The following is a 144,179-nucleotide window of genomic DNA, read 5'->3' as shown; positions in this document are numbered from 1 at the left end:
CGCAAGCAAAAGGCAACCAGTGAAGAACAAACACTTTTGTTAATACCATTGTAAATACAATCCATTTTTATTTTCCCTTTTGAAATTTAACTTTTTGCACATCGTTACAACACTGTATATAGACATAATATGATATTTGAAATGTCTTTATTCTTTTGGAACTTCTGTGAGTGTAATGTTTACTGTTAATTTTTATTGTTTATTTCACTTTTGTTTATTATCTACTTCACTTGCTTTGGCAGTGTTAACAAATGTTTCCCATGCCAAAAAAAGCCGTTAAATAAAATTGAATTGAACTAGACACTTCTAGAGAAACAGAAAGGTAAGCAAGAGACAAATAAAGGACAAAGAGATGGGGGAGGAGGCAGAGAGCGGGAAAGAGAAATGAGAGGGAAGCAAAAAAATATATATATATTTGATGTGTTCGTATGTGTACGTGTTTGTGTTCAAACCATGCACCATACTACCCACAGGAGTCAAAGCAGAGCCACATGCTGCTAACAACAGGACAGACCAACACCCCTGTTTCCCCTCCATCTCACATAATCTCCTTAAACAAATGCAACAGATATGACTCACAGAAGATATATAGTATGTACACAGAACAAAAATATAAAACGCAACATGCAACAATTTCATAGATTATACTGAGTTACAGTTCATATAAGGAAATCAGTCGATTGGGAATACTGATATGCATCTGTTGGCCATAGATACCTTTCAAAAAAAAGGTATGGGTGTGGATCAGAAAACCAGTCAGTATCTGGTGTGACAATCATTTGCCTCACACATCTCCTTTGCATAGAGTTGATCAGGTTGTTGACTGTGGTCTGTGGAGTGTTGACGAATCCAGTACATCCCAAAAATGCTCAATAGGTGACATACCTTGGAAGAACTGGGACATTTGCAGCTTCCAGGAATTGATGTACAGAGGTAATGGGGGCCGAAGAATGGCACGACAATGGGCCTCAGGATCTCATCACTGTTCCTCTGTGCATTCAAATTGCCACCGATAAAATGCATTGTGTTTGTTGTCCGTAGCTTATGCCTGCCCATACCATAACCCCACCGCCACCATGGGGCACTCTGTTCACAACGCCGACACCAGCAAATCGCTCGCCCACACAACGCCATACACACTGTCTGTCATCTGCCCAGTACAGTTGAAACCGGGATTCATCAATGAAGAGCACACTTCTCCAGCGTGCCAGTGGCCATCAAAGGTGAGCATTTGCCCACTGAAGTCGGATACAATGCCAAACTGCAGTCAGGTCAAGACCCTCTCGTTAAAACTTGAGACATCTGTGGCATTGAGTGGTATGACAAATCTTCACATTTAGTGTGGCCTTTTATTGTCCCAACACAAGGTGCACCTGTGTAATGATCATGCTGTTTAAACAGCTTCTTGACATGCCACAGTGACTCGGTCAATAAGAAAGTGGTCAGATGAAGCAGATGCTAAGCTAAAGGACTTTTTTGCTAGCACAGACTGGAATATGTTCCGGGGATTCTTCCGATGGCATTGATGAGTCACTGGCTTCATCAATAAGTCCATCAATTACGTCATCCCCACAGTGACCGTACGTACCCCAACCAGAAGCCATGGATTACAGGCAACATCCACACTGAGCTAATGGCTAGAGCTGCCGCTTCCAAGGAGCGGGACTCTAACCCGGAAGCTTATAAGAAAGGGCTATGCCCTTTGACGAACCATCAAACAGACAAAGCTTCAATACAGGACTATGATTGAAACGTACTACACCGGTTCTGACGCTCGTTGGACGTGGCAGGGCTTGCAAACTATTACAGACTACAAAGGGAAGCATACCTTGGAAGAACTGGGACGTTTTGCTGCCCAGTAACAGCTAAATTACTTATATGCTGGCTTCGAGGCAAGTAACACTGAAACATGCATGAGAGCATCAGCTGTTCCGGACAACTGTGTGATCACGCTCTCCGTAGCCGATGAGAGTAAGACCTTTAAACAGGGCCAGACGGATATCCAGGACGTGAACTCCGAGCATGTGCTGACCAAATGGCAAGTGTCTTCACTGAAATTTTAAACCTGAGTCTAATAGCAACATGTTTCAAGCAGACCACCATAGTCCCTGTACCCAAGAACACTAAGGTAACCTGCCTAAATGACTACTGACCCGTAGCACTCACGTCTGTAGCCATGAAGTGCTTTGAAAGGTTGGTCATGGCTCACATCAACAACATTATCCCAGAAACCCTAGACCCACTCCAATTTGCACACCGCCCCAACAGATACACAAATGATGCAATCTCTTTAACTCAACACTGCCCTTTCCCACCTGGACAAAAGCAACACCTATGTGAGAATGCTATTCATTGACTACAGTTCAGCGTTCAACACCATAGTGCCCTCAAAGCTAATCACTAAGCTAAGGACCCTGGGACTAAACACCTCCCTCTGCAACTGGATCCTGGACTTCCTGGCGGGCCGTACCCAGGTGGTAAGAGTAGGCAACAACACATCCGCCACACTGCTCCTCAACACGAGGGTCCCTCAGGGGTGTGTGCTCAGTCCCCTACTGTACACCCTGTTCACTCATGACTGCATGTCAAGGCATGACTCCAATACCATCATCAAGTATGCCGATGACAAAACAGTCGAAGGCCTGATCACCATCAACGATGAGACAGCTTATAGGGAGGAGGTCAAAGACCTGGCCGTGTAGTGCCAGGACAACAAACTCTCCCTCAACATGATCAAGACAACGGAGACTATTGTGGAATACATGAAAAGGAGGACTGAGAAAACCCCCAATCTCATCGACAGGGATATAGTTGAGCAGGTTGAGAGCTTCAAGTTCCTTGGTGTCCACATCACCAACAAACTAGAATGGTCTAAACACACTAAGACAGTTGTGAAGAGGGCACGACAAATCATATTACCCCTCAGGATACTGAAAAGATTTGGCATGGGTCTTCAGATCCTAAAAAGGTTCTACAGCTGCACCATCGAGAGCATCCTGGCGGGTTGCATCACTGCCTGGTATGGCAACTGCTCGGCCTCCGACCGCAAGGCACTACAGAGGGTAGTGCATACGGCCCACTATATCACTGGGGCCAAGCTTCCTGCCATCCAGGACCTCTATTCCAGGCGGTGTCGGAGGAAACCACCCTAGTCATAGACTGTTCTCTCTGCTACCGCACGGCAAGCTGTACCGGAGCGCCATGTATAGGTCCAAAGGCTTCTTAACAGCTTCTACCCCTTAGCCATGAGACAGCTAATCAAAGGTCTACCCAGACTATTTGCATTATCCCTCCCCCCTTTTACACTGCTGCTACTACTGTCTGTTTATTAACTATGCATAGACACTTTAATAACTCTACCTACATGTACATATTACCTCGACTAACCAGTGCCCCCACACATTGACTCTGTACCGGCACCCCCTGTATATAATTATTTGTTAGTTTTATTAATTTTTTAATTACTTAACACTTTCTTAAAACTTCTTAAAGCATTGTTGGTTAAGGGCTGGTAAGCAAGCATTTCACTGTAATGTCTACACCTGTGGTATTTGGCGCATGTGACAAATCCTATTTGATTTGATCTACCCCTCTTAGACTTGCTTTCGATGAGAATACAATATCTATAACTCAACTTTCGATGTGAATTTGATTGGGTCGCCCAAGAAGTTACATATTGTGGCTTTAATGGTTTCACAAGAATAACTTGATAACTTAGAGTTCTAAGGTTCTATCTGAAACAATATTGAATGGTGTCAGCTATTTTATTATTTTTTTAACTTGATATCATTTTGTTATGTTTGATGACTTCATTATTTAATTCCAAGTAATCATCTCATCGTTTTAGAGCTGCTGCCTATGCTGTCTGACAAATTCACAATTTCAGTAGTTCTTCAAAGTAAATAAGGTATACTTTTTTGACTGCTGAATGCCAACAGTCAATCAATTAGATCATGGATTTTCAGGTAGAGATGGACTATATATACACAAAAGTATGTGGACACCCCTTCAAATTAGTGGATTCGGCTATTTCAGCCAAACCCGTTGCTGACAGGTGTATAAAACCAAGCCCACAGCCATGCAATCTCCATAGTCAAACATTGGCAGTAGAATGGCCCGTATCGTAGAGCTCTGTGACTTTCAACGTGGCACCGTCATAGGATGCCACCATTCCTACTAGTCAGTTTTTTAAATTTCTGCCCTGCTAAAGCTGCCGGGGTCATCTAAGTGCTGTTATTGTAAAGTGGAAACATGTAGGAGCAACAACGGATCAGCCGCCAAATGGTAGGCCACACAAGCTCACAAAATGGGACCGCCGAGTGCTGAAGCACGTAATGGCTGGAGTAGTGTAAAGCTCGCCACCATTGGACTCTGGAGTAGTGGAATCGTGTTCTCTGGAATGATGAATCCCGCTTCACCATCTGGCAGAATCGAAGTTTGACGGATGCCAGGAGAACGCTACCTTCCCCAATGCATAGTGCTAACTGTTAAGTTTGGTGGTGGAGGAATAATGGCCTGGGGCTGTTTTTCATGGTTTAGGCTAGGCCCCTTAGTTCCAGTGAAGGGAAATCTTAATGCTACTTACAATGCCATTCTAGTAGATTCTATGCTTCCCAATTGAGATAGTTTGGGTGAGTTGGACCGCAGAGTGAAGGAAAAGCAGCCAACAAGTGCTCAGCATATGTGGGAACTCCTTCAAGACTGTTGGAAAATCATTCCTCATGAAGCTGGTTGAGAGAATGCCAAGAGTGTGCAAAGCTGTCATCAAGGCAAACGGTGGCTATTTTGAAGAATCTCAAATTTAAAATATGTTTTGATTTGTGTAACACTTTTTTGGTTACTACATGATTCCATATGTGTTACTTCATAGTATCGATGTCTTCACTATTATTCTACAATGTAGAAAATAATACAAAATTAAGAAAAACCCTTGAATGAGTAGGTGTTCAAAGTGGTACTGTAAAAACAACTGATATTTCGGATAATCGCTCAGCACTAATACACACACAGCTGTTTGCGGATGCACATACCGTGACATCTCTGTTGACATGCTTTCACTGGAATATGCAAATGACAACAGCATGTGGTTTGAAAAACTGCTCCAGAGCACTCAGGACCTCGGACTGGGGCAAAGGTTCACCTTCCAACAGGACAATGACACTAAGCACACAGCCAAGACAAAGCAGTGGCTTTGGGACAAGTCTCTGAATGTGGCCAAGCCAGAGCCCAGACTTGAACCCGATCAAACATCTTTGGAGAGAACTAAAGAAAGTTATACAGCGACGCTCCCCACCCAACCTGACAGAGCTTGAGAGGATCTACAGAGAAGAAAGGGAGAAACTCTCAAATACATGTGTGCCCAGCTTATAGCGTCATACCCAAGAAGACTCGAGGCTGTAATCGCTGCCAAAGGTGCTTCAACAAAGTACTGACTAAATGGTCTAATCTGAATACTTACGAAAATGTCATATTTCAGTTTTTCATTTCTAAAAACCTGTTTTTGTCATTATGGGGTATTGTGTGTAGATTGATGAGGGAAAGAAAAACATTTAATACATTTTAGAATAACATAATGTGTAAAAAGTCAAGGGGTCTGAATACTTTCTGAATGCACTGTATCTCAACAGATGTAATTGTAGCTTTGCTACCTAATGTTTACCTTCCCCTAAAACTATAAATTGTTGAGTCGTCAAGTCTATCTTCATTTCATAGCATTTATTAGAACATTTTAAAGACCATCATTAACCAAAACAAATGCTGACCACTTGTGTAACAATGTTTTCCTTAATATTATTCTTAATAGCTTCCATGCTGTTATTACCTGGTATTATTAAAGTTGACAGTCTAATGACAAAATGGCAAAATGAAGACAGCCTTTTAACTTTTAACAGCCTCAGTCAGTAACAGCATGACACAGCAGTATGTTATGATTTGCATCGATTGCTCAAAACATACTTTCTCTGGCACTTACAGGGCCTGATTATAGCCAGCCTGCATTGGTCTAATCTTGACTACAACCTATAGGCCTGCCTTACCACAACACAATGAAGTAACCAGCTTCCCCATAAGCACACACGTGCACAAACACACACACACACACACACAACACAGCACAGCTAAACGGGCACACCAGAGCAATAAAAAACAACTATAAAATACACAGGCATCAGAATATGGTAAAAACAACAGGTTTGATATGGTTTCCATTGAGTTTGGCATTTCTAGTTCTGTATAATAGGAGGATGGTGGTGAGAATAAGTCAGTATTCCAGTTACAGTCTGATCCAATCTTTGCTTGTGAAAACCACTGGGTACAGAAGAAAACAAATACTAATGAATAGGAAACACTACTACAGTATATTTGTTTCACTCCAATTCACCACACATTGTCAAGATGCAAGTAATGATCATGGTTTAAGATGGGGCGGAGACATGGGTTGAGTTCGATTTCCCATACTAGCATACTAATTTCAAAAACAGTCCTCCGTATGCATCACCTAATGCGCGATTGCATTGACTCCCGTCACTCGTTCGTTTTGGTACAGCGCGTCAATTTATCTGATTTTCAGCTGTTGCCGTGCACGTGTGTCAGGAAAGATGAGTGAATTCTACTAGATCAAACGCCGAAATGAGTATGCAGTTTAAGTATGTAGTACGCTAGTATGGGTCTTTTGGACGCAACCATGGTGAAATATAATTGGATGGGACCAAATACGGTAGTTAGGTTTAGGAATCAGTTGCATGTGATCTGATTACAAACAAACTGTTATCAGTTACTTTTCAAGCAAAACATACTGCAATCAGATTACAGATACTTTTGAAAAACTATATGATTACTTCTTGGATTACTTTTAAAATCAGAAAGGATGTTAACGATAAAAATATATTATGACACCACTCTATTTTGAAAATTCCCGAGTGGCGCAGTGGTTTTAGGCAATGCATCGCAGCGCTAGCTGTGCCACTAGAGATCCTGGTTCGAGTCCAGGCTCTGTCGCCAGCCGCGACAGGGAGACCCATGGGTCGGCGCACAATTGGTCCAGCGTTGTCCGGGTTAGGGGAGGGTTTGGACGGCAGGGATGTCCTTGTCCCATCGCGCTCTAGTGATTCCTGTGGCGGGCCGGGCGAATGCACGCTGACACGGTCGTCAGGTGTACAGTGTTTCCTCCAACATATTGGTGTGGCTGGCCTCCGGGTTAAGCGGGCATTGTGTCAAGAAGCAGTGCGGCTTGGTTGGAGGATGCACGGTTCTCGACCTTCTCATCTCCCGAGTCCGTATGGGAGTTGCAGCGACGAGACAAGACTCTAACTACCAATTGGATACCATGAAATTGGGGATTTGTTTCACCTGAGCGAGTCTGACCACAAGTCAGCGACCATTATGTTGACACACCAAATGTGTTTGATGGATCCTTTTGGTCTATTTCTAATGCCTCTTAAGAGGAAAGTAATCTAAAAGTAATTTAATGTAACCAGAGTACGTTACTGAGTTTGGGTAATCTAAAAGTTACATTACTGATGACAATTTTGGACAGGTAACTAGTAACTGTAACGGAATACATTTTGAAAGTAACCTACCCCACCTGAGCTCAATAAATAACAGCGGAATTGGCAGAAAGATGATTTTGCAAAGCCAACAGTTCAACCATCTATAAAGGCTGAATGAATTTATGGTTTCATAACTATATGACATAACCGGCCTCTATATGAGATAAAAGGGGAATTTCCATATCTGTATATTAGGCTGGCCCTCTGGCTACAGGAAGATTGAGTTTAAGTTTAAGTGGCGGTTTGTAGATCCTGAGGCGACCGGGGGAAGCATGCCCGAGATGCCAGAGATGGAAAACTAGACACTAAAAGTTCAACAGTGTGGATTGATGATACCATTTCTAAAGAGAATAGGGGACACCAATGAAAAACACTGGAGGAATTCATGACTAACTTATATTCTCTGCCTGCTGCTGACCAATGTCATATCACATCTAGGATATGGAGAACTACCGTGTATCCACTCTTCCTCATTCTACTATAACACAGTTGAAGTAGGAAGTTTACATACACTCACATTCACAGTTTCGATGTCTTCACTATTATTATACAATGTAGAAAATAGTTTTATTTTTATTTTTTTAAAGCATTGAATGAGTAGGTCTGTCCAAACTTTTGACTGGTACTGTATATACAGTTGATGTCGGAAGTTTACATACACTTAGGTTGGAGTCATTAAAACTCGTTTTTTCAACAACTCCACAAACTTCTTGTTAACAAACTATAGCTTTTTTTTAGATTGGAGTCATTAATTAATACTCGTTTTTCAACCACTCCACAAATGTAATGTTAACAAACTATAGTTTTGGCAATTCAGTTAGGACATCTACTTTATTGACACAAGTCATTTTTCCAACAATTGTTTACAGACAGATTATTTCACTTATAATTCACTGAATCACACGTTTGGGATGGTGTTCTTAGGCTTGCAAGACTCACCCTTTTTCTTCCAAACATAACGATGGTCATTATGGCCAAACAGTTATAATTTTGTTTCATCAGACCAGAGGACATTTCTCCAAAAAGTATGATCTTTGTCCCCATGTGCAGTTGCAAACCGTAGTCTGGCTTTTTATGGCGGTTTTGGAGAAATTACGTCTTCCTTGCCGAACGGCCTTTCAGGTTATGTCGATATAGGACTCGTTTTACTGTGGATATTGATACTTTTGTACCCGTTTCCTCCAGCATCTTCACAAGGTCCTTTGCTGTTGTTCTGGGATTGATTTGCACTTTTCACACCAAATATGTTCATCTCTAGGAGACAGAACACGTCTCCTCCTGAGTGGTATGATGGCTGCATGGTCCCATGGTGTTTATACTTGCATACTATTGTTTGTACAGATGAACGTGATACCGTCAGGCGTTTGGAAATTGCTCCCAAGGATGAACCAGACACGTGGAGGTCTACATTATTTTTCTGAGGTCTTGGCTGATTTCTTTTGATTTTCCCATGATGTCAAGCAAAGAGGCACAGAGTTTGAAGGTAGGCCTTGAAATAAATCCACAGGTACACCTCCAATTGACTCAAATGATATCAGTTAGCCTATCAGAAGCTTCTAAAGCATTGACATTATTTTCTGGAATTTTCCAAGCTGTTTAAAGGCACAGTCAACTTAGTGCATGTAAACTTCTGACCCACTGGAATTGTGATACAATGAATTACAAGTGAAATAATCTGTCTGTAAACAATTGTTGGAAAAATGACTTGTGTCATGAACAAAGTAGATGTCCTAACTGACTTGCCAAAACTATAGTTTGTTAACATTAAATTTGTGGAGTGGTTGAAAAACGAGTTTTAATGACTCCAACCTAAGTGTATGTAAACTTCCGACTTTAGCTGTAGCTTGCAATTTGGGTTGCTCATTTTGGGGAATATTCAGGAGGTGGAAACTTTCCGTGGGCAATTAACGGGAATATATGCAAATTAATATTAATATGTTTTTTTGCATTGGATATATTTACCACATTATATGGAGACAAAAACATTATCATTATTACCTTATCATAAGTAGACATAAATGCAAATTATTAAGTCCTTCCAATAGAAATTTAAAAAACAATTTACAAGGACCAGTTGCGCTCTGAGGCGGCTGATGTTGGTGGGATTTGGAGAGAGATGGAGGCAACAGGGTAAAGAGCCTCAGATCCACAAAGTCCCTTCCACCAGGTGGCTGATGAGATATATTGGCACGACTTCCATATTGCATCTCCATCCCAAAGCCCTTGTTTGGAAGTGTACTTCGCCAGACTGCCAAGAACCTTAACCTCATCCAGGCCAAGGTGGCGAGAAATGGTAGGGATGACCCATAGGCCTTGTTGATCTCTGCACCAGACAGGATGCTCTTGCCAGCATACTTGGGGTCCAACATGTACGCTGCGGCGTGTATGGGCTTCAGGCAAAAGTCTTCACGCTTTTTGATGCATTTCAGAACCGCAATTTCCTCTGCTTGGAGCAACAGTGAAGTGGGAAGGGCTGTACGGATTTCTTCTCTTACATCTGAAAACAGAGTCTGAACATCAGACAGGATGGCATTGTCTCCCTCAGTCCGTGAAATTGCTACTGCTATAAGTTTCAGGCTGCTTACCACTGTCTCCCAAAATACATCAACCAGGCGGATCCTCTTGATGGGGCTGTCCATATCGGCAGACTGTGATATGGCCATTTCTTGGAGAGACTCCTTCCCCTCCAGGAGACTTTCAAACATGATGACAACACCACCCCATTGGGTGTTGCTGGGCAGCTTCAATGTGGTGCTCTTATTCTTCTCACTTTGCTTGGTGTGGTAGATGGCTGCTATAACTTGATGACCCTTCACATACCTAATCATTTCCTTGGCTCTCTTGTAGAGTGTATACATTTTTTTCAGTGCCATGATGTCCTTGAGGAGCAGGTTAAATGCATGAGCAGCACAGCCAATGGGTGTGATGTGAGGGTAGGACTCGTCCACTTTAGACCAAGCAGCAGTCATGTTCGCAGCATTGTCTGTCACCAGTGCAAATACCTTCTGTGGTCCTAGGTCATTGATGACTGCCTTCAGCTCATCTGCAATGTAGAGACCGGTGTGTCCGTTGTCCCTTGTATCTGTGCTCTTGTAGAATACTGGCTGAGGGGTGGAGATGATGTAGTTAATTATTCTTTGCCCACGAACATTCGACCACCCATCAGAGATGATTGCAATACAGTCTGCTTTCTCTATGATTTGCTTGACCTTCATTTGAACTCTGTTGAACTCTGCATCCAGCAAATGAGTAGATAAAGCATGTCTGGTTGGAGGGGTGTATACACAGCTCGAGCAAGACATTCATCAGCATTTCTCTGACTACGTTCCTGCATTGAGTAAAAATAAACTTCTGATTCCAGGACCATGAGCTGTTGCTATCGATAAGGTGTCTGATTCATCATTTTCACCTCAAATAGAAGTAGAGGGACTTTTGTCAGAGGTTACTTTCTGTGAGCGCTGAGTGAACTTTTATGCATTTGGCCAGATGATTCTGCATCTTTGTTGCATTCTTCACATATGATTTGGCACAGTATTCGCAAATGTACACAGCTTTTACTTCTACATTAGCTGCAGTGAAATGTCTCCACACATCAGATAGTGCCCATGGCATTTTCCTGCAAAGTTTATAAAAAAATAAGTAAAAATAAAAACAAATGATATTCCATGTACAGATAAATATTTAAGCAGTTAGATTAAAACAACTCCTTTGTAAGATAAATGTTTTAAAATTAAACATGTATGGAAACAGGTGAATTAACACTCCTCAGTTAGCAGGCTCAAGCAAGCTAAAACCCACATGGTACCAAAAACTAACTAGCAGAAATTGTTAACAAGTTAGAAATGACTTAAACAAACTTTGCTGTAGGCTACTATTTACTAGTTATCAAAAAATCATGTCATAGAATATATTCACCCCCACCCCCCGGTATTGTAATCAAAACGTACCAGTAAGCATGTGGTCCTTGGATCAGACTGTGTAGTAGTGTGGGCTCAATAGCATCTCATTAGTGTGCAAGATCTTGAGAATCGGCTGTACATGTGATGGAAGAGTGCACTGCACATGTGATGGAAGAATGCACTGTGCATGCAGAGGGTTGTAATTCCATTGAATTGGGGATAGTTTAAACAAAATATGTCACAAGACCTAGAATTGCCTTATGTGTATCCCACAACAAAGGTCACTGTTATAAGTTAACTTTTATGATGAATTTAAGCAAAATTCCCAGGCTTAACCTCCCATGGAAAATTTCTGGAAAAATTTCTGAAATTTACCGGAAGGTTTCTGACCCTTTGCAACCCTACTTGCAATAATAGTGTTTAACATGACTTTAGAATGACTACTGTCGTGGAAAATTGCAAGATTATGTTATAAAGATTATGTTACAATGCTTGTATTATATTATAATAGTTGCTACAATCGACAGAATAGAGTGTTGTGTGTGTGTTCCAATGAGGATGGGCCTCTATGAGATAGCATTGACAGAGGAGATTTACGATGTCTTTGGGTAATAAAGCCAAAAGAGCATTCCAGATAACATGAGGTAATGTTATCGTGCTCTACCGTAGCAGGATGAGACGGGTTCCAGTTTGGAGTAGGAGGGCCAGACACTGGTCTTTACAATGAGAACTGTTAACACAGCAGTAACTGTCTGGTATGTTTTATAGCTATCTTTCATACAAATCTGAACCTTTGTGAACTGTTCCTAAGATCCTGTTATTCGTCATGTAAGTTGAGAGGGGTGTATCTTTGTACTTTTCTGTTGGTACTTTTCAATGGTTCATTAGAGATAGCGCATAATTGAAAGTCAAAAAGGCTATTGCAAAGCTATTATTAAAAAATGTGGTTTAAGTGTAACTCTGACTGGTGTGTGAAGTTTGTAACTCTCTCCTCATTTGGTAAAGCAGAAAAATGCCACCACACTACCTCATCTCTGTACCGCACACATACAATTATCTGTAAGGTCCCTCAGTCAAGCAGTGAATTTCAAACACAGATTCAACCACTGAATTTCAAACACAGATTCAACCACAAAGACAGACCTGGTAGGTTTTCCACTACCTCGCAAAGAAGTGCACATACTGGTAAACGGGTTAAAAAAAGACCCCTTTTAGTATGGTGAAGTTGTTAATTACACTTTGGATGGGGTATAAGTACACCCAGACACTTTCGGCGAGGAAGGAAATTGCTCAGGGATTTCACCATGAGGCCAATGGTGGGTTTAATGGCTGTGTTAGGACAGTAGTTACTCCACATTACTAACCTAAATGACAGAGTGAAAAGAAGGAAGCCTGTACAGAATAAAAAATTGTCCAAAACATGTATCCTGTTTGCAATATGCCACTAAAGTAAAACTGTCCTGAATACAAAGCATTATGGGGCTGCATCATGTTATGGTATGCTTGTCATCGACAAGGACTAAGGAGTTTTTTAGGATAAAAGGAAACGGAATAGAGATAAGCACAGGCTAAATCCTAAATAGAGGAAAAGCTATTTCAGTCTGCTTTCCAACAGACACTAGGAGACATATTCACCTTTCAGCAGGACAACAACACAAGGCCAAATATACATTGTAGTTGCTGACCAAGACGACATTGAATGTCCCTGAGTGGCATAGTTACAGTTTTGACTTACATCGGATTGAAAATCTATGGCAAGAGTTGAGAATCGCTGTCTAGCAAAAAATTTGCAAAACACGTTTTCACTTTGTCATTATGGGGTATTGTGTGAAGAGAGAGAAAAAATATATATAACACAACAAAATGTGGAATCTGTAACACAACTAAATGTGGAATCTGTAACACAACAAAATGTGGAACAAGTCAAGGGATATGAATATTTTCTGAAGACACTGTAGATAAACAGGAAGAGAAGTAATGGGTGTCTGATCAAAGATCTGTAAAGGGAGATCACCTGCTTACTTTGTCCAGACCCCTTGGAGTTCTTCACATTTTATTGTGTTACAAAGTGAGATTAACATGGTTTTCATTGTCTTTTTGTCAATAATATTTATGTCAATAATATACTCAAAGTGGAAGATTAATAAAACATTTCATAACTAAAATATATTTATTGTATAAGTATTCAGGTCCTATGTTTAGGCAAGCCTAAATTAGTTCAGGAGTAAAAATTTGGCTTAACGAATCACATGAACTCAGTCTGTTGACATGATATTTAAATGACTAACCCTTCCTCTGTCCCAGATACATACAACATCTGTAAGATCCCTTAGTCAAGTATTGACTTTCAAGCACAGATTCAACTACAAAGAGCAGGGAGCTTTTCAAAAGCCTCCTAAATAAGGGCAGTGATGGGTAACAATCACAAATCAAGACTAGTGTGTACGCTGAGAGTCGGGAAGCAAGTTCAGGGAGTGTATTTAACAAATAAATGTACATATAACAAAACAAGAAACATGGGTAGCGTACAGACATGAAGCTGGAACAGAAACAATAACGCCTGGGGGAAGAACCAAAGGGAGTGTCATATGTAGGGAAGGTAATCAGGCAGGCGATAGAGTCCAGGTGAGTCTGATCAGGCGCTGGTGCGCGTAACGATGATGACAGGTGTGCGTAATAATGAGCAGCCTGGTGACCTCGAGCGCCGGAGAGTTAGTATACCTGACACAGACATTGAATATCTCTTTAATCATGGTCTAGTTAATAATTATGCTGTGTATTATGTATTAAACCACCCAGACACCTCAAAGATACAGTCGTCCTTCTGAACTGAGCTGCAGGAGAGGAATGAAACTGCTCAGGAACGTTACCACGAGGCCAATGGTGATTTTAACCAGCTACGGAGTTCAATGGCTGTGATGGGAGAGAACTTAGGATGGCTCAACAACATTGTGACTTCACAATAACGACTTAAATGACAGAGTGAAAACACAAAATATTCCAAAACATGCAACAAGGCAATAAAGCAATACTGCAAAAAAACAGGGCAAAGGGATACACAGGCAAAAACCTACAGTCTGCTTTACACCAGACACTGAGAGGAATTCACCTTTCAGTAGGACAATAACTTACAGCACAAGGCCAAATCTACACTGGAGTTGCTCACCAAGAAGATATTGAATGTTCCTAAGGTGCCAAGTTACAGTTTTTACTTAAATCTGCTTGAAATAGACTTGAGACTTGAGAATGGCTGTCTAGCCATGATCAACAACCAACTTGACAGAGCTTGAAGAATTTTGAGAAGAATAATAGGCAAATATTGCACAATCAAGGTGTGTAATGCTCTTAGAGACTTACCCAGAAACACTCAGAGCTGGAATGCATGCCAAAATGTGTTTATGTATGGACTCAGGGAGCTGAATACTTAAGCAACAACTATATTTTAGTTATTAGTACATTTTTATTCATCTTATAAAAAGAAAAACGTATATTTTTTGGTCCGCCTTGACGTTAGAGTATTTTGTGTAGATTGTTGACAAAAACTGACAATTCAATCCATTTAAATCCCACCTTGTAACAATAAATTGTGACAAAATCCAAGGGGTCTGAATACTTTTGCAAGGCACTGTATATATAATTAGATAAAGACGAAGATGATGAAATAACAGGGTGTCTGAACAGTGATCTGCTTACCTTCCCCAGTAGGACCACCATCTTGTGTCTCCAGCGTCCTTTGTTGAGTGAAGCAACTCGGATCCATAGGTTGAGCTGAGAGTTGTACATCCACACGTCTCTGCCGTTGATACGGCCCCCTGGAAAACACACACAACACCGTTAGCCTTGACACTGAGTGACTTAGGATGATGTTAGCCCACTAAACTCAAGCCTAGGCATTAACTCTGAGAGCTAGCCAGAGTGTTAGGCAAAGTTACTCAACACGTGAGTGTAGTTTACCGAACCGTCTCTGCTACACCAGTGTTTTTTAGCTAACTTGTCATCGTCTTTGGTTGTTTTCACTAATCTCAAATGTAATTGTATTGACACACAGCAATAGCCCAAAAAAACAAGCCTGTATCTACCCCAAAATAAGCCCTTGGTTCCGATTCAAACCAATTTCATCTAATAAAGACATTTCTTCATAAATAGAATAAGTTGATCTTGAGCAACATCCAAATTGTGAATGGGTTATGTATTTGGGTTGAAATGTCAAGGCCACATTTAGTAAGGCACAGCTGACACTAAGTACGGTTACATGCACACAATAAACCCGATTATTGTGGATAGTCAGATTAATATAATAATTTGATTTAAACGTTTACATGCTCTGCAAGAATGATTTCCCTAATAATGATGTTTACATGAACACAAGCTACCTGACGGCACTCTGATAAATGCAGGGAAAAAATTGCAAATCAATATGTATGTTCGACCACAGTGAGCATGTTATTTTTGGGAAGCGCATTTGATTCCGACATATAAAGTTTGTATATGAAAACGACTTCTAAGATGCAAACATTCAGGAGGCTCACTCAGCTGGTGCTAACACGTGCAGATCAAAAATACTGCCATTTAAGGTGTTAACATGTCCTAAGAATTAAAAAGATTGCTCAGAAACCAGGTGTTTTGTGAATCATCTGCCTACTGCCAGTTTAATATAAAAAGTATTACTGTGCTATGTGTGCATGTACACATACTCACTGACTTATCTGAGCGAAAGGTTTGAGCTAGGCTTTATGGGCAATCCTGCTGATCAAAGTGTACTTCGACACGGAGCAAACAACACACACGTATGTCACGAACACACAAGCACCATGGCTCTTTACAGGTGCTTACAAACACAACATGCATGACACAACCACGCGCAACCAGACCTTTTACAGGACCTTCAAACATAGCACATACGTATAGCACATGCATACCCCTGCCTAGCACAAGACTTTAAATGAGAAACAGGATGTCTTCATTTTCTATAAAGCAGCAGTCGGATTACTTCCCCTACTGCCGGTCTCTACCCACTCCCGGTTTAAGAATGTATTCTTTTATATTCTCTTCAGTGAGAAGGAACAACAACAGTGTAGCTATTAAGGCAACCAGGTTACAGACATCTCTCTCTCTCTCTCCCTCCCTCCCTCCCTCCCTCCCCCTCTCCCTCCCTCCCTCCCTCCCTCCCTCCCTCTCTCCCCCTCCCTCTCTCCCCCTCCCTCTCTCCCCCTCTCTCTCTCTCTCTCAGCCTGAGTCAATCAAAAGGCCCCACTGATCCTTGCGAAAAACCAAGACACGGCACTGAACAAACACTACTTTTTTGCGAACACAAGAGAGAAACCAAGACACGGCACTGAACAAACACTACTTTTTTGCGAACACAAGAGAGAAGCCAAGACACGGCACTGAACAAACACTACTTAGAGAAACAAAGATACGGCACTGAACAAACACTACTTTTTTGCTAACACAAGAGAGAAACAAAGGGCTATAGAATAAAGCCGTAAAAACACCAGGAAAAGTTATATATTTTAAGGAAGAGAGGTGCAAACTTTAACTTAGAAGCAGTAAAGTACTGTACATTAGTTCCCTCTGGAGTAATATGAAGATGTTGGGAGATTGACATGAATGCTGAGTGTCCAAGAAAGAAACCCTCTTCAGAATCATCCTTCTAAACAAATAGATGGTTCAGTGTTTGGGAGGCTATGTTGAGAGAGATGAACAACAATAAGCAAGTAAACCAGGCGATAAGTCATATTGTGACATAAAAACATATCCAATAGCATAATCATGTGTCTTAATTACAATATATGATACATAAAATATAATTGCTAAGCTTTAAAAGATCAGAAGTCCCATCTACATTTCCCCCCTCCAGTTCTAAACTGAGATGCCCCAACTGACAGGAGGAGCAGCTGATTTAATAAAAGGACTTAACATAGTATAATAGTTGGGCTTATCGTCTAACAACGAAATTAAATGATTTCTCAATCCGTCACAGTCTGTTGGGCTTAGAATGGGTGTTTAACCATAATTAAGAAAGGGTGGCTGTGTACGCCAGTAAACAGCAACATACAGTGCCTTGCGAAAGTATTCGGCCCCCTTGAACTTTGCGACCTTTTGCCACATTTCAGGTTTCAAACATAAAGATATAAAACTGTATTTTTTTGTGAAGAATCAACAACAAGTGGGACACAATCATGAAGTGGAACGACATTTATTGGATATTTCAAACTTTTTTAACAAATCAAAAACTGAAAAATTGGGCGTGCAAAATTATTCAGCCCCTTTACTTTCAGTGCAGCAAACTCTCTCCAGAAGTTCAGTGAGGATCTCTGAATGATCCAATGTTGACCTAAATGACTAATGATGAAGTGAAGATGAATGATAAATACAATCCACCTGTGTGTAATCTGTTGGTATCTTTTGGGACTCGCCAAGACAGTTAACTAGTTATGTTCATATGTCCGTTGAGATAAATCCCTCCTATATGTGAAATTATGTCTGAAACATAATAATACGTGGCTGCCACCTGCCACCTATTTTAGGTGAAGATTAGGGAAAGGACACAAGAAGTCATGTTATCAGTAATAGTACACAGCCATTGTTACTTTTTAGGGGTATGGGACTATTGTATAACCCTCTAATAGTTGTGTCTGTCTGTCATTCAGAACACAAGGTATTGATGACTACCCTATAGGCCCCTATCGGTCTCCAAAAAACAAACAAAGCATATGACACGAACCAGTTTTCTAGACAAAAAAAGCCTCAAATACTTCATGACATTGAACTCATAAGCCTTTCAAACCAGGTCTGTTCTCACAGGAAGCAAGTGTTGGTCACATACTCCTAATCATGAGATCGTAGAGAGGAACAAACTTGCACGCTAAAAATACCCCTTAGGAAATGTCAAGGAGAGGGGCATCAAGAAAAGAATGGCACTGGAGTGAATAGCAACCGTTTTACGGGCTCATGACAAATTGCGCTATTTTGTCATTTTTGCGCTGATCTGAACTTTTTTTGTACATAATGTTTCCTCCATTTCCTATGATTGAAAACAGCTTCTGGCATTAATACAGGACAAAGATCAAATCCCACAACACCGGCTCTGATGCTCATCGGATGTGTCAGTGGTTACAGACTATCACGGATTACAAAGGGGAACCCAGCCGCGAGCTTCCCTGTGACGCGAGCCTACCAGATGAGCTAAATGCCTTCAGGTAACCAATACTGAACCATGCATGAGAGCACCAGATGTTCCGGACAACTGTGTAATCCTGCTCTCCGTAGCCGAAGTTAACATTCACAAGGCCGCAGGGCCAGGTGAATTACCAGGACGCGTACTCAGCGCATGCGCGGACCAGCCTGACATTTTAAACCTCTCCCTGACCCAGTCTGTAATACCTACATGTTTCAAGCGGACCACCATAGCCCCTGTGCCCAACATCGCCAAGGTAACCTGTCTTAATCAAATGGCTACCCAGACTATTTGCATTGACTGCCCTTTTTTTTGCACTGGCTCTATACATACTCACTGGACTCTACCCACAAACTCACACATACTACACTGACACACACACACTACTCTGTTCATTATCTATCCTGATTGCCTAGTCACTTTTACCCCTACCTACATGTATATACACTATATGTACAAAACTATATGTACACCCCTTCCAATTTGTGGATTTGGCTATTTCAGCAACACCCATTACTGACAGGTATATACAATTGAGCACACAGCCATGCAATCTCCATAGGAAATCATTGGCAGTAGAATGGCCTTACTGAAGAGCTCAGTAACTTTCAACGTGGCACCGTCATAGGATGCCACCTTTCCAACAAGTCAGTTTGTCAAGTTTCTGCCCTGCTAGAACTGCCCGTGTCAACTATAAGTGCTGTTATTGTGAAGTGGAAACGTCTAGGAGCAACAACGGCTCAGCCGTGAAGTGGTAGGCCAAACAAGCTCACAGAACAGGACTGCCGAGTGCTGAAGCACGTAGCGTGTAAAAATTGTCTGTCCTAGGGTGCAACATTCACTAACAAATTCCAAACTGCCTCAGGAATTAACGTAACAATAACTGTTTGTCGGGAGCTTCATCAAATACGTCAAATAGGGGAGAGGTGTTGTGCCATGAGGTGTTGCTCTTACATTTAAGGTTTTTACGGGTTTTTTAAAGCCAGGTTTGATGTTCACTTGAGCAATCCGAGATGAAAGGTAGTTCCATGCAATCAGTCTCTCCTTTACTTTTAGCCAAGAGAGACCGGCATGCATACAGTGAAGAACACATTTTTCTAGGTCCTTCTTTGCAGCACCTGAGCATATGACTGGGCAGTAATCAAGATAAGATCAAACTTGGCACTGCAGGACTTGTTTTGTGGAGTGGGGTGCCAAAAAAGCACAGCATCTCTTTATCACGGACAGACCTCTCCCCATCTTTTTAACCATTTAATCAATGTGTTTTTACCATGAAAGTTTTTGTATCCAACGTAACACCAAGTAATTTAGTCTCCTCAACATGCTCAACAGCCACATTATTCACATTATCAGATTTAGTGGAGGTTTAGAAATGAGGGAAAACTTGTACCAAATACAATGCTTTTAGTTTTAGAGATGTTCAGGATTAGTTTATTACTGACCATCCATTCTAAAACAGATGTAAACTTTTTGTTTAGGGTTGCAGTGATTTCACTAGACGTGGTTGCTTACGTGTATAATGTTGAATCATTAGCATACATAGACACACAGGCTTCTGTGATATGGCAGAGTTTGAAAGCCAATAACTAGTTATGGTCAATAACATCAAAAGCAGCACTAAAAATCTATCAATACAGCTCCCACAATCTTGTTGTAATTCATTTCTTTCAACCATTCATCAATCATTTGTGTCAGTCCCGTCATTTGTGTTGTTATCAAGCATGCTAAAAGTCAATCAAATGTATTTATAAAGCCCTTCTTACATCAGCTGTCACAAAGTGCTGTACAGAAACCCAGTGTCGTGTCTTTGGCTATGCCGGATTAAGTGATACGACATGCTATTCTATAAAATCCTTTCTCCGTAATTAATATTACCTGATTTAGCTAATCATGAAAATATAATTAACTAGAGGCACCACAAAATAATATTTATAGAGCTGTTATCTTCCGAATAAACTCTTAAAGACCTAGTAATATTTTACATAAATAGCAGTCAATATTAATCGTCACCTTAATTCAGTCTCATCTGAAAGTTGTAAATTCTTGTAAATCTTCACGAACCCTGGCTAACAAGTTGAATCAGCAATACAAAATTGGGTTAAATATTTATTTACTAAATACTTAACTAATCACACAGAATTACATAAACACAGAATGAATTATACCTTGATGACAAATTAAGTCATAAAGGAAATTGTCCCTAGCGGGCGGAACAGATATGACAGTTGGTTACACAAAAGAAAAGGGGCTGGGATTGAGTGAAAGAGCGGGAAGACTGAGGAACAAAGGGCGAAGCTGTGCTATCGTAAATACAGTATCTTATGCATTCTAAATTACCGCCCATTTGGAAAAGGAAAATGCAATAAATATTTACTCTGAGCTGCACTTGGGTAGATTGGTGGTAGATGGAAGGCCGTGTTGCCCAACCGAGACCTTTGAAGAATGTCTCTGGTGGTAAATGTAATACGTTGTAGTAACGTCGTTGTGTGATAGGACGGGATACTCTGTCTGTTCTTTCCTAGCCTTCGTTTGCAGCTGCTGTTGCTAACTCAACGGCTAGGAGGTATCACTTCTGTAGTAAATAAGAGTTCAAAGTTCATACCATTCGCAACCAAAGCTCACGCTGAGGTTGGCTTCGTTCTGTAGTTATTATCTTAACCATTCTGACATCGGATCGTTGTCCTCACATCCTCGGAACAGGAGGTTACATTTTCGTCAAGGCTTTATATAGTGGAGCGAGAAGGGTGTGTTTGAAAAGTTGTATAACCCATGTCTCTTCACAGGGGCGGGCCACTGACTGAGCAGAGCCCAAATCTCTCATTTGGAAGCTAAAATTACATTTAATCTCTTCACCAATCATTTTATATTCAAACATTTAAATTGAACAACAATTCCATGTGAATCCGATAACTCTGATGTGTAGACTTTCCACTGTAGAGTTTATGTCATCCTATCATTGATGACATCCTATCATTGTCTCAGATGACAACCGAACTGACATAATTTTCAGTAAGTACCACCGCATATGTTCAATTGGTTAGATTACCAGAATATAGTTCATTTCCCCCCACCTTCTGATGTTCCCAGATTCTCTATGTTAACCAAGGGGTTTTCAAATGTCACATCAGTAGGGTAGAGAGAGGAAAAAGGGGGGAAGAGGTATTTATGACTGTCATAAATTTACCCCAGGCCAACGTCATGACACCAGCCTAAAATCCCAAACAGCAAGCAATGCAGGTAAAGTATGTTATTAATTTGTTTACAGATAAATAGCAATTAATTTGTTTTTTTCCCCAAAGTTGTCTAAGAATCGGCAACAAGCCTATTGGTCGGCTGTTAGAACCAGTAAAGGGTGCTTTACCATTCTTGGGTCGTGGCATGACTTTGTCTTCCCTCCAGATCTGAGGACAAAAACATTCATCCATATCCAGATGAAAGATATGACAAATAGGAGTGGGAATATAGTCTGCTACCATCCTCAGTAGCTTTCCATCTAAGTTGTCAATACCAGGTGGTTTCTCATTATTGATGGACAACAATAATTTGTCCACCTTACCCACACTAACTTTACAAAACTCTAAATGACAAGCAAAAATGTTCCCATTCCCGTCTCTTCTGTAGATGTTATATCCTTGTATTGCTACTGCTGTATCATCAAAGGAATTATCTAAGTGGGTCTCAGAGAGGGCTTATACAGTTAAAGTCGGAAGTTTACATACACTAAGGTTGGAGTCATTAAAACTCATTTTTCAACCACTTTACACATTTCTTGTTAACAAACTATAGTTTTGGCAAGTTGGTTAGGACATCTACTTTGTGCATGACACAAGTCATTTTTCCAACAATTGTTTACAGACAGATTATTTCACTGTATCATAATTCCAGTGGGTCAGAGGTTTACATACAATAAGTTGACTATGCCTTCAAACAGCTTGGAAGATTCCAGAAAAATAATGTCATGGCTTTAGAAGCTTCTGATAGGCTAATTGACCATTTGAGTCAATTGGAGGTGTACCTGTGGATGTATTTCAAGGCCTACCTTCAAACTAAGTGCCCCAATGCTTGACATCATGGGAAAATCAAAATAAATCAGCCAAGACCTGAGAAAAAAAATTGGTTCAAGTCTGGTTCATCCTTGGGATCAATTTCCAAAAGCCTGAAGGTACCATGTTCATCTGTACAAACAATAGTACGCAAGTATAAACACCTTGGGACCAGGCAGCCATCATACCGACTCAGGAAGAGATACGTTCTGTCTCCTAGAGATGAACGTACTTTGGTGTGAAAATTGCAAATCAATCCCAATTACACCACCTCTGTAAGGAGGAATGGGCCATACTTCACCCAACGTATTGTGGGAAGCTTGTGGAAGGCTACCCAAAACATTTGACCCAAGTTAAACAATTTAAAGGCAATCCTACCAAATACTAATTGAGTTTATATCAAACTACTGACCCACTGGGAATGTGATGAAAGAAATACAAGCTGAAAGAAATAATTCTCTCTACTATTATTCTGACATTTCACATTTTTAAATAAAGTGGTGATCCTAACTGACCTAAGACAGGGATTTTTTACTAGGATTAAATGTTAGTAATTGTGAAAAACTGAGTTTTATGAATGTTATCTGTTGTTAGGAAGTTATTGATTTCATTAACCTTATTTCTAAGGCTACATACAGTATACTAATATGGGCTATTTTTAGCCCTTTCCTGGGTAACTTATCAGAGATAGACATAATATAAGAATAAATAAAAAAGCATGAAAATAACTTTGTTCGGCCAATAAAGTCAGTCAATCAGGCACTTGTGAGTGTCAGTTGGTGCAGTGTGTGTGTGTGTGTGTGTGTGTGTGTGTGTGTGTGTGTGTGTGTGATGTAGCCCTCTCACTTCTCCCAGATTTTTGGGAGGGAGGGTTGACAATTACCCTGCTGTAGCAAATCCCCACCGTCTCTGGCCGTTATTTTTTGCCTCTGGCACACAGTTTACGAGTAGTCCTTGTTGAGGAAGATGTTGGTTCCTCTCAAGTTCTTGGCTCTCTTCAGAGCAGCCATCTTATCCTTGAACCTTAGGAACTTGACCACTATTGGCCTCGGTCTGTCACCTGGGCTGGTTACAGGTTTTCCAGTCCCGTGGGCCGGTTACAGGTTTTCCAGTCCCGTGGGCCGGTTACAGGTTTTCCAGTCCCGTGGGCGTGCTCCACCTCAATTATCCTATGATCCATCTGCAGCTTTTTTGTGATAATATTTCTCAATTTCACCTCAGACTCTGTCCAGTTCACATGTAGAGACTCTGGTATGCCATCCACAACAATATTATTCCATCTGGACTGTCCCTCTAGAATAGATAATCTGTTTTCCCAGTCATTGTTAATAATGATTAACAGACTTTGCTGATGTCATCTCTCACAGACTTACAGTTTGTTGTCATCTTGCTACAACCCTTATTCAGGACACCCACCTCTTCCTGGTAGAACTACAAACTGTTGTTAAGGTCCTGGACATCTCGGGTCAGATCGTCCATTCTTTTGTTAGTTGAATGGACAATTATTTGGATAAAGCTCTTGAAGCTATTTTCCTGTTGCTGTGACAACTGCTTTTAGACATATTTTTGTTGATTTAAAAGATCACGCACCTGTGATAGAGAAACACTGTCCTCTCCATTAGCTTTTGACAGCATGGTAGCAACGTTGGCTACTACTGGTACTCCTTGCAGCTCAAGCCAGGACAGGTCGCAGGGCAGATGGACAACAGCAGTGATTTAAACAGCCACAAGCCCAGAACAATCCGCAGTCCCAGCCACAAGGGTTAACCATATCGCGGGCTGTGTTCAAACTGTCAAGGAAGCCTAGCCAGCTTGATAGCAGCTATGCTAGCAGACCAAGCAGCTTCAGATAAACGTGGCTAACTGTCGACTTTTCATACAGTATACATTCATATTATCAGGGAGAATACAGCCAAATTCAGCTAAGAAATGTTATATTCCTATCATACAAAACATGGTTGGTTTGGTTAACGTGGTCAAATGGCCACCCAAATGTCCCACTGACACCAGCTCAAGTATGGATTCCCACAATGGTGAGTGGAGAGGTGAACCGTTTGGTCATATTGATCATTGATAGTGAGTGTTGTGAGCTCAAGTATGCAGTCACTGTGGGAAAGACAGTCATGGCCAGGGTCATGTTTAGGGTTGATGCTGTGTGTGATGCTGATTCTGAGCCACATTCCCCTGTTCTTCCACACATGTCATTGCTAACGTCGCTAACTGTCGACAGTTGATACTGCATACATCTTCCTATCATACAAAACATGTCACTCAGGAGTCCAATAAAATTAACCGTTGATATTGATCATGTGGCATGACAATCACATAAAAGTTCACCTCAGGATTCCCTTAGAGGAGAGTTGACAGGCAAACTATTGGTCAGATATTGTGGTCATTGACAGTGAGTGTTGTGAGCTGAATTATGCGGTCAGTGTGGGAAAGACAGTCACGTCCAGGGTTAAGGTCGCAGTCAGTGACAGTAACGGTCCAGACAGACTGTAGGGTTCCATGCTCGTCTCATTCTGATCCTATTTCAGACGGGGCTTTAATGCAGCTGTACTGCTGCAGTGACACCCTCCAGAGAATGTGAGAGAGCCAGAGAGGGAAGGAGAGAGGGGGACAGAGGGAGAGAGAGAAACAGAAAGAGAGAGAGAGAGATTGATAGCTCACACGTGAGGACTTGGCACAAGTAGAGTACAAGACAAAAAAAATGTACTCTTTCCCTCTTGGGCAGACCGTGAACCTCTCTCTCTCTTTTTTCATTCTTTGTCTCTTTTCTCCCTGTACTTTGGCAGATTTGTACTTTTAGCATGTTTGTTATCTGAGGCTAATTCATTGCTTTTGAGGAAAAACAATCCCAATTAGCACCAATGCTATGATGTAAACCCCACAATGTACATTAAACCCAATACAACCTTTGTCAAAGTTGGATAGATTTCTATGTTTCTGTGATGATGGTTCTTTATTAGCCTATAGTTTCAGATCAGTTTGCAGCCAACTCCTCTAATGTGTTAGCTGTCATGACAAAATATATGTTTAAATGTTTGTTTACAGCTAATTCGAGCGAAAGCCTGGGGTATGGTATTTCAATAGAACCCATGCTGTTTTCATTAGGGAGTGTAGATGACGTTATTATACCGCTGCCCTGTTCAATTTGGGTCCAGTGAGGCTTTAAAAAGGGTATTTTGTGCCAAACTTGGCAGCACACTTCTCCCAGCATTAATCAGCCCGGTCAAAAGGCTATAAACACTCTGGGTAGAAGTTGCCCACTGACACAGATCTAGGATCAGCTAACCTTCCCTAAACACTAACCTCAACCATTAGAGGAAACATTTTAATATGACCATAGATCAAACTGTAGAAGCAACTTTATCCTTGAAAGCTATAAAGAGCAAAGAGCCATGTGACCCTGGCTCTTGGCCAATGGGAAGAGATGCGTGAGCTGGCCAATAAGGGCCTCCCTGGGCACCACGCCTGCAGAGTGTGTCCAGATGTTGCTCTTACATTTTCCTCTTTTTCAAACGGGCTGGGGTATAACAAATACGTGGCAAACGGCCATCACATTACTCCCTTTCCTTTACTCCACAGTGAGGGACCACATAGCTGAGGTACTCTTAAGGCTGCATATTAATAGGCTTTAATAGAGTTCTTCCCTTAATAGAGCTACAGTCTCCTTTCCTCCAATAGTGTTAAGTGGTTCCTTTCCTCGTCTTGTTTATTTTCAAGACAACTGATTAAGTGACAGCTATATGGTACAGACTTAACCAGTCTTTCTAGTTAAACAATGAAAGAGGGTTAATACTAATTTACCAATTGGAATTGGTGACTCCCATGAGTACTTCCTGATCTCTGTCATGACATAACCTATTCATTTTTTAAATAATCAATATGACATTCTTCCATGACTAATCCGTGTTGATCTCTCCTTAGGGTGGCAAGCAAAGGATGAGGAGCTCACCTGAGACCAGGATGTCGTTGCGGAGGGCACAGACGGCGTACTCTGACTTGGTGAACTCTGGGAGCTTGGCCAGGGACTTCCACTCTCCTGTCACAGGGTCGTAACATTCTGTGTAAGGCAAGTTGAACCCCCCCACCCTCTCACAGCCCCCCACCACCACGATCACCTCTGAGAAGCCTGTCGACCTGCAGAGAGGGAGAGAGAGAGAGAGAGAGAGAGAGAGAGAGAGAGAGAACAAGAATAGGAGAGGGGAAGAAAAGGTCACAATACAGGTGAGGTGGGGCAGTAATAAAACAACAGCACAGTGACAAGACACAACAAAATAACAAATAAACAAAACACTAGTTGCTGTGGAAAAATAAGTTAACACAGAAACACTACACAGAGCAACAATACACAACACAGCACCACTCCAGATGAACATACAGGTAATTAGAGATCGACCGATCAATCGGAATGGCCGATTAATTGGGGCCGATTTCAAGTTTTCATAACAATCGGAAATTGGTATTTTTTGGGGCGCCGATTTGCCGATTAAAATTCTAATTTTTTTTTAAACATTTATTTTTTATTTTTATACCTTTATTTAACTAGGCAAGTCAGTTAAGAACGCATTCTTATTTTCAATGACGGCGTAGGAACGGTGGGTTAACTGCCTCGTTCAGGGGCAGAACGACAGATTTTCACCTTGTCAGCTTGGGGGATCCAATCTTGCAACCTTACAGTTAAACTAGTCCAACGCAATATGACCTGCCTCTCTCTCGTTGCACTCCACAAGGAGACTGCCTGTTACGCGAATGCAGTAAGCCAAGGTAAGTTGCTAGCTAGCATTAAACATATCTTGTAAAAAACTATCAATCATAATCACTAGTTAACTACACATGGTTGATGATATTACTAGATATTATCTAGTGTGTCCTGCGTTGCATATCATTTGACTGAGCATACAAGCATACAAGTATCTAATTATCTGACTGAGCGGTGGTAGGCAGAAGCAGGCGCGTAAACATTAATTCAAACAGCACTTTAGTGCGTTTTGCCAGCAGCTCTTCGTTGTGCGTCAAGCATTGCGCTGTTTATAACTTCAAGCCTATAAACTCCCGAGATGAGGCTGGTGTAACCGAAGTGAAATGGCTAGCTAGTTAGCGCGCTAATAGCGTTTCAAACGTCACTCGCTCTGAGCCTTCCAGTAGTTGTTCCCCTTGCTCTGCATGGGTAACGTTGCTTCGATGGTGGCTGTTGTCGTTGTGTTGCTGGTTCGAGCCCAGGGAGGAGCGAGGAGAGGGACGGAAGCTATACTGTTACACTGGCAATACGAAAGTGCCTATAAGAACATCCAATAGTCAAAGGTTAATGAAATACAAAAGGTATAGAGGGAAATAGTCCAATAATAACTACAACCTAAAACTTCTTACCTGGGAATATTGAAGACTCATGTTAAAAGGAACCACCAGCTTTCATATGTTCTCAGGTTCTGAGCAAGGAACTGAAACGTTAGCTTTCTTACATAGCACATATTGCACTTTTACTTTCTTCTCCAACACTTTGTTTTTGCATTATTTAAACCCAATTGAACATGTTTCATTATTTACTTGAGGCTAAATTGATTTTATTGATGTATTATATTAAGTTAAAATAAGAGTTCATTCAGTATTGTTGTAATTGGCATTATTACAAATAAATAAATAAAAATCGGCCGAATAATCGGTATCGGCTTTCTTGGTCCGCCAATAATCGGGTATCGGCGTTGAAAAATCATAATCGGTCGACCTCTACAGGTAATAGTGGAAAAATGAGACAGCAACAAGACACAACCCAGCAACACCACAATACAGGCGAGTCAGTTTTGATTCATGACTAAAGTGAAAGAGAGAAGGCAGTATGCTGCACAGCTTTAGATTGGTAATTCACAACGTGTAATGTGTAATACTTTCCATGATTGTATTTGTCTGCCTGGCAAAATGCACAGTCTTCTTAAGAACAGAATTGACCTACTAAAGGCTCTACTCCACTGAATATCAATGACCTCAATAATACATCCAAATGCTTCCCAATTGGGCCTGTTTGGAAAGTGTATGCCAGGGCTATAGCATGATCCCCTTCAACTCCACGGTACTGTCAAAGAAACATTCATCTTTATAATTAAACTTCAAAACATCCCCACCTGGATGAAATGCTAAGCTAACTTGAAATCAAACTCAATGACATGCTAGTTAACAACGTGTTTTGTGCACTTTTGCCTATATTAGCCTATATTGTCCTAAATTCCCCACCTGTCTGGTAAAGATTAGCTCAGGTCAGACACATGTATGTGAGAGATCAATAGAGGGCAGTCAGACCCCCAGACTTTCCCCATGGGGACCATTTTGGGGTTTGGAGGGTGGAGAATGGAGATGGCATGCATCTGTTGGCAGGAGCTGAAACTCGTGACCCCCGAGGCTACACACACAGACAAAGACAAACATACAGGAGGCTCTATGTCTGGTCTGTTGTGATCTGCCTGGATACTGACACGGTACGCCTGAGAGAGACACGTCACCTCCCGGCTATCTAACTGACACCCAGAGTCAAATAATACTTAACAACTCCATAGACAAGAGAACAGCACTGTTTAAACCAGTGGCGTCTAAACAGCAGATCCTGTATGTATCTAGGTTGCTTTTTAAGAGCAATGGGAAATGATATGGATGAACTCAGAGGCACACACACTCACATGAACCACAGTATATTGTACACAAACAAACAACATTCAAATAAAGAGGACTGTATGTGACACACTGCTTCACTTCTGCTATTAAAACAAGATCCAACGCACATGTGGTTCAGGCTACGAATGCTTGCAACCTACCTATTCTGTCAGCAAACCGGAATGTGTATGGCTTTCCACCTCATGACACATTTCCATTTCAAAATGGGACTACAGAACAAACTAAACGAGTCTCTGTCTGCACAATAACACACAAGCAAAGGGTTATGAGTTCATGAACAAACCGTCTAGTGTGGAGGAGAAAACAGTGAACAGCGGGCACTGACATTCTACCTCAACTTTCTCTCGGTCTCATCTCTCTCCCTCACAGAAGAAAAGGTGGGTGGTTATTTGACCGAACTAAGAGTAAAGCTAAGATAAACGGCAGGTGTTTTCGTTTGCAAACAGACATTTCTAATACTTTGGGATCCGAGTTAATCTCCGTAAAATGAGTGTCAGATAAGTGACAAGCCAAGAGGAAATAGAAATGACCCATAATCTGCTTTCCAGCTCTCTGGCGAGGAAGAAGATAGATCTGGAACTGTACCGTACACAGTCACAACACTTCCTGTTTCAGCATATATGCCAAATAACAAATAAACTAAACACTAGACGCTGTGGAGAAATACAACAACAACACAGAAACACTACACAGAGCAACAACAATGTCACTTTACCCCGACCTACATGTACATATGACATCCATTACCTCAACTACCTTGTATCCCTGCACAGTGACTTGGTGCCGGTATTCCTTGTATATAGCCTCGTTATTGTTATTTTATTGTGATACTATTTCCTTTTCTTTGGTGGTAGTTTCTAACTCTGCATTGTTGGGAAAGGGCTTGTAAGTAAACATTTCAGAGTAATGTTGTATTCAGCCCCTGTCACAAATTAAATGTGACTTGATTTGAATGCACAACACAGCACCAGTCCAGAGAAACATACACAATACAGATAACTAGCCCTACTTAGATGTATCAGAACATTCGGTCCCAAAAGATGTTCCATATTCATTTATCCTTGAGGGAAAATAAAGTTGTATTGAATTGAATAGAAGAGAGTGACTAAGTTGGATCCCTCTGAACTACACCTCCCAGCATCCCCTGCACTATACCTGCGTGGGCGGGTTCTGGGTGACATCATCTCGTTGCCCAGTACGTGGTACCGTCGGGCCTCGTGGAGGAGCTGGTAGCACTCTGGAGCGGTCTGGATGATCTGATCTCCTTCCACTGTCTGGACAAAGTAGTTGGGGTGCAGCAGGGGCAGGCGGACATGGTGCAACAGTTCTTTAAGCACGGGCCTCCGGGGCTCAACACTGTGGTACACCCAGCGCATCACCGCCTCAAACACCACCTCCTCCTTCCCGATGGCCAGTTCGTCACTGCAGATGTACTCCTCCAGCTCGTCCCTCCTCAGGTCCAGGAACTCCTCGTGTTGGGCCACATCAGGGAAGCTGGCCAGGGCGTACGAGCGGCAGCGGCTGGCTAGCTGTTTCAGAGAGTGGGCATCTGCGAAGCGCTGGATGCCCAAGCAGTTGCAAGGGTCTAGTTGGTCTTCTAGGAACTTGGCGCAGGCTTCACGCAGCGTGGAGATCTGGAAAAGGCTGGAGGTCTCGAATAGGAACTGCACGTTGTCGGTGGTGATCTTGGCGCGGCCCGTGTAGACGTAGCTGAGGAAGGAGTCCATGGCCTCGGCCAGAATGCCATTGATCTCCACCAGCATCTCGCGTGACTCACGGTGGTCGTTGCAGAACATAGCGCGGAAGTAGGAGGAGCAGGCAGAGAGCACAGCGCGGTGGCAGGGGAACTCGCGGCCCTGCACGCTGATGACCACGTCGGTGAAGAGGCGGCTGTCGCGGAACTCATTGAACACCTGCAAAATGGCCTCTGAGTGGGAGGAGCCGGAGGAGAAGTCCAGCACTTCATTACCGGTCAGCGTCTTGGAGTCCACCTCGAACACCTTGGGGAGGGAGAAAAATTGTGATGATGAGTTTGATTTTATGGTCCAAAGTGGTGTTCCTGCATTGACTAGTAAACTAAGGGGGTGGGGAAGGGGGAATGTAACTGTGTGTTTATGTTTTATTGTTTTTATTATGTTTTACTATGTTTTAATTATGTTTTACTATGTTTTATAATGTTTACTATGTTTTTATTATATTTTAATATGTTTTTATTATGTTTTACTATGTTATTATTATGTTTTATTGTTTTTATTATGTTTTACTATGTTTTAATTATGTTTTACTTACTATGTTTTTATTATGTTTTATTGTTTTTATTATGTTTTATTATGTTTTTATTTGCCACTGGGGAATGATTGCTTCACATTGCACTTCTAATTGCTTTTCAAGACAAGATAAACACACTGGATTTACTATGTTTTATGTTTTACTATGTTTTTATTGTTTTATTGTTTTTATTTTGTTTTACAATGTTTTTATTATGTTTTATTGTTTTTATTATGTTTTATTATGTTTTTATTATGTTTTATTGTTTTTATTTTGTTTTTATTATGTTTTATTGTTTTACTATGTTTTTATGATGTTTTATTATGTTTTTATTATGTTTTATTGTTTTTATTTTGTTTTTATTATGTTTTATTGTTTTATTATGTTTTTATTATGTTTTATTGTTTTTATTATGTTTTTATTATGTTTTATTATGTTTTATTGTTTTTATTATGTTTTTATTATGTTTTATTATGTTTTTATTATGTTTTATTGTTTTATTGTTTTTATTATGTTTTATTGTTTTTATTATGTTTTATTGTGTTTTTATTATGTTTTATTGTTTTATTGTTTTAATTATGTTTTATTGTTTTTATTTGCCACTGGGGAATGATTGCTTCACATTGCACTTCTAATTGCTTTTCAAGACAAGATAAACACACTGGATTTAAAATCAACACAAATGCAACGCAGTATAATTTCAGTATAATGTTTCAATTTTTGGACAAAATAAACAGCTAAGATGAACTCTGAATTCTGATGAAATTAGTGGGTTTGGTGTGCACCTTTCGTTTGACAGCGGGGGAGTCCCGGGTCCCAGAGTCCTCCCTGTTCAGCCGTCTGCCCAGGATCAACACCATGGCTGCTGCTCTGTAGAACTACCGGATACCTGGAAGAAAGACAGAAAATCATTTATAAATTGGTAAATGAATGTGTGGATCAAGCTACTATTTACAGGTTTTACAGGCCTGTATGTTTAAATCAGATTATACCCGATACATTATAGAGAGAGAGAGAATGTTGTAAGCCTATATAAGTGTAAATCAGCTTATATGTTTTGCGTTAAACCCTATAGAACTGTAGATCTGATTATACATGTGTTATAGATGTGTTTTAAGCCTGTGTAACTCGAGATCAAATCGTACAATATATAAGTATAAATCAAGTTATACAAGCTACATGAACTTAAGCTTATCTTGAACCATTGTTGCTGTGATGAATTGGAGAAAAGAAGTACACAACAGAGGCAGTAGATATAAAGAAGTCATAAGGGAAACAACCTACTTTGCGCTTCAGTGAGAAGAGAACGAGTTGAACAAACAATTCCAAAGCCTTCAGGGTAGAGATGTAAGGTATCTTGCATCCCAATAGAGCAGTGGTTCTCAAACTTTTTATAGTTCCGAACCCCTACAAACATTCAACCTCCAGCTGCGCACCCCCTCCAGCACCAGGGTCAGCGCACTCTCAAATGTTGTTTTTTGCCATCATTGTAAGCCTGCCCCACACACACTATACAATAAATGTATTAAACATAAGAACGAGTGTGAGTTTTTGTCACAACCCGGCTCATAAGAAGTGACCAGGGCACAAATAATAATATAATAATAATCAATAATTTTGCTCTTTATTTAACCATCTTACATATAAAACCGTATTTGTTCATCGAAAATGGTGAATAACTCACCACAGGTTAATGAGAAGGGTGTTCTTGAAAGGATGCACATAACTCTGCATTGCTGGGTTGTATTGGAGAGGGTCTCAGTCTTAAATCATTTTCCACACACAGTCTGTGCCTGTATTTAGTTGTCATGCTAGTGAGGGCCGAGGATCCACTCTCACATAGGCACATGGTTGCAAAGGGCATCAGTGTCTTAACAGCACGATTTGCCAAAGCAGGACACTCTGAGCGCAGCCCAATCCAGAAATCTGGTGGTGGCTTCTGATTAAATTACATTTTCATAGAAGCGCTTGTTGCAATTTCGATGAGGCTCTCTTGTTCAGATATCGGTAAGTGGACTGGAGGCAGGGCATGGAAGGGATAATGGACCAAGTTGTTTGTGTCATCCGGGATTGCACACCCAACTCACTCAGGTGCTTCGCTATATCACATTTGACATTGTCCGTAAGCTTGAGTTCATTTGCACACACAAAAATCATACAATGATGGAAAGACCTGTGTGTTGTCCTTATTAATGCAGACAGAGAAGAACTCCAACTTCTTAATCATAGCCTCAATTTTGTCCCGCCCACATTGAATATAGTTGCGGAGAGTCCCTGTAATCCTAGATTCAGATCATTCAGGCGAGAAAAACATCACCCAGATAGACCAGTTGTGTGAGAAACTAGTCATCATGCAAGCAGTCAGACAAGTGAAAATTATGGTCAGTAAAGAAAACTTTAAGCTCGTCTCTCTATTAAAAAAAAAGTGTCAATACTTTGCCCCTTGATAACCAGCGCATTTCTGTATGTTGTAAAAGCTTTACATGGTCGCAGCCCATATCAGTGCATAGTGCAGAAAATACACGAGAGTTTAGGAACCTTGCTTTAACAAAGTCAACCATTACTAAGGTAGTGTCCAAAACATCTTTCAAGCTGTCAGGCATTCACTTGACAGCGAGAGCCTCTCGTGGATGCTGCAGTGTACCCAAGAGCCTCTAGGTGGATGCTGCAGTGTACCCAAGAGCCTCTAGGTGGATGCTGCAGTGTACCCAAGTGGCGTAGGGAGCAACTGCTTGCACGTGTGTTACCACTCCACTGTGTCTCCCTGTCATGGCTATTGCGCCATCAGTACAGATACCAACATGAGCAGCAGCTACGTTTGGCTACATACGGACCATTAGTGGAATTCCCGCGAGAGAGTAATGGTTAATGTGATCGGATGTTCATTATTTGACTAGGCTACCAGAATTTGACATTTGACATTCTTATTTCGCTTAATACTAGATGGTTTCATTTTATTTTTGGCAGCGAAACGAGGCTACTCGTTGTATAGCCCAAATGTATAGCCCCGTTGGAAAGTGGACGGGTTTAGACATTTCCAAATATCTCCTAAACCCTTCCTCTGGCTCTGTACTGAAGCAGTTGTGCGCCGGGGGCACAGTGCAACAGTTGACAAGGCCATAATCACAGAGACTATAGAGAGAGAGAGAGGTTGTTGTGCAACGGTAGCGGGGCCCAATTGCGTTTGTTGTGAAAGAAACCAGGTGAAGGAAAGACAGGCATCACGTCATCATGTTTTCAACAGTGGGCTAGCTATCTGCGAAGCCGGTTAAAACCGGGCCTACAGTCTTTTCAGCAGTGATCATCTAACTGCGTGGGCCGAACGGAAAGACTGACTGCCAAACCAGATCAATGTCAATCCATTCTGGGAGGGAGCATCGTCCTCCTCTTCTGAAGTATCTTTTGTTCACCTCCACAGAGTGGCAAGGCGGAGGGATATTAAACGGGTATAAAGTATACCATGTCTGTTCATCAACTCATACATTTTGTCTAATGTTTTCTGACTTTGGTAAGATGGTAAAAGTGAAACGGGAACACAGGAAGGCACGCACACACACACACCCACAGGCGTGGGCTATCCTATGACGATCTCAAACCATACACGTTTAATTACTTCTAAAAATGGAATCCTTCATAACAACTGCTTTCTCGTAAAGATAAAGAAGTTGACATTTGCTTGCATTGTCTTGGAGGCACCAGCATGTGCCCCGTCCCTCCATGAGCACCTACTGGACAGAGGTCGTTAATAAAGCGAATGCGTCTGGCTTTACTGATAAATTAGGCCATTCTCCCTCCAGGCTATATTTAACCTGGCACACACAGCCAGACGCACAAGCGGAACCTGTTAGCGTGTGCTTATCATTGTCCGTAGCACCTTCTTCTAATCAAGCAACACAAAGAAAGTCAGGTTTTGCCAGTGGCTCTAGCCTTTTGGGGGCCCTAAGCGGGATTTGGTTGGGGGGAGGCACCTCGCAAACAAAACATTTTAGTGGACCCCCTCTTGACTTCGGAGAGAAACATGAGTTTTAAAGTACATTTCCTGCAATTCTACACATTTTGCCATGCTGCGAAGATACATTTTTGCAGTTTTAAAGCTAATTTCCTGAAATTCTACACATTTTGCCATGACTTATGCCATGTTAATATGATATCTGAGTGAGAATGACTAACAAAATCAATGGGGCCCCTTGGAGGTCAGGGACCCTGGGCATGTGCCTTGGGTGTCCAGTCCGTATTTGGCCATGATTACTACAAGTTTAGATTGATTGCTGGCTGGACTAACTACCAATCTAAAAATTGTTAGCTGAAATGGCTAATTGAGTGGCTGTCAGTGACTGACACAAGGGAAAAATTGCTGATGCACAACCAAATATCGAAGTTGCACCTGATGAATTCTACTATTCTGACTCTCAATAATACAGTGAGAGCCCCCCCCCCCCCCCCCCCAGCAAAAAAAAGCCCAGCCCTGGCCATAAAGACACCAACAAAGTGTTCTATGCAGCTATCACTTATCTAGCCAGAGTGACCAAATGTCTATCTTGTCATGTGTCTTTTTTGAGAGATTCGTTTATAGGCTAATTCTAAATTGGGAATGGTCATATAGCCTAGGTATAATTACGCGCAATAAACAAGCAAATCACAAAATCTTTGAGCAGATGAAATTCTGATCAGGATTGACATATTATGCATCGTGGAATCGACCATTATAATGATTAAATGTCAATATTGATGCAGCAATTAATGGAACGTGAATGTCAAATCGTTTTTAATAAAATGCATGTAGCCATATGCACAATAACAACTGCAAAAAAGTTCAAACCCCGTGAGTTCTCTTTATGGCAGGCATTATAATCTCATAAATTATACATTAGCCTATCTGGTAGCTTTTGTTTTTATTGTCGATGACCTCTTCTCTTCAACCTTGAACGGTGCTTAATTATGCTTAGCTCAACAAAGGCACACCAAATTCACTTAAACAGGATACGACTATCCAGTGCCACATTTGAATACAAGAACGTATTGAAATACACGTAAAGTATTAAATACTATTTTTACAGTACGTTAGGACTAAATACCTTACCTTATCCTGGAGTTTTCGTATGAGCCGCCTCGGCTATTTCGAGTGCTGAAAAAAAACAAGAAAAAAGTTCTGAAAATGTTGATCCGAAAATTCTTGATCCAAAAATGGTATGATGGCAATGTTTCTTATACAAAAAAATATATGTATCTATGCCCCAGACATCATGATTTATTATGCTCGAGACAAAGAACTGTAACAAAGTGTAAACATCACACGGTCACATCCTCGGGATATGCCGACCTAGTCAACTAGAAATATTGGTGCTTATGGGTAGTGTATTTCAGTTGTGGAATCAGAAACAGCACTTCCCAACGTACCTTTGTCCTCCACGTGGCTGGTCTTTGTTTGCAAACACTCCCTTGACGTTGTCCACTTTTTCACAAAAACCCTTGAAACTTTGTTGTCAACACCGATTGAGTAATCGTGTACAGGATATTGCCTAATAGTAATCTAGGCCTAATGATTATTCATTGAGTCACGTATGCGCATGAGTTGGGAGACTAGTAAAGTATAAATCAGACATACTTCAGTAACTTTCCTTATTGCTGAATGCTGACAAAGAGTTTTAAAGTTTAATTGGATGAAAAACAACAATTTACTTGATTTACAATCCCACTCTGGTCAATAACATAGTTGTGTTATATCCTATCATATTAATTGTATTTTATATACAGTACCAGTCAAAAGTTAGGACACACCTACTTATTCAAGTTTTTTTTGTATTATTATAAAAATATATATATATATTTTCTACATTGTAGAATAGTAATGAAGACATCACAACTATGAAATAACACATATGGAATCATGTAGTAACCAAAAAAGTGTTAAACAAATCAAAATATATTTGAGATTTGAGATTCTTCAAAGTAGCCACCCTTTGCCTTGATGACAGCTTTGCACACTCTTGGCATTTTCTCAACCAGCATCATGAGGTAGTCACCTGGAATGCATTTCAACTAACAGGTGTGCCTTGATAAAAGCTAATGTGTGTAATTTCTTTCCTTCTTAATGCATTTGAGCCAATCATTTGTGTTGTGAAAAGGTAGTGGGTGGTATACAGAAGATAGCCTTATTTGGTTTAAAAAATGGTCCTTATTATGGAAAGAAGGTTAGAGAAACAACAGTCCATCATTACTTTAAAATATGAAGGGCAATCAATGCAGAAAATTTCAAGAACTTTGAATGTTCAAGTGCAGTCGCAAAAACCATCAAGTGCTATGATGAAACTGACTCATGAGGACCGCCACAGGAAAGGAAGACCCAGAGTTACCTCTGCTGCAGAGGATAAGTTCATTTAGAGTTACCAGCCTCAGATTTTAGCCCTATATAAATGCTTCACAGAGTTCAAGTAACAGACACATCTCAACATCAACTGTTCAGAGGAGACTGCATGAATCAGGCCTTCATGGTCGAATTGCTGCAAAGAAACCACTACTAAAGGACACCAATAATAAGAAGAGACTTGCTTGGGCCAAGAAACACGAGTAATGGACATTAGGCCGGTGGAAATCTGTCCTTTGGTCTGATGAGTCCAAATTCAAGATTTTTGATTCCAACCACCGTGTCTTTGTGAGACGAGTAGGTGAAGTGATGATCTCTGCATGTTTGGTTCCCACCGTGAAGCAAGGAAGAGGAGGTGTGATGGTGTGGGGGTGCTTTGCTGGTGACACTGTCGGTGATTTATTGAGAATTTTAGGCACACTTAACCAGCATGGTTACCACAGCATTCTGCAGCGATACACCATCCCATCTGGTTTGCTCTTAGTGGGACTATCATTGTTTTTCAACAGGTCACTGACCCAAAACACACCCCCAGGCTGTGTACGGGTATTTGGCCAAGAAGGAGAGTGATAGAGTGCTACATCAGATGACCTGGCCTCTACAATCCCCCAACCTCAACCCAATTGAGATGGTTTGGAATGAGTTGGACCGCAGAGTGAAGGAAAAGTAGCCAACGAGGGCTCAGCATGCATGGGAACTCCTTCAAGACTGTTGTAAAAGCATTCCGGGTGAAGCTGGTTGAGAGAATGCGAGGAGTGTGCAAAGCTGTCATCAACACAAAGGGTGGCTATTTTGAAGAATCTTAAATATAAAATATATTTAGATTTGTTTAACACTTTTTTGGTTACTACATGATTCCATATGTGTTATTTAATAGTGTTGATGTCTTCACTATTATTCCACAATGTAGAAAATAGTCAAAATAAAGAAACATGAGTAGGAGTCTAAACCTTTGACTTGCAAGGTATGTATAATTGTAAATCTACATAAAAGCAATGAAGATACTTGGAACTTTCAGGCATGGGGTAAACAAAGGGTATGTTTTTCAGGTGTAACCCGATATGGGGCATTTGGGTAGAATGGTGGAAAACATGTTGCTGCAGCTCTCTACAAGGGACAAGGGGAGGGGTTAAATGGATCATGGCATAATTCCATAGCTGCATTATTATGTTGTACAATCCTACTCGGATAAGGAGAGCTATACTTAGAGAACTACTTCCTCACGTCTCTGAATCACTTCTGTTTTTGGGTCTCTGGCCCATTTTCAATGTTATGTCCCAACCTGTCGATGCAATGTGTCATCATAAGTCAAAAGCCTGTTTTGAAACACCATTACCCTCTAGTGGATATTCAGTGCACATGCATTCTTGATGAAATGATTTTCGAAAAAAACATTTAGCCTTTAGTTTAGACTGACATGATGGTTGATACAGTAGATAAGTAGGTAGTCACATACACATGATCTGTGGTACTGCACCTTTAACATCCTGCAACAGATGTGGATTCCAGATGTTGTTGACTATCTGAGGGACATAATACAAAGCAGAGTCAATGATTTAGCCGGCCAACTTTGATGAGCAACCAGAAATAAGCACTCATTTTATGGTTCACTTTAAAAGCTAAACTTAGATATGTCTTTTAGTTTGTTAAATCGATTAGACCATCACCATTTCAAGCTTATCTTTATACAAAATAAAAAGTTATATCAGAATATTTAGGTTTCATAATTGTTTCATCATAATTTGTCAACGTGATGTGGTTTCATTTTATTTTTGGCAGCGAAACGAGGCTACTCGTTGTATAGCCCAAATGTATAGCCCCGTTGGAAAGTAGACTGGTTTAGACATTTTCAAATATGTACTGTGATGTGGAATCTACATCGAAGATACATTGGATTTTGAAATAAGTCAACTGTTGTTTAGGGGGTGAAATTTCAACCACATGATTATGTAATCATGGTCACCAAATTTCAACCACATGATTATGTAATCATGGTCACCAAATTTCAACCACATGATTATGTAATCATGGTCACCAAATTTCAACCACATGATTATGTAATCATGGTCACCAAATTTCAACCACATGATTATGTAATCATGGTCACCAAATTTCAACCACATGATTATGTAATCATGGTCACCAAATTTCAACATAGACAAACCTTATATTAAATATGTTGCATTTGTACCTTTAAAACAACGTCAGGTCTTGAACGTTATATCCACTATCAGAAAAAAAACAATAGGTTGGTCAGCACCTCCTGCTAGACTATATATCTATCTATCTACAGTTACCCTTTGGTCTCCCTGACTGCCATACCAGATCAATGTAAATCCATTCTGGGAGGGAGCCTCATCCTCCTCTTCTGAAGCAATCATTTATATGTTGGATTCACATCTCCATCTTTACCAAAAAATTGAAGTTAAAGAATAGGACTAAATCAAATGTCATTTAAAAAGTGCATTTAAAGTTCGATTTGATTTAGTCTTATTCTTTAAGTTAGATTTTTGGTTGAGATGGAGACTTGAATCCAACATATCAATTATACATTTTTAGACAAACTGGATTTAAAGCCCCTGGCAGAGGTGGAACTATACAAGCAGAAGATGAGCCTCCTTCAAATGTTGATATTTGGTTGCGTTGACAACCAAACACAATCCAATATCACTTTTGAAATACAATAAATAGCCTATTAACTTGTCAACAAGTTAGCAAATTGTGTGTTGAATTCAAGACTCCGACTCAACCAAAAATACAGGTTAGAGAACGGGATTAAGCCAGTGGCTCAGATGGAACTACCCAAGCAGTAAATTGTTTTTCCAATTAAATGTAATTGCGCTTTTAGATGATTGAAAGCATAGTGAATAACACATTGCAAATTCAATTAACTTTTGGTCGTTTTTTGAGTGGATGAATATATACAGGCCCCCATGAGCCACCAGAACAGCTTCAATGTGTCTCGTCATGGATTCTTCAAGTGTCTGGAACTCTATTGGAGGGATGTGACACCAGTCTTCCGGAAGAAATTCCATCATTTGGAATTTTGCTGATGGTGGTGGAAAACGCTGTCTCCAGAATGAGACATACACAGACACACTCTTTAAGCCCCCTCTGCTCCCTCTTTTAAAGTCACAGAGACCTCTTCATGGAGCCAAAATAATGGGCAACTGGAAATAAATGACCCCTAAGCATGATGATCAATTGCTTAATTAACTCAGAAACCAGACCTGTGTGGAAGCACTTGCTTTCAATATACTTTGTATCCCTCATTTACTCAAATGTTTCCTTTAATTTGGTTACCTGTCGGTTGCACTCTCATCGATCAACGTCTCAACCAAATATTTCCCAATTATTCAAGGACCTTACAGTCCTTTTTGCTCCCATAGCCCCCTTCATTCAATTGTCACATGACAGGTGAGACAACCGTGGACACTTCAGCCCATAGAAGGACAACAGGGCCCCACACAGGTCTCTGTACCTGAGGCCATACAGGTACGGTGCCAGGGATTTGGGCAGCACTAGGAAGATGTTACACACCACTTGTAACTTTCGTCGTACGAGGTAGACCAAGGTGCAGCGTGGTATGTTTTCATGATTCTTTATTTTCTCACAACACTAAACAAACCAACCAAAACAAACAAACAAACAAACAAACAAACAAACAAACAAACAAACAAACAAACAAACAAACAAACAAACAAACAAACAAACAAACAAAAGATTAACGAACGTCACGTTCTGTAGGCTTTACAGAGCTAACAAGAAACAACATCCCACAACCTAAGGTGGCAAAACAGGCTGCCTAAGTATGATTCCCAATCAGAGACAACGATAGACAGCTGTCCCTGATTGAGAACCATACCCGGCCAAAACATAGAAATAAAAAACATAGAATGCCCACCCCACATCACACCCTGACCTAACCAAATAGACAAATAAAATGTCTCTCTAAGGTCAGGGCGTGACACCACTAGGGAGGTCCAGGGCATCATGGTGGCAGTAGTGCCTGCAGCACCAGCATGGGAAAAACAGGAAGAGGTCTGGTCTGATATGTTCATTCTTAGCCAGTCCTTTTAAGCACTCTGGTCAAAAAGGGCGGTTCCATCACGCTGACAAGCTTTCTGACCTCGCTCGGAGCGTTGCTACTTAATGTGCAAAGAAAACCAAAATCACATTCCTATCTTAAAAGCATACTTTCATCATTCTTCAAATTGTATTCACATCAGATTGGATGAGAACTTGACAGTTAAACAGGGTTTCCTTCCTAAGTTACAATATTTGGTATATACAGTTTTTAATAACATCAAAAATGACAAACAATATGACAATAGTTTTCCACATCTACCCACTGACCATTTCCCACATTCCCCGTTAGAGTTTTGGGCTGGCACAAATATTCTGGGGACAAAGACATTCCATTAGTTGATAGTAGAGAGCCAAGAGATACAGGTGAAGTTGGAAGATTACATACACTTAGGTTGGAGTCATTAAAACTCATTTTTCAACCACTCCACACATTTCTTGTTAACAGACTATAATTTCGGCAAGTCAGGTAGGACATCTATTTTGTGCAAGACACAAGTAATATTTCCAACAATTGTTTACAGACAGATTATTTCACCTATAATTCACTGTATCACAATTCCAGTGAGTCAGAAACTAAGTTGACTGTGGCTTTAAACAGCTTGGAAAATTCCAGAAAATGATGCCATGGCTTTAGAAGCTTCTGATAGGCTAATTGACATCATCTGAGTCAATTAGAGGTGTACCTGTGGATGTATTTCAAGGCCTACCTTCAAACTCAGTGCCTCTTTTCTTGACACCATGAGAAAATCAATAGAAATCAGCCAAGACCTAAGGAGAAAAATTGTAGACCTCCACAAGGCTGGTTCATCCTTGGGAGCAATTTCCAAACGCCTGAAGGTACCATGTTCATCTGTACAAACAATAGTACACAAGTATAAACACAATGGGACCACGCAGCCGTCATACCGCTCAGGAAGGAGACGCGTTCTGTCTCCTAGAGATGAATGTACTTTGGTGTGAAAAGTGCAAATCAATCCCAGAACAACAGCAAAGGACCTTGTGAAGATGCTGGAGGAAACGGATACAAAAGTATCTATATCCACAGTAAAACGAGTCCTATATCGACATAACCTGAAAGGCCGCTCAGCAAGGAAGAAGCCACTGCTCCAAAACCGTCATTAAAAAAAACGGCACATAGGGACAACGATCATACTTTTTGGAGAAATGTCCTCTGGTCTGATGAAACAAAAATAGAACTGTTTGGCCATAATGACCATCGTTATGTTTGAAGGAAAAAGGGGAGTCTTGCAAGCCGAAGAACACCATCCCAACCGTGAAGCACGGGGGTGGCAGCAACATGTTGTGGGGGTGCTTTGCTGCAGGAGGGATTGGTGCACTTCACAAAATAGATGGATATATTGAAGCAAGACATCAGTCAGGAAGTTTAACTTGGTCGCAAATGTGTCTTCCAAATGGACAATGACCCCAAGCATACTTCCAAAGTTGTGGCAAAATGGCTTAAGGACAACAAAGTCAAGTTATTGGAGTGGCCATCACAAAGCCCTGACCTCACTCCTATAGAACATTTGTGGGCAGAACTGAAAAAGTGTGTGCGAGCAAGGAGGCCTACAAACCTGACTCAGTTACACCAGGAATGGACCAAAATTCACCCAACTTATTGTGGGAAGCTTGTGGAAGGCTACCCAAAACATTTGATTCAAGTTAAACAATTTGAAGGCAATGCTACCAAATACTAATTGACTGTATGTAATCTTCTGACCCACTGTGAATGTGATGAAAGAAATAAAGCTGAAATAAATCATTCTCTCTACTATTATTTTGACATTTTATATTCTTCAAATAAAGTGGTGATTCTGACTGACCTAAGACAGGGAATTTTTACTAGGAATGGTGAAAAACTGAGTTTAAATGTATTTGGCTTTGGTGTATGTAAACTTCTGACTTCAACTGTATGTACTTACGCCCTACAGTACCTCTGGGTGGAACTCTGTGTTGATGATGATGTTCTTATCCTTTATGTCCCTGTGGAAGATGCCTTTGTTCCTCAGATACGCCACTGCTGCCACCAACCGGAGAGAGAACGGGAGAGAAAGAAAGAGAGGAGAGATAAAGAGATGACATTTCACACAATACCCATCATTAGCACTTATATTTTTGTGCCCATAATTCACAGTTTCCTTTCTACACTCAGGTGTCAAGAGATTAAAGCACCCATTCTTCCTGAGATTGTCAACCAGAGAGAATGTCTCCCTCTCCTGTCCCGTACCTGTCTGAAGGCCCTCTCCGTGCTTTTCCATCACCATCTGGAAGTAACTCTCGTTCTCAAACACCTCCCACACAGAACCATTTATGAAATGAGAAGGAAAAACACAAAGAGGATGAGAAAAATGTTGCCTCTTTACCTTGACAATGTTGTGGTGTTGTAGGCGGGTGAGTATGGCGATCTCCTGGCAGACACGGCCCAGCATGGGGTCATCTACCAAGCAGTCACTCACTATCCTGCCCTTCCTGATGAACTTCACCACCACCACCTGAGAAATTAGAGAAATTGATAATAAATGATTGTGGGACCTGGATTACTGTCCAGTCATGTGGTCAGGTACCACAAAGAGGAACTTAGGAAAATAACAATGGACCCAGATCATGACAGCACGGCTGGCCCTTAAATGTACATGGAGAGCTAACATTAATAATATGCATGTCAAGCTCTCCTGGCTCAAAGTAGAGGAGACATTGATTTCATCACCACTTGTATTTGTAAGAAGGATTGAAAATATTGAATGCACCGCGCTGTCTGTTTAAACTACTAGTACACAGCTCAGACACTAATGCATTCCTCACAATAAATGGACTGTGAAGAGACCTCTGGTGGCAAGTCCAGAACAGACTATGCGAGGCACACAGTACTACATAAAGCCATGACTACATGGAACTCTTCTCCACATCAAGTAACTCATGCAAGCAGTAAAATCAGATTTAAAAAACTGAGGAACAGCGGACACACACACACACACAAGGGTGGCACACACTAAATATGTTGTAAAATGTAATGTAATTATTAGATATACATATATACAGTAACAGTCAAAAGTTTGTACACACCTACTCATTCCAGGTTTTTTCTTTATTTTACTATTTTCTACATTGTAGAATAATAGTGAAGACATCAAAACGATGAAATAACACATGGAATAATGTAGTAACCAAAAAAAGTGTTCAACAAATCAAAATATCTGTTATATTTGAGATTCTTCAAAGTAGCCACACTTTACCCTGATGACAGCTTTGCACACTCTTGGCATTCTCTCAACCAGCTTTACCCAGAATTATTTTCCAACAGTCTTGAAGGACTTCCCACATATGCTGAGCACTTGTTGGCTGCTTTTACTTAACTCTGTGGTGCAACTCATCCCAAACCATCTCAATTTGGTTGAGGTCAGGTGATTGTGGAGGCCAGGTCATCTGATGCATCACTCTCCTTCTTGGTCAATCAGCCCTTACACAGCCTGGTGGTGTGTTGGGTCAGTGTCCTGTTGAAAAACAAATGATAGTCCCACTAAGCGTAAACCAGATGGGATGGCGTATCGCTGCAGTTTGCTGTGGTGGCCATGCTGGTTAAGTGTGCCTTGAATTCTAAATGAATCACAGACAGTGTCACCAGAAAAGCACCATCACACCTTCCCCTCAATGCTTCACGGTGGGAGCAACACATGTGGAGATCATCAGTTCACCTACTCTGCGTCTCAAAAATGCACGGCCGTTGAAACCAAAAATCTGAGACTTCCACCGGTCTAATGTCCATTGCTCGTGTTTCTTGGCCCAAGCAAGTCTTTTCTTCTTATTGGTGTCCTTTAGTAGTGGTTTCTTTGCAGCAATTTGAACATGAAGGCTTGATTCACACAGTCTCCTCTGAACAGTTTATGTCGAGATGTGTATATTACTTGAACTCTGTGAAGCATTTATTTGGGCTGCAATTTCTGAGGCTGGTAACTCTAAGGTTCTCATCCTCTGCAGCAGAGATACTGTGGCGGACCTCATGAGAGCCAGTTTCATCATTGCGCTTGATGATTTCTGTGACTGCACTTGAAGAAATGTTCCGCATCGACTGACCTTCATATCTTAAAGTAATGATGGACTGTCATTTCTCTTTGATTATTTGAGCTGTTCGTGCCATAATATGGACTTGGTCTTTTGCCAAATAGGGCTATCTTGTCACGGTTGTTGAAGGATGAGGACCAAGGTGCAGCGTGGTTAAGCGTACATTTTGCTTTATTTACGAATGACGCCAACAACAAACAATAAACCATACAAAACAAACCGTGAAGCTCAAGGCTATGTGCCATCAAACAAAGTTAACTTCCCACAAACACATTTAAGGTGGGGAAAAAGGGTACCTACAGTAAGTATGGTTCCCAATCAAAGACAACGATAGACAGCTGTCACTGATGGAGAACCATACCCGGCCAAAACATAGAAATAGAAAATCATAGAAACACAAAACATAGAATGCCCACCCCAACTCACGCCCTGACCAAACCAAAAATAGAGGTATAAAAAGGATGTCTAAGGTCAGGGCGTGACATATCTTCTGTATACCAACACAACTGATTGGCTCAAAGGAAAGAAATCCCACAAATGATCTTTTAACAAGGCAAACCTGTTCATTGAAATGCATTCCAGGTCAACCTCATGAAGCAGGTTGAGAGAATGCCAAGAGTGTGCAAAGCTGTCATCAAGGCAAAGGGGGACTACTTTGAAGAATCTCAAATCTCAAATATATTTTGATTTGTTTTACACTTTACTACATGATTCATATGTGTTATTTAATAGCTTTGATGTCTTCAATATTATTCTATAATGTAGAAAATAGTAAAAAAATAAAGAAAAACCCTGGGATGAGCAGGTGTTTCTAAACTTTTGACTGGTACTGTATAGAAAACACTGTCTCCTCTGGACTGACATGATGTTACAGTACCCACAACATGTGTGAGTACTGTCCATCTTTAACTTTACTAGTAAAAGAGAAGCACATTGTCAGTCTCACCTTCTGTCCGTCTGAGAGTCTGCAGGCCTGCCACACGAAGCCGAAGGCCTCTTTCCCCATGGAGTGGAGTGGCTGGTATTCCTCTGAGAACTGGCCCTATCACACACGGGAGTGCTCCAGGTCCATCATGGAGTGCAACGCCTCCCCGACCCCGCTGTGTCTGACTTCCATGGTCGAGTGTGTGAAAATATACAAATATATTATACATTTCAATAGTCTAAAGTGGAATACTCGTTTTTTTTGTACGATTTTATGTTTATGTCATTTTTTTTTACAATACAAAACATGGCAACATACAGATGCACACAAACATACACAACATCACCCCTGCCCAGACCCACCTGCTTGCTCAACCTCAGTCTCCAGCTACCGTATCACTCTCCGCCACATTTGCCTCAAACTGCACCACTTTGTTTTGTTTTTCTCCATTGCCCACGCACTTTCAACATTTAGATAATAAATCACGCTATTCCTTTCCGTTGTGTTAACGATGGAGGATGGTTGATTTCCAGGTTAAGTACACGTTTTTACAAGATTGATGAGAGAAGTATCGTCCAACCCATTGGGTATCTCACTCATGCCTTGAAATATGCAGACAAATGGATTAAAAGTACATTTACATTGTAGAAGTTCTGACAGCTAACTTCCTAACTCCACTTAGGTCTGTTACGGTGACCGTATTACGGCCAAACTGGCAGTCATGAGTCATGAAGGTAGTCAAATTCCATGTGACTGTTTACTCACGGTAACTAGGCTTCTCCAAGCTCTGATGCTACTGTTGGTCATTTAGTAGCCTACCATACTTGCTAACTGCCTGGTACTCCGCACTCTATTGTCCCTCTAACCACTCTGACATCAATGCAAATGTCATAAAAAATCTAACCAAACACTTAATGAGAGCCCAGGAGATAATGTTGCGCAACATTTCTATAGGCTATGCAATTGTGTGAGAAAACAGAGTGATGGCTTCAACTAAATAGAGGAGGATCCCATCATCTTTCTATAGACTAGGCCTACTAAATTTATTTCTCAACTTTCCTAATATTAAGCACATTGCTTTTCTTAACAAGAGTAGCATGGCCTACCTGGCTGGCATGAAAATAAACCACGGGAAAAGCATTCTCCATTTGCTATTTAAGTGCATAGATGACATGTATTTTTTCCACTGCCCCCGTATCGAAACAGGTGCATGATAATGGTCCATTCTAAATGAAATACATTTCACACATTATTTAGTATATGTAAAGACAAAATCAAAAATAGTCTGATGGGTAACAATATCAGCCCACTTATGAACTATATATATATTATCACTTGTGAATGATGCCCAGCGTAAGGCAAGAAGCAATGCCTTTTTTTGGCTACTTTTTCAAATTATAGTTGCACACCTCATGCAGCCTAGCCCATAGGCCTATGTGTTTTGATAAGGTAGGTATCACAACTAATGTGGCCAAATAACTTCTTAAAATGAAGCACATTAATCAGCTTTACAAGGGTGTAGAGCCTAACTGGCAGACATAAGCAAGTATGATTTCACCATAAAAATGCACCTTCATAATAAAAGCATTACACGCATAATCAAATTTGCGGTCACTTCTGATAATGTTTTGTTACACTAACGGAACATTCGCGCCTATAGCCTACTGCTCTGTGAATGAGAGACTGATGTGTCTCTTAAGTGTGTACAGCCTGTGCAGAAACAACAAAGCAGACAATGACGACTGGGGAAGAAACCAAAAGGGAGTGACATATAAAGGGCAGGTAATCAAGGAGGTGATGGCGACCAGGTGAGTGTCATTATGCACGTACCGCTGGTGACAGGTGTGTGCCCTAACGAGCAGCCTGGTGACCTAGAGGCCGGAGAGGGAGCACACGTGACAACTCTAAATTAATCAGGAGTACCTATTTCTTTGTTAACCGCACAATACTGAATAGCCGCATGTGCGCAGTCCCTCAAATCACCTGGAGAAAATATTATTATATTATCAGGACCTAACAGAAGGACAACTCAGAGTATAACATTCTGTTCTTCTGAAATAGACTACATTTTCTTCATATCATGTGTCATGACTGTCCTGTGAGGATCCAAATGGGTCAGATCAGGTTTGCAATGAATAACTCAACCAGACCCCTTTCACCCACAGAAAGGAGGAGGAGGAGGGAACTGGGCCGGGATGACAATTCATGCCCTGTGGTAAATTAAAGCAGAAGAAGACCCCCCCTCCAGTGTTCACCAAAGGAATGGTCTTTGTTAACCGACTAACACGTTCAAAGAGTGAATACTGGAACAATACTTCAATACTAACATCAGAAAGTATTTTTGTTAAGATAGTAAAGTGATTTTAGGCACCATAAGAGATAATTGTTTACTATAAACTTTGCATAGTAAGTAGCCACACCCAGAGTGAGGTCAGAGAGCGTGTTAGCCTGACAGAACCGTCCCTGTCGACCAGAGTGCATAAAATGATTTGTAAAGAAATGAACATTTAGACCAGGAAAGACAAGGAGTTGCAGCGCACGTCTAAAGTGGTTGAACTCTGAATCTCATAGACCAGAACATCTCAAGGCTGCAGCTGTGTAAAGTGGTTTGAATACCCTGAATACCAACAAGAGGTGGAGAAGAAAACTCCCCTCTCAGACAATCACTGGTACGGCTGAGTAGCTGTCCTAACTGAAGTATCTAGAAAGGTGACTTTAAGTGGGACCATTCAACTACTCTTCTCAAATCACCATAGTACGCTACTCTAATAACCAAAAGGTGAACCATCGACACGGCAGGCTAGCCTATCTTCAAATAAGCAGCTTCAGGAACAAAGTGAACTCTGTAGTTCTGTTCAGGACTACACAACGGACAAAGACATTCACATGTAAATACACATGAATGATTGCTTATTTCAAACGGGTGGCGGGTTCGTGTGCAAAGTATGTGATTAATGTGAGAATAGTTTCTAAAATGTATCAACGATAAGTCTCTCTCCCCCTTTCTCTCTCCATGTCATTGTGTAAGAAGCAGCCATATTCTTGTCAGTCCGCTAGGGACCTTTTTCTAATGTATTAAGTGTGTATGTTTATCCTGTGTTATTATTTAGTTAGCTAGGAAATAAATTATTAAACCAATTCGTGTAGTACTGAATCATAAGTATTGTTGTTTTTTTGCAGATGCGGGAGGTCACGACTGTTCAGAATTATTATTTGATAAGAGGTTATTATTAATACGTTGACTGTTTTATGGATGTTATGGGTAAAGACCTTTAGAGTTTAATTCGGGAGACGGTAACTCTTTAAACAACCGCTCTCGTGGTGCCCCAAATTCCTAATGAGTTAATTGTTACCTGATTAATTTAATCGGGTAACAATTAAACATAGTTAGTTGATTAGATAAATAGCAGTCATCGGATTAATGAAAGTAAAGTCACGACATGTTTCTTTAGACCTAAAACAAATAATGCATTTATTTGAAGGTGTAGTCTATATGACATGGGTTTATTAGACTTTTTAAAATGTAGATGTTCCAAAGGTCTGCATCAGTGGATGTGTGGAAGCCAGGAGAAATTGGTTTATGTTAATTAACGGTCAATTACTTATTAGATAGTTAGTTAGTTAGTTATTTGCTTGACAATCACTGGCTGACAAAATTTTGTGACCGCCACAGCCCTAACTCTGCCCATAACTTTTAGACTTTATACAATTCCCAGAAGGCATGAATTACTGAGTCACTGTTCGTTTTACAAAGTGGAATACTCTCATATGTTTACTGGAAATAAAAATATTTCAACTACCTGTTTATTTAATAAAAACTAGTTTTTTTTCCAGATCAATCAGGAATTTCCATTGTCTGTATACTGACCTCTACCAGACTAAGTGCGGATGCGTCCTGTAGTGAAGCACTGTTGCTGTAGATGTCACTATGATGCAACATGGCATCCTGCTGGCCAGGCCTGCTCAGCTACACACCAAACACACACCTGACCCCATGGAGCTCAGCCCCATGGATGTCACTATGATGCAACATGGCATCCTGCTGGCCAGGCCTGCTCAGCCACACATCAAACACACACCTGCCCCCATGGAGCTCAGGATGTCACACTGCACCTCTGGAGGGAGGAGAAAAAACTCAAAAGCGGGTCGGACCAAGCCCGGGGAAGGGGTGTGCAGGAGCTTGGTGGTATCATCTGAGGTATAGTAGGATCTCGTCATTATCAGCATGTCCCCCAACACTAGGCATCTCTATACTTCCACTCCATTCTCAGAGGAAAATATTTTGTGAATGTGAATTTACCACACAACTCTCAATCGACCTAATAACATTTTAAGATTTCAAAATCATATTTCTTGTCGGGCCAAAACACTGTAAAATGTACTTTTCATCAAGACCTGGTCCCACCCCGTTGAGGAGCTGCTGTCCTGGGCTACGGGTTGGAGGGTCAGTGGGTGACAGGTAGAGTGTCTCAGCCCCCTGGGACACGGGACCACCTGGGCTGCCTCCTCCATCAGCTCTGTAGTGTCGTTATCATCAGCCCTGTGGAGAGACACCTAGTTAGGTACCATCCCATATCAAAACCCCTCACCCCTAGGCACAGTTAAGCTCAGTCCCATATTTCCACCTGGCCTCTACTGCTCTGTAGTTTCATCATCCCTGTGGAGAGACACCTAGTTAGGTACCATCCCATATCAAAACCCCTCACCCCTAGGCACAGTTAAGCTCAGTCCCATTTTTCCACCTGGCCTCTACTGCTCTGTAGTTTCATCAGCCTTGTGGAGAGACCTAGTTAGGTACCATCCCATATCAAAACCCCTCACCCCTAGGCACAGTTAAGCTCTGTCCCATATTTCCACCTGGCCTCTACTGCTCTGTAGTTTCATCATCCCTGTGGAGAGACACCTAGTTAGGTACCATCCCATATCAAAACCCCTCACCCCTAGGCACAGTTAAGCTCAGTCCCATATTTCCACCTGGCCTCTACTGCTCTGTAGTTTCATCAGCCTTGTGGAGAGACCTAGTTAGGCCCCTTCCAATATCAACCCTCTGCCCCTACAGAAACACTGAGAAAGTTAGGCCTAGTCCCATATCCACCCTTAGCCCCTACAATTGATCTTTACTTAGATCTACAAAGATTGTATTAGACATGCAATTTGCCTACTTGAAGGCCTCACACCTGCTGATTTATCGTTATATTTGATTTGGCATTTGATTAATATGTGGGAGGTGTCAGTGGGAGGTATCAGTGCCATTTACTAGCCAAAGTGGAAATGAAAATCAGTATGAAAACCAAAGGGAGCATGACGCACCCGCGCTATGTGGTTATTTCGGGACTGAACTAACTTGCCCACAGGTAACGAGGTGACTCACCTGACCATGGGTGTGGAGGTAACATCAGAAGGGCCCATGGTGGAGGGAGTGCTGCCCTGCTGCTCCATTCTTGTACTGGTCCCAGTAAAGATCCTGCCCTTTCCAGTGGAGCTGTTTCTCCCCAGTCCTGACTGCTGTGCCATGGCCACGTCACCAGCCAGTAGAGAGGTGGGTTCTAGAAAAAAAAGAGTCATTATTTGAATAACAAGCACAATCCCTATTGAATTGTTCTTTGGCAGCCTTACTTTGATTACATAAAAGTACAAGTGATTTGGGGATTTGAGACACGATGAAGAAGAATCAGCGATGTGATCAGCACAACAATTGAAATCAGGAAGAATGGTTTGGAGGGTAGGTTCATTTTGGTATGTATGAAGGATGATCACACTTTGACTATGCAAAAAGGAAATGGATATCATGAATAACACGAGCACGGGAAACATCAGAAAAGTTAGTGATGAGTGAGAGCCAAACTTTTCCCTGCTGAAGTTTGCTTCCCATTGGGAGTGTGTGACTGCGATGAGTGACCATTCTAGGACAGGGTTAGGACGACGAGAGCATCTACAGGGGTCTGGAAGGAGTGAGATGGAGAGGAACAGACACTTACTGCTCTGTCTACTAGAGATTCAGGAAATATGGAGTCTGACATAACACCCATAGCTGGCTGCCCTCCAACAGTGTTTGTTTTCATGGAGTGGAAAGCGCCAAATTGGATTACAGGATGCATCCCAGCCCAGGTGCTAATCTTGATGCTAAACCAATAGAGATTCAGATGCCTTGTGTCCCTGGCACTACACACACATTGTTTATCTCTACAACAGTGAGTGTTCCTCACTCCTGGTTCTGGAGAGACAGTGTGTGCAGGCGTTTGTGCCAGCCCAGCACTAACACAACTGGTACAATCAAAGTCTTAATTGATGAATTGTTGATTAGCTGAATCAGGTGTGTTAGTGCTAGGCTGGAACAAAAGCCTGTACACACTACGGCCCCCTATAACAAAGAGAGAAAGAACACTGCTCTACAATGAAGAGAGAAAGTGAACTAGAAGAGTCAACCGTGTTGCTAGTGGAGGGGCTGGACGAGCCTGTGTGTAGAACCCCCCCCTGGATGATGGGGTAGAGGACTGGCACCATTCTCCGAGCCACAGGAACACTCATTGAAGGCAGGCATCAGGAAGGTGACATCCTGTAGGGACCAAAGACTGACTGAGGACTATTCAATAGAGCTACATTAGGACTACACTACAGCATATGGACACAGCATATGGACACAGCTACAAAAAGCTACAAAAGCTACTTTAGCTTATTGAATACAAAAGGTCCATAAAATGAGTCTCGTTTCCCTCAGCCATTACCTCAAAATACAATGAAGGGTGCAGAACTCATAACTATGATAAAGATGAAAATGTATATTAGATACCACTCTGTCCTACCAGAGGACAGTTCCTTTCCATTTGGCTGCTCACAGTGTTGTGAGGGCTCTGGTGCTCTGCAGACTGGGAAGGAGAGGAGGGGGGAACACTGCTAGTTCTTGAGTCCTCCAAAGGTGTCTTTGGGTTCTCAGCAGACCATCCCTCAGCTGCTGGGGTTTCCCACACACCACCGCCCCCTGGGGTTTAATACAGAGGGGAAGGGAGGTGCCCCCCCTGCTTCGGCTGGACACGGGGAGTACAGGAGGGGACAAAGTACAAACTTCTGAGGGGCCCCAGAGTTGAGGATCAGCATGGCAGATGTGTTGTTGCCTACCCTTACCACCTGGGGGCAGCCCGTCAGGAAGTCCAGGATCCAGTTGCAGAGGGAGATGTTTAGTCCCAGGGTCCTTAGCTTACTGATGAGCTTTGTGGGCACTATGGTGTTGAATGCTGATCTGTAGTCAATGAACAGCATTCTCACATAGGTGTTCCTTTTGTCCAGGTGGGAAAGGGCAGTGTGGAGTGTGATTGAGATTGCGTCATCTGTGGATCTGTTGGGGCGGTATGCGATTTGGAGTGGGTCTAGGGTTTCTGGCATGATTGTGTTGGAGTGAGCCATTACCAGCCTTTCAAAGCACTTCATGGCTGCCGACGTGAGTGCTACGGGGCGGAAATCATTTAGGCAGGTTACCTTCGCTTCCTTGTGCACAGGGGCTATGGTGGTCTGCTTGAAACATGTAGGTATTACAGACTCGGTCAGGGAGAGGTTGAAAATGTCAGTGAAGACACTTGCCAAATGGTCCACGCATGCTTTGAATACACGTCCTGGTAATCCATCTGGCCCCGCGGCTTTGTGAATGTTGACCTGTTTAAAGGTCTTGCTCACATCGGCTACCGAGAGCGTTATCACAGTCATCCAGAACAGCTGGTGCTCTCGTGCATGCTTCAGAGTTGCTTGACTCGAAGAGAGTATAAAAGGCATTTAGCTCGTCTGCTACAGTGCTTCCTCCTTTAAAAGTTGTGTCATACTGCGGCACACCTTGCGGGCTGCTGCAGCATTCTGTGGCATGTTATCGATTTGTTAGCCATTTTTTATGTTAATTGAATTTGTTGCTAGTTTGACCACCAGATGACATCTTTGAGAAGCATTTGATAACCGGGAGGAAGGAGTAGACTGTCCTTGTAAATAAGAATGTGTTCTTAACTGATGTGTTATTTCATAGTTGTGATGTCTTCACTATTATTCTACAATGTAAAAATATAGAAAATCCTGGAATGAGTAGGTGTGTCTAAACTTTTGACTGGTACTTGCTTAATTAATTTGATTAATATTATGGTGTTTCTATTCCATGAAAAACAAAAAACCCTCTGGTTAAATTCAGACCTTCTCGCTCTTGGAGCGCACACTGGATGTTCGGGTAGAGGAGTTGATATGAGCGTTCTAGCCTTACAACGGCGGTCAAGCGCCCAAGCTAACATTGGCTAGCTTGCTAGCTACTTCCAGACACAAATGAGACAACTCTGACCATTTTACACACCCTAGCAGAGCTAGTTAGGCAGTTTCTGTGTTAACCAGAGCGTTGTTGACTGTAACTGTGCTGCTGGAAACAATTTCATTTCATTGATTGTTTTTGCCGACGTTTACTGACACCGGCCATATTCAACAGGTGTTGAGCGCTCTTAAATTCACTGGTACTCAGACGAGAGTGCTCTGAAATCCAAGTAGAGAGACAGAGCCAATTTATGAATGCACCAGAATGTCCATTGAGAACGCTCAACGACTATACCATTTAGCTAAGCTAAGAATGGCGGGAATAATCAAGTCAATAAACGTTGGGTCGTTAGTTAGATAGCCTATAGTTAATATACTGGCAAGTTTGATGTAAAACTACTAACGTTAGATAGATAGCGAACATACCGGTACATACTGCTGTAATGACATACTATTTGGTTCGTAAGGACAGAGTAGCTATCAAATTGTCAGTCAACATAACGTGTAAGGTAACTTATTTGAAAAAAGATGCGTTCTATCGACTCTGCGGCTTGAGCATGCTTTGGTGCACAGTCGATAGCGCGCTGGACATCGGGCAAGAATTTTGAGGGTTCGAAACCTGCTCCCTGCTTGTTTCATTTGAAGTCTGCACAATTCTCAGTTTATTATTTGGTTTATATTGCCCATTCACTAGAGACACAGCAGTGCATTGGGACCCAAATCTGGTCTGTGATAGGACGGGGGGTTTTCACACCAAGCTCAGGCTATTGGACTATTCTTTAGTAAAGGTTGAATAGTCTATTGTTCAGCTATTATCCCCCCTCCCCAACTTGCTTCAAATGGATGTCTTTTTGTCGAGAGCAAAACTTTTTTATTTTCAATCAAATTGTTCTGAAAGCAAAAATGAGGCTTCAAAGTTTAAAAAAAATAAGTTTTTGCATTCAAATATTTTGTAATAGAGTGCATAACGTTATGCATTTTATTCCCCCCAAATATTTAGAGAACAAAAAATGTATTTGGAAACAAAAAATTCGCTTTCAACCACCCTCAATTTTGTAAATTTTTTGAGTGTCAGTTTGGCTACAACAATACTGTTCAGCCTTTCTTTCCGACACAAAGGAAGTCATAGCGGACACCTACGAAGGACTGTGTGATGATGTCATCTCAGAGAAGCAGCACTGGGCGTTCTTCCGTCAAACTTCTACATAGCTAGTAGTTAGCTCCTACGGTGCAGTGGTGGTTCATAACATTCTACAATGTGACATAGATACAAACATAAAGTAGAATGATAAATCATGCAATTATTATTGTCAAGCTAACCAAAAACATTTGGCTACGAACGCATGTTCTTGCCATTTTCAGTTGAGTTTATCTAACTTTCTTTCATGGCAACATGAAGCAGGCCATGTCCTATTTGTTTCATAGTCGATATTAAATGTTTCTCCTTAAACCACTCGAGTGTTGCTTTAGCAGTATGCTTAGGGTCATTGTCCTGCTGGAAGGTGAATCTCCACCCCAGTCTCAAATCTCTGAAAGACTGAAACAGGTTTCCCTCAAGAATTTCCCTGTCCAGTTTCCCAGTCCCTGCCAATGAAAAACATCCCCACAGCATAATTCTGCCACCACCATGCTTCAATGTGGGGATGTTATTCTCAGGGTGATGAGAGGTGTTGGGTTTGCAGCAGACATAGCGTTTTCCTTGATTGCCAAAAAGCAACATTATGTCTTATCTGACCAGAGTACATTCTTCCATATGTTTGGGGGGTCTCCCACATGCCTTTTGGTGAACACCAAACATGTTTGTTTATTTTTTTCTAAGCTAGTCAGTTAACCTGCTTAATAGCGATTTTCGTAAATTAACTTTATGACAGAAGAATATGCACAAACGTTTGTCTCTACATTAACTAACATATTCCTCTCAATTGTAAATGTTTTGCTTGACTGGTTATGACGTTAGAACTACTTACATTTGCTTCCACCGTAATGTTTTGTCAGCCATCTTTGCTGAAGAAAGTCACCAGCTTCGTCAAATTCATCATTGGAACCACTCGATATGATTGGTCATATAAAAAAAACTTGGGACCCAAATGCATAATGAGTGCTCTAACTCCCCCTTGCAGTGGTCTGGAGCAATGAAGCAGTGACACTGGGTACCTCTACAAAAAACTGATTTTAAGTTTGCCTGCATCAAAGGCCCCGGCCACTTCCGGCCGCTTCTGGAGGAGCATTTTCTTGTCTGCTTTTGGCCTCATAGAGTTGGTTGAGAGTGGTCTTAGTGCCAGCATCAGTCTGTGGTGGTAAATAGACGGCTACAAATAATACAGACGAGAACTCTCTTGATAGAGAGTGTGGTTCTCCTATACCTTCTACGAAAAGTCCATTTTGACAGAAGCTGTATCCCTTCCAGACAAAACCGTCTTTGGCAGAGGTACCAAACAGTGCATCGGTGAAAAAGTGATGAATCGGTGCATTGTGTGCATCAGAGCAAAAGTTAATATTCCTTTGAAATCAATAAAAGGTTTAATGTTGTTCAGATAGAACATCGAGAAAATTTAGATATCTTATTGACTTCTGCGTTCTGGTGGAAAAAGCTACATAATGAAATTGGTAGCCTACATCCTTAACTTTAGACAAACATTTTCCCAATAAAGTCATCAATGCTACTCTGACCATTAATTTCACAAATATGAATCATGTCCCTTAGTCCTGGAAACTTGTCTTTTACTTTTAAAAATTATTACATATTTACAGTGCTGCTTAATATGAGGTGTTTTCTGAACAGAGAATACCATTGTTCACACTGGATATTTATTAATATATGTACAAATGAACAACAACAATAACAAATACAGTCTTCACTGAATACTCAACCACTAACAAAATCTCATTATACAATTTTACATTTGAACAGACATTGTATTCAGTTTTACCCCTGCTGCAATGATAAAGGGCACAGCTAATAGCTTGGACAAAATGAAAATGCTTCTCGTGGTTTGACGGGTCATGTTTCAGAGGACTCGACCTTCGCCTCCCAAGCAGGTTGGGGGGTTGCAGCGATGTGACAAGATCGAAATTGTGGACAAAAATGGGGTAAAAATAAATATATATATTAATATGTATGTTTTAATGTTTCTGTAGGTGCTTTGTGGGTAATGCTGTTTACACAATGATAAAACTACGTACATGAGTTCAATATCTATCAGCAGAAGAGACGATCGAGAGAAATGGGAAGATGCTATGAAAATAGTATTCCAATAGTGTGTTCTGCTGTCCATCATTGAAAAAAGTTAATGAGTTATCAGTCATTAAAAATGTTTTGAATTTGAAATATTCAACCCAACACACACACCTCTGTTGGTATTTTAGCATCATGATGCAAAAAACGCCTCAAGATGTCATCATGTACCAGAGAGTTCATTATCACATCAACAATGCAGGGCTAGGAAAGCACTCAGGTCGTAGGGTAGGAAGGGCTCAGCCATGACTGACCATCATGGACAGTAGAGATAATGAGTGTATGCCACTGTCAATCACTTTGAAAACAGGAACACAGTCCAATAGTTTTCCCTCAAAATGTGCTACTGTAGTCTACAGAAGTCAGCAGGATGGATAGAGAGAGGGTTCACTTTGGCTTCTACAGAATGCAGGACAGCTGTGTGTACCCAGAGCCATGTACAGTGGCAAGAAAAAGTAGGTGAACCCTTTGGAATTACCTGGATTTCTGCATAAATTGGTCATCAAATTTGTCACAACAATAGACAAACAGTGTGCTTAAACTAATAACACACAAATTATTGTAATTTTCTTGTCTATATTGAATACATCATTTAAACATTCAAAGTGTAGGTTGGAAAAAGTATGTGAACCCTTAGGCTAATGACTTCTCCAAAAGCTAATTGGAGTCAGGAGTCAGCTAATATTATACCTGGAGTATAATTAATGAGACAAGATTGGGGATGTGGTTTAGAGATGCCTTACCCAATAAAAAACACTCGCAAAATGTGGGTTTGCTATTCACAAGAAGCATTTCCTGATGTGAACCATGCCTCAAACTAAAGAGATCTCAGAAGACCTAAGATTAACCTGGAAAGGGTTACAAAAGTATAACTCTTAAAGCCTTGATGTTCATCAGTCCATGGTAAGACAAATTGTCTATTAATGGAGAAAGTCAAGTACTGTTGCTACTCCTTAGGAGTGGCCGTCCTGCAAAGATGACTGCAAGAACAAAGCACAGAATGCTCAATGAGGTTAAGAAGAATCCTAGATTGTCAGCTAAAGACTTACAGAAATCAATGGAACATGCTAACATCTCTGTTGACGAGTTTACGATACATAAAACACTAAACAAGAATGGTGTTCATGGGAGGATACCACGGAAGAAGCCACTGCTGTCCAAAAAAACGCTGCACGTCTGAAGTTTGCAAAGGTGAACCTGGCTGTTCCACAGTGCTACTGGCAAAATATTCTGTGAACAGATTAAAGTACAGTTGAGTTGTTTGGAAGGAACACACAACACTATGTGTGGAGAAAAAAAGGCACAGCACACCAACACCAACACCAAAACCTCATTCCCACTGTAAAGTATGGTGGAGGGATCATCATGGTTTGGGGCTGCTTTCCTGCCTCAGAGCCTGGACAGCTTGCTATCATCGACAGAAAAATGAATTCCCAAGTTTATCAAGACATTTTGCAGGAGAATGTTAGGCTATATGTCCGCAATTGAAGCTCGACAGAAGTTGGGTGATGCGACAGGACAATGACCCAAAACACAGAAGTAAATCAACAACAGAATGGCTTCAACAGAAGAAAATATGCCTTCTGGAGTGGCCCAGTCAGAGTCCTGACCTCAATTCCTTTGAGATGCTGTGGCATGACCTCGAGAGCAGTTCACACCAGACACTGAAACAGTTTTGTAAAGAGGAATAGTCCAAAATTCCTCCTGACCGTTGTGCAGGTCTGATCTGCAACTACAGAACACGTTTGGTTGAGATTATTGTTGCCAAAGGAGGGTCAACCAGTTATTAAATCCAAGGGTTCACATACTTTTCCACCCTGCACTGTGAAAGTTTACACGGTTTGTTCAATAAAGATATGAAAATGTATAATTGTTTGTGTGTTATTAGTTTAAGCAGACTGTGTTTGTCTATTGTTGTGACCTAGATGAAGATCAGATAACATTTTATGACCAATTTATGCAGGAATCCAGGTCATTCCATAGGATTCACATACTTTTTCTTGCCACTGTATATAGAGTTAGGACACTTTTTTGAATATTGTTCTAATTCTAGACATTCAGTTAATTTAAATATTCCCCATGCAATGTTAATGAGGTGCTAACATGGCTACCATAGAATGTTGACATTTATACAATGGGTGGGTCTAATCCTGAATGCCGATTGGTTAAAACTGCATTCCAGCCAGTGTCTATTCCACAAGTTACCACCAGCTAAATAAATGATTTACTCTGTTCCATCTGACTGCGCAATCCGCTGTCTCATCAGCCCAGCCAGGCACTTTATAAACTTGATCTCCACTATAAAAAGCATCTAGACATTTTCTCACATTTCTTTTAGACTAACATTTAGTTTTCAACAGCGGAGATTTATATAAACCTTGCAGTTTATCTCTCCAATATTTGCAACATTGTTTCAATATTCAAATTCGTACTCCAGCTGTCCCATAGTAATGAATGTGTCAGGAGCTGGGACGAGACAGACAGCGTTTCTTACATGCTGACCACACTGCTCGCGCACATGCATCTGTGTGTGCCATCACACGCATGTTGATTTTGTCCATATCAAAACGAACTCTGAACCAAATATATTAATTTGGGGACAGGTCCTAAAGCATTAAACATTTATGGTAATTTAGCTAGTTAGCTTGCTGTTGCTAGCTAATTTGTCCTGGGATATAAACATTGGGTTGTTGTTATACCTGAAATGCACAAGGTCCTCTACTCCGACAATTAATCCACAGATCAAAGGGTAAACTGAGTTAGTTTCTAGTAATCTCTCCTCCTTCAGTCTTCTTCTTTGGATTTTGGCGGTTGACCACCAACTTTAAGGTGCATTACCAGCACCAACTGGACTGGATTGTGGACCTCAGTTCATCTTTCAGTCACTCACGTGTGTATATGCTCCTAAAAACCAATGAGGAGATGGGAAAGGCGGGACTTACAGCACGTCAAGCATCACAAAAAGAGCCAAGTTCTATTTTAGCACCTGGCTACGTAGACGCTCGTTGATGCGTTGGAGCAGTGTGGATGCAATGATTGAATAACATGTATGTGTAGATTTATTTTGCAAAGCTCGCACACGCTACGCGGGCGGTGTGGTCAGCATGTCAGCCAGTCGAAATCATGAATCAGCTGGAATAATATTCATGTATATGTACAAAGAAATGTCAATTGAAAACAAGGTCAGACGAAACAAAGTGCAGCTAGTTTGCAGTCTTTCCAGTTTCAGTTTGAAGTCATTGTGTTAGCTGTGTTGTTGGTTAGCTCCTCTGAACAACATTTTCCTGACGAGTGAGCACAATTTCAATGCCAGGCAAAATCGTGCCTCATTTGCTCCTTGTTATGGATGTTTCCAATTAAAAGTCACCAGTAAACAGCTTAAACAAATGCAAATGCAGCTACTTTGCTGTTATTCTGTCTGCACTTTTGATGTGACTGTAAGTTAGCCGTAGTTGGCTACCTAGCAAGCAAGGGATAAGAACGATGCCAGCCAGTATGGCAATGGAACATTTAGAACGAACGACTGGGTCACGCCCATAGATACAGAAGAAAAAGACTGAACGACTGGGTCACATCTCTGGCAACCGAACCGATAGAACGAACGACCAGCCGGCTTGGGTAGCAACCCTAGATTTGTGTCGGGACTATATCTTGTGGAAGGATGAAATAGTATTAATAAATTATTCTAAATATTTTTTTTTATGAAAATATGTCAATCATTAGTGGAATATGTGATAATAGTGATAATGTCCTCGAAGCCAGTGTTTGGAGGATATATTGGCACAGTTGTCACTTAAGTCATGTACAGTGCCTAGTGAAAACCTACGCACCGCTTGTACAGTCTTCAGATTTTGCTGCCTTGAATTTAAATCTGAAATGTGATTAAATAGGATTTTTGTTTTCCTGCTGATCTAGACAATCTACACACATTTTCAAAGTGAAAGGAGATGCATAGAAAATGTCTAAACGGATTCAAAAATAAGAAGCAAAGATATCTTGATTGCATAGCTCTTGGTGGATGCACTTTTGGCAGCAGTTACTGCTATGACTCATTTTGAATAAGATTCCACCAACTTTGTACAAGTTTTAGGGCAACATATATACATTGTGTTTGTCAAAATTGCTCAAGCTCAGTCAGTTTGGTTGGGAATTATTGATGTATAGGAAGATTCAAATATTGTCTCTGATTTTAAAGCAGATTTAGGCCAAGTCAGGACTGAGACTGGACCACTAAGGAACACATCTATTCGAAAGCCATTCTGGAGTGTTTTTGGCCTTAAAAGTCATGTAAATTTCCCTCTGAAAAATACAATTATATCCCAGTGTTAGGTCTTCAGAGGAATGAGGCATGTTTTCCTGTAAAATGTTAGATTTGCTTTGCTCCATTTATATTTATTTTGATCTGGACAAACTCCCCAGATATTGCCGGTGACATGCATACCCATAACATGATACTGCCACTACAATACTTGGAAAATACAGAGGTTTTCACTCTGTGATGTGTTGCTTTGGTTTTGCCCCAAACGTTTCCTGTTTCCTTATTTAGGCCAAAAAGTTCATTTCTTTGCCATGATGTATTGCAGTATTACTTAATGGCCTTGTTGCAAACTGGATGGATGATTTAGAATGGATTTTTTAGCACAGGCTTCCTTATTTTTACTTTGTCATACATGCCAGTAATATGGAGTGAATGGGATGTTGTTGATCCCATGTACGTCTTTAGCCTCGTAGTGATATCCCTGAGCAGTTTCCATTCTCAGCCACAGCACATTTAGGAAGGGTGGTGATATAATACACCATCCAGAGATGAATTACCATACTTGACCATACTCAAAGGGATATTTAGTGGCTTGGAATTATGTTTAACCTCCCCTGATCCATGCATGTCTAAAAATGTATTACAGACATGCTTTTAAAGCTCATTGGTGGCTCTGAGGATGAATTATTGTTTGAGATGCACTATACACTATCCTCTGACGTTACAGAGACAGAGGAAGTTGCTCTGAAATCAAGAGAAATAACTTTTACAAACAGATGGACCCCATTCAAGAAATGGTGTGATTTTCTTTTATGAGCACATCTTGATAACAATGATTGTTTAGGCAAGTTTAAACTGTCTGCACTGTAGCAGAGCTGTGGCATGCATGCTTTGTCAAGTAGAGCTCTCAGTTAACGATATTGAGTACAGGCTGATCTTCATACGGACGAGGCAGGCGGAGGAGCTGTGCAGAACACACACACACATACACAAGAGCAGGGTTGGGCACACACTGGAGGTGCCACTGATGAGATCTTGTCCAGATTAGGCCTATCAATCACAGTTCTGTAAAATGGTCTATCCTAATGTGCTTGATGAAAGTCCTTCTTACTGTGCGGTCTGTTTCCCAAGACGTGGTCAATCTCTGTGACAATGCCTGCTGTCATCTTTGGAATGACCTACAATATATGAAGAGGAGAAAGAAAACATTTGATTCAGTTAGTTGTAAAGTTGATAGCAGTAGTTAGTAAATACACCACAATAGATGTAATGTATCCAAAATATTCAACAAACAGTGTAGACTAGAGAGAGGGAACCGTTTTTGAGTGCTGAGAAAGGGATGCCATAAAAATTACAATTTTTTAAATATTTTTTATTATTTACTACATCCATGGTCCAGGTTCCGGCCTGGTCGTCAGTAAGACAGCAGGTCTAGCTCAGTTGTTAGAGCATGGTGTTTGCAATGCCAGGATAGTTGATTTTATTCCTGGGATTACTCATATGTAAAAATTGTATCCACAGATGAGGATAAATGTGTGTTCTAAATGTCATGTGTTGCTGTTATTGTTATTACTATTATTATATATTAAAGCTTGAAATGTATTCTTCAAAGGGGTCCTGCTCCCCTAAATGTAGATAGTATATGAGAGATGCTCCTTGCCTCCATGGCCCTCAGGTTCTCTGCAAGCTGGATGGGGCTGGATGTTCCCAGCAACACTGAGCTCACTCCTTCATTCCTCAGGCACCAGGCTAGAGAAAGAGAGAGTGAGGTTCATCAGGACAAGTCCCTTGTGGAGGTAGTCCTTCCAAGACTCAAAATAGGGCAATCCTCTACATTTAGCATGGTTATCTGTCTGTACCGATATCTTACCGATGGCTAGTTGTGGCAGAGTGCAACCCAGCTTCTCAGAGATGGTAGTCAGCTCCTTCAGCTTGGCCTGTTGTTTCCTCCCATCTTCACTCACTATCTTCTCCTTCAACCAGGCATACGGCTGGAGGAGAGAGAATGGAGAAGGATCTGAGGACCAAGCAGACATTCATAAAACCCCTCAGATGTTGTTGGGACAAGAAGATACGAGCAGTACCTTCATGGAGGCCCTGGAGCATTCTGGGATACCATTCTCATACTTCCCAGTGATGATTCCACAAGCTAGAGGCGACCAGGATACCACACCCACACCTGCAATGGCACGTGGTAGTCAGGCCACATGACAGGCAAGGTAATCATCAGACGACCATGGTACTGAAGGACAAAAGAACTGGTATCTACAGTTTACCTTTTGAGGCATGGAATATTGACTGGTATGTCAAAGACCACAGCATGCACAGTCCAAGATAGATGTCACTTGCCTATCTTGTGATAGAGCTCAGGCAGCTGTGTCTCAACCTTGTCCCTCTGGAAGAAATTATACTCGGCCTGCTCACACACTGGAGGGATCAGGTTAAACTGCCTAGCCACAGAGTACGCCTCCTAAATGAGGGATGAGAAAGAGAAGAGGAAGAAGGGGAGAGAAACATGGTGAGAAAAGTGGGATCTGAACTTTACTGACTGCATTCATCTGTTAAAGCTTGGCATTTCTTGTCAGACCAAACTTCAATATCTTCAAAAGCATTGATATTGTAAGACATCACCCGAACTTTTCAGACTTCATTTACCTTGTCAACCCCCTGTAGTGTTTGTTTACTTCCTAATGTCAGACTTCAGAAGTATTCATTTCCCAAGCATGCTAGTGAATTATGTGGACAGAATCTAGATAGTAGGTCAACAGCAAATTAGAGTATGAAATCCATGTATTGTGAGGTTGTGAGGAAGTGTGTTCCTACTCACCATGATCTCCATGGCAGACCATCGTGATGTCCCCCAGTACATGGACATACCCTGGTTGATCACATGGGTCATCGCCCTCACAATCTCTGCAGAGACAAAAACAACAAACACCTGCTAGCTACAGGAGGGAAACATGGCTTTTTTGGACAAATGGGATGTTGTGGGTATTGGTGTAGGTTGGCATCTGCCCCTTTCTGCACAAGGGAGTTGGGAGAGTACAGAAAAATTAGATACATTATGTTTTAAAGTGATGTTCCCCTGTAAATATACATGAACTGTCCGTTTACCTGTAAATGGAAGCCTGGTTGTGTTTCAAGTGGAACATACATAGAGGGACACTGATATGATGAAGACACTCCCATGTTAAGGAGCAGGTGTGAGACATGAGGGCGCCTCACCTCCTCCTACAACAGATCACTTGTCATTACTAAACGATGCATTATAAAGGCTTTGTATCATTTCAGACAGTAGTTTTGAAGGTAGCGCTCACAAGCCAAAACGGGTCCACGATAATGTTTTATGATAACGTTCTGGTAAATAAATCAAATACAAAAATATTCCTGAAATGTGTATATGTTATGAATTCCAATTCCTACAATGTGTTAGCAATTTGAAAGTGCTTAAAATCCTGTTCAATCTTCTTAAAGGCAAATATTGACGTTTGTTGTTTAATATCCTACTGGGCACACCAAGTCATTTCAATGTGGAGAATTTGTTAGATGAGATTCCAACCTATTTTCACCCTCTCAAAAAGACCACTAAAAGACCTAAAAGTTTGTCGAAATGACAATGTGTTATCACTATGCTTTCAACCATCTAAAAGCACAACCACATTCCAATGGAAAATCTCATTCTGATTTTTGGTTTAGTTGTCAGCTAAATGTGTTATCACTGCTCTTTCAACCATGTAATAGCAAAACAAAGATCAAATGGGAATACAATGTCAGATATTTTGTTCATTTCTACAACAACTTAATGTGTTATCACTCATCTAATAGCACAACCAAATGACCTGGATTGCAGTTGAGATTACATTAAAGTACATGGTGCAAGTGTTCATTGCCGTCTGAGATTCTGTGTAGGTTATAATAGCAATTGTGAAGATTTCCACAGACCTGCGACCCTGAACTTGAACGCTTTCAATGATTACATAAGAAGACATTTATTGTTACAGTAACCGCAAATTGTGGCCAAGGATGTGTTACTCATTTTTAAAATGAATAAATACTGTTACATAAGCTTGTAAGATAGCCTTAACATTACGCTATTTACTGTCTTTTAAAACCAAATATGAACATTTAATGGAGATGTATCTACTGCTTGGATAGTTAGATCTGAGCCACTGGCTTAATCCTATTATTTGATATATTTAGCTTGTGTTGTTGGTTAAGATGGAGAGGTGAATCCAACAGATCATTTGTTAACTTGTCGACAAGTTAACAGGCTATTTACCGTATTGCTAGTGTGTTGTTGAATTGTGCTAGGTTGTCAAAACAAACAAAATCAACATTTGAAGTGTCACGTTCTGACCTTTATTTCCTTTGTTTTGTTGTTATTTAGTATGGTCAGGGCGTGAGTTGGGGTGGGCAGTCTATGTTTGTTTTTCTATGATTTTGGGATTTCTATGTTTTGGCCTAGTATGGTTCTCAATCAGAGGCAGATGTCATTAGTTGTCTCTGATTGAGAATCATACTTAGGTAGCCTGGGTTTCACTGTTTGTTTGTGGGTGATTGTCTATGTTAGTTGATTGTGTCAGCACAGTTCTCATTATAGCTTCACGGTCGTTATATTGTTTTGTATAGTTTGTATTCAGTGTTTTCTTTTATTAAAAAATCATCATGAACACATACCACGCTGCATTTTGGTCCGCTTCATACAACGATAGGGACATGAAGGGGATGTTTTTTCTGCTTGGATAGCTCCATCTGTACCACTGAGCCTGGCTTTAATTCCAGTTTGTCGACAAATTAATTATTGATATGTTGGCTTTAAGTCCCCATTTCCACCAAAAATCTAAGTTAAAGAATAGAGCTAAATCAAATCCAATCCAACTTTAAATGCACTTTAAATACAGTTTGATTTGATTTAGTTCTATTTTTTTAACTTAGATTTTTGGTTGAGATGGAGATGTTAATCCAACATACACTAAGAGTACAAAACATTAAGGACACCGTACTAATATTTTGCCCTCAGAACACTCTCAATTCATCAGGGCATGGACTCTACAAGGCGTTGAAAGCTTCCACAGGGATGCTGGCCCATGTTGACTCCAATGCTTACCACAGTTGTGTCAAGTTGGCTGAATGTCCTTTGGGTGGTGGACCATTCTTGATACACAGTGGAAACTATTGAGCATGAAAAGCCTAGCAACATTGCAGTGTTTGACACAAACTGGTGCGTCTGGTGCACCTACTACCAAACCCCGTTCAAAGCCACTTCAATCTTTTGTCCTGCCCATTCACCCTCTGAATGGCACACATACACAATCCATGTCTCAGTTGTCTTAAGGCTTAAACATCCTTCTTTAACCTGTCTCCTCCTCTTCATCTACACTGATTGAAGTGGATTTAACAAGTGACATCAATAAGGGACCATAGCTTTCACCTGAATTCACCTGGTCAGTCTATATCATGGAAAGAGCATGTGTCCTTAATGTGTCGTAAACTCAGTGTATTTATAATGAACTTGTAGATTAAATTGGAAATCAACCAAAGCTTGAAACTCCAGGCCGACATATCTATTTTTAGTTGCTCCTGGACTGAATTTAAACAATAGCTGTTGGTGACTTCCCAGATATGAAATAGCATCATTGATGATGTATGATTGATAAAGTATGGTTCCATTTAACTTGCTCTGTTGAACCTACCTTTTGGAATGACTTCAATAGCAACAGTGAATCTATTTTTTAAAAGGTTTTATTTCACCTTTATTTAAAAGTTTTAATTTACAACTGCGACCTGGCCAAGATAAAGCAAAGCAGTGCGACACAAACAACAACACAGAGTTACACATGGAATAAACAAACGTACAGTCAATAACACAACAGAAAAATCTATATACAGTGTGTGCAAATGTAGTAAGATTAGACAGGTAAGGCAATAAATAGACCATAGCGGCGAAATAATTAATTTTTAGCAATTAAACACTGGAGTGATAGATGTGCAAAAGATGAATGCGCAAGTAGAGATATTGGGGAGAAAATAAATAAATAACAATATGGGGATGAGGTAGTTGGGTGGGCTATTCACAGGTGGGCTGTGTACAGGTGCAATGATCGGTATAAGCTGCTCTGACAGCTGTTGCTTAAAGTTAGTGAGGGAGATACAAGGCTCCAGCTTCAGTGGTTTTTGCAATTTGTTCCAGTCATTGGCAGCAGAAGGAAAGGAAGGAAAGGCGGCCAAAAGAGGAGTTGGCTTTGGGGATGACCAGTGAAATATACCTGCTGGAGCGCGTGCTATGGGTGGGTGCTGCTATGGTGACCAGTGAGCTGAGATAAGGCGGGGCTTTACCTAGCAAAGACTTATAGTTGACCTGGAGCCAGTGGGTTTGACGAGGGCCAGCCAACAAGAGCATACTGGTCGCAGTGGTGGGTAGTATATAGGGCTTTGGTGACAAAACAGATGGCACTGTGAAAGACTACATCCAATTTGCTAAGTAGAGTGCTGGAGGCTATTTTGTAAAGGACATCGCTGAAGTTACGGATTGGTAGGATAGTCAGTTTTACGAGGGTATGTTTGGCAGCATGAATGAAGGATTCTTTGTTGCGAAATAGGAAGCCGATTCTAGATTTCGTTTTGGATTGGAGATGTTTAATGTGAGTCTGCAAAAGACAGTTTACAGCCTAACCAGACACCTAGGTATTTGTAGTTGTCACGACCGTCAGGAGTAGTGATGCGGGCAGCGATCGATTGAAAAGCATGTATTTAGTTTCACTTGAATTTATGAGCAGTTGGAGGCCACGGAAGGAGTGTTGTATGGCATTGAAGCTCGTCTGGAGGTTTGTTAACACAGTGTACAAAGAAGGGCCAGAAGTATACATAATGGTGTCGTCTGCGTAGAGGTGGATCAGAGAATCACCCTTCAGGAAGAGCGACATCATTGATGTAAACAGAGAAAAGAGACGGCCCGAGAATATAACCCTGTGGCATCCCCATAGAGACTGCCAGAGGTCCGGACAACCTGCCCTCCGATTTGACACACTGAACTCTATCTGAGAAGTAGTTGTTGAACCAGGCGAGGAGGTCATTTGAGAAACCAAGGCTATTGAGTCTGCCGATAAGAATGCGGTGACCAGCCTTTGCCAGGTCGATGAAGACGGCTGCACAGTACTGTCTTTTATCAATGGCGGTTATGATATCGTTTAGGACCTTGAGCGTGGCTGAGGTGCACCCATGACCAGCTCGGAGACCAGATTGCGTAGCGGAGAAGGTCCGGTGGGATTCAAAATGGTAGGTGATCTGTTTGTTAACTTGACTTTAGAAAGGCAGGATAGGATAGATATAGGTCTGTAACAGTTTAAGTGGAGATTCCTCAGCAATCATTCTCATGACAGCGCAATGGTTATAGTCAGTGACAAATATCAAAACTAAGCAGGGCTGGATGATGTTAAAACTCTGGATGGGAGACTGAAGGGATAGCTCTCCAGGAGGTGGTCTTGCCCAGCTGACAGTTTTTTTCTGATGGTGAATATTACATTGAAGATCTGACGTTGTTTTCAAAGGGAAACATTTGACATATTTCATACAAGGTTTGTCTATGTTGAAAATTGGTTACCATGACAACATAATCCTTTGGTTACATTTACATTTAAGTAATTTAGCAGACGCTCTTATCCAGAGCGACTTACAAATTGGTGCGTTCACCTTAAGACATCCAGTGGAACAGCCACTTTACAATAGTGCATCTAAATCTTTTAAGGGGGGTGAGAAGGATTACTTTATCCTATCCTAGGTATTCTTGAAAGAGGTGGGGTTTCAGGTGTCTCCGGAAGGTGGTGATTGACTCCGCTGTCCTGGTGTCGTGAGGGAGTTTGTTCCACCATTGGGGGGCCAGAGCAGCGAACAGTTTTGACTGGGCTGCGCGGGAACTGTACTTCCTCAGTGGTAGGGAGGCGAGCAGGCCAGAGGTGGATGAACACAGTGCCCTTGTTTGGGTGTAGGGCCTGATCAGAGCCTGGAGGTACTGAGGTGCCGTTCCCCTCACAGCTCCGTAGGCAAGCACCATGGTCTTGTAGCGGATGCGAGCTTCAACTGGAAGCCAGTGGAGAGAGCGGAGGAGCGGGGTGACGTGAGAGAACTTGGGAAGGTTGAACACCAGACGGGCTGCGGCGTTCTGGATGAGTTGTAGGGGTTTAATGGCACAGGCAGGGAGCCCAGCCAACAGCGAGTTGCAGTAATCCAGACGGGAGATGACAAGTGCCTGGATTAGGACCTGCGCTGCTTCCTGTGTGAGGCAGGGTCGTACTCTGCGGATGTTGTAGAGCATGAACCTACAAGAACGGGCCACCGCCTTGATGTTAGTTGAGAACGACAGGGTGTTGTCCAGGATCACGCCAAGGTTCTTAGCGCTCTGGGAGGAGGACACAATGGAGTTGTCAACCGTGATGGCGAGATCATGGAACGGGCAGTCCTTCCCCGGGAGGAAGAGCAGCTCCATCTTGCCGAGGTTCAGCTTGAGGTGGTGATCCGTCATCCACACTGATATGTCTGCCAGACATGCAGAGATGCGATTCGCCACCTGGTCATCAGAAGGGGAAAGGAGAAGATTAATTGTGTGTCGTCTGCATAGCAATGATAGGAGAGACCATGTGAGGTTATGACAGAGCCAAGTGACTTGGTGTATAGCGAGAATAGGAGAGGGCCTAGAACAGAGCCCTGGGGGACGCCAGTGGTGAGAGCGCGTGGTGAGGAGACAGATTCTCGCCACGCCACCTGGTAGGAGCGACCTGTCAGCTAGGACGCAATCCAAGCGTGGGCCGCGCCGGAGATGCCCAACTCGGAGAGGGTGGAGAGGAGGATCTGATGGTTCACAGTATCGAAGGCAGCCGATAGGTCTAGAAGGATGAGAGCAGAGGAGAGAGTGTTAGCTTTAGCAGTGCGGAGGGCCTCCGTGATACAGAGAAGAGCAGTCTCAGTTGAATGACTAGTCTTGAAACCTGACTGATTTGGATCAAGAAGGTCATTCTGAGAGAGATAGCGGGAGAGCTGGCCAAGGACGGCACGTTCAAGAGTTTTGGAGAGAAAAGAAAGAAGGGATACTGGTCTGTAGTTGTTGACATCGGAGGGATCGAGTGTAGGTTTTTCAGAAGGGGTGCAACTCTCGCTCTCTTGAAGACAGAAGGGACGTAGCCAGCGGTCAGGGATGAGTTGATGAGCGAGGTGAGGTAAGGGAGAAGGTCTCCGGAAATGGTCTGGAGAAGAGAGGAGGGAATAGGGTCAAGCGGGCAGGTTGTTGGGCGGCCGGCCGTCACAAGACGCGAGATTTCATCTGGAGAGAGAGGGGAGAAAGAGGTCAGAGCACAGGGTAGGGCAGTGTGAGCAGAACCAGCGGTGTCGTTTGACTTAGCAAACGAGGATCGGATGTCGTCGACCTTCTTTTCAAAATGGTTGACGAAGTCATCTGCAGAGAGGGGGGGGGGATTCAGGAGGGAGGAGAAGGTGGCAAAGAGCTTCCTAGGGTTAGAGGCAGATGCTTGGACTTTAGAGTGGTAGAAAGTGGCTTTAGCAGCAGAGACAGAAGAGGAAAATGTAGAGAGGAGGGAGTGAAAGGATGCCAGGTCCGCAGGGAGGCAAGTTTTCCTCCATTTCCGCTCGGCTGCCCGGAGCCCTGTTCTGTGAGCTCGCAATGAGTCGTCGAGCCACGGAGCAGGAGGGGAGGACCGAGCCGGCCTGGAGGATAGGGGACATAGAGAGTCAAAGGATGCAGAAAGGGAGAGAGGAGGGTTGAGGAGGCAGAATCAGGAGATAGGTTGGAGAAGGTTTGAGCAGAGGGAAGAGATGATAGGATGGAAGAGGAGAGAGTAGCGGGGAGAGAGAGCGAAGATTGGGACGGCGCGATACCATCCGAGTAGGGGCAGTGTGGGAAGTGTTGGATGAGAGCAAGAGGGAAAAGGATACAAGGTAGTGGTCGGAGACTTGGAGGGGAGTTGCAATGAGGTTAGTGGAAGAACAGCATCTAGTAAAGATGAGGTCGAGCGTATTGCCTGCCTTGTGAGTAGGGGGAAGGTGAGAGGGTGAGGTCAAAAGAGGAGAGGAGTGGAAAGAAGGAGGCAGAGAGGAATGAGTCAATCCAGGTAGCACGTGGGGGGCTCCCTGTTAAAACCCTACAACTCATCCAGCCCAGAACTGTGAGTTGAGGTGAGCCGTCCTCAGGAAAGGAGCTTATCAAGGCATCAAGCTCATTGATGAACTCTCCGAGGGAACCTGGAGGGCGATAAATGATAAGGATGTTAAAAGCTTGAAAAAGGGCTGGTAACTGTGACAGCATGGAATTCAAAGGAGGCGATAGACAGATGGGTAAGGGGAGAAAGAGAGAATGACCACTTGGGAGAGATGAGGATCCCGGTGCCACCACCCCGCTGACCAGAAGCTCTCGGGGTGTGCGAGAACACGTGGGCGGACGAAGAGAGAGCAGTAGGAGTAGCAGTGTTATCTGTGGTGATCCATGTTTCCGTCAGTGCCAAGAAGTCGAGGGACTGGAGGGTGGCATAGGCTGAGATGAACTCTGCCTTGTTGGCCGCAGATCGGCAGTTCCAGAGGCTACCGGAGACCTGGAACTCCACGTGGGTCGTGCGCGCTGGGTCCACCAGATTAGAGTGGCCGCGGCCACGCGGTGTGGAGCGTTTGTATGGTCTGTGCAGAGAGGAGAGAACAGGGATAGACAGACACATAGTTGACAGGCTACAGAAGAGGCTACGCTAATGCAAAGGAGATTGGAATGACAAATGGACTACACGTCTCGAATGTTCAGAAAGTTAAGCTTACGTAGCAGGAATCTTATTGACTAAAATAATTCAAATGATACAGTACTGCTGAAGTAGTCTAGCTGGCAGTGGCTGCGTTGTTGTTGTTCTATCTCTCTATAGTGCTGTTTCTTGTATTATGGTCTCTTGTTTCTTTAGAGGTTTCACTTTGTTGTCCTTTTTCTTTTCCTTTTTCTTCTGTCCTTATTTTGTCTTCCTTTCTTCTGTTAACTAGATATTTTTTGTTGTTATTCTATGTAAGCTAGCTAGCTTCTTCCAGGAGAGTCCCTAGCAACTGCTTAGCAACAAGAATGACATTTCACCCTCAAAATAAAAGTTTACGTTGATTACTTTTTTCAAATCTTATGTATTTTCCACGTAGATTCCAAAATCAAAATAATTTGACAAATTTTACTGAACAAAAATATTAACGTAACATTCAACAATTTGAATAATTTTACTGAGTTACAGTTCATATGAGGAAATCAGTATATTTAAATAAATAAATTAGGCCTAAATATATAGATTTCACATGACTGGGCATAAGCCAACCCAATGGAGAACCAGGCCCAGCCAATTAGAATGAATTTTTCCCCACAACAGGGCTTTATTATAGACAGAAATACTCCTCAGTTTCATCAGCTGTCCGGGTGACTGGTATCAGACAATCCTGCAGGCGGTCACAGAGCCTGAGGTGCCAAAGGAGCTCCATAAACTTGACCCCAAAAAAACATCTGGGTCAGATGGTTTAGACCCTTTATTTTTTAAGATTGCTGACCCTATAATCACCAAGCCTTTCTGGGGAGGTTCCCATTGCTTGGAAGGCAGCCACGGTTCATCCTTTTTTAAAGGGGAGGTCAAGCTGATCCTTACTGTGATCAGTACAATCCTAACTGCTATAGGCCTATTTCTATTTTGCCCTGTTTATCAAAAGTGTTGAATTTTTTTAAATTTTTTTAATTATCAACTGATTGGCTTTCTTGATGTCTATAGTATTCTCTCTGGTATGCAATCTGGTTTCCGCTCAGGTTATGGATGTGTCACTGCAAACTTAAAGGTTCTCAATGATGTCACTATTTCCCTTGATTCTAAGCAATGTTGTGCCACTGTTTTTATTGACTTGGCCAAAGCTTTTGATACGGTAGACCACTCTATTCTTGTGGGGCTTTGGGGTCTTTGGCCTGGTTTTCTAACTATCGCTCTCTCAAAGAGTGCAGTGTATAAAGTCAGAACATCTGCTGTCTCAGCCACTGCCTGTCACCAAGGGAGTACCCCAAGGCCCGATCCTATGCTTTTCTCAATTTATATCAACAACATAGCTCAGGTAGTAGGATGCTCTCTCATCCATTTATATGCAGATGATACAGTCTTACACTCAGCTGGCCCCTCCCCGGATTTTGTGTTAAATGCTCTACAACAAAGCTTTCTTAGTGTCCAACAAGCTTTCTCTGCCCTTAACCTTAACCTTGAACACCTCCAAAACAAAGGTCATGTGGTTTGGTAAAAATAATGCCTCTCTCCCCACCGGTGTGATTACTGCCTCTGAGGGTTTAGAGCTTGAGGTAGTCACCTCATACAAGTACTTAGAAGTATGGCTAGATGGTACACTGTCCTTCTCTCAGCACATATCAAAGCTGCAGGCTAAAGTTAAATATAGATTAGTTGGTTTCCTCTATCGTAATCGCTCCGTTTACACCCCAGCTGCCAAACTAACCCTGATTAAGATGACCATCCTCCCACGCTAGATTACGGAGACGTAATTTATAGATCCGCAGGTAAGGGTGCTGTCGAGCGGCTAGATGTTCTTTACCATTCGACCATCAGATTTGCCACCAATGCATCTTATAGGACACATCACTGCACTCTATAATCCTCTGTAAACTGGTCATCTCTGTATACCCGTCGCAAGACCCACTAGTTGATGCTTATTTATAAAACCCTCTTAGGCCTCACTCCCCCCTATCTGAGATATCTACTGCAGCCCTCATCCTCCACATACAGCACCCATTCTGCCAGTCACATTCTGTTAAAGGTCCCCAAAGTACACACATCTCTGGATCGCTCCTCTTTTCAGTTCGCTGCAGCTAGCGACTGGAACGACCAGCAACAAACACTCAGTGTGTTTTGAAGTGTGTTTTGTCCGATATTTTTTATTTATTTTAATTTTAATCCCAGCCCCCTTCCCCACAGGAGGCCTTTTGCCTTTTGGTAGGCCGTCATTGTAAATAAGAATTTGTTCTTAACTGACTTGCCTAGTTAAATAAAGTTTAAATAAATAAAATATAGAAAAAAGAAGCCGGATGTGGACGCTGGCTGGCGTGGTTACATGTGGTCTGTGGTTGTGAGGCCGGTTGGACGTACTGCCAAATTCTCTTTAAGGACCTTGACGACGGCTTACAGTAGAGAAATGCATGTTGAATTCTCTGGCAACAGCTCTAGTGGGTGTTCCTGCAGTCAGCATGCCAATTGCACTCTCCCTCAAAACTTGAGACATCTGTGGCATTGTGTTGTGTGAGAAAACTGCACATTTTAGAGTGGCCTTTTATTTTCCCCAGCGCAAGGTGCACTTGTGTAATGATCATGCTGTTTAATCAGCTTCTTGATATGCCAAACCTGTCAAGTGGATTGATTATATTGGCAAAGAAGACATGCTCACTAACAGGGATGTAAACAAATTTGTGAAACAAAAAATGAGAAAAATAAGCTTTTTGTGCAAATGGAAAATGTCTGCAATCTTTTATTTCTGCTCATGAAACATAGGACCAACGCTTAACATGTTATTTTTGTTCAGTATACATTGAAACAACGTTGATTTAATTTCTCACAAACATTGTGTTGTATAAAATAAATACAACTATTCTGACATTGTATTCCCATTTAAACTGTGTTGGCCTTTAAAATGGTTGAAAGCGCAGTGATAATACATTTACTGTAGATGACAACTAAACATGAAATCAGACTTTGTTTTTCGATCGGAATTTGGTTGTCCATTTAGATGGCTGAAAGCATAGTGATAACACATTAGGAATTCATCAAACTTCTGGCTGACTTTTAGAGTTGGCGAAAAAAGGTTGTAATCTCATTGACGTCTCTCCCAAATATTACCCACATTTACATGTTGAAATAGTGTGGTGTGCGTGTGCCCAGTGGGTAGCTTGTAGAGGCTCTAAACAGAGTAGTATAACATTTGATGTAGCAGAAGTCACCCGTAGTGGACCTTTGTCAGTTCTGTAATGCTGCCTATGACCCTCTCTAATTCAATAACCTCTCTCCTCTCATTGAAACAGTGTTTGTGTATGGCTCTTCACACCACAATGGCCCTGCAATACCACTGTAACCTCAGGCACAAACAGAACTGACAAAGGTCCACTACGGGTGGCTTCTGCTACATCAAATGTTACTACTCAAGTTGTCTAACTAACCAGAAGCTCTATTGTAAGGAAACTAGAACATTCAATTCAATTTATACTTTAGATGTCCCGCAAAGGGCAAATATGCAAACGGTGCAATTTGGTAGCTTTACAAAATAAAAAAAATAAAAAATGTTGGTAAGATGATAACAGTACAACTCAACAGGCAGTACAGTATATATATATACAAAGATATATAACAGAGCGCTTCGATTATGGGGTGGCAGGTAGCCTAGTGGTTAGAGCGTTGGGCCAGTAACCACAAGGTTGTTGGATTGAATCCCAGAGCTGACAAGGTAAAAATCTGTCTCTGATTCAGAGGTCTTGGGTTAAATGTGGAAGACACATTTCAGTTTAATACATTCAGTTGTACAACTGACTAGGTTTTCCCCTTACCTAATCAAGAAATGCAACAGGATGTATTGGGTTTGGGTGCATTTCTCCATAAATAACTACAATCATGCTGAACAACAAAATGTAAAACAGGGAGAGATGGAAAAGATAGATGAACCTATGTCAGTGTGATTAAAAAAGTGATTCCCTTTCATGTGCAGCTCATTCTGTGAGCCTACAAACAGTGGAGAGTGCCAGAGTGTGTGGGTGAAACGGGTGGGAAGTGGAGAGGGGAAAATGTCAGGCATGAACAACAATACATCTGTTCTGAGATGGAAGAGAGAAATGGAGAAAGAATGGAAGAGATAGCTGTACATTGTTCATCAGATTCTATGAATTCTTAAAGCGGCAATCAGCAGTTGAAAAAATGTAAAATGTGTTCTTGCTGCCACTGTTTTGCTAAAAACTGAGGGACGGGGCTGGAGAATTGCAACCACTCTCAAATTCATAGACAGACCCACAGAGTTTCTAAAACTGGAGGTGCAACGTCATAAGAATTCCGGAAACGCTTGCCAAAAAGACCAGGCTGGGGTTTGAGAAGACAATGAGAGAAGTGAAAAATTCTTCCTTTGTTGTTCATTTTCTCAAAATCTAAAAGGCCCAACCCAGATTCGAGACAACATCTTAAAGAGCTGAACATGTGATTTCTCCAACCTCGTGAAAGTGACAAACTGACACGTTTTCATTTTTGTCAAAAACATTTGTATATATTGAAGAAGTGCTTTTGATTTGACGCCCTGCATATGCGCAGTTTGGTGTGAGGCAACTGTTAGAACAGATGCGCATGACCTTAGCTAGCCAACATTGACATGACATGGCATACGAGTGTGATCTGGGATTTTATTGGAGAAGCAGTTTCTGTCTATCTTTATACTGCAGTGTCTTTGACAGAGCTATGGATGTAAGGACTGACCATCCATGATGACAAAATTATAGTTTTAACCATGGTTTACAATTTACTTTGTATACAAACATTGGGGTAAAACATACTTATATTTTGGGTTCTGATGAAGCAAGTCAGTACTCATGAGGCATTTCTAAGTTATATTCTTCAAGAATCAATGGGTACATATCAACATTTTATAAGTCCAAAAATGGACGTACTGTAGTAACCCAGCTAACAAAAAAAAAATCCCACAACTTTAGAGGATGTTCCCTTCCCTCCATAGGTCATTAACTAACGTTTTCATAGGAACGGACCCAGGATGTGCTAGGATTATTTCCAACAAAATATTCGCTTTAATGTCAAATAGAACTTACCTAAAACATGGTTACCATGAACTCACTTAAGATATGAATGTTCTACACGCGGGAACGTTGCAAGACCATTCATGTGTCCCGTTTCTGTGGGTTAGGAGAATATTCCATCAATGTCCCACCAAACATACACAGACCATTCATGTGTCCCGTTTCTGTGGGTTAGGAGAATATTCCATCAATGTCCCACCAAACATACACAGACCATTCATGTGTCCCGTTTCTGTGGGTTAGGAGAATATTCCATCAATGTCCCACCAAACATACACAGACCATTCATGTGTCCCGTTTCTGTGGGTTAGGAGAATATTCCATCAATGTCCCACCAAACATACACAGACCATGGTTGCCATGTTCTCAGGACATAAGATATTAATGTTCTAGACATGTTTCATGGGAACGTTGCAAGAACATTTATCTGTCCAGTTTTCTGTGGGCCTAAGAAGAGTATTCCATCTACGTCCCACCAAACATACACAGAACATAGTTATCATGTTCTCAGAACATAAGATATTCATGTTACAGACATGTTTCATGGGAACGTTGCAAGAATATGCATGTGCACAGTTTCCTGTGTTAGGAAAATAATCCATCATCATCACACCAAACATACACAGAACATGGTTGTCGTGTTCTCAGAATATAAGCCATTAATGTTCTAGACACGTTTCATGGGAACGTTGCAGGAACATTTATGTGTATCAATTGTCAGGACGTCGCTTTATAGTTCTAAAGAATTGCTCTCCCCCCCAAAAAAATCTTTACACATCACTTCTTGTTACTGTTGCCGAGCCAATCAATGCCCTGATTGGTGAACCACGGATCCATTCATAGCTCGTTGTCTGTTAGCAAGGGTAGAGATACTCACACACATATTTGACATACAATAGATGGTCACATTGTGTACGTACAGAGTCATTATTATTCAACATGTCCTCACCTGGGATTTAAACGCCCAACCTCGCTACGCCACCGTGTTCATGTCAGGTATCAGTTCATCTGACTATTCTCATCGTTGGTTTGATTGACTTATTTCAGAAATGTAAGGCTGAAATGATACTCCCAGTCGTTAATGATTGCAAGCCTACCCATAACGTGATGCAGCCACCACTATGCTTGAAAATATGGAAAGTGGTACTCAGTAATGTGTAATGTATTGGATTTGCCCCAAACACAACACTTTGTATTCAGGACAAAAGTGAATTGCTTTGCCACCTTTTTTGCAATATTACTATAGTGCCTAGTTGCAAACAGGATGGATTTTGTTTTTAAATATTTGTATTCTGTACAGACTTCCTTCTTTTCACTCTGTCAATTAGGCTAGTATTGTAGTGTAACTACAACGTTGTTGATACATCCTCAGTTTTCTCCTGTCACAGCTATTAAACTCTGTAACTGTTTAACTTCATTGGGATAGGGGGCACTATTTTCACATCTGGATGAAAAGCGTGCCCAAAGTAAACTGCCCGTTACTCAGGCCCAGAAGCTAGGGTATGCATATAATTGGTAGGTTTGGATAGAAAACACTCTAAAGTTTCTAAAACTGTTAAAATAATGTCTGTGTATAACAGAACTTATTTGGCAGGCAAAACCTGGAGGACAAACCATCCAGGATTTTCTTTTCGAGTTCACTGTGTTTTCAATTGGTTTTCTATGGGAATCTAGATTACAGTTCCTATGGCTTCCACTAGATGTCAACAGTCTTTAGAAATTGTTGATGTTTTTCTTTTGAATAATGAAGAAGTAGCCCTTTCCTTTCTGAGTGTCGAGCCAAGTGGACTGTTTTGTTTGGGGCGCGCGACCTGAAGCTCGCTCCAATTTCATGTTATATGCTATTGAACACAGTATATTCCATCTTAAATTGTATCAATTATTTACGTTTTAAAATACCTAAAGTTGGATTAGGAAAGTTGTTTGAAATGTTTGGACCAAGTTTACAGGTAACTTATTAGATACTTTGTAGCCATGTTGGGCGAGTTGGAACCAGTGTTTTTCTGAATCAAACGTGCCAAATAAATGGACATTTTGGGGATATAACGATGGAATTTATAGAACAAAAGGACCATTTGTGATGTTTGTGGGACATTTTGGAGTGCCAACAGAAGAAGATCTTCAAGGGTAAGGCATGAATTATATCGTTATTTCTGAGTTTTGTGTCACGCCTGGCAGGTTGAAATATGATTGTCATGTGTTTGTATGATGGGGTGTTGTCCTCAGATAATCGCATGGTTTGCTTTCGCCGTAAAGCCTTTTTGAAATCTGGATTAACAAGAAGTTAAGCTTTATTTTGGTTTATTGCACTTGTGATTTTATGAAAGTTAAATATTTCTAATAATTTTATTTGAATTTGGTGCTCTGCCATTTCACCGGATGTTGTCAAATCGATCCCGCTAACGGGATTTGATCCCTAAGAAGTTTTAAAGTCATCATGTTGAAATCCCTGAGCAGTTTCCTTCCTCTCTAACTTAGTTAGGAAGGACGCCTGTATCTTTGTACTGACTGGGTGTATTGATACAACATCCAAAGTGTAATTAATAACTTCACCATGCTCAAAAGGATATTCAATATCTACTTTTTTTTGTTTTACCCATCTACCAATGAGTACCCTTCTTAGCGGAGCATTGGAAAACCTCTTTGTAGTTGAATATGTGGAAAGTGGTCAAAATTTGAGTGAAAAACTAATTTTAACTATATCAGATAGGTATTTTAACTTGGACATTAACATGTTTTGATAAGAATGTGAGAGTAGGGTGATTCCCTTAGCTCGTTTCTCAAACTCATTCCACAGAGGGCCGAGTGTCTTCCTCCCTTGTAATTGATTGATGAAGTAAGGTCACTAATTAGGAAGGAACTCTTCTCGCCTGGTTGTCTTGATCTTAATTGCAAATAATAATAAATAAAACAGCAGACACTAGGCCCTCCATGTAAGGACTTTGACACACCTGTCTTAGCGGGTCTCAAATCCAGGCCATCAGCACCAATGACAAACACAATAACCACTGTCCCAATAAAGGATATCTCTAGGACATGTGCCTATTGGGTCGGTATAGTTAGGCCCTGTCCAGTACTGAAAAAAGCCTAACCCTTCCTCCCTAGGTACTTGCGTGAATCTGAAACAACTTTATAGGTGTAAGGCTGTAAGAAATAGGGTGAACGCACTTTGAAGTAAATCTTAACTCTGTTAAAAGTACACTGAAGAAACGCGTTTATTGATCATTGTGATTCAGGAGTATAATTAAAATATGTTAACATCACAGAAGATTGGTGGCACCTTAATTGGGGTGGATAGGCTCGTGGTAATGGCTGAAGAGGAATAAGTGGAATGGTATAAAATACATCAAACACATGGTTTCCATGTGATCCCTGCTTTTTGTTGCTGTTTCCACCTTCCCTGCGAGCTGACCTGTCTGGAACTGCGAGGAGTAACAGCGTGGCCTACGTTGCTACCATGAGAAAAGACCAAAGGCGGTGGGAGTACCTTTGAGGATAGTGGTGTCTGTCTATCACAGTTGAGGGATATTTTAGACAAACAAAAAGATTTATATAAGCAGTTGTTACAACATCAAGAAAATAACTTCAAGAATTGTGTACAAATACTGGTGGAGTCAACTAATAAAATAATGGACGACGTGATCAGACTGGTCCAGGACCTGAAGAACAGTTTGCAGTTCTCCCAGAGTCAGCTCGATGAGTTTAAACAGGAGAACGGCAAGATGACAGCAATCTGTAAGTCATTGAGAGAGGACTTTAATTATGTATGTGAATCCATGATAACAATGACGGACAAATCAGATTATCTCGAGGGACAATCAAGGCAGAACAACATTGTTGTGGACGGAATTGCAGAATCTCCACATAAGACCTGGACAGAGTCTGAGAACAAAGTGAGGGAAGATGGACCACAGGAAGAATGAGGTGGAGCATTCCCAGAGGATTGGAAAACCCACCACCGGCCAACGTGACAGGCCCAGGCCCAGGCCAATCAAGTTCCTGATGTTCAAGGACAAGGTAGCTGTTCTGGAAAGAGCCAACAACTTGAGAGGAACATACATTTTCCTCAATGAGGATTATCCTGAAGCTGTGCGCCAGAAGAGAAAATAACTTATCCCGTCCATGAAAGCTGCCAGAGCGCGTGGGGACAATGCTTACATCTGCTATGACAGGCCAGTGTCCACCCACATTCCCAAAAGCCTGGAAGGGATGAGAGAGCCAAGCCTATGGGTTCCTAGATTCAACCCCACAGGCTCACACACACACACCAAATGATTAATGGACCACGGAATTATAATTTTTTCTCTTGCTTAGTTTGTTATTTTCCATATTATGTCAATCTCTGAGAAGCTACACAGGAAAGGCCTATATTAATATATGTAGCCTTAGAAATAAGGTTAATGAAATAACTTACTAACATCAGATAACATTCATATATTAGCCATTTCTGAGACTAATTTAGATAATTCCTTTAATGATACAGCAGTAGCAATACAAGGATATGACATCTATAGAAGAGACAGGAATGCTTATGGGGGAGGTGTTTCTATATATATATATTAGGAGCCATATTATTGTAATGCTTAGAGAAGATCTCATGTCAAATGTAATTGAAATCAAATCAAATCAAATTTATTTATATAGCCCTTCGTACATCAGCTGATATCTCAAAGTGCTGTACAGAAACCCAGCCTAAAACCCCAAACAGCAAACAATGCAGGTGTAAAAGCACGGTGGCTAGGAAAAACTCCCTAGAAAGGCCAAAACCTAGGAAGAAACCTAGAGAGGAACCAGGCTATGTGGGGTGGCCAGTCCTCTTCTGGCTGTGCCGGGTAGAGATTATAACAGAACATGACCAAGATGTTCAAATGTTCATAAATGACCAGCATGGTCGAATAATAATAAGGCAGAACAGTTGAAACTGGAGCAGCAGCACAGTCAGGTGGACTGGGGACAGCAAGGAGTCATCATGTCAGGTAGTCCTGGGGCACGGTCCTAGGGCTCAGGTCCTCCGAGAGAGAGAGAAAGAAAGAGAGAATTAGAGAGAGCATATGTGGGGTGGCCAGTCCTCTTCTGGCTGTGCCGGGTAGAGATTATAACAGAACATGACCAAGATGTTCAAATGTTCATAAATGACCAGCATGGTTGAATAATAGTAAGGCAGAACAGTTGAAACTGGAGCAGCAGCATGGCCAGGTGGGCTGGGGACAGCAAGGAGAAGTGTTGTGGTTGCAGGTTCACCTGCCTCATCTAAAGCCTATTATTTTGGGGTGTTGCTATAGGCCACCAAGTGCTAACAGTCAGTATCTAAATAATGTGTGTGAAATGCTTGATAGTGTATGTGATGTTGTTGAATTCTAGTTTGAAATACTTTCTTTACTAGAAGTTAATGGTTACACCCTGAACCCTGGAAGGGGTGTGTCACCTGAGTGGGTTGATTCACTGATGTGGTCATCCTGTCTGGGTTGGCGCCCCCCCTTGGGTTGTGCCATGGCGGAGATCTTTGTGGGCTATACTCAGCCTTGTCTCAGGATGGTAAGTTGGTGGTTGAAGATATCCCTCTAGTGGTGTGGGGGCTGTGCTTTGGCAAAGTGGGTGGGGTTATATCCTTCCTGTTTGGCCCTGTCCGGGGGTGTCCTCGGATGGGGCCACAGTGTCTCCTGACCCATCCTGTCTCAGCCTCCAGTATTTATGCTGCAGTAGTTTATGTGTCGGGGGGCTAGGGTCAGTTTGTTATATCTGGAGTACTTCTCCTGTCCTATTCGGTGTCCTGTGTGAATCTAAGTGTGCGTTCTCTAATTCTCTCCTTCTCTCTTTCTTTCTCTCTCTCGGAGGACCTGAGCCCTAGGACCATGCCCCAGGACTACCTGACATGATGACTCCTTGTGGTCCCCAGTCCACCTGGCCGTGCTGCTGCTCCAGTTTCAACTGTTCTGCCTTATTATTATTCGACCATGCTGGTCATTTATGAACATTTGAACATCTTGGCCATGTTCTGTTATAATCTCCACCCGGTACAGCTAGAAGAGGACTGGCCACCCCACATATGCTCTCTCTAATTCTCTCTTTCTTTCTCTCTCTCGGAGAACCTGAGCCCTAGGACCATGCCCCAGGACTACCTGGCATGATGACTCCTTGCTGTCCCCAGTCCACCTGACCGTGCAGCTGCTCCATTTTCAACTGTTCTGCCTTATTATTATTCGACCATGCTGGTCATTTATGAACATTTGAACATCTTGGCCATGTTCTGTTATAATCTCCACCCGGCACAGCCAGAAGAGGACTGGCCACCCCACATAGCCTGGTTCCTCTCTAGGTTTCTTCCTAGGTTTTGGCCTTTCTAGGGAGTTTTTCCTAGCCACCGTGCTTCTACACCTGCATTGCTTGCTGTTTGGGGTTTTAGGCTGGGTTTCTGTACAGCACTTTGAGATATCAGCTGATGTACGAAGGGCTATATGAATACATTTGATTTGATTTGACATGTATGAGGAATGTATATGGTTGGGTCAATGGAGGTTGTATAAGAGCCAGCGCCCTGAAAAGGGTAAAGGGAATCACATGGTTGCGGTCACTGATAAGGGTGGAGAGGTGTTGATTAGTTTGCGGTCAGGTCACATGAAGGGAGAAGGCACAGTGACTGTAATCTGGTTCAGGTTATTAATTAATCAACCTCCAGGGTTGATCAGCCACATGTAGTGATCACATTTTTTGCTTTGGCTCTTATGTGGGATGATCGAAAAAACATTTGTTGGTCTGATGTGATTAATAAAGAGCATCCAGACGGGTGCACTTGTTTAATTTGTGAAATTGCTTCTTCCAATTATTGATAAACATGCACCTGTTAGAAAATCACATTTAGAAATATTAATGTATTAATGAGGAATTGAAAAACTGTATGGTTGAAAGTGATGGGGTAAAAGGAGTGGCTAATAAGTCTGGCTGCACATCTGTGGCTGATTTATTGCAGATTTAAGAAATTATGTGACTAAACTCAACAAAAATAAAATAAACGATGCCAAGATCAATGATATAAAGGATGAAAACTTTGGAGTATTTTAAATTAAATTATTGTGAGAAAGACAAATTCAACTCCACCCTTTCATCAAATCAGATGGCGTATTCATCACAAAACCATTTTATGTTGCCAATTATTCTAATGATTACTTTATTGGCAAAGTGGGCAAACTTAGGCAGGAAATGACAACCATGAACAGTGAGCCATTAAGGCCACTTCTGCCTGTCATACATTTAATCTGAATCTAGAGGAAGGTGTTTGTCCTCAGGGCTGGAGGGAAGACAAAGTAATTCCGCTACCCAAGAGTGGTAAAGTGGACTTTACTGGTTCTAACAGCAGACCTATCAGCTTGTTTCCAGCTATCAGTAAACTATTGGAATAAATTGTGTTTGAAGAAATACAATGCCTTTTCTCTGTAAACAAATTGACAACAGACTTTCAGCATGCTTATAGAAAAGAGCACTCAACATGTACTGACACAAATGGATGATGATTGGTTGAAAGAAATGGATCAGCAGCCTTTGATATTATTGACCATAACCTCGGTTTTCTTTAATGGGAACTTCTCTATTGTCAAACATGTAGGGTGTGGTGTACCACAGGGCAGCTCTCCAGGCCCTGCTACCCTTTTTTATTTTTTACCAATGATCTGCAACTGGCATTAAACAAAGACTGTGTGTCCATGTATGCTGATGATTAAACCATATACATGTTGGCAATCACAGCTAGTGAAGTTACTGAAACCCTTAACAAGGAGTTGCAGTCAGTTTTGGAATGGGTGGCCAGTAATAAACTGGTCCTGAACATCTCTAAAACTAAGAGCATTGTATTTGGTACAAATTATTCCCTAAACTATAAATCTCAGCTGAATCTGGTATGGTGTGGCTGTTTTCTATTTGATTTATTAATTTAACCTTTATTTAACTAGGCAAGTCAGTTAAAACAAATTCTTATTTACAATGACAGCCTACACCAGCCAAACCTGGACGACGCTGGGCCAATTGTGCACCGCCCTATGGGACTCCCAATCATGGCTGCTTGTGATACAGCCTGGAATCAAACCAGGGTGTCTATAGTGACACCTCAAGCACTAAGCTGCATTGCCTTAGACCACTGCGCCACTTGCTGTTGAACAAGTCAAGGATACTGAATTACTTGGTGTTACCTTAAATTGTAAACTGTCATGGTCAAAACATATAGAATCAATGGTTGTAAAGATGGGAGGAGGTCTGTCCATAATAAAGAGATGTTCAGATTCTTTGACACCACACTCCAAAAAGCAAGTCCTCCAGGCTCTAGTTTTTTTTTTGTACTATTATCCAGTCATGTTGTCAAGTGCTGAAAAGAAAGACCTAGTTCAGCTGCAGCTGGCCCAGAACACAGTGCATGTCTTGCTCTTCATTGTAATCAGAGGGCTAATATACATAATAATAATCTCTCTTGGCTAAAAGTTGAGAGACTGACTGCATCACTTCTTATTTTTACAAGAAACATTAATGTATGGAACATTCCAAATTGTTTGCGCAGTCAACTTACATACAGCTCTGACACACACACCTTCCCCACCAGACATGCCACCAGGGGTCTTTTCACAGTCCCCCAAATCTAGAACAAATTCAAGAAAGTCAACTTACATACAGCTCTGACACACACACCTTCCCCACCAGACATGCCACCAGGGGTCTTTTCACAGTCCCCAAATCTAGAACAAATTCCAGAAAGTGTACGGTATTATATAGAGCTATTATTGCATGGAACAGATAAAGCAACACCTCACTGCACATTCCCTATTGGACCTAGATATTTTGTGTGGATATATTGATATGGAGGCTATGTGTGCTGCTTTAAAATGTATTTAGTTCTGACCTTTAGCTGTTCTGACTATTAATGTTCGGTATTGTGTTATGTTGTTTCATGTCTTGTGTGGACCAGGCCTGTAATTTCATGATTTTAGAGGAAAGGCCAATTGGCCTTCAAGAGATGCCCAATCTACAAGGGCAACAAGGCCATTAACCAAAATAGCCAATTAAATTGCTTTGAAAACCGAAATATCGCAGCTATTCTGTTATGAAAAAAATAAGTATATGTAAATGTAGATAAATAATTACAATAAGCCTACATATCGAATTGCAGGTGATGGTCAGACCTATACTGACATGAGAGAAGTGCTTGAAAATGTAGCCAAACTTTAATGTCACTTTTAATTATATATATATATATATATATATATATATATATATATATATATATATATAATATTTTGCTTTCTCTCTCTCTCTCGGGGGACCTGAGCCCTAGGACCATGCCTCAGGACTATCTGGCCTGATGACTCCTTGCTGTCCCCAGTCCACCTGGTCGTGCTGCTGCTCCAGTTTCAACTGTTCTGCCTGCGACTATGGAACCTTGACCTGTTCACCGGACATACTAACTTGTCCAAGACCTGCTGTTTTCAACTCTCTAGAGAAAGCAGGAGCGGTAGACATACTCTGAATGATCGGCTATGAAAAGCCAACTGACATTTACCAATGAGGTGCTGACCTGTTGCACCCTCAACAACTTCTGTGATTAATATTATTTGACCATGCTGGTCATTTATGAACATTTGAACATCTTGGCCACGTTCTGTTATAATCTCCACCCGGCACAGCCAGAATAGGACTGGACACCCCTCATAGCCTGGTTCCTCTCTACGTTTCTACCTAGGTTCTGGCCTTTCTAGGGAGTTTTTCCTAGCCACCGTGCTTCTACACCTGCATTGCTTGCTGTTTGGGGTTTTAGGCTGGGTTTTTGTACAGCACTATGTGACATCAGCTGATGTGAGAAGAGCTTTCAAATTGATTGATGACCACATTTCCACTCCCTCTCATAAATTGTTAGTACTTATTAATTCTATATAGCTGAACATCTCTCCATCGTCTGCTTGAAATGTACTTTGAAATGAATCTCAGCTCTGTTAAAAGTACACTCAAGAAAAACAGTTTTATTGATCAGGAGTAACATTAAAACAGGGTGAAAAGACCCACCAACATTAGACCACGATACAGAAATATATATATATATGCCAAAGATCAGTGGTTCACCAATTATGGCCTTGATGGGCTCGGCAACAGTAACAACGGGTGGTGGGTAATGAAACCCTTTTATTTTGGGGAGAACATTTCTTTGGGATCATCAGGTGACTTCCTGACAAATGATACACAGAAATGTTCATGCAACGTTCCCATGAAACGTATTTAGAACATTCATATATTTTATTCTGAGAACACGGCAACCCTGTTCTGTTTATGTTTGGTGGGACGTGGATAGAATATTGTCCAAACGCTCAGAAAGCTACACACGGGACTGTTTTTGCAACATTCCAATGAAACGTGTCTAGAACATATGTTATATTCTGAGAACATGGCAACCACGTTCTGGTATGCTCTGTTTGTCTTCAAGGACATTCCTAACTCTAACACCAGGACATACTAAATAGGTTCTCATGAGGTTTTTGCTAGCATACAGTGTTCTCCTAACTAACGGAAAACTAGACACTCAAATATCTGGGGAACATTAAGGCTCACATTGCAAAAACGTTCACTTTCCCTAAAATTGTTAGCTGGGATAGGATCAGGTGTGTGCGTGTGAGATAGAGTTTGTGTGTGTGTGTGCGCGTGTCTGTCTGTCAGTCCATCTGTCCGTCCATCTATCCATCTGCTTTGCTTTCTGTGTCTGTCAATCGGCCAATCAGTATCGTATTTGGTAGTGATGGGCACATCAGAAGAGTCAACATTGTCTGTTGTTGGCCGTGGGGCAAGACGATCTAGCAATTTTCTTTGAAAATGTCTGCCATGGGGCATGTGTGACAGACATCAGCATCTCTAGGTGACAGGCTCAGGTTGTGTACAGTCTGGACCCCAGTCTGGACAGTCTGGACCTCCGGTGGCTTGTTTTGGGCTGAGGGAGTAAGAGGGATCCCAGCTTAGAGAGAACAGTAGGGGCTGTCTATCCACTCCAAGAAATAGAGGAGGGGATGGAGAGAGAGAAGGGGTTTAGAGACAAGAAATCACTAGCAAGTTAGTGTTGTGACCCACTCTGTTATAGGAGAGCCAAGAAAGAGCGGAAGTAAGTAAGCCGAGGCAAAGGCAGAGAAAAAAAGAGCAAAGAGACACAAATTAGAGAAGGAGAAATAAAAGAAGAGGAAAAGAAAGAGAGAGCACAGTAGGGCTTCTATCTCCATGGAGACTAACCCCAAAATACACCAGCTACCCTCGAGGGGGACTCTAATCCTGTTTCAATAGAATGAGGGGAGGGGGGCAACACACACAGAGGCCTTGTTGAAACTTACTGAACACAGAGTGGGGGGGTGGTGGGGGGGGGCAGTGTGTATATGCCTGTGTGAGTGTGTTTATTTGTGTTTGTTTGCTTGCTTGTGTGTATGTGCGTGTGAACCAAACAAGTGCCAAAGTAAACCAACAACAATACCATCAATCACTCCCATCCCTGAGAGTCACCCTCTCCCTCCCTTCTCCCCCGTGGTCACTCACCCTCCATGGGGGTGTTGCTGTCGGGCCGGTTGGCAAACACCACATCCACATACTCCAGCTGCATCCTCTGTAGAGAGCTCCTCAGACCTGAGAGAGAGAGAGAGAGAGCGAGAGAGAGAGAGAGAGAGAGAGAGAGAGAGAGAGAGAGAGAGAGAGAGGGAGCGGGAGGGTGAGAGAGAGAAAAGGAAATGAAAGAGAGAGGTAAACACCTGTTAGAAATCTGCAGCTACAGAACGCAGAGGATCTGAATGAAGGTGAGGGAGACCTTTCCTCCTCTGTCTCTCTCATCCTGTCAGATGAAGGCTTTGCTGTTTGAATCCCGAGAGGAGAGGAGAGGAGAGGAGAGAGGGGAAGAGGGATGAGGGGTAGAGATGAATGAGGTATTGTGTCTATCAGCTCAGCTCCATTCACAAAAACTAATAGGAGAGCAGACGGATGAAAGGGTGGAGAGAGGAGAGGATGGGACACAATAAGACAGGAAAGGCAAAGAAAGGAGGTGTGTACCTGAGTGTGTACATATGAGTGTTTGTAAAAGTGTGTTTAAAAAAGAGTGTCTGTGCATGTGTGTGTGTGTATACATGTGTACATTTATGTGACAGATGAATGCCAGTCCTTAGAGTTAATCCTGTGAGGGAGTCATGCTCTCCTCTGTCACCATTCACACATCTTAATCCATGTCCTGTCATCTACAACCCGGTAATCCCAGGAGCATTACACACACGCACGTGCACGTGCACACACACACTAATCTGAGCCTGCTCTGCCATGATTTTTATAAGACTCTGAAGGGACTCTATTTTGAAGTGACTCACACACACTCACGCGACTTGCACTGATCAAGCAGTCTTAAGGCCTCTACGTGCCTCTATTTGTGGAGATTAGCGAGACGTGGATAGAAGGGTAATACATCAAATTAATTCCATTGGTGGATATTGGATAAAGGAGGAAACAAGCAAGGTCATGAACAAAGTCCTGTTTAAAAATATCTTAAAATATCCTGTCAATCAGTAGATAAAACCACCAAAAAACATCCCTGTCCAACACCAGTTTGCCTCACTAGTCCTCTACTCTTTACTATAGAAACCAGTTTAGACATCACTCAGAGATATGAATACGGTCATCAACTGTTTTTCTTGGCCCAACATCGATTATCTTGAGGTGACACCGCCACACCTGCCAATGCCCTTCAAAAAATGATGTCTCTTTTAGACAGATGCTGCATCGATTGGCCAGCAGTGACATCCACATCAACAGTTTAAATAGGTTGTCAACAACTGTGTCTCTCAGCCAATCGTGTGCTTCATCAGTTAGCCTGCGGTGACATCCACCACATTATGGTGACACAGGCGCTGTGCCTTAGTATTGTTATCTATCCTCCAGACAGGACAGCTGAGCCCAACTAATTTTCTCTCTTTCTCTCCCTCCCAAAGTTTTCTTACTTTCTCTCAATTGATCTTGCCCACTCTCTTCCTCTCTCTCCTCCCTCCCTCTCTCTCTCTCTGTCTCTCTGTCTCTCCCCCCTTCTCCCCATCCTTTATCTCTCATGCTAAACATATGATTCTGCTCTTCTTTGGGGGGAAAGTTAGAAGCTGATATGAATGTTAATACTATATGAGAGTGCTGCAGGAGGTGCAGGCACTGCTGTGGACGGGACGTTGTTGGGCTTGATCAGGGAATTGGTTTGGGGTAGCGTGCGGATTGGGGTAACCTGGGTGTCAGGTTTAGCTGTGTAATACCCTAAAAACTGTCAAATAGGAGACTGGAGGGACTGAAAGGGGAAACATGGTAAGGTGGGAGATGAGAGGAGAGGAAAGGGAATGGTAAGGAGAGGACAGAAAATAACAGGGGAGGAGAGGAGAGGAAAGGAAAGGAAAGGAAAGGAGATGCTAAGAGAGAAGATAACAGGTGAGGGACACTACAGGACGATATGGATAGAGGGGTGCTCATGTCTATCATATCATATTACAAATGGACCAACGCAAGACCCAGAGACATCCGACCCTGAACGGTAGTAGAGACATACAGGTACTTCAAAAGAGGAGGTTAAGTTCAACTGAGCACACAGGAGGAAATAAAATACAATTGTATTGGCCACATGCCCATGGTTAGCAGATGTTATTGCGAATGTAGTGAAATGCTTATGCATCTAGATCCGACAGTGCAGCAGTATCTAACAATTTCACAAACCTAATACACACAATCTAGTAAAGGAATGGGATAAGAATATATACGTATAAAATATATGGATGAGCAGTGACAGAGCAGCTAAGATGCAATAGATAGTAAAGAATAGATAGTGAAGGATACAATATACATTATGTAGTGTATATATGAGATGAGTAATGCGAGATATGTAAACATTCTTAAGTGGCATTATTAAGTGGCTAGTGTTCCATTTATTAAAGTGACCAATGGTATCAAGTCTGTAGGTAGGCAGCCACCTCTCTGTGCTAGTGGTGGCTGTTTAACAATCTGATGGCCTTGAGATAAAAGCTGTTTTTCAATCTCTCTGTTCCAGCTTTGACGCACCTGTACTGACTTTGCCTTCTGGATGGAAGCGGGGTGAACAGGCAGTGGTTCGGATGGTTATTGTCCTTGATGATCTTTTTTGCCTTCCGGTGACATCGGGTGCTGTTGGTGTCCTGGAGGGCAGGTAGTTTGCCCCCGGTGATGCGTTGTGCATACCGCACCACCCTCTGGAGAGCCTTGCAGTTGTGGGCAGTGCAGTTGCTGTACCAGGCGGTGATACAGCCTGACAGGATGCTCTCAATTGTGCACCTGTAAAAGTTAGTGAGGGTTTTCGGTGAGTGGGTTGAGTCACTGATGTGATCTTCCTGTCTGGGTTGGCACCTCCACTTGGGTTGTGCCGTGGCGGATATCTTTGTGGGCTATACTCGGCCTTGTCTCAGGAAGGGAAGTTGGTGGTTGAAGATATCCCTCTAGTGGTGTGGGGGCTGTGCTTTGCTAAAGTGGGTGGGGTTATATCTTTCCTGTTTGGCCCTGTCCGGGGGTGTCATTGGATGGGGCCACATTGTCTCCTGATCCCTCCTGTCTCAGCCTCCAGTATTTATGCTGCAGTAGTTTATGTGTCGGGGGGCTAGGGTCAGTTTGTTATATCTGGAGTACTTCTCCTGTCCTATCCGGTGTCCTGTGTGAATTTAAGTATGCTCTCTCTAATTCTCTCTTTCTCTCTTTCTTTCTCTCTCTCGGAGGACCTGAGCCCTAGGACCATGCCTCAGGACTACCTGGCATGATGACTCCTTGCTGTCCCCAGTCCACTTGGCCGTGCTGCTGCTCCAGTTTCAACTGTTCTGCCTGTGATTATTATTATTTGACCATGCTGGTCATTTATGAACATTTGAACATCTTGGCCATGTTCTGTTATAATCTCCACCCGGCACAGCCAGAAGAGGACTGGATACCCCACATAGCCTGGTTCCTCTCTAGGTTTCTTCCTAGGTTTTGGCCTTTCTAGGGAGTTTTTCCTAGCCACCGTGCTTCTACACCTGCATTGCTTGCTGTTTGGGGTTTTAGGCTGGGTTTCTGTACAGCACTTTGATATATCGGCTGATGTACGAAGGGCTATATGAATACATTTGATTTGATTTTGATTTGAAGAGGCGCTGTTGCGCTGTCTTCACCACACTGTCTGTGTGGGTGGACCATTTCAGTTTGTCGGTGATATGTACCCCGAGGAACTTAAAACTTTCCACCTTCTCCACTGCTGTCCCTTCAATGTGGATAGGGGGCTGCTCCCTTTGCTGTTTCCTGAAGTCCACGATCATCTCTTTTGTTTTGCTGACATTGAGTGAGAGATTATTTTCCTGACACCACATTCCGAGGGCCCTGTCCTCCTCCCTGTAGACTGTCTCATCGTTGTTGGTGATCAAGCCTACTACTGTTGTGTCATCTGCAAACTTGATGATTGAGTTGAAGGCGTGCATGGCCACGCAGTCGTGAGTGAACAGGGAGTACAGGAGGGGGCTGAGAACGCACCCTTGTGGGGCCCCAATGTTGAGATTCAGCGGAGTGGAGATGTTGTTTCCTACCTTCACCACCTGGGGGCGCCCGTCAGGAAGTCCAGGACCCAGTTGCACAGGTTGGGGTCGAGACCCAGGGTCTCAAGCTTAATGATGAGTTTGGAGGGTACTATGGTGTTGAGCTGTAGTCAATGAACAGCATTCTTGCAGCAATCAATCACAAGAGGGAGAAGAGAGAAAATAAAAAGTGATGTGGATATGAAAAGGAGGGGATTATAGAGGTGAACTGGGGCATGGAGTGATGTGGAGGACAAGACATAAGGAAGACGAGGAGAGGAAATCAGCCACTTTACCTTCAATTATGTGCTTTCTGTTGAGTCCTCTCTCTGTCTCCGCTCTGGAAAAGAACACAGAAGTAAATATACACACAGAAAAGTATACACAAAAGGGCACACACCAGTGCATGCACACACACACACACACACACACACACACACACACACACACACACACACACACACACACACACACACACACACACACACACACACACACACACACACACACACACACACACATACACACACAGAGAGACACACAGACGCACAAATTTACAGTGACTAGAGCATTGAACTTGTCCCACAAGCCTCTAATGAGCTGTCTACAAATCGATGAATAGACAAGAGACACAACAGGCCCTGGGAAGTGTCGGTAGCGACAAAACAAAGTTTATGGTCTGTCAGCACTGAAAATGCTATTCTCATAGTGGATGTCTGAGTCAATGAGAAACCGTCAGCAACATCATCCTCATCTACCCAGCCCTCCCCCATTACTATCCATCTTCAGTCCTTTCTTTGTCTTTCTCTCCTTATTTGTTTCTTCATGCTCACCCCCCCCCCCCCTCTTTTTATAATATATGCCACTTAACAGACACTTTGAGGCAAAGCAACGTACAATACCGCTTGAATACATTTTACACATGGGTGGCCCCAGCAGGACTCAAACCCACAACCTGGTGGTGACATGCTCGACTGACAGAGCCACACAGACTCTCTTTCTTGCTCTGAGAGTTGGGGACTGATATTCCAGGCACACAGAGAACTGTAGCGTGGGGCTGAGTCATCCTGGATCTCTGGCTGTGTTATTCTCTGTTATGTTATCGGCTCCCCCAGCTGTGTGTGCGAGTCTGTTCAGAGATGCAGAGAGCCTCGTCAGGCCCCAAACAGACCTCAAGGCTGGTTGTTAATCATCTCTCTCTCTCTCTCTCTCTCTCTCTCTCTCTCTCTCTCTCTCTCTCTTTCTCTCTGCGCTACTTTTGGCCTGAGTATGTGCACAGATCTTAGACAACCTCCTTCATCATAGTACAAATCCAGCCTTTTGTGGCTCTAGTGCACTGTAAAGGGAGGAGAGTTTTAGTTGAGATTTAACCTGCAGACACGGCAGAGTCAGTAGCACGAACGACTCCGACCTGACCAATTATCTAGATCCTCATTAGGAACCTCAAATAGACAGGATATGTCTAATAAAGAGAAGATGAACAGGTTAGAGCTCACTGATGGATGATCCTGTTCAACTTCTGTCAAGACAGAACTCAGAACTCAGACAGAACTCAGACAGTATACGGTATAGGAGAGCCTCAGTATAGACCGTTCAAAGATCTATCCTACTTCACGCACCTCAGAATCACATTGGCGTGGTGCTCAGAATGTCTGAGGAGGAACATACTTACTTTCCTCCCCAGTAGAGCTTGGTGGTGATCACCAGACTCGACCTCCTACATAAAGACAAAGGGAGAGAGATCAGCCAGACAAACAGAGGGAAAGACATGGACATCCTTATCCTGATGAATATAGGCTTATGTAATGGCTTAATACTGTAGAGGAGTCAACAATATGGATCCTTCAGCTTTTTATACATGGTATTCAAGTATGAAGAAAAGTATTCTGGGACAGGTTCTCTGAACTTTGATAGGATACAGTGTATCTCCTCAAAGTAAAGTCCAATCCCCATCGTTGTTTAATGTTTCAATCGGAGGCAGTGAACCGACATGAACTGAAGAACTGGAGACTGAAGACGTTATGATTGGAAATGTACATTGGAGAAATGAAGCAGCAAAGATGTATGAGATCAGTATGTGCTGATAGCTGAGGCCTGACCACCTACCAGCCTTTGCATAGCCAAGAACACATAACTTTCCTCTGATTGCCATGGTTACTGCTGCAGACCTATTTAGCAGATGGGTGGATGAGTTATATTGGTGATGGAATTGAGATAAATCTGTGGTTTGATTAACGGTAGATTAACGTTTGTTAGCTGGCCCCGTCTCTCTCTCTCTCTCTCTCTCTCTCTCTCTCTCTCTCTCTCTCTCTCTCTCTCTCTCTCTCTCTCTCTCTCTCTCTCTCTCTCTCAGTCAGATACACACAGTTTAAAGATGATACATACCTCCAGCACTTTTTCTTGATGATGTTCCCCAGGATTATCTCGGCTCTGTAATAAAGCAGGGAGATTAACTCTAAGGGCGGGTGTGTGTGTGTGTGTCTACATGGTAGTAGCTGAGACAGACAGACAATACCGTTGTCATTTAATTAGCCTGTTTGTCAGCGGTGCAGGTGAATAAACAAAAGGCCAAGACCAAGTGGTGCACAGAAAGCTGCAAAATAAGCTTTTTCTGATCAAGCTCGTGCCAAATTACGGAACCACATCAGCAAAGCTACCACATCATCCTCGACTGACGAAACACCATCGCAGGTGGAAGCTAGTAGTCATACTTATGCATCAGCTAGCACTAGCAACCTCCCAGTCCAGGGCAGAGAACTCACTGCCCCAGCCCGACAATGACAGTGGCCTTGCTCCACCTCTATTTCCTCCCCTGGAGAATAGTGACTAGTGAAGACCTCCTTCACCTCCTCCTCTCCCAGAAAACCAAGCCGATGACTGCCAAAGACCCAGCGGCTGGTGGACTGGTTTTACGCAACACAGACTTTATTTCAAGGTTGCGCGAGAGCAGAAGTCAGCTAAGGTAGGCTTTTGGCCTACAGGACAGTTCTATAGTCCCAAAAATATTTTGGTTACTGATTAGTATGCTGTTGCATTGACAACTTGTTTTACAATCTGCAATGTTTGAATTTCCCCCTTTAATTACTGAACAAGTAAATACTGTGCATCATTGCCGCAGGCCAGCATTCTGAATAGCAGCATTGCGACACCGTAGGCAGATAGCTTCGTGAAACATAAACATTAGGCTTAACATGAGGAAATGGCGACCAAATACAAATAAACATGTATCCATTAAAGGAAATCTATAGGCTACTACAAGCACTAGCACCTGACTGGCACAGCGGTCTAACACACTGCATCTTAGTGCTAGAGGCATCCCTATAGACACTGGTTTGATTCCAGGCTGTATCACAACCAGCTGTGATTGAGAGTCCCATAGGGTGGCGCACATTTGGTCCAGCATCGTCCGGGTGAGGGTTTGGCTGGGGTAGGACGTCATTGTAAATAAGAATTTGTTCTTAACCAACTTGCCTAGTTAAATAAATAAAAACATAATCTGATAGGCAGCCGCATAGATCTCGAAATTTCAGAACCATGGACAGCGAAAATCTGTTCTTTGTGAGTGGCCGACGCATTAGATTTTTTGGAGAGCGGGATCACAGGGAAACTGTGGGAAACACAGGGAAAAAAACAAATAAAATAGCCGTTCCTGTCCTCTGGTTTCAGGTAGGTAGGTAGGTAATAGGTATTCAGATCACACTCACTTCCCCCCAGCGTAAACTTCGGCTGTGTCGAAGAGATTGACCCCGTTCTCGTAGGCGATGGTCATCAGCTGCTCAGCCACCTGAGAAACACAAGAGGCTTTATCAACCTAGGAGAGAACAGAGAGCTGGCAGCTGAGAGGCATTCGGCAGAGACAAAACAAGAGAAAAGATTTTTGAAACTCAAAATGAAACAGTTCTCTGTAGCTCAGTTGGTAGAGCAAGGGCACTTGCAACGCCAATGGGTTTGATTCCTGGACCGCATGTATGCACACATGACTGTAAATCTTTTCAGATCAAATCATCTGCTAAATAGCATATATTGTACTGGGTAGAATTCAGCAAAAACAAATGAGAGAAATACATTTTGGTTGGGATTTGTGCCATGAATGCTAAAACGTTAACATGTGGAAACAGTGACAGGGAAACTAAACCAAAGCATGGATTGTTGTCAGACGTTGTTCATAGACTGCTTACAGGGTAAGGAAACCAACGTGTCATTTGGGTGAACTATCCCTTTTTGTACTATTTCAATGTTTTAGTAGCTAAATGAATGTTGTCTTGTTATCTAGTCTGTGGGATCTCCCTGTTACTATACATAAAATACCCAATATCAACACCCTGTCATTTCCCCACAACACTTTGTCAACATCATTCTACTTTTTGTACCTGCAGGCCACGTTCACAAGGACAATGCAGTCTACCCGTATCAGCGTCTCCAGTAGACAAATGTCACAGTTCAATGCCCTCACTCCACCAGTGTGTGTGTGTGTGTGTGTGTGTGTGTGTGTGTGTGTGTGTGTGTGTGTGTGTGTGTGTGTGTGTGCATGGCATGCAGGTGTATGCGTGTGTCATGTATGTAAATGTATGTGTGTGTGTTTGTTCAACTGTGTGTGAACTGTCTTCATCTCCTTCTCTCTGTCCACGTGTGAGCCAGAAAGCCTCTGGGGTTTTGGCCCATGGATCTGAGAGGCATCAGGGTGAGGGAGTGATAAGGCAGAGGAGGTCTTGGTGATAACAGGAGCTGACTGGGAAGGAGATCTGTTTTGGGACGACCACACTAACCAGGGGTCCGGGATAGCTCAGTTGGTTGAAATGCTGCGCTGGTAACACCAGGGTTGTGGGTGCAATTCCTTAACGGTCTCATGCATAGCTTGTCATTTGAATCCTGACTTACCTCATCTGAAATCTGACCTCCAAACGTTATCCAAGTACCTAGGAAAAATACATGTCAAAGTCATAATTCTGGAACAAAAAAAAACATTTGTGCAAAATGGAACATTCTAATCTTAACTTTAAACCCCTATATGTTGATAGTGATAGAAAGTGTCACCACAAGTCACCCAATTGCTAACGTTGGACAAAGAAATATGACTAACACTCTCAAATCCAACATCTAACAAAAAATGTGAAAGGTCAGAGGGCACAGTAGGATAAGTTCTGGCAGGTTTAGTACTCCTCCTCTTGTTTCTCTCCCTGTCACAACCCTGGCCTCGACTATACTTACCAATGATTCACCACTGCTAAACCCACCCTGGGTGGAGCTGCGTGTGTGTGTGTACGTGTGAGTCCTTTCATGTGTGTGTGTGTTATGATGCTAACTTTGCTCCCGGTCTTTGCATGGTAAAGCTACAGCCCCTCTGTCCTTGTCAGAATTGCCTAGCATCACCCCAAAATAATTCAGTTACTGTGTGTTTACTGTTTGTTGACTTCTCCCTTTACCCTCAATTACCCCCTCAGTGTTTCAGCTGGGTCATTAGAGTTGCTGTACAAGGCAATAGGCGAGTATGACTTATTTGCCTTGCTCAAAAGCACAATGATGACTTTATATTGTACTATTACTGCACACACACACACACACACACACACACACACACACACACACACACACACACACACACACACACACACACACACACACACACACACACACACACACACACACACACACACACACACACACACAGAAGACAAACACAAAGAGAGTGTTTATCTGTCGGGTTGCCTGACAACATCATGAAAATGATGCGTATGCATCATTGGGGCCGGAAGCCGTGCTTGTTATGATTCTGAACGGTCAAATAGCTGGCAACAATGACAAGAAGCTCCCATATGGGGAATCGTAGGTGGCTCGTTTAATTTTTTCTTGTTCTTGATACCATGTCTCGTTTTGAAGTGTTTTGACTAATTTCATGTCAATGTTAATATGGTTCAAATTTGGCAGCTAAACAACAGCTGCAACAGTGTATCTGAGAGACAACATGCGCTCCTTTTTCTAAGCAAGCTCCGTCTGTTTTGCCCCGTAGTTGTGCACTAGTCGATTCTGTTGCTAAACAACCAATCCGTGTACGGTATAGTTGCTTAAGTATTCATAAGGCAGATGAATTAAATCCTATCAAAGTTTACCCCCTGGTGTGCATTAGATATGGGTGATAATTGAGCAGCTTGTTTTCTGAAACCAGGAGCACTGATTAAATATTAACAAGAATACGATTAAATTACTGTAAATAGCTGCACACTGTCCCTCCACACTCAGAGTATAGAAGATGCAAAACTTTGCCTCTCTGTATCTATGTCACTCGCACACGCACGCACACACACACACACACACACGCACACGCACACGCACACGCACAGGACATAATGAAGCATTAGTATCTGGAAAGAGTTGAGCTGAATACAGAGGTTACACATGGATGCTAATCAAATCATTAGCGATTTGTCACTAATGCTAATTAAACATACTCACCGAGGCCCAAACAGGAAACACGCAGGCCTGATTTCCCCAGGTTCCTGTGGAAAACACATCCCAAAATGTTATTGAGATGAAGAAAACTAGTGTTGCGTGTTCATGATACTAGAAACACACACACACATACACACACACATCCTCTTGTCTCTTGACAATCTAACAATGGCATGCTATTAGATGGGATGTAAACACATGAGACATGTACACAATTCACTGGCAGCCATTTGCTCCGTTTTGCGCCAAACAATTGAAAAGGAAATGAAAATCAATTGTAGTTGCTGCGCGGAGCATTTAATAATGGTCATTGTGACCTATTGACCTCCTCATATTTGATCAGGGAGAATCATTGGAACACGGGGTCACCTCTGTCGCTGGTCCAATCGTGAATCAGAGAAATGACCGGGAGAAGAGAGTTGATTTAGCCCATCTATCACACACTACACTCTCACATTGGATTTTCTCTGGTCGGACTTGTTTCATTACTTCATACTGGACCTCTGTGGGGTTTGAAATTATATGTGTGATTTTGTACAAAACAAGAACTATTTTTAGTTGTTTAGTAAGCCATCAATCTTTTTTCAGTCTAAGATGTTTTTTTTTCTAAATGAGACACTTGAAGAAATACACACAGATATTTTTTTAATTTAATCTTAATTTAACTAGGAAAGTCAGTTAAAAGCAATTTCTTATTTTACAATAGTGTTCTACACCCGGCAAACCCTCCCGTAACCCAGACAATGCTGTGCCAATCGAACCAGGGTCTGTAGTGACGCCTCGAGCACTGAGATGCAGTGCCTTAGACTGCTGCGCCACTCAGGAGCTCTTACTCACATACAGTATACACACATGCACGCACGCACGCTCACATGCACACAATCTCGCACACACAACAGAGATAACAGACAATTCTACCCTAAAACATTACATTGTTATTGTCTGCCTCGGGAACACAGCACGACTATCTGTAGCATCTCCCACCATCACCACTGCAGTGCTATTTTATTACTCTAATACGACTGCAATCGCAAACACTTTCACCTTTATCTCTCTCTCTCTCTCTACCTACCCACCCTCCCACCCACCCACCCACCCACCCACCCTCCCTCCCTCCCTCCCTCCCTCCCTCCCTCCCTCCCTCCCTCCCTCCCTCCCTCCCTCCCTCCCTCTCTCTCTCGCTCCCCCCTCTCTCTCTCTCGCCCCCCTCTCTCTCTTTCTTGCTGTCCCCCTGACCATTAACTCTCTCACAGTATACCTCTCATCTATGGCTCTCTTCTAAAGCCTAATTTATTCCAAGCTAATTCTCAATTTCCTCCTAGCTGATCCACGCTAATACAAAAAGAGAGGGAGCGAGAGAGAGAGATAGAGTTCCTCTCATGGAGTAGGAGAAAATAAGTAACGACTGGAGAAAAACCCAAGGCCATTGATTTTCACTCATGCACGCTAGCATGAATGTGCACGCACGCACACAAACACACTCATGCACGCTAGCATGAATGTGCACACACGCACACAAACACTCTCATGCACGCTATAGCATGAATGTGCACGCACGCACACAAACACACTCATGCACGCTAGCATGAATGTGCACGCACGCACACAAACACACTCATGCACGCTAGCATGAATGTGCACGCACGCACACAAACACACTCATGCACGCTAGCATGAATGTGCACGCACGCACACAAACACACTCATGCACGCACGCACACACCCCATTACTCACTGTAATGCCGGACTAAACGTCCTTACATATTCCTGAATCAGAGAAAGCAGCAACGTCTATCTGTAAGAAATATGCCGCTGCTCTCAGGCAAAGAGACGTTTTCACTGACTCCATTCTCCTTTAAGACTACCAACACCATTAATGACACTGTTAACGGCTAAGCAAACAACTAATGGGCCTTACAGGGCAAGACATGGCCATTTGAATCGAACCCCATGCTATCAAACATCACTTCAGACCAATACAATTGGGCATGTACAACATAAGGCTAAATCACTCACAACCACTGGCAAAACTGTGATGTCATGCCTTAGACCATTGCGCCACTCGGGAGGCCCCCAAGCCGCGCTTCTTAACACCCACTCGCTTAGCCAGCTGCACCATTTTGTCGGAGGGAACACCGTTCAACTGCTGACCGAAATCAGCTTGCAGGCGCCCAGCCCGCCACAAGGAGTCACTAGAGTGCGATGAGCCAAGCCTCCCCCGGCCAAACTCTCCCCTAACCCGGACGACGCAAGCCAATTGTGTGCCGCCCTATGGAACCCCAGGCTGTAGTGACGCCGCAACACTGTGGTGCAGTGCCTTAGACTGCTGTGCCACTAGGGAAGCTTCTTATACACATTCAAAGATCACTTCTTTCTAATAAATCCTGCAGAGTGATAAAGTGCACCTGGGATCACATCTGGAAGTGTTCTAGATTACCCTGCAGAGCTCTTCCTGTAGACCGAGAGATATGTGCATCGTTTGGGAAGGTAGCTATAATCTCTAATGGCTGACCTCAGGCAAGGTGTCTCTCGTTAGGGAAGCAGCATATGTAACGAGCTACGGGGCATCAGGGCAGGGGGTGGAGACACCAATGATTCCAGAGATTAGACTTTACTCAAGTCTAGAAGTGGAGAGAGAGAGGAGTGGGAAGATTTAACCTTGAGAGTTGTAATGTGTGCATGTGTGTTTGTTTGTTTGTATGTGGGTGCGCATGCGTGCGTGCTTGTCTGCTTGCCTGTGTGTGTGTTTATTTTGCAGAAGACATTTGTTCTAGACTAGGCCATTTACATAGTATAACACATTCAGTACAGTCAACATGCAAAACATATAGTACATTAAACACAGTTTCTTATGCATGGGGGATGCCTAAATGTGAAATAGCCTTAAAGTGAAATGTCAAATGAGCCACATGAAGACACCCCAATCGTACAAACCGTCCTGTCACGCCACATAAACATCTCCTGATACGTCGCTATAGCTACTCGCTAGCGCTATTTTTATCCCATATTCCGACATCCTCTGTTTAAATAGATGATCAAATTAACATTTAGTGAGACTTATTAAATCACACCCTGAAACTAGTGGAATAGTCACCACTTACACTCCAGGAGAGATATAATGAATCCCTGAGAAGCCATTTCATAGCTATCTCATCAAACTTAGACTGTGGAAAATAACTTTGAGGGAAAGTTGGGATATTAGGGGCTGCCAGAGAAAAGCTATGAAGCAGAGAGAGGAAATCATAAACTAAGCCGGCAGCCGTTGCTCAGGGATAGCCTGCAATTGGCCTTGACTGACACTTGGTGGACCGAGAAAAGAGGGCGAGGAAGAATAGTGAGAGAGAGACAGAGGGGAGGGAGACAGACAAGTAGATGGAGGAAGGAATTGGTACAGAGGGAATTGGAGTGATAGGGGATGAGAGCGAGAATGAGAGAGAGGGAGGGAGGGAGGGAGGGAGGGAGGGAGGGAGGGAGGGAGAATGAGAGGGAACGAGAAAGAGAAAGAGAAAGGGAAAGGGAAAAAGAGAGAGAGAGAGTCCAACATGTAGATAGTCACAGAGGGGAGAATCTAAAAATCCAAAAGTCTATGCAGATCAAACACACTTCGCTAAATGACACAGAATGAGAAATGTGAAATGACAGCTGGTCCCCACAGGGTTCAGTCAGTGTGTGTGTGTGCGTGCGTGTGTGCATGCTTTCGTTAGTGCATGTGAAATATGAAATGACAGCTGGTTCCCCACAGGGCTCAGTGTGTGTGTGTGTGTGTGTGTGTCTGTCTGTGTGCTTGTGTGTGTGCGTGCGTGCGTGCATACCATGTGTGTGTGAGTAAATGATCTGTGCATGTTATGGGACCCAATTAAACTTTAATACTGGACCTCTGGAATTGACTGGACATCAAAGGTACTGAATGGGGAGGGAACTTTGGAACTTGTTTATGGAAAATTCTACATCTCGAGTCTTCCTTGGTCACTAATTACATCGGTGGGCAATTTACTGTATTATAGAGCTAGTGTTTAATACATAGGTTTGCTGAAGACATACAGTTGAAGTCGGAAGTTTACATACACCTTAGCCAAAAAACATTTAAACTCAGTTTTTCACAATTCCTGACATTTAATTCTAGTAAAAATGACCTGTCTAAGGCCAGTAAGGATCACCACTTTATTTTAAGAATGTGAAATGTCAGAATAATAGTATAGAGAATGATTTATTTCAGCTTTCATTTATCACATTCCCAGTGAGTCAGACGTTTACATTCACTCAATTAGTATTTGGTAGCATTGCCTTTAAATTGTTTAACTTGGGTCAAACATTTTGGGTAGCCTTCCACAAGCTTCCCACAATAAGTTGGGTGAATCTTGGCCCATTTATTCTAACAGAGCTAGTGTAACTGAGTCAGGTTTATAGGCCTCCTTGCTCGCACATGCTTTTTCAGTTCTGCCCACAAATCTTCTATGGGATTGAGGTCAGGGCTTTGTGATGGCCACTCCAAAATCTTGACTTTGTTTTCCTTAAACCATTTTGCCACAACATTGGAAGTATGCTTGGTGTCATTGTCCATTTGGAAGACCCATTTGCGACCAAGCTTTGACTTCCTGACTGATGTCTTGAGATGTTGCTTCAATATACTCACATAATTTTCCTCCCTCATGATGCCATCTATTTTGTGCACCAGTCCCTCCTGCAGCAAAGCACCCCCACAACATGATGCTGCCACCCCGGTGCTTCACGGTTGGAATGGTGTTCTTTGGCAAGCAAGCCTTCCCTTTTCCTCCAAACATAACAATGGTCATTATGGCCAACAGTTCGATTTTTGTTTCATCAGACCAGAGGACATTTCTCCAAAAAGTATGATCTTTGTTCCCATGTGTAGTTGCAAACTGTAGTCTGGCTTTTTTATGGTGGTTTTAGAGCAGTGGCTTCTTCCCTGCTGAGCGGCCTTTCGGGTTATGTCGATATAGGACTCGTTTTACTGTGGATATAGATACTTTTGTACCTGTTTCCTCCAGCATCTTCACAAGGTCCTTTGCTGTTGTTCTGGGATTGATTTGCACTTTTCACACCAAAATACGTTAATCTCTAGAAGACAGAATGTGCCTCCTTCCTGAGCGGTATGACGGCTGCATGGTCCCATGGTGTTTATACTTCCATACTATTGTTTGTACAGATGAACGTGGTACCTTCAGGCATTTGGAAATTTTAATTTAAATATTTGTGGAGGTCTACAATTCTACAAGGTCTTGGCTGATTTCAGCAAAGAGGCACTGAGTTTGAAGGTAGGCCTTGAAATACATCCATAGGTACACCTCCAAGTGACTCAAATTATGTCAATTAGCCTATCAGAAGCTTCTAAAGCCATGACATTATTTTCTGGAATGTTCTAAGCTGTTTAAAGGCACAGTCAATTTAGTGTATGTAAACATCTGACCCACTGGAATTGTGATACAGTGAATTATAACCAAAATAAACTGTCTGTAAACAATTTTTGGAAAAAGTGTTTTGTCATGCACAAAGTAGATGTCCTTCCCGACTTGCCAAATCTATAGTTTGTTAATTAACAAGAAATTTGTGGAGTGGTTGAAAAACAAGTTTTAATGACCTACGTGTATGTAAACCTTCGACTTCAACTGTACATACACTACCGATCAAAATATTTAGAACACCCACTCATTCAAGTTTTTTTCTCTATTTTCTACATTGTAGAATAATAGTGAAGACATCAAAACTATGAAATAGCACATATGGAATCATGTAGTCAGCAAAAAAGTGTTAAACAAATCTAAATATATTCTATATATATTGCAGATTCTTCAAATAGCAACCTTTTGCCTTGATAAGAGCTTTTCACACTCTTGGCATTCTCTCAACCAACTTTCACCTGGAATGCTTTTACAACAATCTTGAAGGAGTTCCCACATATGCTGAGCACTTGTTGGCTGCTTTTCCTTCACTCTGCGGTCCGACTCATCCCAAATCATCTCAATTTGGTTGAGGTCAGGGGATTGTGGAGGCCAGGTCATCTGATGCAGCACTCCATCACTCTCCTTCTTGGTAAAATAGCCCTTACACAGCCTGGGGGTGTGTTTGGTCATTGTCCTGTTGAAAAACAAATGATAGTCCCACTAAGCCCAAACCAGATGGGATGGCGTATCGCTCCAGAATGCTGTGGTAGCCATGCTGGTTAAGTGTGCCTTGAATTCTAAATGAATCACAGATAGTGTCACCAGCAAAGCACTCCCACACCATAATAACTTATCCTCCATGCTTTACGGTGGGGAAACACACATGTGGAGATAATCCGTTCACCCACACATCTCATAAAGACACAGCGGTTGGTACCAAAATCTAAAATTTGGACTCCAGACCAAAGGACAAATTTCCACCGGTCTAATGTCCATTTTTCATGTTTCTTGGCCCAAGCAAGTCTCTTTTTGTGATTGGTGTCCTTTAGTAGTAGTTTCTTTGCAGCAATTTGACCATGAAGGCCTGAATCACGCAGTCCCTTCTGAACAGTTGAGGTTGAGATGTGTCTTTTAATTGAACTCTGTGAAGCATTTATTTGGGCTGCAATTTCTAAGGCTGGTAACTCTAATGAACCTATCCTCTGCAGCAGAGTTCTGGGTCTTCCATTCCTGTGGCGGTCCTCATGAGAGCCAGTTTCATCATAGCCCTTGATGGTTTTTGAAACTGCACTTGAAGAAACTTTCAAAGTTCTTGAAATTTTCCATGTTGACTGACTTTCATGTCTTAAAGTAATGATGGAGCTGTTCTTGCCATAATAGGGACTTGGTCTTTTACCAAATCGGCTATCTTCTGTAAAAACTCACAACACAACGGATTGGTTCAAACGCATTAAGGAAAGAAGTTCCACAAATAAACTTTTAACAAGGCACTACTGTTAATTGAAATGCATTCCAGGTGACTACCTCATGAAGCTGGTTGAGAGAATGCCAAGAGTGTGCAAAGCTATCATCAAGACAAAGGGTAGTTACTTGTCTTCACTATTATTCACAACGTAGAAAATAGTACAAATAAAGAAAAGCCCTTGAATGAGTAGGTGTTCTAAAAATGTTTGTCCAGTAGTGTACATAGGTTTGTATAGTCTAATGCAGACAATTCTATGATGCATGATTTACTAACACTTTTAGATTATGGGAAACGTATGTCTCTGCCTCTAAGAAGTTAGTGGTCACACAATTCAGCAGTATTGCATTGCATTCTGTTTTTGGCCAATAGAGTCAGGCTATTTGGTTTATCTGTCTGTCGAATAAGAACTGAGCTGTCCATCCCTGGTACCCTGAAGTGTAGTGGCCAATACATCACCCTGGTGCTATTTTACCAGTCAGAGTAGGAAACTGTACTAAATGGTGTAAGTAGTGGAATTCCTGTGATTGAAGGTTTATGAGAGCCTTTTATACAACCACACACACACACACACACAAACAGAATACACAAGAGTCACAAACAGTAACGCACGAAACACAGACATACAAAACTTAGACATACACACTTAGACTCAATCACACATACAGAGGGGCATCCAGGCATGGAATGATAAATGGCTCATTCTGGGGGAAAATGCCAGTATAAGGGCAAAACGCCAGTGTAAGGGGAAAACGCCAGTATAAGGGCAAAACGCCAGTGTAAGGGGAAAACGCCAGTGTAAGGGGAAAATGCCAGTGTAATGGGAAAACGCCAGTATAAGGGGAAAATGCCAGTGTAAGGGGAAAACTCCAGTGTAAGGGGAAAATGCCAGTGTAATGGGAAAAAGCCAGTATAAGGGGAAAACTCCAGTGTAAGGGGAAAACGCCAGTATAAGGGCAAAACGCCAGTATAAGGGGAAAACGCCAGTATAAGGGCAAAACGCCAGTATAAGGGGAAAACGCCAGTATAATGGCAAAACGCCAGTATAAGGGGAAAACGCCAGTATAAGGGCAAAACGCCAGTATAAGGGGAAAACACCAGTAAAGGGGAAAACGCCAGTCTAAGGGGAAAACGTCAGTATAATGGCAAAACGCCAGTATAAGGGGAAAACGCCAGTATAATGGCAAAACGCCAGTATAAGGGGAAAATGCCAGTGTAAGGGCAAAACGCCAGTATAAGGGGAAAACGCCAGTATAATGGCAAAACGCCAGTATAAGGGGAAAACGCCAGTATAAGGGCAAAACACCAGTATAAGGGGAAAACACCAGTAAAGGGGAAAACGCCAGTCTAAGGGGAAAACGTCAGTGTGGCCTAGGTGTTTTGCGGATTGCACAATCACGCTAGTCGTGAGTAGATATGGTTGTCCTTGTTCAATAGAGCCATTGGACTTGTCTCAACGATGTTCCTATCTGCCACGACATTAGGTTGACTCATTTTCCCTGGCTTTGTAAAGCCCTACTTCCTTGTCAAAGTGTGTTCCCACGCTCGAAGGCGGGCTTTTTGAAAATGGGAGCAGTACTAGTTTTCTACAGGCTAACGGGAGCTATGTTACCATGCACTGTCTGTCCGAGATTGGTAAATCATTCCAAAGGCTGCTTTCGATGATTCTTCTTTCCAAGAAGACCTGGACGACGGTTTCAGTGTTCTTTTACAAAGGGACATACAGCCAATTTTATTTGAGCTGGAATACACGGAAGAGGAGTTGAGACAGCGAGAACAAAAATTGTGAGACCAGCAAGCAGCGATGGCGATTCAAGACTGGTGGAGCCTATGCGGGTGCGGTCCACTGAGGTACACATAACGGTGTTCAAGCACAGACAGCTCTTACTGGAGAACCTAGCCTAGCTAGCCTCAGTGCTTCTCATTAAGAGCCAAACTGGAGGAATGTTTTGATGATGATGATGACGAGTAAAGGAATGAGTTTGGCTTTATGAGTCATATTAGTCGTTAAGTAACTGTACCTGTGTTGTAGCTAGCTAACTAAATAGCTAGTTAACGTGTGTCTGCAAGATGTGTCATATTCTGCATCGTGCTGCTACATTAGGAATATAGACAGTACACAACGATTGTCCATTAAAGAATAATAGCGTTTTTGTCGTTCTCTTTCAGACAATACTGCTTGGTGGCCTACAGATTATTGTTGGAGTTTGTTGTACATGGGGAGAAGCTAGGCAGAGAACACTGAATCCCCTTGCCTGCGTGCGTTGTTGGGGACATTCAAGCAATTTATCCCTCACGGGATGGACAGTATGTTGAATGCAAAGAAGTCGTTGACTCTCAAGAGGAGATGTGAAACGTCCCAAAACAACAATCACCCCTGGTATCAAAGTGACTCCAAACACCTCACTGCAACGCACATACAAGCAGTCCCTTTGTATAACTGTAGTATTTATTACAGGCGTTAGTAGTATATGTTTCTTCTACTGTATACACTGAGGGTATAAAACATTAGGAGCATGTACCCCCGTTTATGTCAGAACAGCCTCAATTCGTCTGGGCATGGACTCTACAATCTGTCGAAAGCGGATGCTTTCCATATTGCCTCCAATGCTTCCCACAGTTGTGTCAAATTGGCTGGATGTCCTTTGTGTGGTGGACCATTCTTGATACACACAGGAAACTGTTGAGCGTTAAAAAAAACAGTAGCGTTGCAGTCTTTGACACACTCAAACCGGTGAGCCTGGCACCTATTACCATACCCTGTTCAAAGGCACTTCAATATTTTGTCTTGCCCATTCACCCTCTGAATGGCACACATACACAATCCATGTTTCAGTTGTCTTAAGGCTTAAAAATGATTCTTTAAGCTGTCTTTTTCCCTTCATCTACACTGATTGAAGTGGATTTAACAAGTGACATCAATACGGAATCAAAGCTTTCACCTAGTCATTCTGTTCCTAATGTTTTGTACACTCAGTGTATATGCCATACATTGCCATAACTTCCTGCATACTGCTGTGTAAACTCACCTGAGTCTCCAGAGAATTTAAACTTTCTCTTGAATACAAGCCATGTCTACTTGTTTGCTATATTGACAGACTAATCTACTGTCAATCTACTTACTATTGACAGACTAATCTACTGTCAATCTACTTACTATTGACAGACTAATCTACTGTCAATCTACTTACTATTGACAGACTAATCTACTGTCAATCTACTTACTATTGACAGACTAATCTACTGTCAATCTACTTACTATTGACAGACTAATCTACTGTCAATCTACTTACTATTGACAGACTAATCTACTGTCAATCTACTTACTATTGACAGACTAATCTACTGTCAATCTACTTACTATTGACAGACTAATCTACTGTCAATCTACTTACTATTGACAGACTAATCTACTGTCAATCTACTTACTATTGACAGACTAATCTACTGTCAATCTACTTACTATTGACAGACTAATCTACTGTCAATCTACTTACTATTGACAGACTAATCTACTGTCAATCTACTTACTATTGACAGACTAATCTACTGTCAATCTACTTACTATTGACAGACTAATCTACTGTTTTATTGAAACATGTTTACTTGCCAACAAATGAAAGTTGAAATGATACACCAAGTCCATGCATCACTTGTTTTAGCATCAATATTGTAGCTAGTTACTTCCAAATACATTACATGAATACCACAATGAATTGATCCAGAAGTTGAAGTCAATACTTTGTTTTCTGATGCTGCTGGAATCATTTAGTCACTTGTCAATACCCTTGTAAAAAAGATGATATAAAACATTTGATCAAACTCCACTATATACATGTATACAAGAGCTAGCAATATCTAAACCACAATGCAGTTGTGAGCATACTAGGCATTCTATATGATAGTACAACATCAGTCTAAATGAATATGGACGTTGTGTAGGCTGAATGTTCCAGACAGGGTCCTGAATGTTCTTCAGCTGGTGAACCTTGTTTTTGGCAGCTGGTTTAGCAGGCTTTGGCGCTGTTGGCAGGGTTGTTGGGTTTGGGAAGCTGTGACTGGTTGCTTGTAGACCGCCGTCTTGTCCGTTCTCCGCTCCGCAGTCAGGTGGACAAGCCTCTCCCTGAAGTGGTCAGTTCTGGGCTTGTACACTCTTCATCACCCACTACTTCGACCTCTTGCAGAAGATTTGTTTGTACTGAAAGTCTCCTGGAAAGGCATGAAGACAGATCATGAGGATGTGTAAGCATACAATAAACCATGTTAATTTGTAAACAAAAAAGGGTAGAGTAGACTGGAATGTATTTTGTTACACCCAGAGTTAATAATGGGGTATTGAGATGTTCTATTAGCAAAAGTGTGAAATGTTTGTTATGTATGAGCACCTACAGCTGTGTGGTTGAGTAGACAAGCACAGCCAACAATAGAGTGAAGTGTATACTAACAGCCCCTCTCCCCCATGCTAAATAATTGACTGCAAGAGTATGAAAAGGTTGAGGGGGCTTGACTTGTAGACAGTCTAGTCATGTATTGTTGTGTATGAGCACCTACAGTAGTGTGGTTGAGTAGAGAAGCACCGCCAAAAATAGAGTGAATAGGCTAGAAGAGAATACTAACAGTCCCTCTTCCCCATGCCAAAGAACTGACCTCATTGGTGTGAACACTTTGAGGAGTACTTGGCTTGTGTATTGATGATTTTGTTTTCTCAAGAGGGGATTGTGCTTTCATAAACACCTTGTTGCTGTCCTGGCTTGTTTCGCCCCACATTCTTATGCTCCAGGATAGCAAGATATCATCAGTTCAGGACATGCTCCAGTACAATTACTAGGTGTCTCATGGACCACTACTAGGCACTATATCCACCCATCCCCCTTGTGTCAAAAGATCATGCATACTAACCTTCACACACACATTACCCACACCCAACAGACACCAGTCAGTTACCCACACCATCCCCTTCTTACTAATACCTCTGCTTTTCTCCAATTTAGACTCCAAGCTTTGCATAAACAATCGACTAAGGCTCCATAATACAGAGAATATTACAGAAGAAGTTGTAGCTGTATTGATGGATGTGGTTTTGACCAGTGACACCAGGTACTGGGAGTGTGAAAGTAGCTTCTGAAACAGTAACTCAGACACTGTGAAGGTGTCAGAGGAACAGCAGGCCTCCAGAAAGAATGACTATTCAGAGGTGATGTTCATTTGATGAAAAACAGAGATTCTGACTCACTGAGTTGTTGGTGTTGTTTTGATATTTCACTATTGACTATTTTGAAGCAAAGATTAATTGGTATTTTGTTTTAAAAAATTACCCTACCACACCTAAGCGATTTCAGCCTCAAGTCTACTTGGGTATGATGCTACAAGCTTGGCACACCTGTATTTTGGGAGTTTCTCCCATTCTTTGCAGATCCTCTCAAGCTCTGTCAAGTTGGATGGGGAGCCTCGCTGCAGGGCTATTTTCAGGTCTCTCCAGAGATGTTTGATCGGGTTCAAGTCCGGGCTCTAGCTGGGCCACTCAAGGACATTCAGAGACTTGTCCCAAAGCCACTCCTGCGTTGTCTTGGCTGTGTGCTTAGGGTCGTTGTCCTGTTGGAAGGTGAACCTTTGCCCCAGTCTGAGGTCCTGAGCGCTCTGAAACAGGTTTTCATCAAGGATCTCTCTGTGCTTTTCTACGTTCATCTTTCCCTTGATCCTGACTAGACTTCCAATCCCACCATCATGCCTCACCGTAGGGATGGTGCCAGGTTTCCTCCAGACTTGACGCTTGGCATTCAGTCCAAACAGTTCAATCTTTGTTTCATCAGACAAGAGAATCTTGTTTCTCATGGTCTGAGTCCTTTGGGTGCCTTTTGGCCACTCTACCATAAAGGCCTGATTGGTGGAGTGCTGCAGAGATGGTTTTCCTTCTGGAAGGTTCTCCCATCTCCACAGAGGAACTCTGGAGCGCTGTCAGTGACCATCAGGTTCTTGGTCACCTTTCTGACCAAGGTTCGTCTCCCTCAATTGCTCAGTTTGGCCGGGCGGCCAGTTCTAGGAAGAGTCTTGGGGGTTCCAAACTTCTTCCATTTAAGAATGATGGAGGCCACTGTGTTCTTGGGGACCTTCAATGCTGCAGACCTTTTTTGGTACCCTTCCCCAGATCTGTGCCTCGACACAATCCTGTCTCGGAGCTCTGCGGACAATTCCTTTGACTTCATGGCGTGATTTTTCCACGGACATGTCAACTGTGGGAACTTATATTGACAGGTGTGTGCCTTTCCAAATCATTTCCAATCAATTGAATTTACCACAGGTGGACTCCAATCATGTTGTAGAAACATCTCAAGGATGATCAATGGAAACAGGATACACCTGCACTCAATTTCGAGTCTCATAGCAAAGGGGCTGAATACTTATGTAAATAAGGTATCTGTTTTTTATTTTTAATAAATTCGCAACGTTTTCGCTTTGTCTTTATGGGGCATTGTGTGTAGATTGATGAGGAAAAAAGCAAGCTAATATAGTAGCATACTTGTAAACACACCAGCCGTGGCAACAAGACATGGACGATGTTTATGCCTAGCTCTAGTACATTTATTTACTCCTCATGGAGTCATGGAAAGATTTAGCAAAGGTGACTTACACTAGTTCCTGGTGCTGAGCTTGATGTTGATGAAGCTGCAGATGTTGATGGGATCGGACTCTGTAAATAAAACACATAGACGAGCGACATTAACATCTGCGGTAGTTAGTTAGCTAGCTAAGTAACAGTTCGATATGGTCTGGTAGGCTGTAGCTAACGTACCCTAAAGTAGCTAACATTAGCATGCAAAGTTACAAATCACATCGGCAGATAGCAGCTGGCTAATTACATTGATTTGCGTTGGAATGTCTAGTCAGCGTATTATGAAAGCTAGCTAGCAACATGTAGTTTGTAGTTTGCTACCTAATTTAGATACGTTACCTCTGCTCGACTTGTTTTCTGCTGCGCTGATGTTGGCTGATTGGATGCCTTCCTCTTTGAATTGATGGGGGAAACAATGGAATAGCTTCACTTTTCAACGTTCTATGACCTGGCAACCCCATCAATTCAGATCATATTTTTCAGGTCATTTTCGAAATCCGCAGGCTGAAAGTGCTGGCCTTAAACACAGAATTCTCCACGGGAGGATTCACATTATAAGCAGCGTTCTTTATTGCCGCCAGCCACTGTCGGCTCCGAGGAATATCTCCGGCAGGTAACTGATGAAATGTTACCCCAGAAGCCTGTACTTGCTTGTAGTTGCACATACACTAAACTTTGCAGTTGTTGTTAACACAAAAATAAAAATAGATAGTTGTTGTCAGCTGATGTTCTATGGCTGGTCCAGTGAGTAATATTAGCTACCTGTTGACGCCCATTCTCAGCTCAACTGGATCCACCTCGACAGGGGTGGAACTACATCCTGTAATCGCTATCAGTTCTGGATATTGTGGTTAGCTTACAACCGGGAAATATAGCTGGCCCTTTCCTACTGTTCAGATGCAGAAACGCATGTATTTGCGTGTAGTGAGGAAATTCAAGATGTGTATGACACATATTATATCTTAATAACATATTCATGGTCTTATACTGTGAAAGAGCAGCGGTGAAATGTCCCTTTCATTTTGGGGCTGCATGTCTACAACTTCAGGATAATTTAAACAGACAAACAATTTGTTTTGTCAGTCAATGTAGAGCTAGCTATCTAACTATGTAAGTAAGCTAGCAACAACCATTTGTTTTGTCAGTCAATGTAGAGCTAGCTTTCTAACTATGTAAGTAAGCTAGCAACAACCATTTGTTTTGTCAGTCAATGTAGAGCTAGCTATCTAACTATGTAAGTAAGCTAGCAACAACCATTTGTTTTGTCAGTCAATGTAGAGCTAGATATCTAACTATGTAAGTAAGCTAGCAACAACCATTTGTTTTGTCAGTCAATGTAGAGCTAGCTATCTAACTATGTAAGTAAGCTAGATTTGTTTTGTCATCAATAAGCTATGTAAGTAAGCTAGCAACAACCATTTGTTTTGTCAGTCAATGTAGAGCTAGATATCTAACTATGTAAGTAAGCTAGCAACAACCATTTGTTTTGTCAGTCAATGTAGAGCTAGCTATCTAACTATGTAAGTAAGCTAGCAACAACAATTTGCTAAGCAGCTGGTTAAGTCACTGCATCAATGTCCTTGCTATGCATTTTTGCAGGAGATAGCCACTGCTTTGTTTTTATTTTCTCACAATTGCAAACTATTAAATCACTGTCACAACATTTGTCATACATTTGCTAGTTATTCTGCCTATTTCATGCAAGGTCATACGCGAGCACAGGGACATCATAAATCAGGAACTATGTTTTCGTTTACTAAATGGCAGATGCTTTGGAATTTAAAAAATATTGAAAATTGAGTTCCACATCCTACAAGACAGATCGGTTGAGGGACGTGCATCGCTTAGGAGTGACGCCATCTGAATCGAGACAATGGCTTAAGGTCTGATAAGTTACAAGTTTATTAAAACCGGTTGCTCAAAGCCAGATCGGGAGGACACACTCTGTGCGTCCCAAATGGCACACTATCCCCTATATAGTGCACTACGTTTGACCAGGCCTAATTTGGATCTGGTCAAAAGCAGTGTACTTAATAAGGATTAGGTTCCGATTTATTCAACTTATTTACATTTTAGTAATTTAGCCCAGGGTTTCCCAAACTCAGTCCTGGGTCAAACAAATGTGACTATGGTTTCTGTTTCCCTCTGAAATTGCCTTTGAAAGCTGGGCTATTTGTCACCATGTCAAAATTAATATTAGTTGAGGCTTTGGAGAACTCTCCCCCCCCTCTCTCGCTCTTTAACACACACTGCTGGTCTGTGATAGGCGACTGTCCAAGTAAACAGTTCACTGACTCTATGCACACTTACAAGACTATATACATACATTACTGTATATATTCACTCACTCACACTACACTGACAATCTCACACTCATTCACACATATACTACATACGCACACACACACCGACACAACACAAACACATGTACACACACTCGTGCATACCGACACAGTACAAACACACATACGCACACACATTCACACTTTTACACTCATCATATGCTGCTGCTACTCTGTCACTTTACCCTGCCTTAATATTTACCTCAAGTACCTCTTACTCGTGCACATTGATATGGTACTTGTACTCCCTGTGTATAGCTCCACATTGATCTGGTACTGGTACTCTCTGTATATAGCTCCACATTGAGCTGGTACTGGTACTCTCTGTATATAGCTCCACATTGATCTGGTACTGGTACTCCCTGTGTATAGCTCCACATTGATCTGGTACTGGTACTCTTTGTATATAGCTCCACGTTGATCTGGTACTGGTACTCCCTGTGTATAGCTCCACATTGATCTGGTACTGGTACTCCCTGTGTATAGCTCCACATTGATCTGGTACTGGTACTCTCTGTACATAGCTCCACATTGATCTGGTACTGGTACTCTTTGTACATAGCTCCACATTGATCTGGTACTGGTACTGCCTGTATATAGCTCCACATTGATCTGGTACTGGAACTGCCTGTATATAGCTCCACATTGATCTGGTACTGCCTGTATATAGCTCCACATTGATCTGGTACTGGTACTGCCTGTATATAGCTCCACATTGATCTGGTACTGGTACTTCCTGTATATAGCTCCACATTGATCTGGTACTGGTACTGCCTGTATATAGCTGCACATTGATCTGGTACTGGTACTGCCTGTATATAGCTCCACATTGATCTGGTACTGTTACTGCCTGTATATAGCTCCACATTGATCTGGTACTGGTACTGCCCATATATAGCTCCACATTGATCTGGTACTGGTACTGCCTGTATATAGCTCCACATTGATCTGGTACTGGTACTGCCTGTATATAGCTCCACATTGATCTGGTACTGGTACTGCCTGTATATAGCTCCACATTGATCTGGTACTGGTACTGCCTGTATATAGCTCCACATTGATCTGGTACTGGTACTGCCTGTATATAGCTCCATTCTTGTGTATTTTATTCCTCTTGTGTTACTATGTTTCTTTTATAATTATTTGTTTACTCTACATTGTTGGGCATGGCTCATAAGCAAGCATTTCATAGTAAAGTCTACACTGTTGTATTAGCCACATGTGACAAATTCATTTTGATCAAATTTTTCCATTCCATTGGTTCACTAAGCTTGTAGCATCCCATACCTTACCAGCAAATGGTGTGAGACTTCCTTATAAAGATGTAGAATCATTCAGACTCTCTCCAATGCTGAGAGCCCCCGCTTGTTGGGGAGTTGCAGAGAAGAGCCAAGATTGTAATCACGAAATTGGGGTGAAGAAGTGGATAAAAAAAGTATATAATGTACTGTATATATATACTACCGGTCGAAAGTTTTAAAACACTTACTCATTCAAGGGTTTTTCTTTATTTTTACTAAACAATGAAATAACACATATGATATCATGAAGTAACCCAAAATGTGTTAAACAAATCAAAATATATTTTATATTTGAGATTCTTCAAATAGCCAACCTTTGCCTTGATGACAGCTTTGCAGACTCTTGGCATTCTCTCAACCAGCTTCACCTGGAATGCTTTTCCAACAGTCTTGAAGGAGTTCCCACATATGCTGAACGCTTGTTGGCTGTGAGAGTGTGCAAAGCTGTTATCAAGGCAAAGGGTGGCTACTTTGAAGAATTTATTTAACACTTTTTTGGTTACTTTATGATTCCATGTGTTATCTCATAGTTTTTGATGTCTTCACTATTATTGTACAATGTAGAAAATAATCCAAATAAAGAAAAACCCTTGAATGAGTAGGATGTTCTAAAACTTTTGACCGGTAGTGTATATGTAAGTATTTTTCACATCTCCATGACAACTGTGAATGACTCTAACGACCGTATTATCACGTTGTGGTTCCATCTGGTCGTGTTGCTCGCGCTCTGTATCAGGATTACACCCTCAGATGTTTCCCAATGTGGCATGTGAGGCAGAGCGTGACAGCTACACAAACACACACACACGAGGATGCACACACTCACACCCACACACCAGTGGCAGTCAGTGCTGTTTAAGATTAGGAGGACGGGACCAACTTTACACTCGTAGGAATTGGCCTATATTCAAATGTTTCTTACAGAATAAATGTGAAAATGCATATGCATAAGAGTGGTAGCAATTGAAAGGTAACAGTTTGGAGATTAGGGGAAAAATTATTCAATTGAGGACACAGCATTTCACCTGACACAAGACTGAATCCTAACATTACACTGTTGATTTGATGTGGATTTGACATTTATTGTACTTTTCTCTGCATTTGTTTATATCGAAATGTAAAATACTTTGATTACATTCCCTGACATGATAAAAATATGAAAGGAAAATGTGGGGGGGTGCAACATAAGACGAAAAAGACAAGGGTTTGAGTGAGAGGTCAAACTGCTGTCTCCAAGTGGCCACACACCTCTCTAAAGCGTGCACAGTTCCTCAGTCATTTCAATGCACTTTTATGAATCTAAGAAGAGTCTTCAACTAGAAGGTGTTTTTGAGCTCTTCTAGCTGGGCCGTTGAGGAACTAGACCAAGAACACTTGTCGTTGTTTTGTTTGGAACACAACCCTGCGTCTCTGCCATCACAGAATTACTGTTGTTGTTTACGCAATCAAAAACATCTTATTATAAATGAAAGGAGTCTTGATACACTGGCATAGTGGAAACTCCCACAGCAACCGCAAGGCGGAGGGGCCTACAAGCTCTGAGGTCTCATGCGCCCGTCATCTCACGTCTATGCCAAAATATAATAATTTTGACATGTAGCAAGCGAAATATTTGTGTTGTCCAATCTACATGGGTAGTCGGTGAGCCAGACAGACAGTATACACTGAGTGAACAAAACATTAAGGACACCTTCCTAATATTGAGTTGCACACTATCGCAGGTGGAAGCTAGTAGTCCTACTGATGCATCAGATAGCACTAGCAACCTCCCAGTCCCGACAGAGAACTCACTGCCCGGGCTCGGCTTAATGTTCCAGTCTAGTTGGTGCTAAAGGAGATGAAAGGGGCGCGGCTCTGTTGCATCCTGCAGTGTCTGTGGCGTTTGGTGTGGCGTTCTTTTATGTTTTTAATTTGTACACTTAGTTTGTAAACTATCTGTCAATGACGGATTTACAGTGGTGGGGTTGGGACTGATCTTGTTGATGGTGTACATACCCGCTAGGAACGGACTAAATAATGAAAACGCTGATGGCAGCGGAATCCAATACAGCAGAGAGTTCTTACTACAATGCAACTCAAACACGAACGCCATGGATATCCCAATGGCGTGATGGATATCCCAATGGCGTGATGGATATCCCAATGGCGTGATGGATATCCCAATGGCGTGATGGATATCCCAATGGCGTGATGGATATCCCAATGGCCCATCTAATCCCGATTGTCTGCGAGTGGATTACAAACCTAAATGCAAACGTGGAAAACACGGGGGAATCAGACAAAGACTTAAAAAATGAAAGACCAAACCTCCCTTACCCACCACCTTGCTGATCAATGCACATGCACTGAGGGGGAAAACCAGGAGGCCTGTTTGCTGGCATTTACTGAGACTTGGCTGGATGACAGAGTCCTGTTCAGGGAAGTGGAGGCGGCCGGCTTCACTCTGGTTAGAACGGACGGTGATCTGACAGTCACAGGGAAACATCATGGCGGGGGCATCTGCCTGCTTGTCAGCGATCAGTGGTGTAAATCGATCCTGGTAAGAGAGACACTCTGTACCCCCGACATTGAACTGCTTTCTGTGCCACTGCGACCCTACTATCTGCCCAGTGAGTTCCACCAATTGTTTGTTACCGTTGTGTACATTCAACCAAAAGTGAATATAACAAAGGCATCAATGATGATTAATAATCTGTCACAGAAACTGGAATGCATCTCCCCTGACGCACCCACATTTATTTTAGGGGATTTTGACAACTGTACAATGCACAAAGTCCTGCGCACATACCACCAGTATGTGAAATGTCACACTAGGAAAAATAAGACTCTTGATTTGTGCTATGGGACAATACCAAATGTGTTTCTGCCACCACCAGACCTCCCCTGGGAACATCAGACCACAATGTTGTCTACCTCAGGCCAACCTACTGTCGCCTCCTGGAGAGGGAGAAACCTACAGTTAAAACTGTCCAGATCTGGAACGACAACAGTATCACTTGTCTCCAAGGGTGTTTTGACTGAACTAGAATTTCCCTGTATTTAGCGCCATCCATAATTCCTTCAATTCTGACCAGTTTCCCAGTCCCTGCCGATGAAAAACATGTTCTTGGGGTGATCACTGTGTTCTGGGGTGTTGGATTTGTGCCAGACATAGCATTTTCCTTGATGGCCAAAAAGCTACATTTTAGTCTCATCTGACCAGAGTACCTTCTTCCATATGTTTGGGGAGTCTTCCCACGTACCTTTTGGCGAACACCAAACGTGTTTGCTTATTTTTTTCTTTAAGCAATTACTTTTTTATGGCCACTCTTATGTAAAGCCCAACTCTGTGGAGTGTATGGCTTAAAGTGGTCTTATGGACAGATACTCCAATCTCTGATGTGGAGCTTTGCAGCTCCTTCAGGGTTATCTTTGGTCTCTTTGTTGCCTCTCTGATTAATGCCTTCCTTGCCTGGTCTGTGAGTTTTGGTGGGCGTCCCTCTCTTGGCAGGTTTGTTGTGGTGCCATATTCTTAAACATTTTTAATAATGGATTTAATGGTGCTCCGTGGGATGTTCAAAGTTTTGGATATTTTTGATAACCCAACCCAGATCTGTACGTCTTTGTCCCTGTACATCTTTGTCGCAACTTTGTCCTTGACCTGTTTAGAGAGCTCCTTGGTCTTCATGGTGCCGCTTGCTTGCTGGTGCCTCTTGCTTAGTGGTGTTGCAGACTCTGGGGCCGTTCAGAACAGGTGTATATATACTGAGATCATGTGACACTTAGATTGCACACAGGTGGACTTTATTTTGTGGATGTTGGACTTCCTGAGCCAATGGTCACAGCGGGTCAAAACAGGTCCCCAAAGTGTAGAGCAGACCAACACAGGCTCTCCTCAGGGATGTGTTTTCTCCCCACTCCTGTACATCTTGTACACTAATAGTTGTACTAGTTCCCATCCTGACAGACACCTCGTTATGTTCGTTGATGACACTGCCTTGATCAACCTGTTGCATGATGATGAGGAACACCATGGCCCGGTCCTAGATTACTTTGTAGAGTGGTGTGACGAATCACACTTGCTCCTCAATACCAACAAGACCAAAGAGATAGACTTCAGGAAGCGTATCTCTGCAACATCTATCAGAGGTCAGAACATAGAGATTGTAGAGGAACACAAATATATGGGTGTTCTCTTGGATAATAAGCTTCAGTGAAGTAAATGTACAGACCTGATCTACAAAAAGAGTCAATAGAGACTTTCTAAAAAGGCTGGGATCTTTTAATGTTAATTTTACTATACTGACTCTGTTTTACAAATCTTTAATTGAGAGTATTTTAACTTTTCGTATTGTTTGTTGGTTTGGCAATGCCACTGTCAGCCAGAGAAATATGAATGATTATCACCACAGCAAGCAAGGTACTGGGAGTCAAACAGACAGGCCTGGATGAGATCTTTAAGGTCAGGGCCCTCAGCAAGGTACTTTGAGTAAAACAGACAGGCCTGGATGAAATCTTTAAGGTCAGGGCCCTCAGCAAGGTACTTTGAGTAAAACAGACAGGCTTGGATGAGTTCTTTAAGGTCAGGGCCCTCAGCAAGGTACTTGTAGTCAAACAGACAGACAGGCCTGGATGAGATCTTTAAGGTCAGGGCCCTCCCCAAGGTACTTGGAGTCAAACAGACAGGCCTGGATGAGATCTTTAAGGTCAGGGCCCTCCACAAGGTACTTGGAGTCAAACAGACAGGCCTGGATGAGATATTTAAGGTCAAGGCCCTCAGCAAGGTACTTGGAGTCAAACAGACAGGCCCCCATGGGGACAATAAAGTAAGTAAAGTAAAGTGACAGTGGCCTTGCTCATCCTCTTCTTCCTCCCCTCGAGAATAGTGACAGTTCCTCTAGTGAGAATATGGGTCCTCCATCTCTTCCTCTCCCAGAAAACCAAGTTGATGACTGCCAGAGACCCAGCGGTGCTCATGAGAGCGGCATCGAAAATTCATTCTACAATCTACAATGTTTTGAATTTCCCCCTTTAATTACTGAACAAGTAAATACTGTGCATTATTGCCGCAGGCCAGCATTCTGAATAGCAGCATTGCGACACTATAGATTCGTGAAACATCAACATTAGGCTTAACATGAGGAAATGGCGACCAAATACAAATAAACATGTATCCATTAAAGAAAGTTATAGGGTACTACAAGCACTAGCATTCAGGTGTGAATCACAACAGACAAACATAGTCTCATTCTGTTCAGAGCAACCCAGGGTATGACGCCATGTCATCTTGTAACTGTACAAACATAGTGATCATCAACAGTGAGACTGTATATGAGTTTTATGATAAGAAAATGTGAAGTGCACATTTGGACTCACAGGTGTTTGGCTTGTTTGTATGACATCAAAGTGGAATTTATTATAATCCTCAACGTCTCATTTTACAAAATACATTAGGTCCTCTTCATTTACAGCATTTCCCTCACTCAGACAACAAAAAGTGTGCTAAAGGTGCCCAACTAGTGGGAGGGATGGGACCAACTTCTTGTGCGTGCGATGCTCAAGGTCAAAACTCATACAGCGCATTGAAGTGCAGAGCCTGAGCTCTGACGTAATTTATAGCATGCTACTGTACAAGCACTGTATTCCAATTTAAGCACTTATTAGTGCCCAAATCTGCCATTTTCAACCCTTATACGAGCATGGCCTTATTTCTATTATAGCATATTGGATGACTGTCATTCATATTCCATTGACCAAGCTCAATGTAACATTGGTAGGTTCAGGTCACTATACGATGCTCGAATTTGCCCTATACCCATCATGAGGTTGTGTCACGCCCTGATCTTAGAGATCCTTTTTATGTCTCTATTTTGTTTGGTCAGGGCGTGAGTTGGGGTGGGCATTCTATGTTGTGGGTTCTATGTTTTCTATTTCTGTGTGTTTGGCCGGGTGGGGTTCTCAATCAGAGGCAGCTGTCTATCGTTGTCTCTGATTGATAACCATACTTAGGTAGCCTTTTTCCAGCTGTGTTTTGTGGGTAGTTGTTTTCTGTTTTGTGTGTCTACACCAGATAGAACTGTTTCGTTTGTGTCTCTTTGATAATTTTTGTTCTAGTGTTGGGTTATAATAAAAATCATGGATGCGTACCACCACCGTACCAGTGGGGGAGAAGTTTACATACACTAAGTTGACTGTGCCTTTAAACAGCTTGGAAAATTCCAGAAAATTATATCATGGCTTTAGAAGCTTCTGATAGGCTAATTGACACCATTTGAGTCAATTGGAGATGTCCCTGTGGCTGTATTTCAAGGCCTACCTTCAAACTCAGTGCCTCTTTGCTTGACATCATGGGAAAATCAAAAGAAATTAGCCAAGACCTCAGATTTTTTTTGTAGACATCCACAAGTCTGGTTCATCCTTGGGAGCAATTTCCAAATGCCTGAAGGTACCACGTTGTTCTGTATAAACACCATGTGACCACGCAGCCGTCATACTACTCCGGAAGGAGGCGTATTCTGTCTCCTAGAGAGGAACATACTTTGGTGCGAAAAGTGCAAATCAATCCCAGAATAACAGCAAAAGGACCTTGTGAAGATGCTGGAGGAAACGGGTACAAAAGTATCTATAGTAAAAAGTGTCCTATATCAACATAACCTGAAAGGCCGCTCAGCAAGGAAGAAGCTACTGCTCCAAAACCGCCATAAAAAAGTCTGACTACGGTTTGCAACTGCACATGGGGACAAAGATTGTACTTTTTGGAGAAATGTCCTCTCATCTGATGAAACAAAAATAGAACTGTTTGGCCATAATGACCATCGTTATGTTTGGAGGAAAAAGTGGAGGCTTGCAAGCCGAAGAACACCATCCCAACCGTGAAGCACGGGGGTGGCAGCATCATGTTGTGGGGGTGCTTTGCTGCAGGAGGGACTGGTGCACTACATAAAATAGATGGCATCATGAGGGAGGAAAATGATGTGGATATATTGAAGCAACATCTCAAGACATCAGTCAGGAAGTTAAAGCTTGGTCGCAAATGGGTCTTCCAAATGGACAATGACCCCAAGCATACTTCAAAAGTTGTGGCAAAATGGCTTAAGGACAATGAAGTCAAGGTATTGGAGTGGCCATCACAAAGCCCTGACCTCAATCCCATAGAAGATTTGTGGGCAGAACTGAAAAGCATGTGAATAAGGAGGCCTTCAAACCTGACTCAGTTACACCAGCTCTGTCAGGAGGAATGGGCCAAAATTCTTCCAAATTATTGTGGGAAGCTTGTGGAAGGCTAACCGAAATGTTTGACCCAAGTTAAACAATTTAAAGGCAATGCTACCAAATACTAATTGAGTGTATGTAAACATGTGACCCATTGGGAATGTGATGAAAGAAATCAAAGCTGAAATGAATCCCTCTCTACTATTATTCTGACATTTCACATTCTTAAAATAAAGTGGTGATCCTAACTGTGAAAACTGAGTTTAAATGTATTTGGCTAAGGTGTATGTAAACTTCTGACTTCAACTGTAGGTGCACAGGTCAAGAGACAAATTGGAGTAATCAAGACAGTGACACATTCAATACTGCATTGCACACTCTTCCCTGCATCCAGCTTATCTGGATTCATTAGTCCGAACTGAACCAAAACAAGAGTTTCTATTGGACAAATTCAGGTAGGCCCTCCCCATTTTATTCAGTTTGCTTCCATTTAAAAATCATTTGCAACAGAATTGGCGGAATGAATACACCCTGAACACTTGCACACACAGTTGACTTTCATAGCAGCCACATACAGCATCATCACTTTGCTTGTTGTATAATTCCTTCTCTCATCTACACGCTCTCCTCCTCACCTTCTCTTGTGGACTTCAGTGCACAACACAACAGCTGTCTGTGAGCAGGCGCAATAACCTGTCCAAGCCAAACCGTCATACCATAACCGCTAACAGCTACACAGCCTACATCGTTGTCACCATATTAAAGTCAACAAACTAGAACTAACGGATTAGTAAACCTACAATCCATGTGTACAATCACTCAGGACTGTGTATGGCAAGCAGTTTAGCAGTTACACTGGTGGGCCTAGGTGGCAATAAATTATTACAACAGAAAGCTTACCTTGACTAGGAAAAGTTGCAGTATTGGATAACTTTAGCCAGCTAGCTAACATAAATAACATTCCTCCCTGTTTGAGTCAGATTGTTGAGTAGGCTAAATTTGCTGCATTAGCTAAGTATGTCTCTGCTGTCTCTGCTGCTTCTCCTTCATTTTTGAAGAAATTAATTAGTTCAAAACTGTTCAACTATTGTCCAACTATTCACCACATTTTATGCGCTGCAGTGCTAGCTAGCTGTTTTCAGTACCATTATCTGATTCTTTGATTGGATGGACAACATGTCAGTTTATACTGCAAGAGCTCTGGTAGGTTGGAGGATGTCTCCGGAAGTCATCAGAATTACATTTACATTACATTTACATTTAAGTCATTTAGCAGACGCTCTTATCCAGAGCGACTTACAAATTGGTGCGTTCACCTTAAGACATCCAGTGGAACAGCCACTTTACAATAGTGCATCTAAATATTTTAAGGGGGGGTGAGAAGGATTACTTTATCCTATCCTAGGTATTCCTGAAAGAGGTGGGGTTTCAGGTGTCTCCGGAAGGTGGTGATTGACTCCGCTGTCCTGTGTAATTACTAAATTATAATTATTAATTACTGTGTAAGTCTATGGAAGGGGGTGAGAACCATGAGCCTCCTAGGTTTTGTGTTGAAGTTAATGTACCCAGAGGAGGAAGGCAAATAGCTGTCCTCTGGCTACACCATGGTGCTATCCTAGAGGGTGCTGTTGAGGCTACTGCAGACCTTCAATGCAAAACAGTGTGTTTAATCAGTTATTTGGTGACGTGAATATATTTAATATAGTTTTATCTAAAAGGGATAACCTTTTTAAAGGAAGTTGATGTATAGCATTTACTCATACTTTTTACTTTTATTCAAGTATGAGATTAAGTACTTTTTCCACCACTGTACTTAAGTACATTTACAAACAAATGTTTTTTTTACTTTTACTCAAGTAATATTGTAATGGGTGACTCACTTTTACTTTAGTCATTTTCTATTGAGGTATCTCTACTTCTACTCAAGTATGACAATTGAGTTATTTTTCCACCACTGCGATTTGCTCATCTTCATCAAATCCATTCACATTCAATTACTGTAGTTGCCTCCATTGTAAAAACTGTCCCTTCTCTCTCTCTCTCCCACTGTTTCTGCTGTGATACAATGACCTCACACAGACATCTTACAGTAAATCTACAGATCATTAAGCCTCAACGAGTATTTCATATAGAACTATTATTACTCTTCCTCAAGTCATTATTATGTACCTTTTTAGCGTACAGTTTAGGTACTTTAATACTCACTAATTGTATTTATTTTACCTTTATTTTACTAGGCAAGTCAGTTAAGAACAAATTCTTATTTTCAATGACGGCCTAGGAACAGTGGGTTAACTGCCTGTTCAGGGGCAGAACGACAGATTTGTACCTTGTCAGCTCGGGGATTCGAACTTGCAACCTTTCGGTTACTAGTCCAACGCTCTAACCACTATGCTACCCTGCCGCCCCACTAAGCCTCTTTTATTTTGCCATAAGGAAGCGGAAATGGTAACATACAGACTTCTACAACTCATAATACTCGAACTTGTGATTAAGTTTTTGTCACGACTCCGACCGAAGGACACTCCCCTTCCCGTTCGGGTGGCGCTCGGCGGTCGTCGTCGCCGGCCTACTAGCTACTACTGATTATTTCCTCCCCCTCCTTATGTGTTGATTGAGTGCACCTGTTGTGAATTAGGTAGTAGGCTTTATTAGTCAGCCGGCCCGCAGAGTTCCTTGTGCGGGATTAATTATTGTGACCATCTGTTTTAGTGTACTTGTGTGCACGTCTATGGGTTTTTGTGTTTCCCATTTTGTGGGTTTTCCCAGGACAGTTTAGTCCTCCTGTTTGTTCATTACGCCGTGTGTGTTCGTGTGGGTTGGCTTATGTTCACCGTTTTGTCGGTGCATTTAAATGGCACTCACCTGAACTCTCTGCTTCCTGCGCTTGACTCCTCACCCACTACACTCAGATCGTTACAGTTTTGATAATCACTAATGCTGTCCAGGCACTGGTATTTAGTTATATACTGTATACTTACATCATACACATGTAGTATGCATAAAAAAAACTCTCCAAAGCTCTATATTTCATAAATGAATGCTTTACAAGTCATGAATAAGGGATCGTAACCACACATGCATTGGTGCTGAGGAAAGCAGGAATTGTCATTTATATGGTTACTTTACATAATACACATAAACCTACACATCTCTTAAACACATTCTAAACAACTTATACATTTAAAGTAAAACATTCTAATTCCCTCATAAATGTATGGATGTCATCATTTATTGTTCATAAACCTGCAGGCAGATTTAACTGTAACTGACTGAGCGCAATAACCATTCCTCACTAGGGTTATGGCAATCAATAACAAAACAATATAATGTCCTGGGACCTCAAGTCACTGAGGAGTGGAGCTCGTGACATCCACTTACGCCAATCCATAAACATTCGCCATATACAAGATTGCTCAGTAACTCAATCCTAAACACTATAACTCAACACTTAATGGTCAATACACTCTGTATGGAAAACACTGTACAGTTCATAAAACTAACACGCACTGACTCATTACGTAAGACTCTATACCCACCGTGACTCCGGCCTGATTTTGTGCTTCTAAGCCTTCTTAAACATTGCTTCTGTTTTTTGCATTGGATTGGTCTATTTCTTCTGCAACCGCTGATAGCGACCAGCGGTTGACAGGGGCTGAACTAGAGAGGTGTTTGTGAGAAGGGTGGATCTCGAAAACGGTTCTTCTCATAAAAACGTCTGAAAGGACAAATGGTTTGAGCTACAAACTATTCACAAGCCACAGAGTCCCTTCAGAAAGTATTTTAAATGGTGTTGGTGTTACAGTCTGAATTTAAAAGATTCTATGTCACTGGCCTACTCAATGCCCCATAATGTCAGAGTTGTAACTAATTAATGACAAATGAAAAGCTGAAATGTTTTGAGTCAATAAGTATTCAAACCCTTTGTGAAGGCAAGCCTAAATAAGTTCAGGAGTTTAAAAAGTCTTAACAAATGAAATACGTTGCAAGGACTCTGTGCTCAATAATAGTGTTCGTGAAAGACTACCTCATCTCTGTATCCACACATACAGATAATTGTAAGGTCCCTCAGTCGAGAAGTGAATTTCAAACACAGATTCAACCACAAATACCAGGGAGGTTTTCCAATGCCTCGCAAAGAAGGGCCTCTATTGGTAGATGGGTAAAAAAAGGAGACTTGAAATATCCTTTTGAGCATTATGAAGTTATTAATTACACTTTGGATGGTGTATTAATACACCCACTCACTACACAGATACAGTCGTCCTTCTAACTCAGTTGCTGGAGAGGAAGGAAACCACTCAGGGATTTCACCAAGAGACCAATGGTGACTTTAAAACAGTTACTGAGTTGAATGGCTGTGATATGACAAAACTGAGACTGGAACAACAACATTGTAGTTACTCCACAATACTAACCTAATTGGCAGAGTGAAAAGAATGAAGCCTGTACAGAATAAAACATTCCAAAACATGCATCCAGATTGAAACAAGGCAATAAATGAATACTGCAAAAAATGTGGCAAAGCCAATCACTTTTGGTCCTGAATACAAAGTGTTATGTTTGGGACAAATCCAATACAACACAATATTTTCAAGCATAATGGTGGCTGCATCATGTTATGGGTATGCTTGTAATTGTTAAGGACTGGGGAGTTTTTCCAGGATAAAAAATAAACGGAATGGAGCTAAGCACAGGCAAAATCCTAGAGGAAAACCAGGGTCAGTCTGCTTTCCACCAGACACTGGGAGACTAACTCACCTTTCAGCAGGACTATAACCTAAAACATAAGGCCAAATCTACACTGGAGTTGCTTACCAAGAAGACGGTGAATGTTCCTGAGTGGCAGAGTTACAGTTTTGACTTAAATCTGCTTGAAAATCTATGGCAAGACCTGAAAATGGTTGTGTAGCACTGATTAACAACCAATTTGACGGAGCTTCAATGAATTTGCGAACATTTCTAAAAACATGTTTCACCTTGTCATTATGGGGTATTGTGTGTAGATGGGTAAAACATGTTTTTCACTTTTAATCCATTTTGAATTCAGGCTGTAACACAACAAAATGTGGAATACGTCAAGGGGTATGAATGATTTCTGAAGGCACTGTAAGAGTCGTTAGAAGGTAAGGGCTTCTGTTCTTCTACATAGATCATAGGAAATCCCAGGGCATAGTGTCTATAACCTGTAATATGCTCACATAGTTGCTGTCACAAACTCAGGTGGATATTCATTTCCAATGTATGTACTTTTTTATCACGTTTTTGCAACTGTTTGTCAAATTGTGTTGTATTTTACTTGTTGCCCTGAAAAGAAAATGGTAAAACACTTCAATGTGACACTTCTTGGTTCCATGTGGGTCTAATGCTTTATAACACATGAATGAATAAGCTACTACAACATTAAATCGTAAACACTATACGAATACTCATTACTTAAGCACCAATAACTCCTTGACTAAGCATGTATAACACATGAATAAGTGCTCATTACCACAATTACAACAGTAATTAATCTACGTACCGGTACTTCATGCCAGTGAGCTTGGCGGTGGACTCCTTGAGGTTGTGGTGGTAGCGGTTGGTAAAGGAGCCCAGGCTGCGGGCGATGAGGGCCACCGTACGGAAACGTGCCCGCGCCTGGCTGGCCGTGTTGGCACTGGTGGCATTCTGCTTGCTGTGCCCTCCATTCCCCGGGGGCCTCAGCCCTCCTCTTCCTCCGTCCTGGTCCGAACATGCAAACGACACCTGCATGGTGGTGGCTGTACTGTCGGTGGTGGTGGTGGTGGGCTGCTGGGGCTGCTTGCCAGCCTTGCTCCAGTCTTCACTGGGTTGTATGTGTCTGTAGTGTCTTTGTCTCTCCTGAAGTGGTTTTTGTCTCCTTTAGTGGTCATACACTTCACTGTTTTGTCGAAAAGTCCCCTCTCATTCTACCTCTTTCTCTCTGTTTGTTATACCTGGCTCTTAGCCCTTCTCTTTCTCTTCCCTCCGCTTCTCATACTAGTCTGTGCCACTGGGGAGGTTCTCCGGGAGTAGGGGACAGCGGGTCCACTGCAGTGGAGGGGTCTCCTTCACCCTCCAGCGTCGGCTAAACCCTCCAGTCAAGAACCAGGAGCGGGAGCGGACTGCACTGCATACAGAGCAACACACACAGCCACACACAGACTCGCTCACACACAGACTCGCTCACACACAGACTCTCTTACACACTCATAACCAAATCTTAACAGACCAACACACACACTCTCGCTCTCTCACACACAGACAAAAAAAATGAAGAGATTCCTGGATTGTCCTTAAACTTCAAGGAGAAGTGAGCTGTCCTGTGAGAAAAGCAGGTGTCCCACTAAGACTTGCATCCCAATCGGAACCTTTGGTAGTGTAGAGAGCTGATGTGCAAGCGTCCTAGCCCAGGAAATCCCGCTTCTAAAAGTCCACCATGCTGAGAAGAGAGGGACAGCTTCCAATGCTCTGCTCAGAAGGAAAACGTGGTGAAAGTGCTCCGTTTGATACAGAGACCCCAGAATGATAGTGAGGAAGTGAAGAAGAGGAGGAGGAGAAGGAGGAGGGAAAAGGACGAAGCATGATCCCTCTCTTCTGGAAGGAAAGGACTGGCTTACAATGAGAGGGGGAGTGAGTAGCCGAGAAGGAATGCATGCTGGTGAGTGTGAGAGTGAGCGAGGGAGTGATTGAAAGAGAGAGACAGGCTGCTGCCTCTAAATGACTGGCTGAAATAACCACAGTGTTTCCTCACTAGCGTCACACAGAGAGAGAACACAGTGTGGATGGAAGGGACAGAGCTGAAGCCAAGTGGTGTGTGTGTGTGTGTGTGTGTGTGTGTGTGTGTGTGTGTGTGTGTGTGTGTGTGTGTGTGTATCAGAGTGTTTGTTTATTGAGGTAGATGCTCAGTGGTAGTATAAGCATAGCTGCGTTAAGTACAGGTGCAGGGGGTGCTACAGCACTCCCTAGTGGTGAGACAGTAAAACTGCAGAAGAGGTATAAGAACTTGTGTTGTTGCAATTAAAAACTGTTATTATATTTTTTTCCATTTCATTATTGGTAAAAAATAATAATAATAATGGCTATAATATAGTGTAATATACTATATAAAAATGTAAATAAAATCTTCAAACTGTACAACATTTACATTACATTTACATTTAAGTCATTTAGCAGACGCTCTTATCCAGAGCGACTTACAAATTGGTGCTTTCACCTTATGACATCCAGTGGAACAGCCACTTTACAATAGTGCATCTAGGTCTTTTAAGGGGGGTGAGAAGGATTACTTTATCCTATCCTAGGTATTCCTTAAAGAGGTGGGGTTTCAGGTGTCTCCGGAAGGTGGTGATTGACTCCGCTGTCCTGGCGTCGTGAGGGACTTTGTTCCACCATTGGGGGGCCAGAGCAGCGAACAGTTTTGACTGGGCTGAGCGGGAACTGTACTTCCTCAGTGGTAGGGAGGCGAGCAGGCCAGAGGTGGATGAACGCAGTGCCCTTGTTTGGGTGTAGGGCCTGATCAGAGCCTGGAGGTACTGAGGTGCCGTTCCCCTCACAGCTCCGTAGGCAAGCACCATGGTCTTGTAGCGGATGCGAGCTTCAACTGGAAGCCAGTGGAGAGAGCGGAGGAGCGGGGTGACGTGAGAGAACTTGGGAAGGTTGAACACCAGACGGGCTGCGGCGTTCTGGATGAGTTGTAGGGGTTTAATGGCACAGGCAGGGAGCCCAGCCAACAGCGAGTTGCAGTAATCCAGACGGGAGATGACAAGTGCCTGGATTAGGACCTGCGCCGCTTCCTGTGTGAGGCAGGGTCGTACTCTGCGGATGTTGTAGAGCATGAACCTACAGGAACGGGCCACCGCCTTGATGTTAGTTGAGAACGACAGGGTGTTGTCCAGGATCACGCCAAGGTTCTTAGCGCTCTGGGAGGAGGACACGATGGAGTTGTCAACCGTGATGGCGAGATCATGGAACGGGCAGTCCTTCCCGGGAGGAAGAGCAGCTCCGTCTTGCCGAGGTTCAGCTTGAGGTGGTGATCCGTCATCCACACTGATATGTCTGCCAGACATGCAGAGATGCGATTCGCCACCTGGTCATCAGAGGGGGAAAGGAGAAGATTAATTGTGTGTCGTCTGCATAGCAATGATAGGAGAGACCATGTGAGGTTATGACAGAGCCAAGTGACTTGGTGTATAGCGAGAATAGGAGAGGGCCTAGAACAGAGCCCTGGGGACACCAGTGGTGAGAACGCGTGGTGAGGAGACAGATTCTCGCCACGCCACCTGGTAGGAGCGACCTGTCAGGTAGGACGCAATCCAAGCATGGGCCGCGCCGGAGATGCCCAACTCGGAGAGGGTGGAGAGGAGGATCTGATGGTTCACAGTATCGAAGGCAGCCGATAGGTCTAGAAGGATGAGAGCAGAGGAGAGAGAGTTAGCTTTAGCAGTGCGGAGTGCCTCCGTGATACAGAGAAGAGCAGTCTCAGTTGAATGACTAGTCTTGAAACCTGACTGATTTGGATCAAGAAGGTCATTCTGAGAGAGATAGCGGGAGAGCTGGCCAAGGACGGCACGTTCAAGAGTTTTGGAGAGAAAAGAAAGAAGGGATACTGGTCTGTAGTTGTTGACATCGGAGGGATCGAGTGTAGGTTTTTTCAGAAGGGGTGCAACTCTCGCTCTCTTGAAGACGGGAGGGACGTAGCCAGCGGTCAGGGATGAGTTGATGAGCGAGGTGAGGTAAGGGAGAAGGTCACCGGAGATGGTCTGGAGAAGAGAGGAGGGGATAGGGTCAAGCGGGCAGGTTGTTGGGCGGCCGGCCGTCACAAGACGCGAGATGTCATCTGGAGAGAGAGGGGAGAAAGAGGTCAGAGCACAGGGTAGGGCAGTGTGAGCAGAACCAGCGGTGTCGTTTGACTTAGCAAACGAGGATCGGATGTCGTCGACCTTCTTTTCAAAATGGTTGACGAAGTCATCTGCAGAGAGGGAGGAGAGGGGGGAGGAGGATTCAAGAGGGAGGAGAAGGTGGCAAAGAGCTTCCTAGGGTTAGAGGCAGATGCTTGGAATTTAGAGTGGTAGAAAGTGGCTTTAGCAGCAGAGACAGAGGAGGAAAATGTAGAGAGGAGGGAGTGAAAGGATGCCAGGTCCGCAGGGAGGCGAGTTTTCCTCCATTTCCGCTCGGCTGCCCGGAGCCCTGTTCTGTGAGCTCGCAATGAGTCGTCGAGCCACGGAGCGGGAGGGGAGGACCGAGCCGGCCTGGAGGATAGGGGACATAGAGAGTCAAAGGATGCAGAAAGGGAGGAGAGGAGGGTTGAGGAGGCAGAATCAGGAGATAGGTTGGAGAAGGTTTGAGCAGAGGGAAGAGATGATAGGATGGAAGAGGAGAGAGTAGCGGGGGAGAGAGAGCGAAGGTTGGGACGGCGCGATACCATCCGAGTAGGGGCAGTGTGGGAAGTGTTGGATGAGAGCGAGAGGGAAAAGGATACATGGTAGTGGTCGGAGACTTGGAGGGGAGTTGCAATGAGGTTAGTGGAAGAACAGCATCTAGTAAAGATGAGGTCGAGCGTATTGCCTGCCTTGTGAGTAGGGGGAAGGTGAGAGGGTGAGGTCAAAAGAGGAGAGGAGTGGAAAGAAGGAGGCAGAGAGGAATGAGTCAAAGGTAGACGTGGGGAGGTTAAAGTCGCCCAGAACTGTGAGAGGTGAGCCGTCCTCAGGAAAGGAGCTTATCAAGGCATCAAGCTCATTGATGAACTCTCCGAGGAACCTGGAGGGCGATAAATGATAAGGATGTTAAGCTTGAAAGGGCTGGTAACTGTGACAGCATGGAATTCAAAGGAGGCGATAGACAGATGGGTAAGGGGAGAAAGAGAGAATGACCACTTGGGAGAGATGAGGATCCCGGTGCCACCACCCCGCTGACCAGAAGCTCTTGGGGTGTGCGAGAGCACGTGGGCGGACGAAGAGAGAGTAGGAGTAGCGGTGTTGTCTGTGGTGATCCATGTTTCCGTCAGTGCCAAGAAGTCGAGGGACTGGAGGGAGGCATAGGCTGAGATGAACTCTGCCTTGTTGGCCGCAGATCGGCAGTTCCAGAGGCTACCGGAGACCTGGAACTCCACGTGGGTCGTGCGCGCTGGGACCACCAGATTAGGGTGGCCGCGGCCATGCGGTGTGGAGCGTTTGTATGGTCTGTGCAGAGAGGAGAGAACAGGGATAGACAGACACATAGTTGACAGGCTAGAGAAGAGGCTACGCTAATGCAGAGGAGATTGGAATGACAAGTGGACTACACGTCTCAAATGTTCAGAAAGTTAAGCTTACGTAGCAAGAATCTAATTGACTAAAATGATTAAAATGATACAGTACTGCTGAGGTAGGCTAGTTGCGTTGTTGACACTACCCCAAGCCTTGACAATGCACTACCATGAGGTTGAACGTTTCCATTTGATTCCTTTCTGTAGGCTAATAGTAGCATTTACAAGGTCAAGGTCAATCAAAATCAAAATGTCTCCGATAAATATCTATTGTCAAAATGTATATATTACCACGGCTGAATTCCTGTAGTTCAAGGCTTCCCATGGCGCCCCCTTCTGGCTATTGGGGAAAGAAATAATAGTGCGGTTTCAAATGTATATGACAAGGTCAGCGATCCCGGATAAAATGAACAAACTTCCAAAGAGGGAAAGATGTAGAAGGACTATCCATACCAAACTTTAAATTGTATTTCCAGGCACTTCCAGCAGTTCTCCCCATCCTAAATAGGTTTAGACATGATTATTATGCCCCCTGACTGAGTATAGAGAGACATATGGTGTCTTCTATTGCCCTGGAAGAGGTGTTCTTCACTGACATATCACTTAAACAATGTAAACAACGCTTTGGTCCTATTATTGCTCTCATAATTTCTATTTGGCTGAACCTTTTTAAACAATGTAACTGGGAATCAAAACGGCATGCCCATATGCCAATATTTCACAATTATGCCTTTTCGATTTGGAAGGCGGGGTTTTGCTTCCCCTCAACTGTCCAAATGTGGAATCCGTACTCTTACCAATATCATGGACAGTAATGATTTGAGAACATTCCAAGATGTAAAAGATACATACACATTACCAGGCAATGATTTTCTATATTTACAACTTAGTTCAGCTATGCTGGCCTATGGAGTCCCCTGGGAAACCCAACTACTGAACCATTCAAATCAAATCACATTTATTTATGTAGCCCTTCTTACGTCAGCTGATATCTCAGTGCTGTACAGAAACCCAGCCTAAAAGGGTTCCAGGGTTCCATAGCCGCAGGCAGAACAGTTGAAACTGGAGCAGCAGCACGGCCAGGTGGACTGAGGACAGCAAGGAGTCATCATGCCAGGTAGTCCTGAGGCATGGTCCTAGGGCTCAGGTCCTCCGAGAGAGAGAGAGAGAGAGAGAGAGAGAAAGAGAAAAAGAGGGAAATAGAGAGAGCATACTTAAATTCACACAGGACACCGATAAGACAGGAGAAGTACTCCAGATATAACAGACTGTCCCTAGCCCCCCGACACATAAACTACTGCAGCATAAATACTGGAGGCTGAGACAGGAGGGGTCAGGAGACCCTTGTTGGGGAATAATCAGAATTAGGTGGTAACATAGGTAAGATGTTTTATATTCATCATATGTTTGTAAGTTACTTCTCATCAGAATGTTATTTTTGTATAATACTGTGGCGGGGTTGCAGTATCTGTTCTATGTCAGGACTAAGTTGCTTGGGCCGCAGAGAGGGGAGAGGTCAAGGTGTCATCATGTGTAAACATATCTTTTGCTCCACTGTGTCTGTGTGCCAGTCACTCCCTACTTTTCCCATCGGGGAGAGGAGGATGGCAGTGTCTGGAATCATTCTATGCTCCCTCTTTTGTTGCCCCTATCTTAACCTATAGCCTCACTCTCCTCTCCGTGAGCTTGTCCAGGATTGGTTGTATTTAGAATTGGTTGTATCTAAATGACAATTTGATATATATCATAGGGTGCCCCCATGTCTTGGTACCATTTTAATGTCTTGGTACCATTTTGTACCAAGGACGAAATAAGAGCTTTGTTTAGGAGACTAAAACTGAACGATAATTTATAGCCAACTCTGTCTGGCTAGGGGATACTCCTCTCTGAAGTAAAGTCTTTTCTTTGTGTAAGTTCCTAAGACCTGTGGTTTGTCATGTCGTCTAGGGGGGGTGGATCTTTGCTATAAAGGATCCCATTTGCCATTATGTTGGGACTCTCAACTTTTCATTAGAGATACTGAACTGTTGAAAGTCAAAATGCTATTGCAAAAGCTTAATTATTATTAAAGGTGAAGATTAAGCATAACTCTGACTGGTGTGTGATTTGCTCTCTAATCATTTGGTAATTAAGGAAATTTCCACAACACCCTGTGGCCCCATCCAATGATACCCCCGGACAGGGCCAAACAGGCAGGATATATCCCCACCCACTTTTCCAAAGCACAGCGCTCACACCACTAGAGGGATATCTTCAACCACCAACTTACCATCCTGAGACAAGGCAGAGTATAGCCCACAAAGATCTCCGCCACGGCACAACCCAAAGGGAACCCAGACAGGAAGATCACGTCAGTGACTCAACCCACTCAAGTGATGCACCCTTCCTAGGGACGGCATGGAAGAGCACCAGTAAGCCAGTGACTCAGCCCCTGTAATAGGGTTAGAGGCAGAGAATCCCAGTGGAGAGAGAGAAACCGGCCAGGCAGAGACAGCAAGGGTGGTTCGTTGCTCCAGAGCCTTTCCGTTCACCTTCACAATCCTGGGCCAGACTACACTCAATCATATGACCTATTGAAGAGGTTGAGACCGAGTCTGCGTCTCTCACATGGGTAGGCAGACCATTCCATAAAAATGGAGCTCTATAGGAGAAAGCCCTGCCTCCAGCTGTTTGCTTAGAAATTCTAGGGACAATTAGGAGGCCTGCGTCTTGTGACCGTAGTGTACGTGTAGGTATGTACGGCAGGACCAAATCAGAAAGATAGGTAGGAGCAAGCCCATGTAATGCTTTGTAACCATTCAATGATGGGATTTATAAAGTAATTATCTGTGCTCCTGAAAGGACTGATCTCTATAATATATAAACAACTTTTATAAAGCTAATATTCTTAGATTGCCATTAAACATGCATGGTCCACAGAACAACAACTGGAACAGAATATGGAAAAATATGACCTTGGCATCTCGTAATCTGAACCATCAATTTATACATTTTAAGCTTGTTCACAGACTGTATTTAACACCAAGGAAATGTTTTACGATGAAATTGGCCCCACCTCTTCACTGTGTCCCCTAAATCAGGTAGACACGTTCCTCCATATGATGTGGGAGTGCCCGGCAGTTAAATGCTTCTGGAGCAAAGTTACAAAATTCATTTGAAGTGCTTGAATGTAAACATTCAATGCTTTGAATCTATTATCTTACATAAAATGGATCGCTCCTGGAATCTTTCAATCAATCAGAGATGATTACTGCTGGCAGGGAGCGCTGCCTCAGTGGATGGAGACATTTTGGCTGGGTGGGATTGGGGGAATGGGATGGGATTTATACTCAATTTATTATTACTTAAACTTGAAATGTGATTCAAATGATCAATAAGTTGTAGTTATGTACCTTTTGTAATGACCAATATGTTGTAGTTATGTACCTTTTGTAATGTTTTTTTAAATCTTATTTTTGTGGCAGCCCACAGGTACAATAATGAATAGAAAATATATGGAATATGAAATAATATGAATTAAAATATTTTACCTGTACCCCCCACAAAAATATGTTTTTAAATCCTGGTAGCCAACCAAAGCAACCTGCTATCACAGACCCAAGGAATGAAAGCAATGAGCATGCTGCATCTAGCACCTGCAGCAGTCCACACGGGTCCAGGCCCTACCTGACTGGCGCCGAATCCTTAGCCTCTGAGGAGCAAGATGCTAGCTCCACTGGCTGCAACAGCTCCGCGTTAGCCCCGGCACCAGGCAGAGAAGCATGCTGCTGCACCCACAGAGAGCATTTGGGCAGCCATGGCTGAGCTAGCTGATCAGCCTTTCCAACCCAAGGATGACTTCGCCTTCATGGGAAACGTATCCCACTTCAGCCAGGTTGGTTGGTAGTGGCTGCGTTATGTCAAGGAAGACAGACCATTGAGTGCTATGTTTCTCATGCGTTTAAGGCAGTGGAGAAATTGATTATCAATGAGGAAAATGTTAGAGTCAATCGCATTTTTGTTAAATGGTGGTTTTGCAAACTGGTGCAAAGCAATCAAGAGATTCTGGGAACATGAGAAATCACACTTGCACACAGATCAATTACAAAAATTGCTGCTTCAGGTAGCACACCAATCAATGCCTTGCTATCAGACTTGCTGACGTCCAGACTTCGGAGAGACTGAATGAGATCCTTCTACAGAGGGAGATAGTCGCACTCATCTGAATGTGCCTTCTATTGATTGACAGCTGATTGCACCACTGACGTGAGCACGATGTAACAGTTCTCATGCAGGCTGCAGTACGTCGACCAGAACCTGGAGTCACACTATGATATGGGGGGGGGGTTTACCCCCGAATCCACAGCAAAAATCTGTTCTTGTGTGTAAAGGATATTTGCGTTTAAACATTCCCATGGAACAGCTCCAGGGATTCTGCTTTGATGGAGTAAGTAACATGTCAGGCTGTTTTTCAGGTGTACAGGCTCGACTGAAAGAGGTATTTCCAGGTACCATGTACAGCATGTGCACTGTAGGAACAATTCATTGGATTTAGTTTTGCAAGAAGTTACCCGCGAGGTGAGCCTTGTGCATTGTGTGGCCGTCGTCATAAGGGAATCACACAAGCGCAAGCAGTTTTACAAGTTGCTTTTTGTTGTGGAAGAAGTAGTGGCAAAAAAAATAATATGTGGGACGTATGCCAGCAAAGCCACTACACAACACATCACTAAAGAATAAATTAATTGCACTATAACGGTGACAAACGGTGCCCACAAACTGTTAGGGCCTACATAAAGCTGTCCCAACAGCAGTCCCAACACCTTACCACTGCTACACCTGGCTATCAGCTGAGCCTTGTCTGGCAGCAAAACTGCTCATTCAGTCTCATTTACTGCCTTTACATTGTTTTTGCTGATATGGCTGACTTGCTTAAACAAATGTGGTTTCTACTGACAATTGAGATGTACAAACTATGGCATAAGGGGACGACAAGCGGATAAGAAGCAATCTACTTGTTCAGCACTTTTGAAATGTACAGAATTCAGAACGTGACCCACTCTTACAGTTTTCTCCCTGTACACCAAGTCAGAACTGTAAGACAAATAAAGAGGGCATATAAGCAGACAATGAAATCTATACAATATTCAATGATTACATTTTGCAAAAACAGGTTATAGGCTACATGTGCACCACGAAGTCAGAACAGTAAGCAAATTAAGAGGTGAAAATAGACCAAATAATTAGGGTGAGGCACATGGGCTACTAACACAACATACACTTAGTATTACTTTCTTAGCTACAGTATACATATCTCCCTGGCATATTACATAATTTATGCAGAAGCATACAATACATTTTTGGAGTCACTTGAACAGGAAAGTGTCGCGGCGGTCCTTCTTGTGGGCAAATTTTGTCATCAAACTTTGTCATTAAAGTCTGGCATTCTCTGGATTTATGGTGCGTTCAAGACAACTGGGAACTCTGAAGAAAATGTTTTGAATCATGATGATGACAGTGATCTTCAGGTTGAAGCTCTGGAAAGAGGTCCGAGTTCCCGATTTACTTCCGAGTTGGATGAAAGTTAAATACGTATTTTCCCAGTTGTAGCTCGTTTTCCCCGAGTTCCCAGTTGACTTGAACTCACTAAAATCAGATTTTGCAGTTCCGAGTTAACAGTTGTTTTGAGCGCGGCACAAATCATGCTTCATTGACCGCATGGCCAATGTTGAATCTTTAGAATTTTTAACTTGGAAAATAGACCCTTAATCTTAGACTTGGGACCACACAGCCACACCACAGAATAGAAGGCTAATGATTGCTTTGCAATGCACTGATTCCTTCCAAACCACTCATTGTTGAACTTACTATTTCCAACTTGTTGTGTAATGTTTGTCCAATGGCTGAAGAGCACCGATACGTTTTATCTATAATTTCTCTTCATTACTTGTCTTCATATGACAAGGATTAAAAAGGATTTGCCAGTAGATTGTCGACTTGATTCATGATGCTGACTGGTAGCTAAGATTTTGAAAGTATGATGTTGACATGATCAGTCCAATCAAATCTACTGTATATATAACGTGATTTGACATAATTTTATCTGTGTCCAATTACCTTGAGCCTTCTTGGATGGGCACTTCTAATGTAACTATATGTCAGCACCCAAGGGGCTAGAATTGTAGACCTCTACACTTAGACTTGGTGGTGACGTACTGTCCCCATGAGTGACAGAACACTAAGCCAATTACGGCGCAACGCTCCATATTTTCTGCTGGCTTGCCCCACCAACACAGAAAGCACTGAGCTAGACTGAACCACCTGCATTTTGTAGCTGCCTTACTCAAGAAAACAAAAAAAGAGACTTCAGAACATCTGGGGGGCCAAACCTTGAGGCCCAGCCTCCAGGGGGACCCCAATTTAATAACAATTTGGATTGGCAAAAATCACAATGTATGGGCATTTTGTCCTTTTTTTTCACCCAACTCTTAATGTAAATCCAATGACATGGTGACGCTTGGTTGATTTCACGTTGAATTCACGTTAGTTGAAAACTCAAAACTAGGCGCCAAACTGACGTCTGTGCCCAGTGGGAGGTCTAATTCTGCTGAGCTCTTCTTAAATAAGCAACCAGCAGCTATCTATTGTGTTCACATGTCTAAGTGATACGAGCCAGAAACAGTGAAATAAAGCGTAACAACGTTCTACCCTGCATCTGACATGCTCCGTTCCACCAGAGCTGCATGCATGCGTTCCTTTACTCCAGCCTCCCCCACAGAACACTGATGTGAAGACGCAGGATTTCACAGCTCACTGAGTAAAGCAAACCCCAGGGCCATGGCAAGACTTACGTATATCCTTTATGAATTCATTTGGTAACTCTGAGTTGCATCTGTCTGTTGATGTTTTGGAATCGAATACACATTGTATTTCTGTAAATCTGATGGGTTCTCTTTTGGTTGCTGTGCCAAGAGACATTATGTTGTCTTGTGTCTAATGTTTACTTGTTGTATAAGAACCCAATGGAAAAATGAAGATGAATTATAATTATATTTTATTTGAACAAATTCAGTGCAAAAACAAAAAAAAAGATTGGTAAACTATATTTACTTCTAATTTAACCATAAAAAAATGGTCCACAACAAACTTAGCAAAAGACTATGATTTGCCATACTCAAAGTACTGCATCACGAACGCCAAAAGATTTTCACAGAGACATTCAAAAGCCTACCACCATGAGGCAAGTGTGAGTTTGGGTAGATCTAAGCTGTGAGACCTGTGAGAGACAGTCCAGTACATTTTAGGTAGAGGTTGAACATGGTGCTGAGATGTCCATCACGTGTGTTCCTCAATGCCTGTAAGCCAAAATATCCTCCTTGTCCAACCCATTTAAAAGTATGTCACTCAAAGTTGTCAACTAGAACTGACACATTCTAGGTTGGAAGAATCCCCGACGGGCAATGATGACTCTGATTATCCCCCGGCTAACTACTTTACCACAGTAAGAATCTATAAATGAGTTGTGGAACAGACAGCTTAGATTAGAATGTCACTGAGACAGAGACTCAGCCTATATAAGAAACTGTGATAAGCACACAGGGGAATATGAGAATGCACAATTAGGTTGTTAGAAACTCCACAAAAATTGAAGATTAAGTCCCCCTATCTGCTTTGTTCTCCAATAATTATACATAATTGACTTCCTCGTTAAAGAAAGATAAAATAAAAAACATAATTCAGCAAGGCCAATTTATGAATCACACTATCTGTATGTTTCATTTTATTGCAGGCAATTCCTTTCTCAAACCCGAAAACACACAGTACAAACCAGTTGAGTTGTCACCGGGAGTGTAGGCAAGACTTAATTACGTAGAAACAACAGTGCATATATTGCACATAAGAGAATACACTATGGCAACCTGTGTTTTTCTTTGGCATTCAGCAGGATCCAGGATAATTGCTATCTGAACTAAACTTCCTGTTTAAAGAACAGGGTTGAATAAACATTTTGAATGAGGTTGTGAAGTCACTGCTGCTGCTGTTGTCTTTCTTTCTCTCTCTTTCTCTCCATTTCTCTTTTGATTTCTTAATTGTCTTTCTCTCTCCCTCCTCTCTTACTGCTTTATTTATCTCTTTCTGTCTCTTCCTATCGCTCTGATTTCTTATTTGATTTCTTTCTCTCTCCATCCCATCTCCTTCACGCTCCTTTCTTTTTCCCTGTCTCCTTCCCCCCCTTCCCCCTCTCTTTCCCCCCAGCCCATCTGTTCCCCTCTCTCCATGCTAAATCACCATTCACCACGCCTCTCTCTGTCTCCACGCCAGACCATACTAATCTCTTATGTTGTAGATGTGCCTGGGCGCAGTAGTCATTAACATGCAGCTCATATCTAGAACTACAGATCCAAACTACTTAAACTAGAATCAGCCTCCAATGGTGTTGGCATTGACTCCATGCTAACTTATTATGCAACTCAAATGTTATACTGGGCTGTTTAGCACGAATGTACTGCGGATCAGAAGGAAGCTGAGGGAGAGAGAGGGTGTGGCCAGGTAAAGGTAAAGTAATCTGTTTTTTGTCAGCAAAGCCATGGTATTGATCTTATGTGTATCACTGAGTAAGGGAAGATTTAGGCTGATCAATGTTATGGTTTCTCTGGCAATTCATCTGGCAATTCATCATCATCACCACCACCACCATCATCTTCGAGTCAACTCAAATTCCATGTCCAACATTTCTTAATTGAAAAGCATTGAAGAGAATTGGAATTGAAGTGTACCTATTGAATTGTCTGGAATGGAATTGACCCCAACCCTGATACAGTTTACAGTGATAAAATGGTTAGGGAGTCATTACATCCAGATCCAAAAGGCCCTGGCATCAGTGTTGGTGATGCCCGTGTGTTCGCCTGAAGCACATCAATCATAGTACAAAGACAACTGTAAAGGATTAGAGGTTGACTTGAAAGGCTTGGAGATTTT

At 42.3% G+C, this 144,179-nt stretch overlaps 3 protein-coding genes across 4 annotated transcripts in view; all 3 read right to left on the bottom strand.

Annotated features, from left to right (window-relative positions):
- The window catches only part of LOC115102848 (kelch-like protein 24), a 64,188-nt gene extending 27,067 nt beyond the window's left edge, over positions 1-37,121 (bottom strand). The window contains exons 1-6 of one of the 2 annotated variants that reach the window (XM_029623222.2): positions 37,001-37,121; positions 36,684-36,728; positions 32,389-32,492; positions 30,491-31,335; positions 26,628-26,812; positions 15,140-15,258 (exon numbers count right to left, since the gene is read on the bottom strand). In XM_029623222.2, the coding sequence (XP_029479082.1) occupies positions 15,140-15,258; positions 26,628-26,812; positions 30,491-31,335; positions 32,389-32,463 (1,224 nt within the window). In that variant the 5' untranslated portion in view covers positions 32,464-32,492; positions 36,684-36,728; positions 37,001-37,121. Of the gene's footprint in view, positions 1-15,139; positions 15,259-26,627; positions 26,813-30,490; positions 31,336-32,388; positions 32,493-36,683; positions 36,964-37,000 lie in introns of those variants that run through there. The other variant, XM_029623221.2, reaches the window with a different exon arrangement.
- Positions 37,122-41,552: 4,431 nt separating this feature from the next.
- On the bottom strand, positions 41,553-48,654 carry LOC115101743 (PAS domain-containing serine/threonine-protein kinase-like). Its single transcript, XM_029621209.2, has 3 exons — positions 47,062-48,654; positions 44,284-44,548; positions 41,553-44,073 (listed from the first exon to the last, which is right to left on the bottom strand). Exons 1-3 carry the CDS (start codon positions 47,119-47,121, stop codon positions 43,982-43,984), a joined length of 417 nt encoding a protein of 138 aa, XP_029477069.1. The 5' UTR covers positions 47,122-48,654; the 3' UTR covers positions 41,553-43,981.
- Positions 48,655-63,399: 14,745 nt separating this feature from the next.
- On the bottom strand, positions 63,400-131,654 carry LOC115102847 (voltage-gated potassium channel subunit beta-1-like). The gene is made up of 14 exons (XM_029623220.2): positions 130,503-131,654; positions 100,674-100,717; positions 99,102-99,139; positions 97,928-98,007; positions 96,609-96,653; positions 95,896-95,940; positions 94,520-94,563; positions 90,187-90,273; positions 65,635-65,720; positions 65,157-65,277; positions 64,892-64,986; positions 64,678-64,798; positions 64,468-64,556; positions 63,400-63,985 (listed from the first exon to the last, which is right to left on the bottom strand). Exons 1-14 carry the CDS (start codon positions 130,730-130,732, stop codon positions 63,890-63,892), a joined length of 1,221 nt encoding a protein of 406 aa, XP_029479080.1. The 5' UTR covers positions 130,733-131,654; the 3' UTR covers positions 63,400-63,889.
- Between the last annotated feature and the right edge of the window lie 12,525 nt (positions 131,655-144,179).

This window comes from Oncorhynchus nerka, linkage group LG20 (genome assembly GCF_034236695.1).
Source record: "Oncorhynchus nerka isolate Pitt River linkage group LG20, Oner_Uvic_2.0, whole genome shotgun sequence".
NCBI classification, from domain to species: Eukaryota; Metazoa; Chordata; class Actinopteri; order Salmoniformes; family Salmonidae; genus Oncorhynchus; species Oncorhynchus nerka.
Note: the sequence above shows the minus strand (reverse complement) of the source record. Positions and strands in the feature narration are given on the sequence as shown.

Bases quoted from the DNA above. Each gene is read 5' to 3' on its own strand.
- LOC115101743 (XM_029621209.2), bottom strand. From the start codon at position 47,121: ATGGGGAAAGAGGCCTTCGGCTTCGTGTGGCAGGCCTGCAGACTCTCA. The intron at 44,549-47,061 runs GTGAGACTGACA...CTAATTTCTCAG, and splicing joins GACTCTCAGACGGACAGAAG to GTGGTGGTGGTGAAGTTCAT. The intron at 44,074-44,283 runs GTACGGGACAGG...TGGTGGCAGCAG, and splicing joins CGGAGAGGGCCTTCAGACAG to TGGCGTATCTGAGGAACAAA.
- LOC115102847 (XM_029623220.2), bottom strand. From the start codon at position 130,732: ATGCAGGTGTCGTTTGCATGTTCGGACCAGGACGGAGGAAGAGGAGGG. The intron at 99,140-100,673 runs GTGAGTATGTTT...TATTTTTCCTAG, and splicing joins TGTTTCCTGTTTGGGCCTCG to GTACTTGGATAACGTTTGGA. The intron at 64,987-65,156 runs GCAAGTGACATC...GTGCCATTGCAG, and splicing joins TGAGCTCTATCACAAGATAG to GTGTGGGTGTGGTATCCTGG.